This window comes from Balaenoptera musculus, chromosome 10 (genome assembly GCF_009873245.2).
Source record: "Balaenoptera musculus isolate JJ_BM4_2016_0621 chromosome 10, mBalMus1.pri.v3, whole genome shotgun sequence".
In the NCBI taxonomy this organism is placed as follows: Eukaryota; Metazoa; Chordata; class Mammalia; order Artiodactyla; family Balaenopteridae; genus Balaenoptera; species Balaenoptera musculus.
The window spans coordinates 86,630,263-86,774,441 of record NC_045794.1 but is presented as its reverse complement, the minus strand read 5'-3'; the positions used below and the strand labels follow the sequence as shown (position 1 = coordinate 86,774,441).

The 144,179-nt window shown below is 41.5% G+C and overlaps 2 protein-coding genes and 1 non-coding gene across 5 annotated transcripts; 1 reads left to right on the top strand and 2 right to left on the bottom strand.

Moving 5' to 3' along the window:
- Positions 1-37,655: 37,655 nt before the first annotated feature.
- TXNRD1 (thioredoxin reductase 1) lies at positions 37,656-99,839 on the bottom strand. Of its 3 annotated transcripts, XM_036866026.1 has the most exons (15): positions 99,577-99,725; positions 97,980-98,089; positions 77,887-78,009; positions 76,345-76,417; positions 74,663-74,782; positions 71,156-71,298; positions 70,627-70,742; positions 68,827-69,052; positions 66,461-66,553; positions 65,799-65,875; positions 64,339-64,495; positions 57,757-57,864; positions 52,172-52,267; positions 48,745-48,879; positions 37,656-39,496 (listed from the first exon to the last, which is right to left on the bottom strand). In XM_036866026.1, exons 3-15 carry the CDS (start codon positions 77,971-77,973, stop codon positions 39,434-39,436), a joined length of 1,494 nt encoding a protein of 497 aa, XP_036721921.1. In that variant the 5' UTR covers positions 77,974-78,009; positions 97,980-98,089; positions 99,577-99,725; the 3' UTR covers positions 37,656-39,433. The 3 variants fall into 3 exon arrangements, with proteins under 3 accessions (XP_036721921.1, XP_036721920.1, XP_036721918.1); XM_036866025.1 differs by lacking the exon at positions 97,980-98,089 and having other exon boundaries at positions 99,577-99,839; XM_036866023.1 differs by lacking the exons at positions 97,980-98,089; positions 99,577-99,725 and adding an exon at positions 99,419-99,533.
- On the bottom strand, positions 86,088-88,228 carry EID3 (EP300 interacting inhibitor of differentiation 3). Its single transcript, XM_036866027.1, has one exon. The coding sequence runs from the start codon at positions 87,503-87,505 to the stop codon at positions 86,390-86,392; it is 1,116 nt and encodes a 371-aa protein (XP_036721922.1). The 5' UTR covers positions 87,506-88,228; the 3' UTR covers positions 86,088-86,389.
- Positions 99,840-106,810: 6,971 nt separating the features above from the next.
- TRNAA-UGC lies at positions 106,811-106,882 on the top strand. The gene has a single exon. It is a non-coding gene; the product is annotated as a tRNA-Ala (tRNA).
- The last annotated feature ends 37,297 nt before the right edge of the window (positions 106,883-144,179 follow it).

The window sequence follows — 144,179 nt, the reverse complement described above, 5'->3', positions numbered from 1 at the left end:
GTTCAGCCCCCAAATTCTAGGGTGGTCTCTAATTTAACCTTGAAAACCACACTACATGGGCTCCTGGGCTAAAACTACAGGGGACATTCTACCGAGAGAGCCTCTAACTCCGAAGACCCTGCCCATCAACGGGCAGACCATGGTCATGGATGGACAGCAATGGAAAGTAGCCTAGGACCGAAGGAACTGGCTGTACTTTTCTGCCTAACGATCAATGGCCATGAGGCTCAAGGGGACTCTTTGTAAAAAGTGGAGCTTCTCAAACTTTTCCACATCAGTATCCCTCAGGGGAGCTGAAAATGAATGCTCAACCCTGGGGGCTTCGGGGGTGGGGTTGGGAGGGTGTCTAGTCTGAAGCTGACCAGCAAGCCGGAAATGGATCTGCTAATTTTAATTTTCCCTTTAAAATTCATTAGATTTCACATTTTCCTCAATAACACAGTCGCATTTAATTTTTTTTTTTTTTTGCATTTGATTCTTAATACAAAACTAATGCTTTAAATTACTTATAAGCTTCCTAAAAATTTCTGCCTTTTTTTTTTTTTTTTGGTCAATGCTAAATTACCAAGACTGTAAATTTCAGAAAATTCAGGCTGAACTGAAGGGAGTGCCTGCTGCATAGCAGATTCAGGACCCAGGCAATTTCTTTTCCTGGTTTTTGAGAATTCAGATGCGCATAAAGATGTGGGTTGTAGAAGTCAGATGGCAGATGGCGGCAGGGAAGTCACAGGAGACAGTGCTGCGGGCGGCGGGCGGCGGGGAGCAAAGAAGCCTCCTGCACCTCTTCGGGGCTCCTGTCCTGAGACAGTCTAGGAGCATCCTCTTGCTGAGAGGGCAGGAAGCCTGGGTCAGACAATGGGCTTTAAGGTCTCTGATCCCAGTCTCTTTTTTTGATGGTTGTTTTCACCTTGGAAAAAAAACAGGTTTCAAAAGAAATTTTCCATGAACAAAGACGACTGGTTCTTTTGTTCTTGTTTTATCACCGAGGTTGTAACTTTTGTCACCTGTAAATGAACTAATCATTCAAAGATTCAGTCTTCGTGATCAACTGCAGGTACCCATCTCTCAAATTTCATTGTCATCCTATCAATCTTGTCATGTGTGTAAAAGCAGTAAAATAATATAAAATTTGCCCTAATTCAGGGCAAAAAAAACTGCTAAGTAAAGTAAACTTAGGAGGTAGCCTTTACCATCAGGTCAAATACTGAATCCACATTTTTACTCTTTGTCCTCATGTCTACTTAATCCTTTGCAAAGAAGAATAATTCAACCCCGAATTTGATCCCTGAACACTGGGACCGTCTCTTTCTTTGACAAAGGCAGCAAATATCTGTGCAAAAGTCTTCATTAAAGTCACTCCCGGGGCTTCCCTGGTGGCGCAGTGGTTAAGAATCCGCCTGCCAATGCAGGGGACACGTGTTTGAGCCCTGGTCCGGGAAGATCCCACATGCTGCGGAGCAACTAAGCCCGTGCTCCACAACTACTGAGCCCGTGCTCTGGAGCCCGCGAGCCACAACTACTGAAGCCCGTGCGCCTAGAGCCCGTGCTCTGCAACAAAGAGAAGCCACTGCAATGAGAAGCCCGCGCACCACAACGAAGAGTAGCCCCCGCTCGCCGCAACTAGAGAAAGCCCGCACACAGCAACAAAGACCCAACACAGCCAAAAATAAATAAATAAAATAAATAAATTTATTTAAAAAAAAAAGTCACTCCCCATTTCCATGTCATGTGGAAGAAGATGAGCAGCCAAACAGCTTTTGTTTCTGCTCTTTTCAATGTTCATTGGATGCAAGGAGAAAACCGAGAGAAACTCTCTGATGTGAGGTGCTTGTGGTAAAATGAGGCAGTGCTTGCTGGGGAGTTCAGGGTGAGAAATAACCTTGATGTAGGCTACCTCTACTGCCCTTTTGCCTGTCACACACTTGACCTTGTCTTTGCAACATATTTGCACCTTTTTTCCCTAATTAATTCTATGCTCCCTCAAATGCTAAAAAACCAATCCAGTTGAAAACACTTCACCAGTTACTAACTGACACATTGTATATTTACACCCTTCTACGCGAGATCCTGCGGTGCAGCATCTGAGCCTGGACCCTGGAGCTGACTGCCTGGGTGGGAACCCCACCCAGCTTTACCAATCTCTAGTCGTGTGACCTTATCTCCCAAGTGCCTCAGTTTGCTTATCTGTAAAACAGACTAAAAACCAGGAGGATTTGAATGAGTTAGTGGGTATAAATTTTTTTTTTTTTAAAGATTGGAGCGTTTTATCTATCATCTATCTATCTATCTATCTATTTATTTTTGGCTGTGTTGGGTCTTGTTGCTGTGCGCGGGCTTTCTCTAGTTGCGGAGAGCGGGGGCTACTTTTCGTTGTGGGGCGCGTGCTTCTCATTGCGGTGGCTTCTCTTGTTGCAGAGCAGGGGCTCTAGGCGCGCGGGCTTCAGTAGTTGCGGCTCGCGGGCTCTAGAGCGCAGGCTCAGTAGTCGTGGCGCACGGGCTTAGTTGCTCCGTGGCATGTGGGATCTTCCCGGACCAGGGCTCGAACCCGTGTGCCCTGCATTGGTAGGCGGATTCTTAACCACTGCACCACCAGGGAAGTCCCGGGTATAAAATGTTAATGCCTGGCAAGCAGGGAGTGCTGTGTGTGAGGTGTTCCTTCATTTCATTGTATCTAAGATGCCATCAGTTGTAAGAAGCACCACTGTTTTATGTACAACTAAGAAAGAAAAAACAATGCTGCCAATTAAGCTATGATGCAATGCTTTAGCTCTTAACATTTTTATTCTAGGTTTATCAAAAGTACTTGTTTAGGTATATCACATGTCGCCCTTGGGCACACCTAAATAGGAAGGTATAAGTGAAAAAAAATTGGTTAAGTTATTCTCAAAAACTTCTTCTCAGAGACCAAATCTTCTTAGTGATTTTCAACCCAAGGCTGTCAGGGAGCATATTTTCAACCTGAAGTAGGCTTCCAGGCAATCAGTGGCATTGATGAGGGAGTGTTTCTTTTAAGGGTGCTACTCTCTGGATCTGTCAGGCAATGACAACCATGTTATGACTTGACACATTGATCATAAGACATCCCAATTACACAGCTGCTAAAAGTGTGTGTACAGGGGGGCAGGGGTTGTATCTTAGAATCAATGAAAATATGTTAACAGTATTGCATTCTCATTATAAATAGAACAAAGTGTATAAAAATGGTTGAATCATCAAAGTCCACACCTTCATCTAATTGTAAAGAACTGTTAACCTCCATCAGAATCTCAACCAGTTGCTTAAATGCATCTTTTGAGCACATGCAATTTGTCATTCCACGAGGGCACAATTTTCAGCTCGGCTGCTTAATTTTGACCCCAATCAGGTGCATGTACATCTTTACCAAAGTTTCTTCTGGATTTGCAGGTCACAAGTCATTTTTTAAATTGAGATATAATTGACATGTAACATTATATTAGCATCAGGTTACAATATAATGATTCAATATTTGTGAAATATATTGTATTTCATAATACAGTGTATATATTGTGAAATGATCACCACAATAAGTCTAGTTAACATAAAATTTTTTTTCTTACGATGAGAACTTTTAAGATTACTCTCATAGCAGCTTTCAAATATACGTACATTACATCCCCATGACTTACTTATTTTACAACTGGAAATTTGTATCTTTTGATCCATTTCACCCATTTCTCCCTCCCATCCCCACACCCACCTCCAGTCTCTGAGCTCTGTGTTTTGTTGTGTTTTTTAGATTCCACGTATAAGTGAGATCATACCGTGTTTGTCTTTCTCTGTCGGACTCATTCACTTGGCATGCTGCCCTCCAATCCATCCATGTTATTGCAAATGGGAAAGATTTCATTCTTTTTTATGGCTGAACAATATTTCATTGTGTATATATACAAGAATTTCTTAATCTGTTCATCCATCACTTAGGCTGCTTCCATGTCTTGGCTATTATAAATAATGCTGCAGTGAATGTGGGGATGCATATATCTTTTTGAATTAGTGTTTTCATTTCCTTCAGGTAAATACCCAAAAGTGGAATTGTTAGATCATATGGTAGTTGTATTGTTAATTTTTTGAGGAACCTCCATACTGTTTTCCGTAGGGGTTGAACCAATTTACATTCCCACCAACAGTGCACAAGGGTCCTCTACACCTTCTCTAACACATTATCTCTTGTCTTTTTGATAATAGCCACATTCACCTCTAGGTATGAGGTGATATCTCATTGTGTTTTTTTAAATAACCCATTAACTTTAATTAATTTATTTATTTATTTATTTATTTATTTTTGGCTGTGTTGGGTCTTCGTTTCTATGCGAGGGCTTTCTCTAGTTGCGGCAAGCGGGGGCCACTCTTCATCGCGGTGCACGGGCCTCTCACTATCGTGGCCTCTCCTGTTGCAGAGCACAGGCTCCAGATGCGCAGGCTCAGTAGTTGTGGCTCACGGGACTAGTTGCTCCGCGGCATGTGGGATCTTCCCAGAGCTCGAACCCGTGTCCCCTAAATTAGCAGGCAGATTCTCAACCACTGCGCCACCAGGGAAACCCTCATTGTGGTTTTTATTTGCATTTCCCTGATGATTAGTGATGTTGTATACCTTTTCATGTACCTGTTGCCCATTTGTATTCAGATCCTCTGCCCATTTTTTAATAGGATTGTTTGGGTTTTTTTGCTATTGAGTTGTTCGGGTTCTTTATATATTTTGGAGGTTAACCCTGCATCGGATATATAATTTGCAAATATCACTGTCATTTTTCATTTGGATGTTTGATCACGTATCTGAAGGAAAAGGAAGCAAGCACAGTGTTGCTTCTCTTCAGATGGTCTCTTCTCTTTATCCCCTCCAGGTCTGCCCACAATTCCAGGGCACATCCCTAAAATGTAGCCAAACACTGGTTCTGAAATCTAGTGCCTATACAGTCACCTGGAGAGCTTGGTAAAAATGTACCTACAAAGACCACACTCGGGAACTGGACTAAAGCAGACTCTGAAAGTGAGATCCAAGAATTTATATTTAAAAAACTGGCTCCTCCCCATGATTCTGACATGACCTAAGTTTGAGGGTCACAGCTCTAGAAAAAAAGACGGTAGGAAAAGATGGGCAAAAGATGGGACAAAGGACATAGGGGGGAGGGGAGCATAAGGAAAGTTGTTTCTACAGAACACAGTTTCCAAAAGTTGCTCTTTTTTTTTTTTAATTGGAGTGTAGTTGCTTTACAACGTTGTGTTAGTTTCTGCTGTACAGCAAAGTGAATCAGTTATACATACACATATATCCCCTCTTTTTTAGATTACCTTCCCATTTAGGTCACCACAGACCATTAAGTAGAGCTCCCTGTGCTATACAGCATGTTCCCCTCAGTTGTCTATTTTATACATAGTATCAACAGTGTATATATGTCAATCCCAGTCTCCCGATTCATCCCACCCCCTCTTCCCCCCTCCTCCCACCCATAAGTCTGTTCTCTACATCTGTGTCTCTATTTCTGCTTTGCAAATAAGTTCATCTGTACCATTTTTCTAGATTCCACATAGAGGCGGTACTATATGATACTTGTTTTTCTCTTTCTGACTTCACTCTGTATGACAGTCTCTAGGTCTATCCACATCTCTGCAAATGGCACTATTTCGTTCCTTTTTATAGCTGAGTAATATTCCATTGTATATATGTACCACATCTTCTGTATCCATTCCTCTGCTGATGGACATTTAGGTTGCCTCCATGTCCTGGCTATTGTAAATAGTGCTACAATGAACACTGAGATGTATCAAAAGTGGCTCTTTTTAACAGCTTTTTTTTTTTTTTATTGGGGTATAGTTACTTTACAATGTTGTGTTAGTTTCTGCTGTACAATGAAGTGAATCAGCTATATCCCCTCCCTCATGGACCTCCCTCCCACCCCACCCCCCCATCCCACCCATCTAGGTCACCACAGAGCATTGAGCTGAGCTCCCTGTGCTACACAGCAGGTTCCCACTAGCTATCTTTTTTAAACATGGCAGGGCACCTACATCAATCCCAATCTCCCAGTTCATCCCACCCTCCACTCCCCACCACACTGTGTCCACATGTCTGTTCTCTACGTCTGCGTCTCTATTCCTGCCCTACAAATAGGTTCATCTGTACCATTTTTCTAGATTCCACATATATGCGTTAATATACAATATTTAAAGTAGTATGTTGACTTTATAGTGTCGTTAAAATGAGATGAAAGCTGTGGAGAAGTCATGGAAAGGGTTGAGGTTAAGATGCTTTCTGTCTCCATCAAAAGCCCAATCCCAGCCGTGTTAAACAATTGGGAAATATGTTGGCCCCCCCAGGAGGAGGGCAGGAGTTCGGGCCAGCACCTCGCTGAACTCCTGAGGGATCTTGTCCCTTTCCGTCCCTCCACTCTGCCATACGTAGCGCCCCTCTGAAGGCTGGGACCCTCGAGAGCGGAGGGTGACTGCCAGGGAAATCGGGATAATGTGCTCACCAAGCATGCCCTGGAAAATGGCAACCAATTGGTTCGCCTGTTCAGAAATTACTGCAGGGGGGTCTTTAGAGAAAATAAAATATATAGAGGCCACTGTAGAATAGTTTAAAGTGTATTTTTAACTACTCAAAATCCCAGCAGCCCTACAAAGTAATTATTTCCATTTATTAATAATGGCCTTCTAATTTTAATTCTTATAAATCCACATAATGTTTACACAGTTATAATCACAGCATATATATATATATATATATATACACACACACACACAGAGTTTTGTGCATAATTTTTTTCTCTTAATATTATTCTCTAAACCTTTCTTCATGTTTTATAGTTACCATATAATTTTAAGTAAGAGCAGGGCATTTTTTTATCGATACACCAGCATGTACTTAACCAAATTCTACAGTTTCTTCGAGTTGTTCACTGTTACAGGTAATGCTGTGATGAAAATCTTCTGCATATGGCATTTTTACACACCTACTGCTTAAGTGATTTTCATTTTCATTCCTGTCCTGTGGAAGAGAGAACTTTCCCTGGAGTCTCTCACAAACTGCTCCTCTCCTCACTAGGTGACATCATTAAGGTACAGAGTTTGAGATGGGAAAATTATCCTGGATTATCTGAATGGGTCCAAGGTAAAAAGGATCCTTAAAAGAGGGAGGAAAGGGACTTCCCTGGCGGTCCCGTGGTTAAGACTCCACGCTTCCATTGCAGGAAGCAGTGGAGTCTGCAGGGCATGAGTTCAATCCCTGGTTGAGGAACTAAGATCCCACAAGCTGTGCAGCCAAAAAAAAAAAAAAAGAGGGAGGAAAGAGGATGGGAGTTAGAAGCAAGAAGTTGGAGGGATGTGAGAATGGGGTCATGAGTCAAGGAATATGGGTGGCCTCTGGAAGCCAGGGAAAAAATTCTCCACAGAAGTTTCCAGAGAGAATGCAGCCAACACCTTGATCATAGGCTTCTGGCCACTAGAACTGTAAGAGAATAAATCTGCACTGTTTGAAGCCACAAAGTTTGTCGTCATTTGTTACAGCAGCAGCAGAAAACAGATACATCCACTGCTCAGGCTGGGGTGGGAAAGGCACAAAAACCAGTAATAAGAGTGACAATAAAAATAACCGCTAACAGCCGCCGAGGGCTTACACTGTACTGCACGTCAACCCAGATTAAAGCGCCACAGCACTATGACATGGGTGCCAGCATCTCCACGCGGCAGACGTGAACCTGAGGCTCACAAAGGTTAAGGAGCTGTGCAAGGTGGCACAGCCTGTGAGTGGTAGTCAGGATTTGGACTTAGTCCAGAATCTAGAAAAGATGCTGCAGAAGACTTGCCCAAGGTGCACGGTTAGTGGCCGAGGCAGGAACAACCTCAGCGTCCCAACGGATTCCAGAGGACCAGAGGACTCTTTCCTCAAGGGCTGAAAAAAAAAAAAAAGCCACTTCCCTGTGGCCTAGTGGTTAAGACTCCGCGTTTCCAGTGCAGGGGGCATGGGTTTGATCCCTGGTCGAGGAATTAGGATGGGAGGGGGGACGCTGAGTAGCCAGGCCTGGAAGGGGACCGGGGTAGATTCTTCAGGATTCTGCTCCAGGACTGGCTGGGGGTGGGTCACTGCTTCCTAACCAGATAGAGGCTTCCGGTGGACGTTCTCCTCTCCGCGGCTGCTCTTTGGTGCTTCTGACACCTCAAAGCCAGCTCCACCCTCTCAAGCTTTAGCACCTTTGTCTGCAGGGAAATCTGAGGAAGTGCTGCAAACTCCACCAGCCCAGTGCTCCTGAGGTCTCTGCAGGCTCTGGACTCTAGAGCTCATCTCACTGAAAGAACAAAACACCCCACAGCCCTGTCTTGCTAAGCTGAGCATCTTGGGCGCCACCATTGGCCACTGCAAGCAAGTGTGCATTCTGAGCGCCACCTAGTGGTGCCCAGGGTCCCCAGCGTTTCTTCTGAAACCTGGTCAGAGGAAGGGGCTCCAACTATCTCCCTTCCTCTGAGGTCGCTCTAGGGAGTCTTGGAGGACTTAGAGGATCTCCAGCCCTCTCGGATCCCAGGACACTTTAGAGAAGCCCAAGGCCAGCTGCTTCCCTGAAACTCTGTGAGCTTACATTGGGACTGTCGCATCCTGGGCTCTGCCTGAGGGTCCAGGATGCTGGTTCTGGGTTGACACTCAGGATAATGCTTTTTGTCATTTATCAGCTCTGTGACCTGAATGAGGGTAGGGAAGGTGTGTGGGGGAATCAGCATCTCATTTCAATGTGAGAGGAACTAATAGAGGAAAGTGAATTTTAAAAAGCCATTGAGAATTCACATTATTTAACAACTTAGATAAAATGGGCCAATTCCTTGAAAAACACAAATGACTACAACTCATTCAATATGAACTAGATAATTTGAATATGCCTACAACTGTTAAGGAAATTGAATTTGTAATTTAAAAGCTCCCCCCAAAAGAAGTCTCTAGACCCAGATGCTTTCACTGGAAGGTTCTATCAAATGCTTAAAGAAAAAATAACACTATATATATTCTTTATCAAAAAAAATACAAGGACTTCCCTGGTGGCACAGTGGTTAAGAATCCGCCTGCCAGTGCAGGAGACATGGGTTCAATCCCCAGTCTGGGAAGATCCCATATGCCGCGGGGCAGCTAAGCCCATGTGCCACAACTACTGAGCCTGTGCTCTAGAACCCATGAGCCACAACTACTGAGCCCGTGTGCCACAACTACTGAAGCCCACGTGCCTAGAGCCTGTGCTCCACAACAAGAGAAGCCATCACAATGAGAAGCCCGCGCACTGCAATGAAGAGTAGCCCCCACTCGCCACAACTAGAAAAAGCCCGTGCGCAGCAACAAATACCCAATGCAGCCAAAAATAAATAAATTAATTAATTCTTAAAAATACAAGAGGAGGGAACACTTTCCAATTCACTTTATGAAGCTAGTATTATCCTAGTATTACCCTGATATCAAAACCAGACAAAGGGAGTACAAAATAAGAAAACTACAGATCAATACTCCTCATGAATTTAGATTCAAAAACCCTTAATGAAATATTAGCAAGAGGAACTCAGAAATACATACAAAGAACTGTACACTGTGACCAAGTGTGGTTTATCCCAAGGATGCAAGTCTGATTCAATATTTGAAAATCAATTAGTGGAATCTATTAACAGGCTAAAGGAGAAAAATCACATGATCATATAAGTTGATGCAGAAAAAGCATTTGACAAAATTCAATGCCCATTAATGATTAAAAAAAACTCAGAAAAATGAGAATAGAGGAATATTTTCTTAATAAAGAATATCTACCAAAAAACCCATAAAACTCTACTTAATGGTGAAAGACTGAATGCTTTCCACTTAAGATTGGGAACAAGACAAAGACATCTACTCTTACCACTCTTATAATAGTGCTGTAAGTTCTAGCCAGTGAAGTAAGGCAAGAAAAGGAAATAAAAGGCATGCAGACCAGAAAGGAAGATGTGTTTGCAGATGACATGATTATCCAGGTAGAAAATCGCCAAGGAATCTACAAAAATATCCTCAAACTAATAAGTGGGCTTAGAAAAGACACAGATTACAAGATAAATATATAAAAATCAGTTGTATTTCTATATACTAGTAAGGAACACATGGACATCAAAATTTTGAAAACAATACCATTTACAGTTGTTCACAAAAAGATGGAATACTTAGGTGTAAATCTAACAAAACATGTATAGGGCTCCTCTGCTGAAAACCACAAAATATTTAGGAAAGAAATCAAAGAAGATCTAAATACATGAAGAGACATACTATGTTCATGGATTGGCAAGCTCCATATAGTAAAGGTGTCAATTCTCCCCAATTTGATATACAGGTTTAACCCAATTCCTGTCAAACTCCTAGCAAGATTTTTGTAGATATAGACAAGATTATTCTAAACTTTATATGAGAAAGCAAAGGAACTAGAATACCTAAAACAATTTTGAAAGAGAAGAATAGAGTGTAGGAATCAGTCTACTCAGATTTAAGACTTAAAAAGCAAAAGTAATCAAGAGTGTGTAGTGTTGGTGGAGGAATAGACACATAGATCAATGGAATAGGATAGAGAGCCCCCAAATAGATCCATACAAAGATGCTCAACTGATTTTTGGCAGGTGCAAAAGTAATTCAAGAGAGGAAAGATAGCCTTTTCAATACATAGTGGTAGTGGAATTGGGCTTCCATAGACAAACAAACAAACCTAAAACACAACCAAAAGAAAAAATACCCCTCAACCTAAACTATACACTTAATACAAAAATAAGTCTAAATGGATCATGGATTTAAACGCAAAACATAAAACTGTAAAACCTTCAGGAAAAGACAGGAGAAAATCTTCGGGATTGGGTTTAGGCTAATTTAATTTAATTTTTAAAAATACAAAACATGGGACTTCCCTGGTGGCACAGTGGTTAAGAATCTGCCTGCCAATGCAGGGGACACAGGTTAGATCCCTGGTCCAGGAGCAATTTAGTTGCCGTGGAGATACTAAGCCCGTGCACCACAACTACTACGCTTACGCTCTAGAGCCTGCAAGCCACAACTACTGAAGCCCGCACACCTAGAGCCCGTGCTGCACAACAAGAGAAGCCACCGCAATGAGAAGCCCATGCACTGCAACGAAGAGTAGCCCCCGCTCGCCGCAACTAGAGAAAGCCCACGCGCAGCAATGAAGACCCAATGCAGCCAAAAATAAATAAATTTATTTAAAAAAATATAAAACACACCCACACAATAACCTATTTCAAATAAAGTAGAAAGCATTTTATTTTCTTCACCTTCCCATTTGCTGCTCATCCCTACAGTGATGATGAAATCACATGAGAAACTTTTTTAAACTACCAAAGCCCAAGTTCCATTCCCAGAGATTTGATTCACTCAATCCAGGGGAGGGCCTGAGCATCTGTATTTTGGAAAGCTCCCCAGGTGATGCTACGTGCAGCCAGGTTGAGAACCGCTTTGTGAAATGAAGAGCTCTCCCCTTGCTTCTCCAAGGACGGGCCAACCAACCAGCAGTATCAGCCTCATCTGGGAGCTTGTTAGAAATGCACATTCTCAGGCCCCACCCCATACCTGCTGGATCAGAGACAGCCATCTGTGTTTTAAGAAGCCCTCCCTCCATGCAGTTCTGATGTCCACTCAAGTTTGAGAGCCTCTGCCTCAGTAGACAAATTCTGGTAATAGGAGCCACTGATTCACAGACAAGTAGATACAACTGGTTAAAAAGCATCGAAAGCATCGTTCAACCTCCCTGATGATCAAAAGAAAGGCAACATAAAAACAGCAGTCAAGGGAGTTCTCTGGTGGCCTAGTGGTTAGGATTCTGGGCTTTCACTGCCGTGGCCTGGGTTCAATCCCTGGTCAGGGAGCTGAGATCTCGCAAGCCACGTGGCACAGCCAAAAAAAAAAAAAAGTCAAATGAGCAAATTTACAAGTAAATCAAACGGAAGTTAATAATTCATGCTTCCCCTTTCACACAGCTAGGGTAACCAATAACCAACCATCCCAGTTTGCCCAGGACTGAGGGGGTTCCCAGAATTGGGGACTTTGTGTGCTAAAGCCAGGACGATTTGATAACCCTACACAAGACTCATGGGATCAGTATAATTATTGCTTACTCTCTGCTTTCCGCATTAGACAGTGATCCACAGGGACAGGACCCTGTATGTCTTGTAGCCTGGTCCATATCTTTGTATACCATAAATGCTCAATCAATATTTGGAGATGGAAGACAGAAAGGTAGGAACAGAGGGAAAGAGGGAAGGAAGGGGAGAGAGGAAGGAAGATAAGACAATTGCTGGGCAGTCACCCCCTCAGCATTTCTCCACCACAAGACACATACCATGATCACAGTTCGGACTGCATCGCGTTATAGCTACTTATTTATAGGCCTGTCTCCCTTGATAAGCCCTGAGCTCCTCCTGTGTGTGGACTGTATCCTATCCACCGTCATATAATCAAAGGTGTCAGAGCCTAGGGGTTAGGAGAATGGGTGTTGAGTTCAGTCTGCCTGAGTTCATATCCTAACTCTATGGATTATCAGCTGGGACCTTGGACAAGCTATTTCACCTTTCTCTACCTCAGCATCCTCATCTGAAAAACGGATATAAAAAGAATAACACAGGACCTACCTTCATGGAGTTGTGAGAATTTTACATGCGTTACTGCATGTAAACCATTTAGAATGGTGCCTGGTATATCCAGAGCGCTCAATACCATTAGGCGTAATTATTATTAAAGGAAGGGAACCCACAAACCCCGGTTAAGGGATTGAAGTGACCTCACGGTGATCAGGGAGCTGCAGGTGGCTGTATTTTCTGGTTGGTGGACAGACATCAGTCTCTCTGACTGCCTCCAAAAGGTCAAGAGGGAACTTTCCAGGGTTGGGAAGATGATGCAGGAAGGCTCCAGGCTGACACGGGGCTTCCCTTGCCCAACGTCCCCCTTCACGTGTCCCCTACTCATTTCCCCATGAAGGACAGATACCCCAGTGCCTCTGGGTTCTCAGAGCTTCTGGCCTACAATTGCACTTTCATGTGCATTGTCGCTTGAAGGGGCAAGGGCCTCTCTCTGGAAAGTCAGATCTATGTGAGTGGATCCTTCAGTTCATCGCTGAATCCCCAGAACCTGGTTTCTAGCACAGAGCAGGCACTCTGGAACTACTTGTTAAGTGACTGATTTTAATGAGCATAAATACTTATTTTTTAAATTAAGCAGATAACATTTATCAAGTGCCTCCATGCAGTGGCAAAATGGCTATTGCACAAATATAAAACCTCAAGCCTCAGAGTATCATGCTTTACATTTTACCAAGCATTCTTACATCCATTTTTCATTTGACACCCCTCTCCCCCACAATTCTATGAAGTAGGCAATGCTGGTATTATCCTTGATTTACAGACTTTTAAAATTCCCAGTTGTCTATCGGTGCCCAGATCCACCCCACCTCTGGCCCTGCCCTTGACTGTGCATCTCCTAGCCAGGTCCTTCCTGTTGGGTCATGAACCAGGAAGCAGAATGGCCATGAACCAAGTTACTCCATCGGTATTTACCTAAAGGAGTTGAAAACTCACGTCCACATGAAAACGTGCATGCTGATGTTTATAGTGGCTTTGTTCATAACTGCCAGAACTTGGAAGCAACCAAGATGCCCTTCAGCAGGTGAAGGAATAAATAAATTGTGGTACAGCCAGACAATGGAATATTATTCAGCGCTAAGAAGAAACAAGCTATCAAACCATGAAAAGACATGGAGGAAACTTAAATGCATATTATTAAGTGAAGGAAGCCCGTGTGAAAAGGCTACGTCCTGTAGGATTCCAGTTGTATGACATTCTGGAGAAGGCAAAACTATGGAGACGTACAAAGATCAGTGGTTGTCCGTGGTTGGGGGGAGGGAGGGATAAGCAGATCACAAGGCATTTTTAGGGCAGGGAAACTATTCTGAAAAATAAAACAGCTCCACCTGTGAATTCCCCCAGGACTCCACCCCTCCCCATGGTCCCCATGACTTGAGAGATCAAAGGGGAAAAGAGCCCCCTGGGTTAAACAGGCAGGAGCCTGAATTGTCTTCTTTGTCATCATCCTTTATTATCGATGTAACATGAGGGCCTCTTTGTCCCAGCACCTCGAAGGCATTTACCCTCTTTGCTCCAAGGCACTGAATAAGCTTGTTCATTGCACTGGCGCTGGCGTTAACCATGCGGTTAGGCATAATGAGATCATCCATCCAGAGAGAGTGCTTGTGAAACCAATAAAGGCTGAATTAGCACCAGCCTTCCCCTCCCCCTGTCCCCTCAGAATAAATCTTCCCTCCTGTGTATGTCCCCCCCCCCCCCTGCCCGGGACATGCCACCAACCGCACTTTATCAAGCGTATTTCTTCATCTGCTTCCCTTCCCTAGACCACGACAGGGACCCTGTTCATCCGTCATTCGTCTGGCCAGCCCCACCTAGGAGATGGCAGGTCCCATGCTAAACATGGCACACAGAGATGAATAGACACAGCCACAGCCGCTGGGCAGCGTACAATTCAGGAGCCTCCTGTCTTATTCATTTCCACACCCTTGGCATTGAGCACAGTGCCCAGCAAAGAAAAGACATGTTTATTGAAGGAATGGGTGAAAAAATCCCTAAATGACCCCACATCAGTTTACAGAAAGTGCCCAATTAAAATCTGTTTTGACCCTTTGGCCACCTATGCCCAGGGCCCCTCACTCGGGAGAGCAGTGATGAAGACAGGAAGGGTCCTAGTGACATAAGGACAGATGGTGTCCTTTATCATCACAGATCAACAGCCAGTTCAGCCTGCTCAGCGCTCTGATGGCCCAGGGCTGCCCTTTGTCTAAGAGAAATGCAAAGCAGACAATGGTTCTTCCAGGAGTGGAAATGTGCTGACACTGTTCTTTCTTGTCATTTTATCTTTTTTTTTTTTTTCCCTTTTCACAAAACTGGGACCATATAGTACGTACCATTTTGTAAATATGGGTTTCCCGCACCCCAGGCCACTTAACAGCACATAATGAGTATTTTTCCATATTACTAAATTTACAAGTCAAGCAGCGATTTTAATGGTTGCATAGCATTCCACTGTATGAATGTATTAGCCCTTATTTAAACTGTTTCCCTAGTTTGGGATGTTTAGGCTGTTTCCAGATTTTTGCTGGGATGAATATCCTTATTCCTAAATCCTTAGAAGAAATTCCTAGAAGAGGAATTGTTGAGTCAAAGGGCATGTACATGTCAACTTTTGACATTTATGACCAAGTTGCCTACATCTGTCGAGATCCTGCAGGGAATGGGTGAGCAGGGGGGCCCTGTGAGGTGAGTGGGCAGCTTTATACAGGTCCACGGCTCTTATCTGAATCCCCTGGGACCAGATGTATTTCAGAATTCAGAATTTTCCAGGTTCTAGAGAAGTACCATAGTGTACATTCTATGCACCGTATTGTATCTCCAGCAGATTCTAGGACAGACCCACAATCCAAGTCATCATTAAGGTTTCCTCTGTGGCCTAAATGGGAACAGAATCTAAAAAGAAGAGTGGATATATGTATAACTGAGTCACTTTGTGGTGCACCTGAAACTAACACAACGTTGTAAATCAACTATACTCCAATAAAAATTTGAAAAAAAAAAAAAAGATTTCCTCAGTAAAACACATGAATGTTCACAATAAGTGAGATAAATCAAGATCACAAAGAGCCTTGTGGCAGCTCAGGGCAGGTTTTGCCAGTAGATAAGTTTTGGAGCTAGAAGTATGTTTAAGAAAGAAAAAGCAACTTTCAGAGGTCAGAATTTTTGCAGTGTAGATTTATGGAGAAGGGAACGTGGTCTATATATCATTCTGCCGCTTTGTGAGGGATACTGGCTTAGTGGGACAGGAGGACGGAGCACAGAGTGGGGATGAAGTCATCAGCTTGGGAGGAAAACCCATCTGTGTTTGGATCCTGCCTTCACCAGCTGCAAGCTGGGCGTCCCTGGGCCAGTAGCTTGCCCTTTCTGGGCCTCATCTCTGAAGAGTACACATACCCCAGAGCTGTGGAGAGGATTACAGAGGATGGAGCATACAAAACACCGAGCACATCCCTAACTGGCACTGCATAGATGACAGCAGTTATGAAAATTGCCCTAGTAAATGGCAGCACTGGGAAATACAAGAGAAATGAAAGCCTTTGCTTGTCCTGTGATGTCAGGTGGGACCAGATAAACACTAAGACGCTTCTAATCTGTCAGCCCCCAAAGCTGACCTTCAGGGTTCTGCTCTAACTCACCCAAGTGGAAGGCCCAGAAATTTGGGTAAGAGGAAGGGGCCACCAGGAGATGCGGTGGAATTTCGTCCAGTGGCCCCGCTTGGCTTGTGCCCACCGTGGTGGTGCTGGGGCCCTCTGTCTCGCTGGCACGCCGGCTGGGGGGGCAGAGCCCAGGCCAGCCCCACCTGGACCTCCTCAGAGACCTACTTCGCTGTCCCAGGGTGCAGTTGTTGCAAACGACGCCCTGGATAGTTCGAAGCTGCAGTTCCAGAGGCAAGTTACCCCAGTGCTTGGGCAGGACCCCAGCAGGTCCCACACAGAGTCAAGCTGTGGCATTAAGGACACGGGCGGTCCAGAGGGAAGAGGTGCGAGGGCGGGCGCAGGTTGGCTTTCCGTGAGTGCTGGGGTCCTCTGGGAGACCACAGGCGGGTGCCGGGGTGGGAGGGGTGGATGAGGGCAGCCGGAGGAGTGGCTGGGGGGACAGAGGTCTGGGCTGGGCTGCAGGGGTAGAGGTGGGGGGGTGGAGTCAGGACAAGGCATCCTTCCCTGTGTCCCAACCACATGGACCTGGAGGAACGCAGGACTACACCCCTGGGTTGTTTACCAAAATTGAAAAACAGAAAAGGAGAAGGAACAGACTTGTAAAGAAAAGCCTGAAAAGCCCTCTGTCAAATCCCCGCTCTGGACCAAGTTTTACCAGCACAGATTATAGCACCTTGGTTGCTGGAAGCTCTTTGCGCTGAGGACTCAGACAGATTACATTTGCCAAGAATAACTTTGCCAGGTCCGAACTGCTTTGCACCAGGAGGTGGGGAGATGGAAATTTTCAGAAGCCCCCTATCCACTGGGGCCTTTCACAGCTTACCAAATAGACCCTGGAAAACAGCAAACAACTGGCTCATCTGTTTAGAAAGTACTGCTGGGGTTTCTTTAAAAGATTTTTAGAAAATATTCTAGAATCCACTGTGAGACTTCATCAAAAGTGTTTCTTCATTGTTCATAAGCCCACTAATTTTACACAATAATTTACTTCTAAATGTGCCTTCCTATCTTAATCCGTATAAATTTCATATTGTTCATATTGTTTTAATCACAGTATTATTAAATTTCATTTATATCCTTTTCCTTTCTATTCCATAAACAGTTTTTCATGTTTTTTATAGTCCTCACGTTGATTCTAATAATAGCATCCATTTCATTGTATTCAATACCACAGATTTCCTCACCAGACTATAAAAAATCGTTTTTCGTTATTATAAATAATGCTGCAACAAACATCTTTGTACATAGGGTATATTCACAGACTCACTACTTAAATTGATTTTCAGTTATTTATTCAACAGATGTTTATTGGATTCCTATTATGTCAGGCCCAGGGGATAAGTGAACGAAACAGACGCAGTCTCTAACCCAAAGGCGAAACAGTCTATCCTTTAATAATTTTCAGATCTTCCTGAGTGAGTCTCAAATACAAAAAGGACCCTCTGAATGAAAAATTGTAGCATTTGCAGCCAAGACGTATCAACTGGGGACTGTAGAAGTGACACACAGAGTTGGGGGGAATCGGGATACCCCTCTCTTACCCACCCCTCACCAGAGCCTGCAGGAGTCACAGGATGGAGAGCAAAACAGCAGCTCATTCCATTCATTTGTCTTTTTGTTGAAGTATAGTTGACTTACGATGTTGTATTAGTGTACAGCAAAGTGATACCTATATATATGTACGTATGTATAGGCACCACTTTTTCACATTCTTTTTCATTATGGTTTTATTTTTTGGCCAGGCCACTTGGCTTGTGGGATCTTAGTTCCCCGACCAGGGATCGAACCCTGGTCCTCAGGAGTGAAAGCGCAGAGTCCTAACCAGTGGACCGCCAGGGAATTCCCTCATTATGGTTTATTACAGGATATTGAATATAATTCCCTGTACTATATAGTAAGACCTTGTTGTTTATCTATTTTATATGTAGTGGTTTGTATCTGCTGATCCAAAACTCCTAATCTATCCCTCCCTCCGTTCCCCTCTAGTAACCATCAGTTTGTTTTCCATTAACAGCAGCTCATTTCTACACGAGCCAGGCTGGAGGCCAGGAGACCAGGGACCATGCACAAGGTGCCTAAGAGGCCACTGCAGCATGAACTTGCACCCCATCATGGGGGCAGGTCTGGGCCTCTGCAGGCCTCTCCCCACCCCCTGGGCCTGCACCTATAAACTGTCAGGATGTGGGGTGCAGGGTTGGTGGAAAGTATTCTTCCTGAGGACAGGCTACTCTCAGAGGGGAAAGGATGTGCCGAGCATGCTTAGTGCCTTCTCCTGAGCGCCCGGATTGGATAACTCGCTTCTCTCCCGACGGAGGGAAGGATGCGATTGCATCCGGAGCCACTCTCCCCGCTCCCACGCTGCATGGAAACAGGAATGGGGACTCCAGAGGCGGTGGGGAGGTTGTCCAGTCTCTTCTGCTTACAGCCCCCTTCCCCATCCAACACCAGCTCCTGACACCCACCTCCCCTCAAAGCCCAGCCACTGGGACTGGCCCTCCAGGGTTCCGGGACCTTGTCAGCAGGCTGAGGGGTGACTGGAAATGAGCGGAGTGGGAAAATGGCAGCATTCCACCCAGAGCCAGGACCTAAGCAATACTTCCACCTGCACTTGGTCTGGGTCTGCTGTTTGGTGGGATGAAAGATTACGGGGCAGAAAATCGGGAGGCAAATCCCTCGGCCACAGGCTGCTTTTGGCTGAATTATCGTTACTAAACTAACCTACGGAACCCTCATTGTGTGCCAGGCATGGTGCCAACCTTTTTACATCATTGTCCTATTGAATCTTCTGAGCAGCACCCCCTGACCCAGGAGCATTTACCAGCTCTCCTTTACACATGAGGGTAGATAACTTCCCCAGGACCGCGCTAGTGAGTAGCAGCGACTGAGTTCAAACCAAAACGTGTCTGATGGCAAAGCTTGGATTCCTAGCCTTTGGGCTATGCCATTTATCAGCAGCTGGTTACCCCTGTCTCTTGTGCCTTCCTTCTTGAAAATGCATGATTGCTTGCAAAATCACTGCTCCGGTTACCAAAGAGGAAAGAAAGAAAAAACGTGCCTTTTGACTGATTACATGCGACATTCATGGGCGTGGCTGGGGAAAAGCCAGTGTCTCCTGACGGCCAGATCTGCCATCTGCCAATGGTTCACATATAATAACAATCACTAACACCAACGGAGCACTTTCTAGGGGCAAGCTCCGTTGTCAGTACCCTACTGACCAAAGTTAACTGATCTAGTCCTCATGACAACCGTGAGAGGGAGGTACTGATGTTTTCACCTCATTTTATAGCTGAGGAGATTGAGGCACAGAGAGGTTAAATGACAAGCCTAAAGTCACACAGTACGTGGTAAGCTAGGTTTGAGCCCAGCTTGTCCAATTTAAGAAGCTATTGGTTCAGCCACCCTCCCCTAAATCCTTTTCGACTGAAGAGGAACAAAGCAGCCAATCCATTTCAGAACACAGGACACTGTGGTGATTCGTAGAGGTGGTTCTCCCCGAGGTCCTTTTGGCATAAACACCTCTAGATTTTTCCACAAAATTGTTCCTGGGAAATGCCCGTTACTTCTTCAAATGGGGACGTGGGGCAGTGGGGAGGGGTAGGTCACAAAGTCTCATTTTATTCCTCAGCCAGTAGACTTGTCTGTGCCTTACTCTTATGCACAAGTACTTAACCTTGCGAGCCTCTGCGTTGACCCTCTCTGATTCTAAAATGTCTCTCTGCACAAAACATTCCATTTCCATAATGTGGCCTTTCTTATTTGTGGAGACTTCTCTTCTCTGCAAATATTGACAGAGTTTTTTTTTTCCCGCTGATGAATTAACACACCCCAGTCCAGTCGGCATTCTCTGCGCTATATATGCCTTGAAGCGTACACGGAAGTTTTCTCACTGATTTTATTTGCAGAGAGAACTGACCGGCCCCTGTTGCACGGAGAACAAAGAATGAACAGAACAAGGAGGGATCATAAGAGGGGAGGTTTTCAAGCAAATGCTGAAACTGTTTAATGATGATTTAACTCAAATCCAAACCTTCTAACAAGTAAACGGGGGAAAAGCAGACCGTTTTAGGATGGTTAGTTTTGCTTTCCCTCCTGGCAGCTCTGATATTCTGAGTGATGACTATAACTTTACGAAGCTCTTTCATGCACACAATCTGTTTTGAGTCCTACAACAACTGTGAGGGGGAGTGATGGAGGCTGTAGGAGGAGGATGACATGAAACAAAGATTAGTTTCTGCTCTGCCTCCCTCCACTACCCAAGGTTGTCTCTGCTTTACATGCTGTTCATTGGCCAATCCACTCACTAGACTAGAAAAGCTAAAAAAAAAAAAAAACAAAAGAAAACCTCACTTCCCCAGACTCCCTTGCAGCTAGGGGTGGCCATGGACACAGCTCTGGCCAAGGAGATAAAAGCAAAAGTCTGCTAGAGAATGTTGGGGCAGCTGAATTAAAAGTAAAGAGGCAGTTCCACCCTTTTTTTGCCCCTTCTTCTTACTGCCTTGACTATGGACTTGATGCCTGGAGCTGCAGCAGCCATCCTTTGACCATGAGGGAAAGGACAAGAGAATTGCAAAAAAGCATACTTGGAACCCTGACATCACTGAGCTGCTGCTCCAGTAGCCAAAACCACTTGCCTTGGGACTTCTCTTTATGTGAGAAAAATAAACATTCCTTTAAGCTCCTGTTACTGAGTGCTTGTTACTTGCAGCCAAAACTGCTCCTAAACAATACCCTTGGGTGTTATTATCTCCATTACTCAGATGAGGAAAGCAAGGCCAGAGACACAGAGTGTCTTGTTTACAGTCCCATTGCTAATCAACAGAACATGAACTAAAGTTTTCTCATGCCTTTTCCTAGCCTCTCCCCACTGTTTCACAGCTGCCTCCACAGTGGTGGCAGAAATTCCATGTAGCAGAAAAATCTATTGGCCATGAATGTCTTGTACTTCATTCAAGCAATTGATATGTCTTCCTGGGTCAGTGGTCCAGGTTTGTGTGCAGCAAGAGGGCATTCTCAATTAATGTCAGACATTAACCAGTAGGGACTTTAGTCACAGAAAGGAAAAGTAAACTGTCTTAGCTGTCAGAAGTCTGGTTTAAGTAATACTGAGCAAACTTTCCCTCCCATCTTAGAGGTATGGTTGAATGCAGTCCCTGGTACCCTTGGGTCCTGGCCACCACCTTCTTGGATGATGTCAGGAAAAATGGACACTTGCTATGTGCACAAAGGGACATAATGACCCTCAGCCTCCATCTGCCTGTGTAAACACTCATGTGGTCCCATCCAGTTCCCATGTCCCCACCCCTCCAGACTATAGTGGTTCACCCTGTTCAAATACTCAGGTTCTCTTCAAATACTCATTGTATGTTGTATCACTTATTGCAATGTAATTAAATAATTATTTATGCAATTATTTGTTTAAGGTCTGTTCCCCCCACTGGACTGGAATCTCCAAAAGGGCAGGTACCCTGTTGGTCTTACTTACAGATGTGCCCTCAAGTCTAGCACAGAGCCTGGGCATCGGAGGCCCCTGATGATGGTCTCTGAGTGAATAAATGAACAGATAACTAAACGGCTTCAGTGGCTCTTTCTCCTTCCTATAATTCAGAACCCTAGTCTTTCCACCTAGCTCGGGAAGTTTCTCTTGGCAGATGCAATTTTCCCTCCTCTTATAATCTGGCTTCTATCCTAGGCCTTGAAAGTATAGAGGTGACTCAACCCAATACCAAATGCCTGGGTCCCTTTAGAGTCCCGTGGGGTTTTTCGTGTGGAGTCTTGGAAACAGCTTGGAAAGATATTCTAAGTAGCCCTGAGCTGGGTTTCTCAACCTTGACAAGGTTGGTCATCTGGACTGGATAATTCTTTGTGGCAGGAACTGTCCTGTGCATGACAGGATGTTTCTCAGCATCCTGGCCTCCGCCCACTAGATGCCTGTAGCACTCCCTCCCTACCTCCTCCCCAAACTGGCTCCAGACTCGGCTGAATGTCCCCTCTTGGGGACATTCAGGAGTTGGGAACTACTGCTCTAGAACTATCGGGTTAGAAATTCCAAAACAGCCAACACATCCGTTAATCAAAGGAAGGATCCTTCAACCTCGCATAAGACCTGAGGCTGTGAACTAACACACGGCCAAAACATAGTCCTGCGGCTCCGCTTTCTAGGGGAGAGACAACCTCAAAAATTACGGAGGAATTAGGCTGGATGCACATTCCAGTCTTTGAATCATCTTAACAGTTGGGAAGGAACACAACCTGAATGGCAGAGGTGCCCTGGAGCACGCGGCATCAGCGCCTTATCTGTCATCAGCGCCTTCTCAGTTGGCGATGTCAGAAATTCCCATTTTCCCGTGGTCAGGGCGGAGCGCCCCACACTCGGGTTGCTTTGCTTTGCACGGGTGTGACATTCGACCACTGTGTAAATGCTGGAGCCATTAGCATCCTCAAAGCTACTTCTCTGGACCTCCATGCCTCCTTTGGAAATTGAGGCTGGCTGGGAAGCCCTCACCTGCTCCGAGGCAGAGTGCTGAACAAAATGGGTCCTTGCAGGTTAGAGATCTAGGACCACTCCCCACACCCATGACCTCACTAATGTGTCCAACAAGAGTTTGCTGACAGACGCCAACTGTGGTGGGTCTGATGGGCATGAGCTGCTCGTCCTTGGATAAGTCACTCCTTTCTGAGCTTCAGTTTCTGCTTCTGCAAAGTGAGCAGCTTTGAAGCCACAAACCTCTTTGAGAATCTGACGAAGACCAGGCACCATCTCCCTAGGAAATACACGTGAGCATAAAATGTTGCATAAAGTTTCAGGAGTTCACAGGGCCCCTTTGAGGATGCCTGGACCAGGGCAGGAATACTCGGTTAGAGGCCTCTAGGGCTGCTTTCAGTTCCTACTTCCTGGGGCCTGGAAGCAACGCTGGAGCAACGCGCTGACGACCCTAAGTCAGCGCCAGGATGCAGCGACCTGGGGACAGGATGACTGAGGGCGGAAAGGAAGGTGGAGTGAATAACAGCGTGGGAAAGATAGCCTCTTACTATGCTGGGTCCTTTCATCGCATCAAAGAGAAAGTCTCAGCTGGATGCGTACCACATCCTTACCACCTCCCTGAGCTGCTAAACCTCTTTATCAGGGAGAGGCCTCCAGCTTGTCATCTTTAGGAAGCAACGTATCTAGCCAGAATTTAATGCCAATGTTTTGCTTTCATTGCATTTTTTCAAACTGTTTGTTTTTATTTAATTCCCAAAGCAGAAAGTATCAATGGGAATATACAGGAAGAGTCACTAAACGTTGTCCCCACCTCCATCCCCAGCCACCAGCTCTTCTCTCCATAGGAGATCCATATGCCTTCCTTCCGGAAATATTTTATGTGTATGTAAGCATATGCAAATATGCTTTTGCATGTATTTAAAAAATTAATACCTATTTATGGCAAATGAGGCTGGTTCCCATTTATGATTTTGATATATATTTTCTTTTCAAATAACTGTGTTTACATTTAAAAGAAGGGGAGTCACTTTAAGGTATAGTGCTAAGTAAATACACAGAGGTGACAAAAAGTACGAATCGGGTATAGGATGACACACACAGGAAGTCCACGGGGATCTCTGCAGGGGAGGGGGCTGGGGGGCAGAGTCTTCACCCCCTCCTCCTCCTCCCCCCAGCGAGAGAGGCTGGAAGGTGCTTTGTTGAGGTTCAAGAGCAGCCCTTCCCCAGGACCCCTTCTCCTCTGAAGGAAGGGGAGCCCAGGCGGAGGGCACAGACCCTACTGAGAAGGCTCCCAGCCACAGAGGGCATCTCTTGGTAGGACCTGGGCCTCCTGTCTCTCACAGAACATCAGACCATTTGGGGTCTCTCTGTTTCTACGGTTACATCCAAGTAATGGAGGTTCCATTAGATCACGCCTGACATGTATTTGCTTCCAGAAAGGATGAGTCCCCTGGACACCGTCCTTCTTCCTGCTGCGCAAGGGGCCTCGGTGCAGACGTGTACACTCGTGCCTGCGTGAGTACCTCTGGGTCCCCGTGTGTCTGAACAAAGGAGCAGGGAAGCTGCAGAAATGCAGCAATAGCTCAAAACTCCTTGTACCCAGCACAGTGCTGGCCTGCCTCACAGCCCTTAATCGTTATGAATAAAATATTAATGCACTTTATTTATGCACTAATGAATTTCATTATAAATACAATTAACACTCTCATTCTTCTCAGATACAACACCTCGTGGATCTAATGCACAAAGTTTAGAGAGAGTCAAATACTGTCATTATCCATAACTGAATTCAGATTTCACAAGATATCCGCAGACTCTCAAAATCGGCCCTTATAACTCGAAGCGTGTGCTTCTTAGAAATAGTTTAAGGAGCTGTGTTGAATTCAAAAGAGGTGGGGCATGCTTACCATTGCACAGAACAATGTTAAGATTGATTTCAAAAGGATCAGATGAAAACATGCTCAGAAATGCCTACAACTGTCATAAACAGTCACTCCGTGACATGCCACGTGTCATGCCATTATGGTCCCTTACATAGTAACAGGCTTGATTTTCTTGTGATCACTGGATTCTTGCTCATTCACTGGTTGGAGGGATGCTGAGACCCTCAGGCCCAGCTGAACCTACCTGAGCATCTTACATAGAGAGTTATTCACTGGAACACAAAACCCCAAGTCCCAGGCACTGCCTTCAGTAAACATGTGGGCCTCTCAGTGAGCTGTGGGAAGGCTGAGGCCACACCCCAGAAAAACGTGTGGGTCTTCTATATTTGGTGTACACCTATGTAGCTGGGGTTTTTAAAAACTAGATTTTTTATAGCAGTTTTAGGTTCACAGTAAAATGGAGAAGGTATAGAGATTTCCCACATAACTCCCTGACCCTACACACACGCGCGCACACACACACACGCACACACATGCACGCACACGCACACACACACGCACACATGTACATGCACACACACGCGTGCACGCGCACTGCACACACACGCACACACTCACACACGCACACACACGCAGCCTCCCCCACCATCAACATACCCACCAGAACGCTACATGTGTTACAGTTCATGAACCTACATTGATTGACACATCGTGATCACGCAAAGTCCATAGTTTACATTAGGGATCACTCTTGGTGTTGTACATGCTATGGGTTTGGACAAATGTATAATGACATGTATCCACAATTATAGTATCATACAGAGTAGTTTCACTGCCCTAAGCATCTCCTTTAATATACTGACTTTTCCCCCGATCTACAATCTATAAGCTTTTTCTCGTATCATTAAATATTTTCTGGAAAAAAATTTTTAATGGCTGCATTAGTTGAAGTACAGGCTAAGCTGCTATATCAAAGAGTGGTCCAAATACGACACGTGTCTTTCTCTCTCATCCAGCAGATGGAGGGTCCTTGAATGAATCCTGGTTCCTTCCATCTTGTTGTTCCCCCTTTTGTACTTTATCTGCTGAAGAAACCATGTGTTACCTTTCTGCGCATGTGTTACCACCCAGAGGTTCTTCTGGAAAGTGAGATGATAATGCCCAGCTCTTGGGTCCATCTAGGAGCTGAATGAGATGATGCATGAAAGTGCCTCAGATGGTGTGCAGAGAGTGGGTGCTTTTCTTAGAGTATCCTTATTTCATAGATTCAGGGGAGAGTAGAGTTTATAACAGTGACAGCGAGCTAAGCCCTTGTGAAGCACAGCTCTTGAAATTCTGCATGTGGCAGTGGGGGAGTCCCACCCCAGTCTTCCAGAGCTGCCTGACACCACACCTACCAAGAAATGACCCCTGGCAGGCCCAGCCCTGATCAGCTGCTGATGGCCTTTGCTTCCCTTCCTTTGCTTAATGGCCCTGAATGTGGACTCCGGCAGAATGCCACAAGAATCATAAAAAGAAATTTAGAACAAGGCAGTCATTAAGCTGTGCGAGCCACACAGCAGGCAAGGTAATTGAATTCCTAATCATGTTCCTGTCCCCTCACTTCACCATGAGAAATTCATTTCACCAACTATTAGGCTCAAATTCACTACAGCAGGAAAGGGGCCGGGGAAGGGAGGTGCCTATGACAAAGGCAATCACCACCCCACACCCTAGAGTGGGGACTCGTCCCACAAAATCCCCTTTCCACGCTAGGGCTTTGGGGGAGGGCTGGGGGGTACTGGCTCCTGATAACACCCACCATCAAGTTACCTTACAGGGTTCCTAAACGGGAAGGCACAATGCAAGGCTGTGCTCTTGTTTAATTTTGTAACTACTCTCAGATGAGGCCTATGTGGGTTCCCGCTGGCTGATGGGGGCCAGAGCGTGGAGGGGCCTTTTCTTCCCTGGCCTCTGTGCTTGTCCCCAAGGCAGAGACAGGCCTTTCCTTCTGGTCTCCCTCCTGCTGGCCCCGCGCTCGCCCTGGGGTCACCCTCACATCGTTGAGCCATCAGCGGAGGCTCTGAGACACACCCCACGTCAGCTGGGCTCAGGGTCCCCAGGGGAGGTATTTAAAAACGTGTAGTGCTCTCTCAATTCCCAACAGACTCCCTGGCTTGGGGCCCAGGAATGACAGACATTTGGAGGCTTTAGTCGTAGGTGGGAGTGAGTGGGGCTGGAGTAGAGAGAGACACGGAATTGTCCTGAACTTGAATCTCAGTGCTGCCCCTTCACATTTTTGGACCTCATCTGCTGAGGGCTGAGTTACTCATAACTCAACTAATAAGAATAATAAATAATAATAACAATAGCATCCACTCACCCAGCACCGCCGGCTTTGTGCCCCCTATTCTAAGCTCTTGATCACGTGCGTAACTAACTTGATCCTCGAGGCAACTCTGGGAGGTGAGGGCTGTTATTATCCCCATTTAATGGGGAAGAAAAGAGAGACCCTGAGAGGCTCTCTTTTTCTTCAACTTCCCTGTAGTGCCATAGCTCCACAGTCGGCTGCTCTGATCTGCTCGATGTGTGCTGTCTGCGGGGGTCCTTGCAAGACTCGGGCCATGGCGGTATGTGCCTGCATCTTTAACGTACACAGGCAGTTGTAGGGCTCATTCTCTTTCTTGTTTTGCTTTTTTTCACCCACGTCATGGTACATCCCGCAATATTGTTGCATCCTCCTGCCTCTGCCTCCCCCTGGCCTACTCGTTCATCCCTTAGTAAGAGATATCAGGATTGGCTCCAACTTCCCAACATCACACACGATGCTACAACAGACATCTTTATGCGTGTTCCCTTATGGACACATGTGAGATGTCTGTCCAGTTCTCCAGGGCTGATGGCCAGGAGCAGGACTGCTGGGTCATGGCGTACATGGTGCGTGATCTGTCTAAACACCGAGAACCCAACGGTCTGTTCTCGCACCGGCAGAGCCTGGGAGTCCCCTCACTCGGCGTTAATCAGCTTTCTGTCTCAGGTCTGATGAGTATAAGGCGTTCTCTCGTTACTAACATTCACCTCTTAATCACTCATGAGTGTGCACATCTCTCATCTCTTGTTAGACTTTGGGGTTTCCTCTTCCAGGAATAACCAAGTCAGTGTCCTTTGCCTGCTTTCCTTTGGGGTTCCTGTCTTCTTATTGATGAGCCAGAATTCCTTGTTGTCATCTGGGTCTAAGTCTCTTGTCAGTTTTAGACACTGAAACTATCTTCTCCCAATGTTGTTGCCTCTCTAAGAACTCTTTTCCGTGGTGGTCTTTGTGGGTCAGATCTTTTGATGCAGTCGTTTTGCCTTATGGTTTGTGCTTTTGTTTTTGGCCGCACCTCTCAGCTTGTGGGATCTTAGTTCCCCAACCAGGGACTGAACCCGGCCGGGCCCACGGGAGTGAGAGCGCAGAGTCCTACCACTGGACCGCCAGGGAATTCCCTATGGTTTGTGCCTTGAGGGCACGGTGTATGAAGTCCTTCTCCACCTCTAGATCACAGAGATATTTTCTGTATTTGTCATATAAACTTTATGGTTGTACCATATACATTTAGGTCTTTACTGTTTGAAGCCTAGCTTTGTTATATGGTGCTTGATGAGGATGCAGTTTTATAGTTATACATACAGTGATCGAGTTTCTCCAGTATTATCTGCTAAGGTATTTGTCCTTTTCTTTTGATTTGCAAGCCCTGCAACTTTTTAGCTCTGCGGCTTTATTTATTCAAGAGGGTAGTTTGTGTTCCAAGCAAAATAACGGAGGGCTGCGAAGCAGAAGCGGCAGCCTGCTGTTCACAGAGGTGGACACTAGGGGGCATACCTTCTCTTTCTGTGCCACACAAGCCGTGTGAGCTTGGACAAGACTAGGTAACTCCCAACCTCATTTTGCTCACTTGGAAAATGGGTACCACAGTTCTAAGGGTTCTTACAGAGATGAAAACAGAACCACTCACTGCACAGAAAGTGGCCTGGAGGTGCAGTTCTTTCTCCTTGTCTGCAGCCCCCATTAGTAATGCATCTTCTCTTCATAGTTCCTCTTGGGGCCAATTTCAAGGCCTTTGTTCCCCCCATGCCCTTGTACTTGCAGAGCTACCCACACGTCATTCCAAACATAGTGAACTGCAGCCCTTCCTGTCTTAAATATAACGTTTATAAATATATGGGCATTGGATCCAACGGCAGTTGATTGGCTGAAATAATATTACGGAGGCATTTAAAGACTCATCCATTGCAATTTTTGCTGCACCAATTTTTTTTTCCTTCATATTTTGAAGCATTTTGTAAAAGGTCTCAAATGTCTTTATAAACACTAGGTCCTTTGCTCATAGTACTTAGTGGATAAAACAGCCCAGCCTTCTCTGCCTCAGCAGCACTAACTCACCCTGTGGCTGTCGATAGCCCTGCTGTATAGGTACTGGCTCAAACCCGGCACCTCCCCTGCCTCCTGAGCCTGAGACCCACCTACCCATCTTCCACTCAATCGACCCCACTAAGTCCACTCGAGGATGTGCGGTATTTGTTTCTAGTGCAGGAGCCAAGAACGCAGGCCCTGGGCCAGGCCAAGTGCAAATTCTCGTTCTGCCATTTTCTAGCTGTGATCTTGGGTAAGCTCATTAACCTCTCTATGCTCACTTCCTAATCTGTAAAATGGGACATTAATGACACTGACCTCAGAAAGGCAGTTGTGAGGATTATAGAAAAGGAGTCATGTGTGCAAAGTACCTGGACAGGTACTAAATTCCCTTTTGCTATTACTACCATTCTGTTCAGAGAAGTTGTCTTCTCCACAGGATGTACCCTAGTGTCTCCAAGATGGGCTTGCTCATAAAAATCACCTGGAGTACTTGATAAAAATACAGATCCCCAGGTTGGTTGATTCCCTTGAGGATCTGACTCTGTTGGTCTAGGGTGAGACCCTGGAATTTGTATTTTAACAAGTGCTCAAAACCTAGATTCAATCTCAATTTTGTAATCTAAGAATCATACACTGTTAGGCAAATTACAGAATCTCTCTAAGCCTCAGTTTCCTCCTATGAAAGATGGGAATAAGACCTATGTAGGTTATTGTGAGAATTAAAAAAATAAAGCCTGTATCATTCTGCATACTGCCTGGTGCATAGCTTCCTTTCCTTTTTCTCATCTTAGTCACTCTGCATAAAAACAATAGCTTCTTGAACTGTTTCTTTCTATATTTTCTTTATTTCATTTTTTTGAAAGTTGTTTTTATCAACTAATTTTTCTGGGTTTGTTGTTTTTTTTTTTTTTTTGAAATAAAAAAGCTCTAAATATTCCTCTGAGTACAACTTTAACTGTATCCCATAAGTATTCTTTCTGTTATTTTCAGTTATCATAGTTTTAATCACCTCTTTGATCCAGTTTTTGAAGAATGTTTCTCAATTTCCAGGTGGGTAAGTTTCCTGAATTTATATTTTTGCTTTTGATTTATGTAATCAGGTATTATACTTGTTATATCACATCTCTGTGAAATGGACTCAGGTTTCTTTTGTGGTTTCTACAAATGTTTCATGGACATAAAAGAAAAATGTGTGTTTTCTATTTGTAAGGGCAGAGTTATACAGACTCAATGATCATGTCAGTCAAATAGTCTGTGTTCTCACTTCTATTTTGGTCTTTTTCAGTGTTTTCTAAACTGGAGCCATTAAAAAACTCACCTTTGTGATTTTTCCTGTATCCATGTATCAGCTATACTGCTATTTAATACATTTATTTCAAAGGGAAGCCAATGTCATTTGTCCTTTTAGCTCAACATGAATATGGGTCTAGCACAGGGCACTGTAGGCTCTGAAATGTTTGAGAATGAACGTGTTACGGGCTGAACTGTGTCCCTCCCCACCTCCAAATCCCTATGTTGAAGCCCTAAGTTCCAAATGTGGCTGTATTTGGAGATGCAGTCTTTAGAGAAGTGATTAAAGTCAAAAGAGGGCATGTGGTGGGGTCCTCAGACAACATGGTTGGTGTCCTAAAAGAAGAGGAAATTTGGACACAGACACGGCGATGCATGCACAGAGAGGAAAGGCCATGTGAAGACACAAGGAGAAGGTGACCGTCTACACGCCAAGGAGAGAGGCCTCAAAAGAAACCACACCTGCCAACACCTTGCTCTTGGAGTTCTGGCTTCCAGACTCTGTTGTTTAATCTGCACAGTCTGCGGTATTCTGATACGGCAGCCTGGACAAACTAATACACAGTGAAGGAATGGGTAGTTCCCTTCTCAGGTGAGACCCGTCACGGAGACCAGAAGTACTACCTATGACCCAACCTCCACTTCAGCCTGCCCATCGTGGGTTTGGGGCCTCGCTTGAGACTCACAGAGCAAGTGGACTTGCCTTGGAGCTCATGGGGCTCAGACCTCGCTCTTTGCTGAGGGACCCATGCATGGGTCAGGCCCCCTTGGGCAGCAGCGGTTAAGTGTTGCCCCAGGCCCTGCTGGAGACTCAAACCTTCCTCCTGTTTCAAGACCCACAGCCCCTAAATCACCTGGGATTCCCTTTAGCCCGTTTTTAGGCTTGTTCTGCTGAACTGCCCAGCTGGAAGTTTGGGGATTGAGCTGAGGCCACTTGTCTCCTTCTGTCCCTCAGAGTCTTTTTTGGAAGACTAGACTTTCCCTTGTTTTCCAATCAACCAGCTCTCAGCACAACTCCAAGTTCACAGTAGTAACTTTACACATAATTGTGGAATGCAAGCACACCGCTGGGTCCCACTGATTTTACCATTCTTCATAACATCCATCACCTCACCTTTTCATGACAAGTTCCCTCTTTAGGCTCCCTTTATCTCTTACTCTGACCTGCAGTTGCCTAAAAATTTCTCTCTCTGACCCTCCTTCCACTCTTTATTCTGACCAAACAGTGTGACAATAACAGTCGACTTTACCATATGCTTCCTCTCAGTGCTTTACGTGTATCGACCCATTTAACCCTCGCAGCCACCCTAGGAAGGTACGATTAATATTCTCGTTTTGAAGATGAGGAAACGAGGCCGAGTGAGGTTAAGCATGGATAACTTGGCCAAGAGGTGGCAGAGCTGGGATTCTAGCCTACGTTGCATGGGTCTGGAGTAGGGTAGGGAGGGCACTGATCTGCCCCAAACCTGGCTACTCATCATCTATGCAGGGTCGGGATTAGGGTGAGGGAGGAGCCGAGGGTGCAGAATCTGATTCTCAGAGCTGTGCAGGCGCCGCTCCTGCTCTTACATGACCCTGAGTGTGCCTGCCTCACTTTCCTCACCCCAGTCCCGGCCCCGCAGTTGTGTACTTTCTTCGCTTCCCAGAGCCCCAGAATGATGCCCCAAAGCGTTGGCCTGCTGTTTGAGGCAACTTACAACTCATCTCTCCATCTTTCTCTCATTTTCTATTTCCATGTCTTGACTGCTTGTCTGTGTGGAACACCCTTTTTCTACCCCTTGAATCTTTTCCCACCCCTTGTGGATCTAAAACCTGCCACCTGGCGTTCACAGGAAGGGTCCCCAGGAGATCCCCTTGAAACAGGAGGGAAAGGGGGCAGGGCACGACATTTTAAAGGAATGACATAGCCACAGGACGTGACAAAAACTGGTTAGAACCAACTAGGTCCAAGATGGCAGAAGATTTGACTTCCAGTAGACCTTGAGCCTCATTATACGCTCACTGCAGTACATTAGCTAAATGACACACCCACAGGCGCCATGACAGTCCTGACCCTAAAAGGTCAAAGTGGGTGTGTCCCAATTCCTGGAAATCCCCACCCCTTCCCCAAAATAGTTGGAATGATCCTCCCACTCATTAGCCTATGAAATTACCCACCCCGTAAAAACTAACCACCCCATATTTTAGGGCCTCTCGCCTTCTGAGACGGCCCACACTCTGTCTGTGGAGCGTGTTTCCCTCTAAATAAATCCACTTCTTACCTATCACCTTGTCTCTCACTGAATTCTTTCTGCAAGGAGACATCAATAACCTGAGCTTCATTAAGTCCTGAAACCAGGTGTGTGATCTCAATTAAAAGGCCTTGGGTTCAAGTCCCAATCTGGGTTCCGGCTGGGTTTGAGTCCCAGCATGTGGGTTCCAGTGTCAATCTGAGTTGCACAGTCTCACCCTAGTCCTGCTCTGTTCTCCTGGCGTGGGGTCCCTTCCTTTGGGGCAGCTGCTGGTTTCTAGCAGAGCTTTTCTCCTTTTTACCTGCACTCATGCCCTTGGGGCCTCATCTTGCTCAGGACTTTAAATATCCTCTCTGGGCTGATGCTCTGACATTTAACTCTCTATCTTGAACTTCTTTCTGGAACTCCAGACTCATGTGTCCAGCTAACCGTCCAAAACCTCTACTCGGATGTCTACAAGGCATCTCAACCTCGGCACCTAAAACTCGAGCTTCTGACATTCCTCTCGAAACCTGCCCCTCCTCCGTAGTTTTCCCATCTCGGTGAAATGGCACCTCCAGCCTCAATCCTTCCAGTGTTGAAGCCCAAAATGTAGGAGTCATCCTTGAACCTCTCTCTCTCTCATCCCACATCCAATCCAACACTAAGTCCTATTGGTTCTCCTCTCAAATTATGTCAGACTGGGATTTACTCACCATACCTACTGCTACCACCTTGGACTAAGACATCATCTTCTCACCCCCGATCACTGCAGCAGCCTCCAACCGGCCCAAAGCCTCAGGCTGCCCTCAGACCAGCCACCCGAGTGCTCCTGATCACCTGGAAGCGGGGTCACACCCCTCCTCCGTTCAGAGCCCTCCAATGGCTCCCAATGCTGCAGCTTCTTACTACAACCAACAAGACCCTACCTATCTGTTCTCTCTCTGACCTTGACTTTTAATTCTTCCCCCCCTTGCTTGCTGGACTCCACCCACCATGCTGGATTTAGACTCATTGCCCCAACATCTCAGTCATTCTCTGCCTCAGGGCCTTTACACTTGCTGACCTCCCTGCCTGGAATGTTCCTTCCCCCAGGATCTCTTTCACCTCCTCCAAGTGTTCAGTCAAATGTCACCTTCTCTATGGGGTCTTCCCTGACTGTCTTAATTAAAATTCCACTCCCCACGCCCCACACACCTCTCCCCTTCCCTGCTTAGATTTTTCTCCATGGCACTTATCACCACTTATTCAATATAATGACTTATTTATGTTATTTTTGCCTATTTCCCTCAACTATAATGTAAACCCCTTGAGGACAAGGATTATGGATGTTTCTGTTCACTGCTGAACTCTCCTGCCTAGAACAGTACCTGGTACATAGTATTTGTTGAAAAAATGAGGGAGTAACTGTGTACATTCACCCACCCTACCTGACTGCACACACCTTCGGAGTGAGGTCTGTGTTTGTTTCGGTCAAAGTTCTCTAGAGAAAGTGGACCAGTAGGAGACAGATAAGATGACAGATAGATTCATTTATTATAAAGAATTGGCTCATGCCAATATGGAGGCTGGAAGTCCCACTATCTGCCATCTGCAAGATGGAGACCCAGGAAAGCGGTGGAGTAGTTCAGTCTGAGTCCAAAGGTCTGAGAACCAGGACCGCCGAGGGTCAGTGTTCCAGCTCAAGCAATCAGGTAGAAAGAGCCAAATTCTTCCTTCCTTTTATTAAGGCCCTCAATGGATTGGGTGATGTCCACCCACACTGGGGAGGGCAAACCATTTTACTGAGTCCACTGATGAATGCAATTTCATTCAGAAACATCCTCAAGACACACTCAGAAACAATGGTTAACCATCTGTCTGGGCATCCCTGTGATCCAGTCAAGCTGACACATAAATTAACCATCAGTGTTCATTCACTTTGTATCCACTGTGCCTTGATGTACAGCACACGCCACGAAGTTTGTTTCTTGTCTCTTCTCTCCTTTAGCAACTGCTCTTCCAAGGTGCTGCTTTTGCTATTATGAGGCAGGCTCTACCTCATTTTCCTGACGGACAAGAAGGCGTCCCCATCACACACGCAGGAAAGCCAACACAGAGGGCTCTGATGCCTCCCTTCAGGTCAGTCTGCATGCATCTCCTGCACACCTACTGTGTGCTGACCACAGGGCCAAGGACCTACCTATTGGCTTTTTCAGAGTCAACACACGCTCCCATGCCCTTCATCTTCACAGCAATCAGAGTGTGCTGACATGGCTGGGTGTTTTTAAGCACGTAGGAGAATTTACAAAGGAGATGGTGGCAGGAACTAAGTAGTATCATGTCGTAGAAAAGCACAGAGTTGGAAGCCAGATGGCTTCCGGTCTCAGATCTGTGTTTAGCTGTTTAACCTTGACCTTGATGTTGATCAGTCAGCTTCACCTGTCTAGCCCTCAGTTTCTGCATCTGTAGACGGACTTGGAGAAGCTGACCTCCCTTTCCAATCTCAAAGCCTATGAAATAGCGCCTGAGAAACGAACAGCTGTAGTAAGGTTGTTCAGTGGTGGGATCACGCTCAGAGATAGCCAAGGGATCCAGAAAACCCTGTTCTGCTCAGCTCCTCCGGAGATTCTTAAGAGTGCCCAGAGGGCAACGTACCATGATATAGGGCATCCGTAGGAAAGGGTCTGCAGGAAAAACCTTGGTTCCTTAGGAGTGAATTTCAGATTTAAAAAAAAAAAATTTTAAGCTCTTTTCTTTTTCTAAATAAAATCTTTTGAAATGTTAAAAGTTGAGTGCTCTGATTTAAAGTGGGTTTAAGGAAAGAGGACCTGGCCTGCTTGTTGTGCGACCTCTCCAACTCCCATGTATTCATTATCGATTGCTGTGTCACAATTACTCCCAAACCTAGCGCATGTTTAGCCCATTCCCAGACCTCATATCAAGGATGGACTCACAGATGGTCAGGAAAGGCCTTCTGCTGTATTCTCTGTCTTTAGAGTCTGGTCTCCTAGCTCCTGTGTGAGACCTTGATGGACACATTCCTGCTCCTGGCATTCTAATACTCCCAGCTGCCCCCTCCCCACCTTTTAAAGCTATTTGAATGAACTACTGAGTAGAAAGGAACATTTGTAACAAACACAAATAATGATGCAACAAATGCACAAGTCCTCCACTTGGGTTAGGAAAGAAGCCTTTAGGTCCTGGGTGCCCCTTCCTGACTCCAGCCTCTGCTCTGACCTTTAGCTTAAACTCCATATTCTTCATTTTGAATTGCTGTTTCCTGTGTGGTTCTACTCCAACTGTCCATCTAAACACACACACATATCGCTTAGTTTTGCCTGTTTATGTATATAATGGAATCACACTGTACATATGCCTTTGACCTTTTCACTCATTGATCCACTGTTTATAATATGTATCTTGCTGTTACTTGCCTTCTGTTTTATGGATACACCACAGTTGACTTCTCCATTCTTGTTCTGATGAATATTTGGGTTGCTTCCATGTTTCGTTTTTTGCTATTGCTAACAGTGTCGTGTCTTTTGGTGCATAGATACACCTGTGCTGGGTACATACCTAGAGTATGCACAGGATTTTGACTTTACTGGGTCATGTCAAATCATTTTCCAAAGTGATTGTACCAATTTACACTCCTCACAGCAATAAATGTGTTCCATTTGCACCACATCTTTGGCAACATTTGATACTGTCAGACTCTCTAAACTGCCACAGAATGGGTCAGAAATGGTATTTCACAGCAGTTTAATTGCATTTCCTCAACGAGTGAGGTTGGCCATTTTTATGTTTATGCCCTTTCTACTTTCATTAACATTTGGATCAAAGGTTCCTGACACGAGAGATTAGCAGTATCCTGAAGTGGTCATCTCTGATGGGTACTGATCCAAGTGGTTAAGGCTCTACCTGCCCACCCAATTACACAAAGTTTTATGTGCCTCTGTAGCGCGCTTGTAGGCTTCGTGCTGGAAGCTACGCAGCACACAGAGGTAAAGAACCCTAATTATCTAGAAGTGGCTTCGTGCAGGGTAACCTGAAGTGCTCCAGAGAAAGTACAGAGTCCTGTGGAGTACATGCAGAAAGAGTTCTGGCTGGAGGCAACCCAGCGCAGGGGGTTAGGAGCGGTGTCTTTGGGGCAGAGGTCAGAGGTGCAGGTGACTGGCCCAGGGTCTGACAGAGGGCCCAGAGCCTATTTACAGGGCTTTGGAAGACCCTGAGGACTCGGGGCAAGGGAAGTCTGAGGAATAAGATCCTGGCAGTAGTGTGGAAATACACCGGCAGTGTTAAGACCAGTTAGAAAAAGCACTACAACATCTCAGACAAGGTGTTTGTTAATTGTGCGGACAACACTGCTCAAGGGCATGTGAAAAAACGATGGGATGCCAGGCTTCGGCTCAGTCGCCCTTCATGAAAGCTCCCATCCGTCAGAGATGAATGAAGGCAGACTGCAAGGTGGTCGAGAGCTCTGGGCCTTTGAAGTCACAGACGTCTCTGGCTTCAAAAATGTGCTATATACCACTAACTAGCTGTGTGACCCTGAGCAAGGATTCCTACCTCTGAGCCTGCTCTTCCACCTGTAAGTGGGCACAGGAGCGTCCTGAGAGGGCTGTTATGTGCCTGGTACATGGCAGTAACAAGCACGAAGTGGTACTGTTAGCACTCTGCAATTACTCAGGACAGAGAGGAACTCTGGGAAGGTTTTTGGTAAGGATTACCACAAGATAGGAGTTTCTGCTCAACAACTGATGCGTAAGAAAATTAAGTGCATATGAGTGAATAATCTGAGCGTGACAATAAACATCAATGTAAACACTTACTGATCCAGTTCAGAGAGAAAGGAAGGCTCACGCACCCTCACAGTGCTGCTGTCAGGTGGGGCGGTTTTGCCACCTTAAAAACTAAGATTGACAGATCAAGTGGGGATAAGCTGAAAATGGATCTGGAATGCCAACACGGCTAAAATGTGAGCCTCAGCACACCAACCAGCCCCGCAGCACAGCACTGATGAAACTTACTCAGCTCCTAGTTCCCACCATCGCCAACAGGAGCCCTGAAGTCCACTGGGCTCTCAGCTGACCAATCCCAAGACCACCATTCAACAAGAAGCCACACAGGGTGGATATTAACAGCTTTTAAGGTTTCACATTGTTTCTTTTCAGAAGATTTATAACAGAAATACATGGAATTTAATGAGTTCTGATACACTGGGCAATTACACAGACAAGTCTATAAAGTGGAATCCTTCTCGTGGGGGCAGAACATTCCATTCCACAAAGAAGACAGAATCACAACATGATTAGGCATGATCACCCCGTACTGCCTACGTTCTAATTTCAGAGATTGGCAAACTTGGAGAAAAAAACAAATGAGAAAAAAAAAATTTTTAAATAAATAAAGAAAACTGAACACAGTTGGCTGTCTCAATTCCCCTCTCCTCTTTTCCTTTTCCCATTGTCTCCACACAACCAGATGGGACGGAGGGTGAGGCAGGGCTGTGAGGCAGACAGGGTCAGGGGATCTGCTGACTAAATGCTGGGCAGATGCTGAGTTCCCTGAGGTGATCGAGAAACGTACTTTCAATCAACCACTCAGTGCTGTAGCCGAGAAACACACACAGAGGTGAGGAAACGAAAAAGGAGCTATAAGAAGTGCTGGTGGGAGGTCTGACGTCCACAACATGTTTAAAATCCAACTTCTGTAGTGGGAAAACGGCCTAAATAAGATCCGTCGTCAGTACATTTAGCCAGAAATCTGTAACTGTAGGGTTAACACCTCTTTGTGATAATACGAGTTGGAACGCTAATGGAGCAGAAACACTTCTGCCCAAATTCCACCAAGTACAGTCAACAGAAAAAGCCAAAACCATGTGGTTTTTACATGAAAATCCTTCACATCCACCTGTGTTCAAACATAATAAATTATGATATTAACAGCTTTCTTTAAAAAAGTAATTACCACAAGAGTTAAATTGTTCAGTGTGGAAAGACTTATTTTTCCCATGAATGTAGTTCTTAGGAAGGGATAGATGCATAACACACATGAAAAATAAAGCTGTAGTATTTTGTGATTTTAGCTTAAAACAAAAGCTACCCCCCAAAAAGTCTTAAACAAACGCTAAATGTTTCCCATTGCAAAAGATCTCAGCTCACTCAGACCAGCACACAACGGACTAAATAAAGACATTTATTGTTTTTCCCCATTTCAGCTGTGCATCTGCCTCCATGATGAAGAACAGTGGAGATCACGCTGTATGACCAAGTTCCCTGCAGTGGAATATTCCTCCAACAGGCTGGCCAGGTAGCCATTTCATCATCGGTGGTATAGTGCCTGGGAGCACACCTGGCCAGTGGTGACCACTTGTTTTGGGGAGACGCTCTCTCCCCGGGACAAGCCTAGGAGCCACAGCGTGCCGTCCCAGCAACGAGCCGCCTTATTCGCACACGGTGGCCACAACTTGCTTTTGGATAAAAATTGTCTGCTATCATCTCTACTTTCACTAACACGGCGGAGAAAAAAAGAAAAAAATAACCAACATGAGAAAGCTTGACAGTGAGAATAAGAAAACCTACAAAGGAAAGGCCATGCAAAAACTGCTTCGACGGTTCCATCACCACCCACCGCGCGGGCTTGAGGCTGGTGACTTCATGGACGCCCCTCTGCGAAGCTCTGCCGAAAGTCAGTTTCGAGTGCGTCATGCTGACCCCAGTGCGATGCTGCCTGCCACCCACGTGTCACCTCCGGCCCATGAGATCCAAGGGGGCCTCGGGGCTATAAGCACAGGACACGTGGCTGCTGAAGCCCGAGAGCCTTCCACAAACTTCGCCTTGGACTTGGGCAAGAAATACGTCAGTGGTTTGGAGTCCTGGCAGCAGCACCCACACTGGGGCTTAACCTCAGCAACCGGTCTGGAGGATGTTTCCCCCCGAGCGCTTGGTCACCGACAGTGTCGTGAATACCTGCAGGGGAGGAGACAGCATGAGACTCGGACACCGGCGCAGAAGTTAACTGGGCGCAGCTCAGGTAACACCACGGGACTAAGAATGACTTGGGTGACTACTTACAACAGAGATGTAATATGACCAAGGTAAGCATTTCAAAACCAAGGTGAAAGAGAAAAAAATGTAGCTTATATCTAATAAAGCACTTATTTGCATGAGGGTGATTAAAATAATACCCTGGTTGTTTATCAGTTCTCTAAAAGAAATATACCATGAAATATTCTGGACACATAGAAAGAAGTGAAGTGTACTATCACAAACACCGTTGTGCCCACCCAACTCAGGGAGCTTCATAACACATGGTTCGAGCCCCATGTGTATCCCCTTCCTGATAACTTTCTCCCTCCCCGCCCCAACTGGTGCTTTTCTTTTGCAGGTTTTTAAAAACTTAATATGCAAATGGCAAGATGGTATATACATCCTCTTCTGCTACCTGCTTTCTTGGCTCAATACTTTATTTCTATTATTCATGCATATGGACACAGATAGCTCTAATTCTTCCATTTCTCACTGAAGAGTATTCAATTACTATAGTATACGACATCATATTAGAGTATAGTATATATACTATAGTAGTGGTCCCCAACCGTTTCGGCACCAGGGACCGGTTTCGTGGAAGACAATTTTTCCATGGATGGAGCGGGGCGGGCAGGAAGGGGGTGATGGTTCAGGGAGTAATGCAAGCGATGGGGAGTGGGAGATGAAGCGTCCCTCGCTCACCTCCTGCTGTGTGGCCTGGTTCCTAACAGGCCATGCCCAGGGGTTGGGGATCCCTGTACTATAATATTCAATTACTCAAATAGTGAGTATATTACAAATTACATACCCAGGCTCCTTTTGCTGGCCACTCAAGCTATAACCAATATGCTATCTGCAATGTGCTGTGACATTCTGGTACATCTCCCTGTGCCTGGAGCTAGAGGTACAATTGCTGGGTGGGAGGGCAGGTGCAACTCTGACTTGGCTAGACTTCCAAAGTGCCTGACCAACTGATGCTCTCATTTGCAGTGACTGACAAGTTCTCCTGGTTTCACATCCTTGAAACATTGGTCCTTGTGGACTTAGAGCCTAAGATCTTTAGGTGGCTTTGATTTGCTACTACTCAGGATTGCCCATACAAAAAAAACAAGGCCTCTCAAACCTTAAAGCCTGTTCACGCTGATTAAAATACACGGAAATTACAGATTCTAACTTGGCAGGTCTAGGGTGGGGCCCAGGAATCTCATTTTTAGCAAGAGTCCCAAGTGATTCTAATGCGGGTTGCCTAAAGACCACAGATTAGAACTTCTTCAGGAACACCAGTGTAGGCAACGCACTGAGAATTTAACGCAAAGTCCAAAGCCTAGAAGCCCACTGCATGGTAAACTAACCATTGGTTGCTTAACTTTGTAGTTCCCCCAAACAGGAAACCTGCAGCTCTCCTACAGTCTATCTGTAACAGTAACTCTCTAAATTGCCAAATCCAGAGGACACCTTTGCCACTTTCATTTCTCAGCCTCTCTGGAGCATTTCTTGTTGTCAATCTCACTGACCTTCTAACAATTCTTTCTTCTTTTTGTTTCCGTGAAAGCACTCTTTCCTGTTTCCTTCTTTTGTGGCTATTCCTCAGCCATGGCTTAGAAGTGTGCTGCTGAAACACTGGTTTTTTTTTTTTTTTAATAAATTTATTTATTTATTTATTTTTGGCTGCATTGGGTCTTGGTTGCTGCACGCAGGCTTTCTCTAGTTGTGGCGAGTGGGAGCTACTCTTCGTTGCACAGGCTTCTCATTGTGGTGGCTTCTCTTGTCGCGCAGCACGGGCTCCAGGCACGCGGGCTCAGTAGTTGTGGCTCGCGGGCTCTAGAGCACAGGCTCAGTAGTTACGGCGCACGGGCTTAGCTGCTCCACCGCATGTGGGATCTTCCCCCCGGACCAGGGCTTGAACCCATGTCCCCTGCAGGCGGATTCTTAACCACCGTGCCACCAGGGACGTCCCTGAAACACTGATTTCCCCCAGCCCTTAGGGTGGTCAGAGCCCCAGGGCGGGTGGGCTGCAGAACCAGGTGCCTGATCTGCTTATTCCAGTGTGCTGCCCAAACAATGCCACCGTCCACACGTGCACGTGCATGAACAAGGCCAGGCAGCATGGCCCTAGGGGTCCTTCCTCAGCTCTCTCCCCTTTAGATGCTTTCGTCATGGTCTCATCCAGGCAACTACTCCCTTTTAGGCAGATGGCTCCCGGTGAGTGGCAGCGCCACTACTTGATTGACCAGGCCACGCGCCACGCATCTAGAATTGACCCTTAATTCCTCTATGTCCATTACTGCTGATGTATCATCAGTTAATAAGTCTTAGATATTTTGCTTCTTTTCTGTCAAATCTGATCTCTCTTCATGTTAACCGTGACTGAACTGTGAGATTTTTGTTAGTTTCCAAAACATATGGTGCCTTCACCTCCCTGTGATGACACTGTGTGGACCGCACATTATACATTCCCGCCCTACTGGACACGGACATGGGGGGCCGGGGCTTGCTCTGGCCAAGGACACACGTGGAAGTGGGAAGCATCACTCCTGAACAGAAGCCTTGGGCGCCAAGGTGCTTTTCCTATGCCTCCTGTCCCTCTGCCATTCAGCCAGCTGTGCCCCCAGGAGAGGCTGCCCCATCAGCTGGGCCCTGGAGTGATGATGGAATTGGAGCTGAGCTGCAGCTGCTCCGTGATGACCTTAGCACCCAACAAGGAATAAACCTCTGTTTTTACAGGCCAAAAAACCCCAAACAAAATCGCCACCCAAACTGATCATCTCTACTGCCCAGGCATGAAGACATAAAAGGACTTGGTGTAAAATCAATTAAACTTAGAAACTTATTTGGCTACTGAATACAGTTAAGATTTCAATCCAAATCTTTTCGGTCACACCAAGTAAGCTGAAAGGTAACTCTAGTAAGATTCTGCAGAGTCCATCTGTCCTACTCTAACCCAGACCGACCTTTGAGAACCACTGAGTAAGTGTCATACTGAGACAGGAGGCCATGGCTGATGTGGGAGAGAGCCCAGTGGAAGCGAGACTCATCAAGTGCTTGTACCACTGTCAGCACACCTGGACACGCTTTCTGGTCAGCTGCATTCTCTGATTCCTGAGAAACAACTGGTCTCCTGACTTTTAATACAAAGAGGAAAGAGCACAAGAAATCGAGGCCACTTTGACTTATATAGGTCAAAGCAACAGGAATCAGCATCAAAAATACTTGCAAATAAAAGGGGAAAATACTTTTGTGTAAAGGAGGAACAAGACTGAGAAAAACCCGTGGTCTATTTTAGCCTTAAAAGCAGCAACAAAGCCTTTCGTCTTCCTATGTATCAGCAGCACCTCAAAAAAGTCAGACCCAAGTAATAATGGCTAGTAAAACATTTAAAGTATGAACCCAGAAGAAAAATGTGTGAACAACTCGCATCCAAAAAAACAGTAATTATAACAACAGAAGGTTCATCCTTATTAATAAAGATATGTGAAAATCCTTGAAATAGTTATCTTTCATACTTATTAAAGAAAAAGTTACACTGAATTTTGCAACCTTTTCATTAGCACTCAAATTCAACGCTGATGACAATGTAAACTAGTACAATTCTTTTTTGAAAAGCAATACAACTCCTTTGTTTAAAAAATGTGTGACTAAAAAAAAAAAATGTGTGACTGTGGATGAGGACAGAAAGATAATATGCGATAATGAAAATAGCTATGTTCGGATGATGGTATCACGGGCAATTTAAAATACCATCAAACATGCTCTCTTTCCAATTTTTATAAAGGAAGAAAAATAATGAGGCAGGGAATACATTAAAGCAAATTCCAGGCTTGTGAATTTGCAAGCTTATGTTTTATTTCTCAGGAATTCATTTAGAAATAGAACTTGTAGGACATGTGGTTAAAAAACTAAACCCATCAAAAATGGAAACAAATTAAGGGGGGAAAAAAGAGCTCTTACCAATAGCCAGGACATGGAAGCAACCTAAATGTTCATAGACAGATGAATGGATAAAGATGTGGCACATACATACTATGGAATATTACTCAGCCATAAAAAGGAACAAAATTGAGTTATTTGTAATGAGGTGGATGGACCTAGAGTCTGTCATACAGAGTGAAGTAAGTCAGAAAGAGAAAAACAAATAACCATATGCTAACGCACATATATGGAATCAAGTTACTGATGAACCTAGTGGCAGGGCAGGAATAAAGACAGACATAGAGAACGGACTCGAGGACACGAGGACACGGGGGCGAGGCGGGGGAAGGGGAATCTGGGACGAAGTGAGAGAGTGGCGTGGACATACATATGCTACCAAATGTAAAATGGATGGCTAGTGGGAAGCAGCTGCATAGCACAGGGAGATCAGCTCGGTGCTTTGTGACCACCTAGAGGGGTGGGATAGGGAGGGAGGCTCAAGAGGGAGGGGATATGGGGATATATGTATGCATATAGCTGATTCATTTTGTTGCACAGCAGAAACTAACAACATTGTAAAGCAATTATGCGCCAATAAAGATATTAAAAAAAAAAAAAAAGAGCTCTTATCTATTTTTCTTATACTGGAAAACATGCTGATGTTAAAGAGATGGGGGAAGCCGAACTGCTGTTGTTGGTTAGTCTAAACGGAAAAACTGATGGGGTCAATTCTTACACAGATTTTATACGTGCAGAGCTGCTTTAGAATTTTCATAAAAATACATTTTAAAAAAATGAGCAGAGGCAGCTTTTCGATCCCAGCACAAAGAACACTCACAAAAGGGCAAATGCGGTAGGCATGTACCTCACACATTTCTTATCTGGCCAACACCTCCCAGCCTCACAAGACCCCCTTCACTGAAGACTGTGATTATGCTGATTATTAATAAAACAAAACTTCTGATGTCTGGCACTAAAAGTCATTTTAAGACATTTCACAAGGTCCTCTCTCTGATGCTCCTTCTTCTTGAGCCATTTTTTTTTCTCTACAAATAAACTTAAGTTGAAATTATTACTCAAAATGATGTGTAATCAGTTTCCTATTCAACTATTACTGCTCAGATGTCCAGAATAAATTATCACCACACCGTCCTCACACTGAATAACGCTTGTGCCATCACTGACGCCCCAGGCCTGAAGACCCCCTCTCGTACTGACACCAAGGGGCCTTCAGTCAAAACAAGAGTAGTGCCTCCTCCTCCTCCAGCAATTCCAGAAGGAAACCCTTTGGAAACTATTTTGCTCCAAAAAGCAAAGCCTCCACTGAGGAATTCATCAACTTTTGTAAGCAATTACTTCTGAGAGCCAAAGGTTGTGCAACTGCCCAGGTTATTTTATCGAAATGGTACAGAAGAGTTCATTCAATGAATCATTCTGCAAACCACCCACAGCTGGCACGGGAGCCGGGCTAAGTTCTAAACACTTGAAAGCAATGCCCAGGATCAATTTTCAAATTATTACTGTTTCTAATCCATCCAATGGACTGACATTTGTGGAGTTTGATAAAAAATTATTAGGAAACAAACTTTTAAAAGGCATGTAAATTACAACCCCAATTTTCTATTATATTAGATACTGTCAAATTACCCTTTAAGTTTCTAAACCTTTTTCTTCATTTCCATCCTGACCTCATTATGGACTAGTAACAAACATTCTGTGGACTGCATTTTGAGTGGCACTCCTCTACAGCACATGGCTGTTTGCTAAAAAACAAACAGAAAAGACAACCAGTGGGTCCAATAGCAAATCCAATTACATACTATGCCAGCCAGAACTCAGCATTTAGCAAGAGTGTCCCTAAAAATCCCCTACTGATCAAATTTTACTTTCTCTCAATCAAGAAGCTTTAAGAAAGATTTCCACAGTCAGGATTTTGTCACAAGTGTTTGGTTTTTCAAAATCTAGTTTCTAAGCAAGTTGCTCAAAACCAGAGGTAAAAGAAATCACCAGAGGGGCTTTCTCGAAATATACCTCCTTCCTCCAACTCCCCTCTCCCCAAAATACAGTAATGATGACTTTTTAGTCAAGCCACATCTTCTGTAATGAAATACCCTGGGGAAAACCAGCTAACACACGCAGTTACTGAGTATCTGCCGAATGCCAGGGACTCCCCTAGACACTTTCTGCACAGCACGGCCCACTGGCCCTGTGAGTTACAGCATCTCCACGTCAAATGCTGTGGGAAGGTGTGCAGAGCATCGTCTGCACTGCGTGGTGCCTCGGAAGCCAGCCAGCCTGAGTTTGGATCTCGGTTCTGCCACTTCCAAGCTGCCAGGTCACTCAGCCGCTCTGTCCTCAATTCCCTTGGGTGTCAAATGGAGGCACTCCTGCCACCCGCCCCGTGGGGTTCCTGTAAGGACTAATAAGTGAGTCAGCACGCGGAGGGCAGGGTCCTGACAGTCAGTAAGCCCTCAGGAACCTCGGCGCTTCCGCAGTGGGATTCCCCGGGAAGCTGCTCTTTCTACGGCTGCTCCCGACTGCAAGCCGCGACCACTCCCTACTGCAAGCCGCAAATGTGAACCACCCCCAGTTCTTCCCATTTCCAAACAGTGGGCTAGTGCGATCAACTCCATCTCCTATTCCCTCTCGCCTGGACCGTGTCTTCTGACACACACTGCCACGACCCCGGTTCAGGCCCCTGCCCCCGCCCGCCTCCAGACGTGCCTCGGGGGACCTCTCCCCACAGCGCAGCCGGACGGATTTCTCTCAGTAAGGTGTCTGATCACGTTCCCCCCACACCCCGACCCCGACCCAGCTTTAAACCTCTCTCAGCTGAACTGCAATGGCCCCAGGATAAAGTCAAAATATCCTGCCTTGGTTTATGAGGCCATGACCTTCCTACCTACTTCTCCAGCCTAATTTTATTATTATTATTTTTTACCCCTCTCTGAGCTCTTCAAGCTACAGCAGTACTGAGGGCCTTTCAGGTCCCTGAATAAGCCATGATCTCTCCCACAGAGTTCTCTTATTTGGTGTTCCCTCTGACTAACACCAATGCATTCTCTTCCTCTTAGGCAAGGACCACCCCGCAACCTGTCCCAAACCCCACTTGACACGAGCCCCGACCCCAGGACTCGTCACACTGGACTGTCACTGGCACTTCCCTCACCCGCCTCCCTGCTCTGACTCACATCCTAAATCCTTGCTGCTCCCCAGTGCCCGGCACAGTGCCAGGCACATGGCTGCACAACAGATGTGCTCAGGGAGTGACAAAATAGCATCCAGAGTTTTTATCTCATTAATCAGCCGCCAGCTTGGAAAAAAGAAAAAGAAAAAAGCCCTATCAGAGGAGTAGGACATTCACCTCTGAGCTTCAACGTCATAAGAGAACCAACAGGTGGAGAGGCACAGTGGCAAACATCAAGACTTAAAAAGGGTTCCCATGGTGCCAGGTGTACTGCGGGAGCAGGCCTTTGGCTGATCTCCCTGCAGGCCCGGGCTTCAGGAGGACACCTGCCTCTTCACTGCACCTCTCTGCCCAGCTGGCAGTCATCCTGCCAAGATGCTGCCACGCTCTCACTGCTGCTGGGTCACAACACAACACGACACGACACGACACGATACAACACAACCAAGTGAGGCGGCAGGAGGCAAGCACACATCAGCCTTTTCAACCAGCCCACTGAAAACCGAATTCAGATTAAAAAATTAGACACTCGCATAACCAAGTTGGGACGTTACATCTTTATCCCTGTTGGAGATGACTGTTGTTATTGTTAAGTATCTTAGACTTTTAAATATACTCACTGTCGTGGGTTGAATTAAGTCTCCCAGAAAGATGTTCAAGTCCTAAGCCCTGGTACTGTGCACATGACCTTATTTGGAAACAGGGTCTTTGCAGATGTAACCAAGTTAAAATGAAATCATGCTGGATCCGCGTGGGCCCTAATCCAATGACTAATTATCCTTACAATAGGAGGGAAATTTGGCCTAGATACACAGGAGATAAGATCACTTGAAAAGCGGAGGCAGACACTGGAGTGATGCATCTACAAGCCAAGAAATGTCAAGGCTTGTCGGCAACCCCAGAAGCTGAAGCGGCAAAGAAGGCATCCTCTCTAGAGCGCCTTTGAAGGGAGCACAGCCCTGCTGACACCCTCATTTCAGACTCTAGCCTCCAAAACTCTGAGAGAATAGATTTCTGTTGTCTTCAAATGCCCAGTTTGTGGTGGTTTGTTACATCAGCCCCAGGAAACTAACACACTAAGTGTTCTTGAAAAAAAAAAAAAAATTAAGTTAATTGGCTCCTTCCCTAGACAGTCTCAGTCATTACACTGAATAAAAGACATACTGCCTGTTCTTTAAGAGCTTTTAAAATCTATTCTCTTTTCAATTTTTATTTATAATTTTTGAAATTTAGTTTTACTTCACAAGAACAACAGTTTTCAAAAAAAGAAAAGAAAAAACACACAGAACAGAAACACAGAACAAAACAACACATACACACAAAGTTTTCTATGAATAATGCCACTAAACAGGTGCATGTTAATACAGAGGAAGACACTATCCCTACTCAGGGAAAAGGCAAAGAAAAAGGAAATGAGAACATTTTTCCAGGCTGCAATTCTCAGCTCCATACCTAAGCCTCTTTATGAGATAACCTCTCCCCACCTCCAAGTTCTCCAGCTAGACGCTTTTTTGGTTTCCAGGCCCTACTTAGTGGTATCACAATATTCGACCCTTGGAATGAGCACTGACAGGCATGAAGAAACACTGACACCCAGAGGCCCACACTGGTCAATTTCCAGTTCTACTGCCATTTGCTTGATCTTTTACAAGCCTCACTTTCATTCTCATTCTTTGATGTCAAAAGCTCACAAGGTAGACATCACTTAGCCTCCAGGTAGCTCAGGGATAACTAGGATTGATGCTCTTTCTGGGTACGAACGGCATTATTAGCTGACTGCCATGAAAATAATTTAGGACACATGATAAATAAAAGATTTGAGGCACATCTCTATAAAGCACTCTCACCATTTTTACCATTTAGCATGACGGTACTATCCGGTTACCAGGAATGAGAAACACATGAAAGAGAAAAAATCATTTCTAGAGACAAGGCTTCCTTTTGAGATATTCTCCATCACTAATAAGCTCTAAGGAGGAAAAAGTAGCTCGAGTACATCAGAAAGAACACTAGCTGCAGAGTCCTAGATCTGCCCCCTGTAAGCCAGGTGACGGTCACTTTGAAACAGAGCCTTTAAAACGTAGCGACCCACCTCTGCGCAGACGGGGTGGATTCCGATGGTGCCGTCCAGCTGGTCTTTGGTCAGCCCGCACTTGAGAGCTGCTGCGAAGCCCTGGGTAACTTCTCCAGCATTTGGACCCAGTATGTGGAAGCCCACAACACGTTCCTAAGGTACAAAAAAGTAATACAATTATGCGGCTTTCCCCCCACTTAACAGACTGGAGTATTTCCCCAGTCTAATCTAAAACCCCCATTCAGAAATGGCCAAGGCTTATACTAATGCTTGCTGCTAAAAGCTGTCTAGGCTGAAGATACTCCAACATGGGCCAATACAGAGTGTGTGGTGACATCAAGCAAGAAGGAAAAGACAGGAATCGGCCATGGATGATGATGAGGAAAAACAAGAAAAGCAAAAATGTGTGCAACCCCATAAGCACCAATATGTTCTGGAAAATGTTTTCAAAGGGCTGCTCCATTGTGCCCTCATCTCCTCTATCTGATTGTCTCAAAGCTCCAGATAAACGACCTGTGGTAGCTAAAACATTTAAGAGCAATCATTCAAATTAAAAAATCATTTACACTAAAGTTTTGGGGGTAGATAGCACAGACTTAAGATCCTTCCAATGTGAAAACATTTTTAAAAAAAAATTTTTATTGGAGTATAGTGGTTTACAATGTTATATTAGTTTCAAGTGTACAGCAAAGTGAATCAGTTATGCATATACATATATGCACTTTTCTAGATTCTTTTCCCATATAGGCCATTACAGAGTATTGAGTAGAGTTCCCTGTGCTATACAGTAGGTCCTTATTAGTTATCTATTTTACATATAGTAGCGTGTATTATGTCAATCCCAATCTCCCAGTTTATCACCCCCCCCTTACCCCCTGGTAACCACAAGTTTGTTTTCTACATCTGTGACTCTATTTCTGTTCTGTAAATAAGTTCATTTGTACCCTTTTTTTTAGCTTCCACATATAAGCAATATCATATGATATTTGTCAATCTCTATGAATGAAAGCAAGGAAAAAAAATATTTGGCAACTCTGAAATGCTTGTGTGGGAATTATTTTGGATAAATTCTAAATCCCAAACTCAGGCTACCTCTGCCAAGAGCAGGGAAGCAAGCCTGTTGCGTTCTACTGCACAGACTTTCCGAGCCAGCTCGGGGCTACTGCATCCAGTCCAGCACCCTCACAACACACCAGGTAGCTCAGGCGGTGAGGTGCAGAGCCTTATCTAAGGTGCAGTGCTCCTGGAAACAAACAGGAAGGGCATTCTGTATGTGATACATTCCATGTTAGACTCTTAACATTATTCATCCCGACAGTCAGGGGTTGTGTATATGGATAAATAAAGCACAAAATATACTAGGCTCTTAAAATATGCTAGATTTACATGTAATAATATGGATAAATCTCAAACTGAGATTCAAAAAAAAAAAAAAAAAAAAGTGCAGGCTTCTAGTTAGCTGAGGATACCACTCTTCTTTAAACCACATTGTATAACATTTACGGGTAAGTAATAGGCAGCAAACATATAAAAATATGAACAGGTGAGAGAGTCCAACTTGAGGACTGTGCTGCCTCTGGAGTAGGGAAGGAGTGAGGGGTAGAGGATCAAGAAAGAATATGAAAGACAGCACCGGCACCAGCTAGTGGTTAACAGCATGGATTCTACGTTGCCTGGGACTGAATTCCAGCTCTGCCATTAACTAGTAAGTACCCTGGCACAACTACTTAACGTCCACGCTTCAGTTTCCTCGTCCATGAATGCGGATAACAATAGCACATACCTCATAGGGTTATGTAAGGATTAAATAAGTTCATACATGTGGACCATTAAGTAGTCCCTGGCACATTTCAAGTGTTCAATTACATATAGGCTATTATAAACTGCCTCTGTGATGGTTTATCTCTGATAAGAGAAAAGCTCTGAAGCAAACACACCAAAATGTTAATATCCATTTGAGTCTGGATGGTAGGTACATTCCCCATCCCTTTCTGTAAATTTTAAATATTTCGTGTAAAAAAAGAGTAGCACACAAAAAGCATAAAAGCCTGGTAAGCAAGTATTATCTAAAACCAAGCACATTTAGACGGTGTGAAGTGACCGACTCAAAATGAATAAAGCAAGCCCCAAGGATGGTCAAGTTCCAGAAGCAAGCTTTTGTACGAGACGGCTCATGACAAAAGAGCAATGACAAGTATTCGTCTCTTCTAATACTATCTTTCTTAATGAAAATAACTGACAACAATGTCATCCTATTTATCGCCTCAGTCATTTTAATTAAGGTGAGTTTACCGGTAATGAAAATTATTTTTCACATTATATAAAAAATTCCGTTATTAAAAAATATGCCATTATATAAAAAATGCCATTATTTTTCACATTATATAAAAAAATGCCATTATATAAAAATGACATGGCAGTTCAAAAAAAAAAAGGACAAAACAACTGGATACAGTTAAAATTAAAGACTTGCTTGGTGTGAAAGAAACTTTTGAGGTTTCATTGATTGCCTTGTGCAAATGAAGTATCTCTTGCTAGACATGAGGCTGCCAATGAGAACGTCTGACATTTTCTCCTTTTCTCCTTTCTCTTCTACAGTAGCATGGTATCCAATGTATACTCATACAAATGACTTTTTTAAAACTTATGTCTAAAAAGATAAAACTCTACATGAAATTGTTCTCTATGTCAATTCTGTATAGCTTGTTAGAGGTTATCCTAGTATGTCCATTTTTTAAATGCATCTATGATGATCTTTTTTGTAGAGGATCCAGGTTTTCCTAGAACCTTGGGTTCTACAAAAAGCAATCTGCAACTGTGCTACTGTGTACAGTGGCAGTTTCTAAACAGGATATATCAGTTAATTATACTCAAATCCCAAGATAAGAAAATGAGTTTATTAGCCTTTTAACATATGGATTCTTTAGCACTGTTTATAGTTTTACTGGGGACACTTTTTTTAAAAGTAAGATCTCAGCTAAGTTAAAAATACCAATTCTCATAAAGATTCAATCCACGTAGGTGAGGGATATCAGGAGGTACAAACTTCCAGTTACAAAATAGATCAGTCACCGGTATGAAATGTACCATGTGGGGAATACAGTCAGTAATTATGTAATATCTTTGAATGGTGATACACAGGACACAAACTTGGGTTATTACTGTTCTTTTTTGTTTTGTCATTATTTGTAGACAGTCAATGGCTTCACTGGTCCCCTCTAATAAACACGAGCAGTTCTCAAGTTGTCCCTCTGGTTCCTTCCCCCAGAAAGTTCTGACTGCCTGCCCACTACAGCCACTGCAGAGGGGAGTCAAGCAGTGTCATCATGGGCCTCGCCCTGGGATAATGTCCCAACAGGAGACCTGCAGGTTGAACACTAAAGGAATGCAATGTGTGTACCATGTGAAAAATTAGTAGAAAGGAGTAAATAAGATTAGCACTTACACCGTCTTTGATATTGCAGACTATTTTTGCATAACATTTGTTGTTATCTCTTGATGGAATCGTCCATTCCAATGGCCAAAAGTAACTATGGAAAACCTAAGAAGAGGGAAGCACAATTTAGACCCATCATCTTAAGAAGTATGTCTGTCAAACATGAGTTGTGGTGTGAAGACGGTGGAGGCTCTTTAATGTTTAATTATTAGACTTTCATTAAACAATAAAATTCATGGAATACATAGGAACCTGGTCAGAAGGTAAATAACTTTAAACTCATAGTTGACAAGCCCTTTTGCTATAAGCTCATCCCTTAATTACATTTAATTACATTTCAACCTCCAACGAATAAACCTCATGTAACAACAACAAGAGCAAACAAATGAGAGAAAGAAGCCATGTAATTACTTGCTGTCTTGCATTAGGAAAAAAACAAAACAAAAAAACACCATCTAGCTACCTCATAGGAATGACAACTTTGGGCAAGAAACAAGTAAGGTGCCAGGAAAAATTATAGCAATTATCTAGTTCTTACTTAATACCTCCAAAAACATTTTCTCCTCTGAAATTATTCACCAAAAGTACTGAAGGAGAGAAGGAAGGAGGGAGGGAAGATGGTAGATAGAAGGACAAACAGACATCCTTACTGATATTTCATAAACTTAAGTCTTGGATGACTAAAGGGATTTTTTCCTCCTCCAACTGCTAGCCTCAATTCAAAACATATATGGTTGGCAGGACCTTTTAAAAAGTACTGATTATGTAAACATTATATAACATTCTTTTATCTTGTAATATGATGTGATTTTTTTTTAATGTGGGTTACAATACTGAATGTGTAGTACCGCAACAATTACACCCAGAAAAAATTGATTAAAGCAATTACCCCCAAAGGCTAACAACTGCTGCGTTGTAAACATAAGCCTATGAGTAACTGTTTCCTATTTCCCTTGCATTTCACAAGATTTCAACTCAAATGCATTGTTTTTATAATAAAAAATGCAAATTCTAATAAAACGAATGCCAAAGATTATCTGTGAAGAAATACAGAATATATATATTAAGAACCTTAAAATTTAAATACCTTCTGATAACAATCTATCCTCAGCAAAAAATCAGAGAAAGAGACAATGAGTAGCAAAGAGATTCAAAATTCTATTTATAACAGTGAAAAACTGTAAATAATCTAATAAAAGAAAGGCTTACCAAATTACCGTACAGTACCCCTAAAAGGAAATATTGCACAAGTCATTTTTAAAAGCGGTGCTTTTAGAGGGAAATTGCTTGTGACTTAACATTAACTGTAAAGTATGACAGAAAACTGCACATAACTTAATCACGCTTAAACTAAAATATATATACCTACACAAAATTATACACACACACAATATATAACATATAAATACTTAGAGATTAGAATATGCAAAAATATTAATAGCAGTTACCTTTTCATGAATTAAAATTTCTGTTTTCATATTTTCCTAATTTTTCAAATTTCCTATGAGGATATACTATTTTTTACAATCAGAAAAGAAGTGTTTTTGTTTTTTTAATATATAGTTTTAAATTTCACTTGATAACAATACTTTCATTCACTGTACAATCACTAATAGACACAATATCTAGAAATATTACAGACAGGCAAACAAGTGAGAATTTGATATTTTAGGCTGAAAATCAGAAAGAGGTTTGGCTGTCACATGTAGAAACCTCCTATTTAATACAGTCAACTCATGTTTAGCATTCCTAATGGAAAAGATGAACATAACAAATTATATCATTTTATTATTTTTCAATCCAAAAACTAACTTTCCTAATTTTAGAATGCAACCTGTGATTTTATTAAAAAAAAAAAAAAAATGATAAGAAGGATTGCCTTCCAAAGCACGTTGGCTTTAGGAAAATATTTTATTTTATTTTTTTTTGAATTTTTCAATTTTTTTTGTTTTGTTTGTTTTTTTATACTTCAGGTTCTTATTAGTCATCAGTTTTATATACATCAGTGTATACATGTCAATCCCAATCACCCAATTCAGTACACCACCATCCCCACCCCACCGCAGTTTTCTCCCCTTGGTGTCCATATGTCTGTTCTCTACATCTGTGTCTCAACTTCTGCCCTGCAAACCGGCTCATCTGTACCATTTTTCTAGGTTCCACATACATGCGTTAATATACGATATTTGTTTTTCTCTTTCTGACTTACTTCACTCTGTATGACAGTCTCTAGAGCCATCCACGTCTCAACAAATGACTCAATTTCGTTCCTTTTTATGGCTGAGTAATATTCCATTGTATATATGTACCACCTCTTCTTTATCCGTTCGTCTGTCGATAGGCATTTAGGTTGCTTCCATGACCTGGCTATTGTAAATACTGCTGCAATGAACATTGGGGTGCATGTGTCTTTTTGAATTATGGTTTTCTCTGGGTATACGCCCAGTAGTGGGATTGCTGGATCATATGGTAATTCTATTTTTAGTTTTTTAAGGAACCTCCATACTGTTCTCCATAGTGGCTGTATCAATTTACATTCCCACCAACAGTGCAAGAGGGTTCCCTTTTCTCCACACCCTCTCCAGGATTTGTTGTTTGTAGATTTTCTGATGATGCCCATTCTAACTGGTGTGAGGTGATACCTCATTGTAGTTTTGATTTGCATTTCTCTAATAATTAGTGATGTTGAGCAGCTTTTCATATGCTTCTTGGCCATCTGTATGTCTTCTTTGGAGAAATGTCTATTTAGGTCTTCTGCCCATTTTTGCATTGGGTTGTTTGTTTCTTTAATATTGAGCTGAATCAGCTGTTTATATATTTTGGAGATTAATTCTTTGTCTGTTGATTCGTTTGCAAATATTTTTTCCCATTCTGAGGGTTGTCTTTTCGTCTTATGGTTTCCTTTGCTGTGCAAAACTTTGAAGTTTCATTAGGTCCCATCTGTTTATTTTTGTTTTTATTTCCATTACTCTAGGAGGTGGATCAAAAAAGATCTTGCTGTGATTATGTCAAAGAGTGTTCTTCCTATGTTTTCCTCTAAGAGTTTTATAGTGTCCGGTCTTACATTTAGGTCTCGAATCCATTTTGAGTTTATTTTTGTGCATGGTGTTAGGGAGTATTCTAATTTCATTCTTTTACATGTAGCTGTCCAGTTTTCCCAGCACCACTTACTGAAGAGACTGTCTTTTCTCCATTGTATATCTTTGCCTCCTTTGTCATAGAGTAGTTGACCATAGGTGTGTGGGTTTATCTCTGGGCTTTCTATCTTGTTCCATTGATCTATGTTCCTGTTTTTGTGCCAGTACCATATTGTCTTGATTCTTTGTAGTATAGTCTGAAGTCAGGGAGTCTGATTCCTCCAGCTCCGTTTTTTTTCCCTCAAGACTGCTTTGGCTATTTGGGGTCTTTCGTGTCTCCATACAAATTTTAAGATGATTTGTTCTAGCTCCGTAAAAAGTGCCATTGGTAATTTGATAGGGATTGCATTGAATCTGTAGATTGCTTTGGGTAGTATAGTCATTTTCACAATATTGATTCTTCCAATCCACAAACATGGTATATCTCTCCACCTGTTGGTATCATCTTTAATTTGTTTCATCAGTGTCTTATAGTTTTCTGCATACAGGTCTTTTGTCTCCCTAGGTAGATTTATTCCTAGGTATTTTATTCTTTTTGTTGAGTGGTAAATGGGAGTGTTTCCTTAATTTCTCTTTCAGATTTTTCATCATTATTGTATAGGAATGCAAGAGATTTCTGTGCATTAATTTTGTAGCCTGCAACTTTACCAAATTCATTGATTAGCTCTAGTAGTTTTCTGGTGGCATCTTTAGGATTCCCTATGTATAATATCATGTCATCTGCGAACAGTGAGTTTTACTTCTTCTTTTGCAATTTGTATTCCTTTTATTTCTTTTTCTTCTCTGATTGCCGTGGCTAGGAATTCCAAAACTATGTTGAATAATAGTGGTGAGAGTGGACATCCTTGTCTCGTTCCTGATCTTAGAGGAAATGCTTCCAGTTTTTCACCATTGAGAATGATGTTTGCTGTGGGTTTGTCATATATGGCCTTTATTATGTTGAGGTAGGTTCCCTCTATGCCCACTTTCTGGAGAGTTTTTATCATAAATGGGTGTTGAGTTTTGTCAAAAGCTTTTTCTGCATCTATTGAGATGATCATATGGTTTTTATTCTTCAATTTGTTAATATGGTGTATCACATTGATTGATTTGCGTATATTGAAGAATCCTTGCATCCCTGGGATAAATCTCACTTGATTGTGGTGTATGATCCTTTTAATGTGTTGTTGGATTCCGTTTGCTAGCGTTTTGTTGAGGATTTTTGCATCTATGTTCATTTTGCATCTATGTTTTTAATTTTTTTATACAGCAGGTTCTTCTTTTTTTTTTTTTAAATGAAAGCTTATTTATTTATTTATTTATTTTTGGCTGTGTTGGGTGTTCGTTTCTGTGCGAGGGCTTTCTCTAGTTGCGGCGGGCGGGGGCCACTCTTCATCGCAGTGCGTGGGCCTCTCACTGTCGCGGCCTCTCTTGTTGCGGAGCACAAGCTCCAGACGCACAGGCTCAGTAGTTGTGGCTCACGGGCCTAACTGCTCCGCGGCATTTGGGATCTTCCCAGACCAGGGCTCGAACCCGTGTCCCCTGCATTGGCAGGCAGATTCTCAACCACTGCGCCACCAGGGAAGCCCTATACAGCAGGTGCTTATTAGTTATCCATTTAATACATATTAGTGTAATATGTCAATCCCAATCTACCAATTCATCAAGAAAAGAAGTGTTAATAATGTGTTACTGATAGACTGATATTACCTGCTACTACTAAAGCATATAATAAAGAAAAGATTAAGAAATTTAAAATAGACTTTTATATTACAAAATTTACTGATTCACAAATCTGGTCTTTTAGAAGGTTTTACTGGAAACTTTTTTCCCAAGTGATTTGAAACAGCAGACCCTTTGTGCAGCATTATTTGTATATATAAAAGTAGTTATTTCGTGTGCATTTTCCTTGACTATATACAGGATAAAAGGTGACTGGCAAAGTTAGTATAAATTAGAGGGTAATGGTAGAAAAAAAAAGTAAGACAGTAGAAATGTAGGTACTTTTTAGTTTCCTTCCTTGTATTTTTAACCATATAAATAATAAAAAGAAACCAGTAAAAGTGGTTTTAAAAAGTAGAACTAAGTATTACTGGGTCAACTGATAAAACTGATAAATGGAAGGCAGGTCAGATAAAAGTATTGTATCAACATTACATTGTCTAAAAAACAGTAACCACTGTGTGGTTATACAGGAAAATGTCCTTGTTCATAGGAAATACACATTAAAGTATTCAGGGGTAAAGGGGCATTCAACTTACTCTCAAATGGTTCAGGAAAAAGAAATACACACAGATGCACAAAGACAGAGGAAGAGAACATGCAAAAAAGTATAAAACAAATGGGCAAAATGTTAATAATACATGAATCTGGATAATGGGTATACAGAAATTCTTTGGGCTATTTTTCAATTTCTCTGTATGCTGAAAGTTATTTTAAATTTTGGGGGGAAAAGTAGTAGTAAAGAGTAGAACTTACCTCAATATTTTCTTCCCCGAATTTCTCCACAGCTTTCTCTTCAGAAAGACCACAAGCACCATATTCCAAAGGAGTGAAAACGGTCGTTGGAACATTTTCATAGTCACACTGTTTCAAAATGGAGGTAAAGAGTTATGACAGAAGGAATTATAACTCAAAAGAGCATATACTTCAAAAAGGTTCAAATTTAGGAGAGGAAAGCAGACTAATAAAAACCTACTATGCTGACAACCATTAACTGATGTGATAAAATTTCAGCAGAGGTTTAAAGTCTGTTAATACTAGTCATGAATAAAGGATTTGCATGGCTTCTCCACCCATCTACCAACAGATATTACAAGGACATACTTTCTCTGCCTTAAATAAAGCAGCCAAAAACAACACCAGTGCACCCAATGCTGAAAGTCTCCTATTATTAGTGGCAGAAGTTAACAGATTTTATTGGAAAATCAATCAGGCAATACAAATCAAGAGCCATAAAAACATTTAATAATTTTTGGCCCAATAACACCACTTTTAGAAATCTATAATGATAATTTAATATATAGCAAAAGCCACATGCATTAATTGAGCAATGCCGCAGTTCTCATCAATAGTGGCAATATTGGAGTGGCTTTAAAATGCAAATAAGGAAGTGATTCTGTAGTACATATTTTCAATGCAATCTTATGCAGCCATTAAAATGGTAATGAAGACCACAGCAACAAAAAAGTTCATGATTATGACAGTATTTCCAAAGCACATTTTAATAGGCATAGATGACGGAAGGGTTCTGAAGTCAAACAAGTTTGTAAAATGCTTTATTAAGCAAATAAACAGGTTTCTCAACTATCAGATTCCTCAGAGCCTTTGATATGTTGATGTAAATTGTGAAAAATGTAATTATATAAGTGCCAAATATGTTTGCCAATGCTATTTGGTAAAAACCTACCCAGTCACATTTGGACATAGAGGTGAAGCCTAAATTTAAGGTAAGCACTTAAAATATGAAAAATACAATTCTCCCTCTCTAACACAGTAGGGTGAAATTTTTTAAATGTGCCTCCCTCTAGAAATAGCATATATAGTCTTTTTTCTCTAAACAGAGCACAAATCCTTGGAATTCCGATTCAAAAGTAAAGGCAGACATCCGCTTACAGCCATAATGGACCAGGTTTACTTCCTGTTTTAAACAACTAAAGAACGGGACAAATATGAAATACTTTTTAAGACACTGGCTGGTAGGGTGTGCAGCACTGTGGTCCCTGTGAGAAGGGAAACAAATGAGGTGAGACCAGCGATTGCTCTAGTCTCCTGCCCAGAGCAGTTTCCAGGGCTTGGTGCAAAGAGAGGGAACAGAGTGCAGGGTCTTTCTGAGTTATGGAGACAGAGATCCAAGTTCAGGGAAGCTAATGTGGCCCGAAGCTGCAAGGCAGAACACCAAAGTGGGTGGAGCTGCACAAAGAGAACTTAAGATCTGCAGAGAGGGCCTCCTGAGATTTGGTCTGAGTACTGATCTGTAAATGGATGCCAGAGGAAAGCACTCAAGGGTGAGGAAAGAACCACTGGAAATCAGTGAGCCCCCAAATGACCAGAGCTCTTACAGGACGGGAATCAGTTTCTGTTCCCACAGGCCAGAGTAGAGAAAGAGTTCGTAGTAAGAGGAACGGGGCAGGGTCCTTGGAAGGGTAACAACTGAGTAGTGGAACTAAATTGGGCCTAAATGAAAGGCTGCTGTTGACAAACCCTAAAAAAGCTGAAAAGCAAGCTACACAAGGATAAAATTAATCCCTTGTAACATAAAGGACCACCAGAACAAAGTCCAACACTATATAAAGGAATTCAACAAAACCCAGCCCCCAACAGTGTAAAATGCACAAAGTGCGCATCCATCCAAAGTAACACGACAGGCAAATGAGCAAGAACACACAAACTAATACCAAGAGGAAAATCAATCAAAAGAAACAGACATTGCAAAAGAGATAAGGGGATTAACAGAGGACATTAAAAGAGCTATTGTAGGGACTTCCCTGGTGGCGCGGTGGTTGGGAGTCTGCCTGCCAATTCAGGGGACACGGGTTTGATCCCTGGTCCGGGAGGATCCCACATGCCATGGAGCAGCTGAGCCTGTGTGCCACAGCTACTGAGGCTGTGCTCTAGAGTCCGTGAGCCACGGCTACGGAGCGCGCGTGCCGGAATTACTGAAGCCCGTGCACCTAGAGCCCGTGCTCCACAACAACAGAAGCCACCGCAATGAGAAGCCCTCGCACCGCAACGAAGAGTAGCCCCTGCTCACTGCACTACAGGGAGCCTGCGCACAGCGGCGGGGACCCAACACAGCCAAAGATAAATAAATAAATAAATAGTTTAAAAAAAAAAAAGGAGCTATTATAAATGTGTTCTGTAGACTCAAGAAACCAGAGAAAAATAGGAATCCGCTGAGGAGAGAAAAGGAAAATATATTTTAAATAAGTGAAACTCGTAGAGATGACAGAAACTGCTTGAAGTGCAAACTACACAGAATGGGATTTATATCCCAAGACAGTGCAAAACAAAAGATCAGTGGACTTGAAGACATTGCAATAGGCTCTCTAAAAAAATAAAGCACAGAAACAGGGAGAAAAAACATGAACAGAGCATTAGAGACCCATTGAGGGAACCAACATTCATTAATGTGAGGCTGAGGGGGAAAGCAGAAAAATTAATTGAATGGCTAAACAATTTCCAAATTTGATGAAAACTACGAACAGATAAACCCCAAATCTCTACACACCACCAGCAGAATGCCAAAACATGCAATGATCAAAATGCTAAAAAACAGTGATAAAAAGAAAATCTTAAGAGGAACAAAGATAAAAATGATGGCATATTCTTTTAGAATCTATGCAACCAGAAGACAATGGGCAAATATTTAAATAAACACTGTACATCTAGAATTCTATATTCAGCAAAAATATCTTCAAAAAACATAAAGGCAAAATAAACTTAAAAAAAAAAAAAGCCAAGGAATTCCCCTTGAGCAGACATGCACTAAACAATTGTTAAAGGAAGTTCTTCAGGCGGAAAACGGTGTATCAGACGGAAATCTGGATCCACATAAAAGACATTTTTTCTCCTTGGTCTAAAAATTCAGTTTCCAATTGGCTTAAATAGACTATTGTGGCCTAGCCTAAGAAATGTAATCCTTTTTTTTTTTTTAAAGATGGATGGTTTTCTTTCTTTTTTTTTTAATTAATTAATTTATTTATGGCTGTGTTGGGTCTTCGTTTCTGTGTGAGGGCTTTCTCTAGTTGCGGCAAGTGGGGGCCACTCTTCATCACGGTGTGCGGGCCTCTCACTATCGCGGCCTCTCTTGTTGTGGAGCACAGGCTCCAGACGCGCAGGCTCAGTAATTGTGGCTCACGGGCCCACTTGCTCCGCGGCATGTGGGATCCTCCCAGAACAGGGCTCGAACCCGTGTCCCCTGCACTGGCAGGCAGATTCTCAACCACTGTGCCACCAGGGAAGCCCTAATCCTTCTTTTTAATACTTTATTTGGATAAAACACTTTGCAGTTTTCACAATAAACAACTTAATAAGCTTCTAGAACACAACCCATTCTCAAGTTGCAGATATGTGTACCGTGGTTTCTGTATAGTTTCCACATAAAATAGTTTTACGTTTACTGTAAAATTGAACTAATTTACAAAACACCACTTTAAGTAATAATAAAGATGCTAACACTTGCTATTTGTGAAAATAAAAGTAATTCAAGTGTTTGAGAGCAATTCTAAAACGATCCAAGAGACAACTACTGGTCCTTGGAGATGACAGCTGGAGTGCCCATCACACTGGGTTCTGAAGCTGGTACATGTGCCTTATCATCTGGCTTTTTAAAGAGCTTAGTGGAATGTCCATCATCTACAGGCTGACTCAGCTTTATGATCTGTTCTGTTTTTGAAATGATAAAAACATTTTTTTTCTTCCTTCATTTATGTATGTTCCCAAAATAACAGAATATTTAGTGGCAAATATTTTTAGCAGCTTTGAAAATGACTTTAATCATTATTGTTAAAAAGACTCATTTAAATTTTTCCAATATATTTTCCACTTCATTTTTTTTTTAAATTTATTTTTTATTTATTTTTATGGCTGTGTTGGGTCTTCATTTCTGTGTGAGGGCTTTCTCTAGTTGTGGCAAGCGGGGGCCACTCTTCCATCACGGTGCGTGGACCTCTCACTATCGCGGTCCTCTCTTGTTGCGGAGCACAGGCTCCAGACGCGCAGGCTCAGTAATTGTGGCTCACGGGCCTAGTTGCTCCGCGGCATGTGGGATCTTCCCAGACCAGGGCTCGAACCCGTGTCCCCTGCATTGGCAGGCAGATTCTCAACCACTGCGCCACCAGGGAAGCCCTCCACTTCATTTTATTTAGTAGAAGCACCTCTGTACTTGGTGGTGGATTCTTTAAGTCTTGAGACATCTGCTCTATCCTCAGCACGCTTTATAATCCATACTTCCCAAATCTTCCTTATCTCTTAGACGATACATTTTCATGGTTAAGACAGCAGTACCTACAATCAGATGTAGACTGGATTTATGCCTTGGCTGCCTCCAAGCATTGTGACCTTGGACAATTACCTAATTTCCTGTAAGATGGCAGCATTTTCCACAGCTGCCCTAAGGTGGAACGAGGTATGTGTATACAGCAGTTATTAGCACAGTGCCAAGCACGTCAAACATAGCCGCTCTCTGTCGCCTTTCCTCCCAACACTCTTACGAAGCAATGAATATGTTATCAATTTTGAGGGAAGGCACAAACACCCATGATTCAATTTGGGTTCTCTTAAAATCCCAGAACAGATTTAATTTAGGCAGGTGTTTATGTTAAGCTGAATTTTTCAACAGAGAGCTGCTCCTTTAAAAGGAAAGAAGGAAGGAAGGAAGACAGATGTGGATCCTCTGACGTTCTCAGATATGTGCGAATGTTCTAATTAATGCATACTGGGCAAAATTAAAAGCATTAAAAAAAAAATTAAAAGGATTACGCAGTTCTTTAAAAACAAAACAAAAATGTGTAATTTCCCCAAATACAATTAACCTAGATATCTATTAGCATTTCAGCTTTGTTTACTATATTTGAAGGACAGACTGGTGAGATTTCAAACTCAGGGACTTAGCACCACCTGTTTACTTTCCTGTTCGGTAAAGCACTTGTCATATTAGTTAGACTAAAAATGGGGGGGAAAGAACGAACAACAAAAAAAGAGTCCTTTAATTTCAATTTCCATTAAATTCTGATGCTGATAAAAGCTTAAGGCACTTTAAGAAAGAATTTGCTCTACCTGGCCAATGCTAGAATACAGTACTATGCTCACACATAGAAGGATATGTCCCAAAGTAAGTGGATTCACTAGGTTTTTTTTTTTTTAAGGAATTTTGTGCTACAATAATTTTAAATTTATTTAGTACCAAATTTTTGTATATTTGCCCTCTGGTTATTACTGGTATAAAAAAATCTCTTTCCGTTTTAGGAAATCACAAAGACTCAAGGTCAAAAACAAATTAAATGCACCTCACATTTTATTTCTGAATACCCCTTTCTTGGTTCACCATTACTCAAAAACTCCAACAGTTAAAGAGGTAGTTAAGTTTATTTCAAATAGTGATATGAACCAACTACTATTCCCTGGATGATCAGACAACCTTGGATTAAAAACCCTTTTTTAACCTCAATCCTGTTATCCTCAAAACATATGTTACAATCCAAACCAACTCCAGGTACATTCAAAATGCTTGTCACAAATTCTATTAGCGGTATTCTTTGAAGTCTCAGTTGCTGTAACCAAACTAAATCAACCCATGATAATTTATGCACAAGGAAAATGGGTAGTGACTAAATTCTTTACAATCGATATTTCTAGAATACTTTTAAAAAAATATTTAGGGAAGGAACGTTGGTAATGGGCAGAGGATATAAGGGAAACCTGTATACCTTCCTCTAAATTTTGCTGTGAACCTAAAACTGTTCTTTAAAAAGTCTTAAAAAACTAATTAGAGCATATTTATTCTTTTCTTGCCATCTAGTCCCATGAGACACACAACCAAGAGTTTCCATTTCCTGCAGTGACTTTTAAAATCACTTACACATTCAACACTCCAAGAGCAGAAGATCTGTTTTTAGAAAGGACAGGGGAATAAAGCCTGAATGTTGGTTTAAATAGCTCTGCACATTGACATTACTACCTAGATCCCCAAATCCTTTTGCAGCCTAGACAGGGGCCATAAAAAGATTTAGAAAATTATAACTCAAATTGGTAATAATGAAATTGATGTAAAATGCAACTATTAGGAGTATATGGAACATAATAGTGCTGAAACTTGATTAACCAGGCTCATTTTATTCTTAGTGTGATTCTAAGAGTGACAATTTCCATAATAAATCACAAAGGTACAGTGGTCTTAACAATGTCTTGTCTGGAATAGAGTTAATAAAGCACATCTAGGATGCCATCATCAAAATAACTAAATTATTCAAGACCTGGAAAACTTCACAACCACCCTACACAGAGCACCGGGAGGTACCATTACAACAGCATGTTCGTGGTGACAGCCCCAACACTCACCTTGACAGCGGAGCCCCCATACAGCCTCTGCACCAGCAACCTTCCTGCCTGGATTGCCACTGGGGTGAGCTCCAGCTTCCCCTCTAACACATCACCAATGGCATAGATGTAAGGCACGCTGGTCTGCTCTTCATCTGTGACAGGTATTTTTCCAGTCCTGCAAATTCATTCAGTTAAAATCATCATCAATTACCACTATTAAGTAAGTAGATCAAAATCCCCTTTCTCCCAAAGAAGCCCAAAACTGTGGCTCTAACTGAGGGCAATGTTCTCATGTATTACCAAAACAACAACAAAACTCAGAGGAACCAAAAGCTTAGAGATTCTAGCTATTCTGAAAATCAAAGGAATAAGAAAACTGTAAGAAACCCTGGAATGGGAAAAGTAGAACACAGTGGTTAAGAATGAATGAGGATTCTAAAGTGTGATAACCAGGTCTGTTAGTTATTACCTCTGTGATCTTGGGAGGGCTATTTAACATCTCTAAGCCTCATTTTCCCACCTATCAATGGGAATAATGATAATGGGAATAATTGTGAGAAGAAAAAGAATACCATCATTTACCTTAAGGAGTTGTGAGGACTGAATGAGAATGTGTATAAAACATTAAGCACAATAGTCCATGGACCCCAGTAAGTACAGAATAAATGTTAGCTGTTAACATTATACAAAATCTAAACCTTGGCCCCAGTTGGAAACAGGCGAGTAGGTTATTAAAATGGTGGAACACTTGGTCTGCTAAATCTTATCAGACCTCCTCAACTCCCTTGTCTATCCAACCCAAAGGGGAAAGAAAATAATAAAGCAAAAATGCTCACACTAAGATTAAGAAATCTCTTCTGTATAAATGTTATTCCTGGAAGGAGGTAGAGGGGGCACCCTGTATTTTCAATTTCCAAGGAAGCTAGCCTCTCAGAGCACTTGTTTTTACTTGGATATAAGAAGGGTGATACTGGGAAATACCCCATGCTACTCCTGTAAGCAGACAACAGAGTCTCAATTACCCAGTGCAGTGGTATAGTCCAAAGGGATTTTAACTTATAAAACATCAAAGTTTTCAGACTGGTAGCTGTCACTAGAAACGTAGCGACCACTCTAGTGATCCTAAAACTTGGTAGCTTTGAACATGGTTCAGATCTGCATATTCAATGAAGCTTTCAAAGCACATACCAGCAATTCACTGGGAAGCTGGATCTTTTTCTGTACACATACACATTAAAGAAACAAAATGCAAGCCAGTGTATCTCACTTAGATTTTGAAAAGGAAAAAAAAAAAAAAAAAAAAAAGACAAACAGGAAATATCATGATTGGCACTGAAAGAAGAGTCTTCTAAGCTTAAAAAGGGAACGTTCCAACTATGGTTAAAAACTAACTTTAAAATCTAAAACTCCAGTATTAATCGATCTTATAAATAACTGAAATAGTACTTAATAAAACATAATAAAGATTTTTTTCTTACTGTTCATTTAACTTTACTCCCACGTTTTCTAAGCCAATTTCCCTTGTGCAAGCATCTCTTCCTATTGCCAGCAATACCTGAAAAATTATTAATATATAGTGACTGTTAATAGAAAGGCCTTGCATGAGTTATTTAATCATATTTTTTTGTTTATTAAGGCGATGTGATTCATTTTCTAGACCTGGAAAGACATATTCTATTAAGATAATAATGCAAGAGTTTAAACAAATCAAAATCATTTAAATTAAATCTTCTAAACATGATATAGTAAAAAGCCTTACCTATTTCTTGTTAAGAAAAAGGGAGTTAACAATTCCTTAATAAATCTAGCCAAGTATAGCGACAAAAGACAGCATAGCCTATGACTGAAGTAAGTTATTTTTTTAAAGTGGTGGGCTGGGAAAATGAAAGAACATGGAGCAGAGAAATTCTAGCTCATTTTTAAATGCTGATACCTTTTAATAGCCATCTGATAAACAATATTTAAGTTATAGAGGAGAAAATTTGAATCCATCCCTGTATCAAAACAAATTATAATATCATAAGTAATAAAGCTGTCTTAGAATAGGAACAGAACCAAGGGTTTTGGAACTAGCAACCCAGCAAACATCCAGTGAGCACACTTATTTTCTAATGAAGTAGGACCGAGGTCCATTCCTTACCGTATTATACTCTCCTTCGATGGTTACGTCACTATCAGTGGACTTAGCTACCACCCTGAGTCGGCCTGGTGTCCCTGCTTCAATTTGTTCAACCTACAAAAGTGATAAAGTTTTACTCCATGATAAAGACATGTATCAGTATCAAGATGGCTAATTATGTCCTCTCCTTCTATCTGGTTAACCCAAACTTAAAACATGAAATTTGGCTTGTAAGGTCTTTTATGTCCCATCTCCCTCGCATTAACATCTTTAGGATGACATGTGGTTCTTTTATGTATTTCCTTCTTTCTCACTGCTTAATGTTTGCTAGAGGGGCTTTCCTTCAAATAGTTCTCAAATGGAATAAAATTCAGAGAGAAAGCACAGGAAAGGAGAAAGCCAGAGAAAGTACACTACAATCTCTAAAATTAAACCAATGACTTACTGCTTCTGCCAGGCTCCTATCTTATGACTTACCCAGAACCATTAATCCCATGCTGCTCACATTCGTAGATTCTCTTTTGACTACATATGTTCAGCTTTGTCAACAAAGAATAGACATGGAAATAGATCAATCACGATACAGATAAGAGCTAGAAAGCCCTAAAAAGCCCTAAAAATCATAGTGGGTGAGGAGGTATGTGGGCTTGTCATAACTAGGGGTTGTCTTCAGGTGAGGATGTAGGAATGGTGAGCAAGCCCTGGTACCTGTGCTCTGGCAAATGAGTCTGAACATATTAACCTACTACACATAGATGTCAACAGCCAAATCATGGGTTTCTGTACAATCCTTACTGAAGAGACCCATAAAATCAACTGCAATTTCTACCCTACCTTTAAAATACAATACACTCTGTATGGGAAAACTGTGAAGCGTCATTTTATTTTCAACATCAACAAATAGTAAAGATTCCCTTCTAAAATGCCCTTCCTTTCTTACGTAGTTAAGCCCCTTTGAACATACTGGAAATGTCTTTCCGTTTAAATTAAAATATTCTAATTTTTGGAGAAGAGTTGAATTGGTCCATGGCTTAGATTTGCTTAAAAATATTAAAGGCTTCATCCCTCCCTCAAATTCCTTTCTGCCTCACTCACTTCTGTGTTCCAGTCAGGCCTTTCCTGTAACTAGCACATTTTCTGCCTTTAGAACAATTTCATTCCCCATGGCCTTTTTGCACATGCTATATTCTTGCCTAAAATGCATTCTCTCTCCCTCCTCTCCACAGAAGGCTTCGTCCACTGGGTCACTTTATAATACAGCCAGCATTCACCACCTGCCTACGGGGATCAGGGACACCCTGGTAACCCCAGCAAGATATTATGTACACAGACACAAGCTTATTTCACTAGGGATAGTCCACCACATTCTCAAAGGGCCTACAATGCCCAAAATGTTAAGATATTATAAAGGAAGATGCCACTTTTCTATCAGTATAGCATATACATACAGCTGTCGTTTTCTAATCATCGTCGTAATGCTAACGCAATCTTCATGAGAACTCTAAGATAGGTGCTATCAATTATCATCATTTTACAGAAGAAACTGAGGCCCAGAGAAGTTAAGTAATTCTCCCAGAGTCATAATAGCAAGAAACTGGGAGAACAGCATTTGAACCCAAGTCATTCTGATCCCCATGCTCATCAAGAGATAATCAGCATCAAGAGATTCATGGTCCCACAAAAAACCTAAGTTATTAACCCATGAAGCAATTTTTTAAATGACAGCTAAAATTCCTTAATTTTAACAAAACAGTCCCATCCTTACTTGCCCTAAAGGAAACTGTTACTTTGAGATATGCAAAGTGATCGATTTTGCCACTCTTATGTATCAAAACATTTGTGGTAATGTTAACAAGTCTCAAATATAACTTGGCATATTATTCAGCATTTTCAAAAGAAGATTAAATGAGCAAAAAAGACCAGCCCACATAACAAAATTAGATAATCATTTCCAGGGAGGCCAGAATAATATAGTGCATCTGTGGACTATACTGTATACAAAGTAGAAATGTCTTTTGAAAGAAAAAAAAAAAAATCAGTCATCTTAAACTCTTATTTAAATAACTGGTATGTAGAAAGAAACAAGTATAATAGACCAAAGACAAGAAAATAATGGAATGCATAAAGGAAAGCATTAAACAGAAGAGAACTAATAAAGGTGGTAAAGTTGAGAAGGGAAGGAAATTATTAATCTGCAAACAAGAACAAAGCTATTTAGGTGGTAGGAAGGTACCAGTTTATACACCTAAATCACACAAGTTGAGGAATTACAGCATTCCCAATGGTTTATAATGCTGAAAGGAGGCTTCTATCACTCACCCCAACTCTCTTCTCTTGCCTTTTAACATGAGTATAGAATCAACAAACATATAGGCAACCCCACTTACTTTTATTGGTACAAACTGTCTTATAAACTTGATACCATGTTCTTCCATATGTTCACCAATTTTGTTGGCCATGTCCTGGTCAAATCCTCTTAGGAGAATGGACCGTACCATAACAGTGACATCTAAACCAATGCCAGCAAGAAATCCAGCACATTCCAAAGCAACGTAGGATGCTCCAACCACCAGGGTCTTACCCGGGCAATAGGGTAAAGAGAACAGATCATCACTGAAAAAAAAAAATTTTTTTAAAAAAGGAAGAAAAGAAAGAAGAGAAAAATGTTCATATGTGAATAATGACCATATCAAAGTAGACCTTTTTACTTTCCTAAGAACAAGACACTTTTAAGATTAAAAACATTCAATTAGCTACACACATAATATTTGAGAAGTTTTTATAAGGTCTTAGACACTCTCCTGTCTTGCCACTCAGCTGCTCTGGGAGCAGCTCGAGCTACCGTGGCTGAGCACAGTAAACCATACAACTCTGACATTAGCCCAACTCCCAGTCAAACAGATTTATTCTGTACTATCCAGAATAATTCTCCACTTACATGTTTACAACCATACATTTGCAAACCCAAACTCCCACCCTCCTCCCACCACTCAGCTCTCCCTGAGGTGCAAACCCGGTGTTACTTCCCCTCACCTACAACACCAATTATCAAGGGGGGGAGAGAGGGACTTCCCTGCTGGTCCAGCGGTTAAGACTCCGCACTCCCAATGCAGGGGGCCCAGGTTCGATCCCTGGTCAGGGAACTAGCTCCCGCATGCCGCATCTAAAAGATCCCACGTGCAGCAACTAAGACCCAGCACAGCCAAATAAATAAAAAAGTATTAAAAAAAAGAGTGGGGAGAGGGGTGGGGAAAAACTTTCAACATATGGGTTTTATAATATAAAAACGTAAAACCTGACAGAATCTTCTAGCAGTGAGGAAGATACAAGACATAAGAGATCATAAAAGCATTGTTGGGAGATGAGTTTTTTAAAATATGAGAAGGGAGCCCATCCAAGACAGCAATGACAAGAGTTGTCAGGTGAGCTGCCCCCGATGAGGCTCAAAGGATACACTCCTATTACAAAAAAAAAGAAAAAGAAAAAAAAAAGCCTGAAAACAAATAATTTATAACACCATCAGAAAACCAGAAACTCCTGGGCAAAAAGCATCCAAGAAGACATACTTATCAACAATGTCTTAATGACTTCATAATTCAAAACTCCTGAACAATAATGTCACCAGTATTATCACTTGATGGACAAAAATAAACCACACAGCAAAACCTTCTTGCTTGACTCACTGATTTCAGAAGGTCCCTCTACACTGACAATGCAACCATACAAATGGCAAAGAGTAAGGAAAAACTAGGATTTGAGAAACCTAAATGGCCTGCTATCCTCTAATTTTTTTAGTATCTACATAAAGGTAATATGTGATTCTAGTTTTGAAAAAACAAAAACAAACGTATCAATTATTTTATAAAATGTGAATATCCATATGGTTTTATATAGTATACACGTATAACATATACTCAAATATAAATTTCAAATATAAATATTGTAAGCGTGTATCTATATGTTAGCAGCGATATTAACTCTTCGTGATAAGATGACCAATGTTTATAGTTCTGAATTTTTTAAATGTTCTCCGGTTTAAAATAGTTTTTCCTTTCTCTTTTTCCTAATTCCCTGTCCCTCTGGACAAAAATGTGGTGGAAAAACTAAGTTTCAGGAAAAGGATTAAATGGGTTTGAAGAAAAAAGAAAAAGCATAAATCCCCTTTTCTCCCTGCAATTTGTCCTTACCTGCTGATGCAGTATTCTTTGTCACCAGGGATACCCAAATAACGTGGCCTTTCACCAGTGGCAATGAGAAATCTCTCTGCAGAATAAATCTTCTCTTTGCCTTTGTTGTTTGTTGCCTACGAAGGAACCAATATATCAATTTTTAATAAATTATTATCCTTTAGAATTGTAAACGTTATAATTAAAAAGGCTGTTTTACCACATTGCCCAATTTGATCCTCATAAAAATTTGCTAATGCAGTAAGAAAGAGATACTAAGACTCTGAGTAGTTAAGGGATCGCTCAAAGTCCCAATGCTAGGAAGTGACAGAGGCAAGACTCAAATCCAGCTAATGTGTCCCCAGATCCAGATTACCCTTTACTACACCACAAGAGAAAGTCCCTAAGAAGTGACTGCAAAATCACCAAACTGGACGGTCTGGGTCACAGTGGCTATCACTTTTATTAGGATAATCACCTTCTCTTTTCCTCCCCCAACAAAAGCTTAAAAACACACCAAAAACAGCTACTTACGCTGTCACATGGTTACCTTAATCCTATGAGGCCCAACAAACTGCCCGTACGCGTTCTCGTAGGTGACCTTTTTCTCCCGCAGAGCCACACGGTAGCCCCAGTTCAGAGAGCCAATGTGATTCTGGATAGCTTCTGTCATTCTCTCCCAGTCATGTTTCACTGCACGGGAAGGTAAGACAAAATGTTTAGCTTTTCTGCTGCCACCTGGTAAATATCATTTCCCGGTAACTATTTAGTCTAAAAGGGCAAGTCCTTCATTTCAAGCACATAAACAACCTTTTCAACTTCAAATATTTTTCCCTTTTAGAAAACTACCATACAATTAAATAGTGCAGAATTCCTGGCAGTTCTTAAGACTAAAATAACCATACCCAAAGTTTTTTCTTCTTTATCTAGAAACGAATGGGAATTGTACCTTGGATTGCGAACACTGACAGCTGGGGTAACAAGGTACTTAGGTAAAGGCCTAAGATTCTCAATGTGTAACAATCTCTAAGAGATTCTGATGTGCCTCGGCACACGCCTATACTTATCTCTTAAAGATTCTAAGTACCCATTATATGTACTTTCCTACATTTCTAACCAAACTAAGTATTCTGTTCCACCTACTTCATTTTTCGTAAGAGTTGACAGTTTAAAGCTAACATCCACTACTTCTACATACCAATTTGAGTACTAGACCTTATATGAATGAATAACATTTTCATGACTCTGAGTTATAGCTCTCCAGAACTGTTACTGATTGAGATTTAAGGGCTAGTGGCATTCACTATATGGAAATTATTACCGCACAAGTCAAAATTTGCTTGGAACGACCTTACTTTTCCCAACAAATACTAGACTTTTTCAGATTAGTATTCTTGTTACATGTCCTTCTCTTTAAGAGGGAAATAAACTGTTCAAATATACAACTTCCTGTAAGATCCACAAATGTTTTCTACAACCCATTAAACAAAGAGCCAAGAAAAGTGCTTGGTGGAGTCTGCTCCAATTTACTGACGCTCCGAATATGGAAGAGTTACAAGAAGCAAGTCCAGGAGGAAGGGACAGAAACTAACATTCACTGAGTGGCAGGTTATTTTAATCACACTGTTGAATTTAATCTTCACCACACAGTAGTACATAGCAGAGTCAGCACTAGTGCCCAAGTCTGTCTACGCTAACAACCTACACTTTAATGGGGCAAAGGAAGGATCTTAACCCTAGGTGCCCTGGGGAAAGAAGTCTCACTGAGAATACTGGTAAAAAGAGTATGTGTGGAACGATGGGGCTGGGAGGGATCACAGATCTTTTGAGAGTGGTTAGAAAATAAAATGAGTGGTTCTTAGGTTTTCCTCCCAAAGACCCAGAGGAGTATGGCCTACAGACCACATATAGAACTTGCCCCTTTTGTGGGGACCATGGTGAGGAGAGGTAAACACAGAGCCATGTCAAAAGCTCTGAAAGTACCTGCCCCTACAACAGCTCCTAAAACTCTGGTCCTACAAAGGAGTTGCCACTGAAGCCACGAGGGCTTAAAGAACACCACTTGTGCACACTCCATCTGCTGTGAAGTCAGAAAGCTTCAGTCTAAACCTTAGTGCTGCCAATTTCTCAGCTGTGACATGGGCGTACTACTCCACCCCCTAGAGCTTCAGTCTCCTTGTCTGCCAAATGGAACAACGGGATCTCCCTCCAGGGACAGCAGGCTTACATATGTACTGGAATAAGATGGAATGGAGAATAAAGAGGAAAAAGAGATGATCTGACTTTAATCACGACTCCTGTCCTGCAGGACCTCGATGAATCCATAAGGCTGGCAGGAGGCTGAGGTGGGTAGTGGGGAAAGATGGTAGCTTCCTTTCTGCTACAGCTATGGTCTTTATCTCCTCTTCTCATTTTCTTCCCGCTACTACCCCAACAATCACAAAACATCTGTTCCAACTTGCCCTCAGCACAACTGTGCAGCTCCCTAAGCTGGTCCACGGTCCTCCTCCTACCCTTGTCCCAAACCACCCAGGGTGTTCAGCCCACAGCAAATGTCCTCGCTTATGTTCCCCACATGCTCCCTGCTCTAGAGATGCCAGGGTATTTACTATTCTTCAAATATGTACCTCGTTCCTTCACTGTCTAAATGAACTGACCTTCCCCTCCTCTGCTGGCTGTCAAGGACACAACATCTAAAAAATCATCTCCAGTCACCCCTTAAATCATTTACCGATCCCACCTCCGGGCTCCCAGGGTACTTAGTTGGTACATCAATGATAACAAAACCTGTGTACCTACAGATTTGTGTTATTTATCTCTGTATTTCCCCAGCACAGACTCAAGTACAAAGCGTGAGCACTCGATAGTAATATTATATAACTTCACTAGTAGGATTTCTAAAAAGTCTACTAAAAAATCTAATACATTAACGGAAGGGAGATTCTGTTGTTAACTGGGTAGTACATTGATAGTAGGCTCCCAGGAAGGGAAAGAGTGGATTAACGGCAGACTCAGTTGGGCATTCAGACATGGGAGTGAATAACTTGGGAGGTGGGGGGGGTAGAGGTGAAAAACAGAGGTGGACCATCAGCAGATGACGTGTTAAATTCATGTTCCATAGGTCAAGAGTCTGCTCAACTGCCTTATTTGTTGGGCAAGGGAAAAGGACATGGAGCATGGCACCTTAGAACCAAATAACAAAACTCTCAGTACCAGCCTCAGGCTTCCAAAGGTCACAGACAGAAAGCAGCCTTCTAAGGGTCGGAGGAAAGAGATATGACCCCAGCATAAGAAAACTTCAAGTAAAAGCATCAACAAAGGAAGCATGACTAGTTTTGAATAAGAGCAAAAATTTTCAAAGCATGTGTTTATACCTTTTACATATGGGTATCTAATAACTGTTAATTAAAACTCAGAAAAAGCCACAATACAATTTACCCTAGCTGCTGGTTAGAAGATTTTCCCTCGAATGTCCCTCAGAACTAAAATCAGATTAAGGGTTGGAGTCTCACTCTTCAAGGACATAGTGACCTACGTAATTAATTAGCCAGGAAGCTGTGCCAGACCTCTTTTTACTCTTCTACAGATAATGTCATCTATACCTTCTAAAGTCAACAGATTCCTCTTCAACTTTTCTAGGGTTTCTATGGTAGTTTAAATATTTTTAATCCAACAAAACCCCCTTCTCAACAAACAATCCCCCCAAATATCAGCTCATGGAACAGACTTTTTTGGTGAGAGAGAAATGTAATAGCTTCAAAGGAAAGCAAATGTAGTTTGCACTTCCTTAGGAAACTCTATATAATTATGAGAATTTATCTGAAAGAATTCTGGTTTTCTATTATAAAAAGGTACTCCAAGTGCAATATCTGTTCTTACCATACATAATAATAGCTACAGAGCTAACACGACACAGGATAACCACAGTGATTTTATCCATTAAAAAAACAAACAACAGAAACAACTTCCGGGTTACTTGCTAGATGGATGGCGCATTGCAAGATCCCAGCTTGAACCCCTCAGAAGCACAAACGGAAGAGCAGCTTCCCCCACATACCTATCTCCTCGACGTTCCACCCATAGTTTCGAGAGTCTCGGAGAGCTTGTCCTAACAAAGCTGCTTGGTGCATCAGTTTTTTAGGTATGCAACCCACATTCACACATGTTCCTCCGAGACCTGCAACAGCATTGAGAAATCAGTTTACAGCCTGTATTACAATCCTCAAAAGAAAAAGGGCAACGATTATTATTAACATCACAGAGGAGGAGATTTCCCTTCTATCCCTCTTGAGTTCTTGTGGTTGGACTAATAATAAATTTGACATAACAGATCCCCAGGAGAAAAAGAAAGAAATTTTAATTTGTGCACATGAAGGTTTCATAGAAATGGGACCTAAGAAGTAGCCAAAGCAGGCAGCTTTTATACTTTTTAGACAAAGAAACAATACATTTAAGAGAAATTGACAGGACAAAGAAACTTAGGTTTTGGGTGCCCAATTATTTAAGAATCTAAAGAGTTTAGGCTTGGGATTAATTAAAGAGGTGACAGGTTTGTGTACAATAGGCTCCTCAGCCCCAAATTCCCTATCTTTTGTGATAAGGCTGTCTCTCTACCTCCAGATGCAGGAAGTGCACCTTTCACGAGACTTATTTCCTGCTTTCAGAGACAAAAAGGAGAGCCAGAGTGTCCCTCTTGCACTGGCCATTTCTTAAGTAAGTTTAATTCAAAATAATCAATATGCCACTGTGCGTATTTTGGGGTGGCCTGCCCCAAGCACCAGTGCTATTCTACTAAACATCATAATTTACTTGCTTAATGTAGCCAATACTGTTTATATGAGTTTATTACTAAGTCTCGTGACATTTCTAAGTTCAGAGAGCCTTACAGACCAAAGACAGCAACATTACCCTAAAATGAAAATGAGCAGGTTTCCACAACTTCCACATACTTCAAAGATTCAAAATTAATTGACTGCTGATAAAAATGCCAGAAACTGAAGCCTTACTTTGTGCACAACCTTACACTTGCCACCAGCCCTAGGAGTAGAACTGATCAAGGGGTTGTTGAGCTGGGCGTGGCTGGACTGCAGTGGGCCTGGGACCACACAGAAAGTTTGGTGTATACGAGCATCTCTTTACGGAGGCGGTCTACAGCCTTTGCTGATTCTCACCAAAGGATTCATGACACCACCCCCCAACGCCCCCCCAAAAAAAGATTTAGTGTCCCTGAGTTTAAAGAACATGGTGATAACTTGTCTCCGTTAGACAGGTGGGGAGGCAGCCAAAATGGCATAAGACTGCAAGATGGCAGTGGACTCCACAGCGAGGAAATCGAAGCCCTCTCAGGAGAATGCTAGCCGAGTGTCACTACGGAGTGCGAGCTCCACAGGCCAGAGGGACTACACCCAGCACCAGAACAGTGCCCGACACAGAAGTGACACCTTCACAAATAGCTGATGAATGAATTAGAAATTGTGACACTGTTTTATCCAGACTTCCTGCTTCTTCTTGCCTCCTTCTAATTTGAAGCAGCTGAGTCATCTTGATAAAACTTACCTATTTCAACATTTAACTGGAGTCCATTTTAACTTAGCACAAGTGAAAGAAGTACATGTTTTGGGTTATTTTTTTTTCTTATTTAATTTTTAATTTTAAAATTGGACTTTAGGGGCCATTTAAACCATGCCAGGGAAAAACCTGCTCCTACAAGGTCACTTCTAAGGTATTTTAAAAGCCTACCCCATGTTGTTCCAAGAGGGGTTGGAGTGACAAAATCCAGGACCATCACCTTCTTGTTATATTTGGCTGCCTCCTGGAAAATAAAATTATTAAAATGAGTTGGAATGGCTAACATGATGGACTGGAAATGGGCTGTTGAAAACCCATGCTATTTTTACTAAGCTATAATGCCTAAAGCATAACCAATCATTAATACCTGAGAATTTCATATACCAAAACGATTAGTGCAACTCCAAGGTAAAAGTTAAGCAATACTTAGTCATAAGGTAGCTTCAAAGAATATGCAGATTACAATTGCAGAACTGTCAGTCAGCTGGAATCTCTAGAATCCTCTTATGTAATTCCAGCCAAACGATAATAAATTAAGCAATAATCTGAAAAATATGTGGCCATTTCTAAGCAAGTGGTAAACAGGCAGTAAAACAGATATACTGATAGTCTACAATCCTTGATTCAACCTGTGTCCAGTAAGACAATATTTTTATAAGTACTTTGAAGTTTTATCTACTTCAGTTTCTAAACAGAATACTGGAAAAGTTTTTCTTCTGAAATTGTCAGATTTCCTAAAATGTTCATGTGAAGAGCCATTGGAGAAGTTGATGATCTCTATAAGGTTTCCGAATCTATTTTAGGGGAGTGACGACAACCATCACAAGTTCATTTTGCAGAGTATCCTTTATCTTTCTCAGAGAATAAGCTTTGTGTATTTGCAACTAGACCTCCAAAGGTTATTTGAAAGGACTGAGTCTATGTGTCCTTCAAAGCCACCACCACTAGAATAAAAAAAATCTGAGATTACTCCTGAATCATTTACAGCAAAGAAATGCTTGCTGCCAGACATTGGCCTGCTCCCAATTTGGACAGCTTCATTTGAATCTACCTTCACTGATTCACAAGATACACCTTAGAGGAGGACAACTACCTCATCTTTTAAAACAAGGTGATGGGGAACAATGACAGGCACAAGGGCCCCTCACACATGGAAAATGTATCTCAATTCAGGGCCAGGAGCCGTACTCCTAATCTCCTGTATTTATACTTCCTGTACTCCATCACCTCCAGGCCACAGAGTGAGTGGATACACTCTTACCTCATTTCATACACAGGGGAGGCAAAAACTTTTAGTGATTAAGCTTAAGAAATCCAACTGCTCTCCATCTTTCTATTGGGGAGGAGGTTCTGTGATTAGGGAAATCATCAAAGTGAAAACAACAAATAATTATCGTATTTATAAAGAATAAAAATATATTTATTTCTTTTCAAGCCATTTGCATACAAACCCCTTATTATCTTAAAAAAAAAAAAAAAAAATCAACCAAACTTAAAATGAATGAAAATATGTCCCAAAATACTGGCCCCAGTATTTTTATACAAAGAATATACAGCTGAACCTGGAAAAATGTCCTTAACGTTCCCTGCCCAAGTTAACGTATGAAACGTCACAAGAGTAGCTCCAACAAATTCCACAGGGAACCTGGAGAATGCTGTCGGGGGCGTGACTGTTCTATCCACATCCCAGAACACACAAGAAGCCTTCCTTGCCTTAGCAGCCGCCAGTCCTCCTGAGCCCCCTCCCACGATGATGAGGTCATAGTCATAGGACTCGGGGAGATCCTCGGAGCCATTCATTTTCAGTAGATTTTGAAGTCCGCCCTCCTGATAAGCCTAAAGAAGAAAAACAATGGAAGTAAAAATAACTTAACTTAAAAGCAGCAATGTCTGAAAAGTTTTGTGAAAAACCTTTCTTCAAAGAAAAGCAAAGGAAAAATATTGATTTACATCATAGCATGCAACTGGAAATGTTCAACCTTCCTTCAAGTGGTCATCAGTTACCTGCTTTCTGTTAGGACTGTCCTAATGCATCTCCACATCACAGATAGCTACTCTGAAGTGTCCTCATAGTACACAAAACTAAGGCCCTGATGGTCCAACAAAATCAACTTAGACCTAAATTAAGTTTGATCAGCTCTTTTTTCCTAGAATTTTTAAACTAGGCTTTAAATTAGGTTTTAAGAACATCTGTACTATATGTTTTTAATAGACCCAATACAATTTGGCAATCATTTTCACTTTCTAGTCAAAGGTAGAATAATGAGTAGGCTAAGGTCATAGATTAAGATAGGGACCTGGTAAATAGCAACTGAAACAGGTTAGCCAAATATTTTAAAGTTTTTCTACATTGTTTAGGTAAAGCGTAAAATCTAGAAATTCAGAACAAAATCACTAATTGACACTGACCTGAACAAAAAGTTAAAAGTCCCTGCTTTCATAAGACATTTTAAATAAATGGGGAAAAAAGGTTAAATAAATAAACAAGTGACCCTTAAAGCTCATTTCTTTAATCTGCTTATGTATGAAGCCTCCTATATTTAGTAGTTTCCGTGTACTTGGCATTTATAATATAAACATTAGACTTTTAATTTTAAAATATCCTTTGATTCCACTAGTTTTAAAACACATTAGTTACATTTCGTATTAGCATGGAACACTGTTTTGGTGAATATTTAAAATTATTTCTTATTTTAAAAATCTGCTAACATGAGAGAATGATTGGAAAAGTTGTTAACAAGCACACAAAAATGTTTTTCTTTTTTTTTTTTAAGTCAAGTTTTAACCTTGGTAATCAAAAAAGCCCCCAAATTTACCAGCCCAGACTGCACATTTTTCTCCTGCCTACCATCAGATGTGGGGGACAAAAGGCAGAGCTTAGGATCAGTAGAATTGGATGCTCGGGATGTAGAAGGGGGTGCAGTATGGAAAGGCGGAGGAGGCGCGGCACCGCGGCTGCCCCCGGGCAGCACGGCAGGTACACACCGTGGCTCAGGGATTGAAGGGAGAGCACCTGGAAACCAGCAACAGCAGGGGCAAGACTGCATCACCCTGACCGTCTGTACAAAAGGTCTAACGTGAGAGGCTGGTAAACAGAGCCAGTATTCATCAACTGGCATTATGGCCGAGGCTTCTCCTCCAGTGCAAGGCACTGTGGGGAGAAAGACAATTTGGTAATGACAGCCCTTCAGAGCAAAGGAGCCATGTAAGCCTCAGGTCACAAGCGTTCCTCTCTCTAGCTGATCTCAGAGTGGAAGGGCTGACTTGCTGTTTGAAAAGAATTAACAAATAGATGCAGCTAGATGTTCTTCTGGAAAAATAACCATTTTTAATCTCAGCCTCATTTTATCTGCATGTACTTTAACACAGATGGTGCCAAAACACAATCACTGGCTGCCTAAATAAAAACCACCCGTTCTTATAACCACCTCCCCCAACACATCTACTGAAACAAAAGAAGGAAAATGCACTGTCATGCTGGAAAGCTACATACTCCCTCTACCAATGTTTATAAAAATCTGTTCTGTACTGAAATTTTGTATCAGACCTGGGTTCTTATGGTTCAAGTTTAAGTCAAATTATATCAACCGGGCACACAGATTTTACAAAGAGAGCTCTGAGTGAGCCTGAACATTTTTAGTTCTGTAAAGTAAAATCAGCAAGACAGGCAACTGAGGCATTCAGCTGACCCCAGAACTAAACATGATGTTTTAAAATTTTAATCCAACTTAAAACTGAAGTTGCTGTCATTCAACTGCAAGGAAGTGGTTGCCCACCTGAGATAGAAGATAGACAATACAAGACAGCTCTCTCCTCCACAGTGTAAGGAAGGTGCACACAGATGGAGTAAAGAGACACAAGAGAAAAACGCCCCCCATTCTCCAATTACGACTGCTAGAAATATTGGTTACTACTGACCAGAGAAGCTGATAAAGAACAGGAGTTCTCAAACTTTTAGTCTCAGGATCCCTTTAGAACCTTAAATTATTTAGAGCTTTGGTTAATGTGGGGCTTAGTATATTGGTAACTAAAACTAAGAAAAAAAATTTAATCTTAAATATTCAAATATTTTAAGTTATTAAAATATCTTTAAATTTTAAATATCAAACATCATTGTTAAACATAAACAATTGATTAAAAACATTTTTAATTAGTGAGAAGAGTGGCATTATTTTATATCTCTGTAATTCTCTGTGATGACTATCTTGATAAAAGACAGTTCATGTCTTTTCTGTGTTCAGTCTGTTGCACCACTCTGCCTGCCATGTAGCCTCTGGAAAACTCCATGGTAGACGTGCAAGAGAATGAGTGAAAAAGGCAAAGAGCATCTTAGTATCAACGTAATTCTGACCTCAAGGACTTCCTGAAGGGGGTGGGCAGAATGAAGACCACATTTTGAGAACCAAGGACAGCAGTGTAAACATACACACCCCCCCCAGCAGCTGTTTGTGAGGTTTACAGATTGTATATTCTTCCATCTGCCTCTCAATGCCTTTCCTCCACCCCACCCCCAGCAAAAACGGTGCTCCAGACTCCCCCAGAAAGGCACAATGCTGAAAGCAATTCAGATTTCTTTAAAATTTGAGTAAGTCATCTTTATTTTTCCCCCAAACATGACTCCTATCCTTTGGGCACAGGTTTTTGTTTTTTTAACTATTACACATGAGCTCTGGTGTGGAAGTGACCTAGGTGAAAATACTTGCTCTCACTCTCAAGGCTAGGTGACTTGGGCTAATCACCTAATCCTTGGGAGTCTGCTTTTTCCTTTTGTAAAATCAACATTCCCCCCAACCCCACCCCCGCCCCCAACTGCTGAGCGTGAGAGAAAGCATATTGGCACCATGGTTGGTAGGAAAAATTCCTTCAGTCACTAATTCTCCCTTTCCTACAAAAGGGAACCTGCCTTCCCAAGGGGCTAAGTCAAAAAGCTCTGGCATGTTTTACAGATGTTGTCCCCTGCACTTACCTGCATCGCCTCTCACCTGAAATGCCCTCTTCCCATCAAATTCTGATCCAGCATATCAACTGCACAATGTTTTATTATTTTTATTCGATGTACACAAACATGTCACCCTTTCTAAAGCATTCCTTTAGGCTCTTTTACCAACATCCTAAGACACAAACGTAAGGCCCGTTTGTTCCATTGTTTCCCTAAGGTTCCCAAACAACATTCTCCTGTTTCTTGCAACTGCATTAACACAGATTCTCAGAGCACTTAGTGAAGACTGTTCCGCCCCTTCCTGTCCTTCAAGATTTAGCTGGAAGCCTTTACTTGACTGTGCCCAGCAGGCTGGATCCTCCTCTGATGCCCCTGCTGGCATCTTCACACAATCCCATCAACTCTACAAGGACAAGCATCTTGTCTCATTTCTGCATCACCAGTGCCAACTCCACATGCATGTGATGTTCAAAAATATTCTTAGAATAAAACACCTGGGTGCTAGTTCCTACTCTGTTATGTACACTGAGAGGCTGGGCTTCAGTTCAGCTTTCTCATCCCTGAGAATAAAACTGTGGGAAAACACTGAAAAAGTACCAGGGGTGTAGCATAATAGGTTAGGAGCTTGGATTTAGTCCAAATCTGAACCTGACTTTGTCACTTATGTGATCCTGGGCAAACTGCTTAAATTCTCCTGCCTGGGTTCCTTGTCTGCAGTGATTATATAAACGATACGAGCTGCTGACTGCTTGTTTCCTTTGAAATCTGACTGCTGTTGCCAGCACGCTGCAGCATCCACTAGGCGATATACCTCAAGCCTCTGCTTTGGAGGATTATGGGCTACGAAAGAAATAAAACTAAATGATGGTTTAAATGCTACAGGCTTTCTGTAAGAGCCTGGGCCCCAGGTCTATAACAGGAACTGGCAAACTACAGCCTGAGGGGCAAACCCAGCAGGCCTGTAGTTTGTTTTTGTTTTTTTTTTTTCACAGCCCCTGAGCTAACAATGGTTCTTCTTAACATTTTTAAATGATAAAGGAAAAAAAAACATCAAGAGCAATACTTAATGATACATGAAAATTATATGAAACCCGAATTTCAGTATCCATAAATAAAATTTTATTGGAAAACAGCCACGCCCACTTGTTTCAATATTGTCTAGAGCTGCTGTTCTTGCAACAAGAGCACAGTTGACTAGTTTCAACAGAGGCCATATGGCTCACAAAGCTTAAAATATTTACTACCTGGCTTTTTGCAGAAAAAACATTGCCAACTCCTGGCCTAGGGAAAATTTCAATCCAATGCTGACAGGTGGTGCTGGGTGAAAACTATCAAACAGTAATACTGAGGTGAGTACAAATCAGAGAATTGTCTTTGTGCCCAGTCAGTGAAGTAGAGAGGCTTGCTACACTACCTTCCTCCTAGGAGAACCAGGGAAGTTGATTCTCCATGACCAATTAACCATCTAGACCTGCCAGCTATCATGTGCCTAAAATGTCTAGAGCCACAGTCATATTTAACATTCACTCTGTACCAAGTATTCTGGCAAATGGCTTAGAACAAACAGAATCCATTTCAATGCCTCCTCCCAGGGTCCACCCCGATCCAGCCTCTCAGCCACTCTCCAAGCAGTTTTTCTCCAGAGCAGTCATCACTGACAGAATTACCGTGGTCTCCCACTCTGTGACAGGCTCAGCAATGGTCCCCTAACACTGAAGTCCAAACCCCAGATCCTGTGAATACATTACCTGTAAAAGAGTTTCTGGAGATGTGATTTAAGAATCCGGGGATGGGGAGATTTTCCAGGATTATCCCACGGGCCCAACTTATTCACAAGTATCCTTATAAGAGGGAGGCAGAGGGAGACTTCATTGCAGTAATCAATGCGAAGACAGAGAGGCTGCACTGGCAGCTTTGAAAACGGAGGAATAGTGCATCAAGGAACACATGTGGCCTCTGAAAAGGCAAAACAGATTTCTCTCCTCAGAGCCTCCACAGGAACCGGCCGTGCTGACACCTTGAGAAACCGATTTCAGACTTCCAACCTCCAGAACCATAAGAAAATTAATTTGTGTTGTTTTTGAGCCACTAAATGGTAGTTCGTTACAACAGCAATAGGAAACTAATACAGCCATTAGAATATAAACTCCATGAGAGACAGGCAATTTTCAGTTCACCACTTGCCACCCCCCACCCGCCATGCCTAGAGCTGTGCCTGGCACAGTTGTTGAGTGAACTAACAAAGTGCCAATTCTAATCACTTGGTAATGGTTTCCCCACAACAAACGCAAGAATATGAGAAAGTCACGACATCTAGACTTAAAGCAAAGTGTACGAACCGTGACAGAGATGTCACCATGGAAAGAGGCAGCAGCATGGACTTTCTGACTTTGATCTACTACTGAGTGAGGGACTAACATGAGTGCTCACAGCAAGCCCAACCTTGGGCTAGATGTTTGGTATATATCATCCCATTTAATCACATGCCATTCCCATTTCAGAAATGACAATAAGAAAACCCTTAGAGGGCTTCCCTGCTGGCGCAATGGTTAAGAATCCGCCTGCCAATGCAGGGGACACGGGTTCGAGCCCTGGTCCAGGAAGATCCCACATGCCGTGGAGCAACTAAGCCCGTGCGCCACGAATACTGAGCCTGCGCTCTAGAGCCCATGAGCCACAACTACTGAAGCCCTTGTGCCTAGAGCCCATGCTCTGCAACAAGAGAAGCCACCGCAACAAAGCGTAGCCCCCGCTCACCGCAACTAGAGAAAGCCTGCGTGAAGCAACGAAGACCCAACGCAGCCAAAGATAAAGAAAGAAAATAAATTAAAAAAAAAAGAAACCCTTAGAGATTAAGAAACTTGCCCATGAGTCAATAATTATACCCAGATCTAAATGATTACAAATCTCTTGCTTTTCTCACTATACCACATCCATTAATTCAAAGTACTTGTCACATACATTTTCTCATTTTATCCTTACTGTAAATTTAAGAGAACAGGTAATTATTCCCACTTAGCAAATAAAAAACCTAAAGGTCTGCTGGTTTACTAATTTGCCCAAAGTCTCCAACTAGAACGTTACAGAGGATCTGATCCCAGGTCCTTTGTCAGAGAGTGGTTCTGTCAAACAACAAAATCCTAGTTTAAAAGATTTCCATAATATTCTCCTGAAGTTCAGCTGATTTTACTGAACCTGCGAAATATAAGGCACTCTAACTATATTAGTGGGAAACCAGCAGACTTGCAACTTGGTTCACATCTAATCTCTATAAATGAGTTATCTATTGGTCAATTTTCCTTTTTTCTTCAAGGTAAACAATCGCTTTAATTTCCAAGTGATGAGGCAATCTATGTGTCATGACAACCAATTAAAAGTAGAAACAAGTGGTCAACCTGATTTATATGTTAACAGCTATTACTTTAGAGAAGACCCAGAAGATTACTTTCCTCCCAAACCTCCACATTCTCTGTTAATGCTTTTAGTCATCACTAAGTTTCAAATACTCCTAGTAAAGGCACTTGGCGTTTAAAGAGAGAACTGGTGGTGAGTAGACCTGAGGCAAGATCTTTTTGCTATCACTAAGATTATCTTTTCCCCAAACAGCAAAGCTCTGGAAAACCTAAGGAACCCGGTTGGTAGAGGCATGCTAAAGGGAGGATCAGAGACCAAATGATGCTTCCACAATCGCTAGATCAAAGGGTGGTAGACACTGGGAAGGGTGAGCATCCCTTCATATAAAAAAGGGGAAAAATTGACTACTTTAGAAAATAATTGGCCCAGTTTCATGAGAAATTTGTTTTTGCTAAAAACCTCCACTATTACTGAAGAACCTCTCAATCTCAATCTTCTCTTGATCTCAAAGTCATTCATTTAGTCTTTGGATTTCCCTTCCCTGTACTACATTTAGACTTAGTGGGAAAGTTTATCATTACTGCCATGCAAAGCAGATACTTATCCACTTGCCAAATAAGATTTAATGGCAAGACCCCCTGCTACCAAAGATTTAGTTTCTATAGGGATCAAGGAAAGCACAGGCATGCTCACTGCACCTTCGAAACTTGTATTCTTAAAGACCCAAATTTTCAGCAGTAGCGTCCAAATAAGGTGGTAATTTATATTCTTAAAACAATTACAAGCAACAACACTAAAAAGCCTTTATGGCTTTATCCTAAGTGAAGAAAATGAAGACAACTTGGATTAATTAATCACATATTTCAGTTTAAACAGGAAGTTTCCAGGCATTTAAAGCCCTACTTAAGAAATCAAAATGGAGTTGGGAACAAATATTCAAAGCTGTTACCATAATGAAACATCACTGATTCTGAGGGACACTCTGTATCAGCAGAAATTACAAAGGGAAGCTAGGGGCCAGAGAAGAAATGAAGCCAGTACATAAAGACTATGTAACTGGATGTTAAAAGATTTTGTTTGAAATAATCTGGCAAAGGTTACCTTCTACTCCTGAGGACACTAACAGATGAGGTATGCCAATTTTTGCCCAGGATAACATTCAAATGGAGTAGTCTTCCAAAAAATCTTACAGGTCTCTCTGGAGCCATAACTTCTCACAATTCCACGTATTTGGCCTCCATATTTCTCTGCGAGACTACCTTCCTTACCTTTGACCAATTTACTCGCCTTCCAGCATTTAGTTGATGGCTCACCTACTACAGTAGAGATATTCTACTTTTGTTGAGTCCAATCACAGGAGAAATTATTTAGAATATGGATACCCACTCATTAATATAACTGAGTCTTCTTTGCAATGAAGCATGGCATCTGAATTTTTTTTTTTTTAACAGTATTAACGTCACTTAGGCTCTGCCCTACAGATAGTCTTCCTTGACCATTTTTTCCACCCACTCTTCCCCCCAACCTGGTCAAGAGCCCCATTTGGGATTCCTGTGGTTCCCTGGAGCAGAGGAAGCAAGGCAGTAAGTATCACAGAGCACCATAACTAATTTTTTTTGGAAAATTATCAAATACCTTTTAATTTATGGAATTCAGAACTTTTATTATTAAAGTCTTAAGGAGCATTCAAAAAAACTTTCCCATGAACATGCCAGTGAATTTCTTTTAGCAACAGAAAATCATGACAACTTTATAAACTACCAAGAAAAAATACACTGCACAGTAAAACAATTTCTGATGTTCTTGAAAATACTTTTTCACTTTACAAGAGATACAATATGTGCTTCTGTTTAGATTTTACTCTCCATTTTGAGATGCTTAAGAAAAACCACAAAATGTCTCCTACACTAAGAACAAAAATCTTTAGTACGAGTTTCTGATCATGGCCTCTGAAATTTCAAAAGTTGCCACAATATTTTTCCAGTCCTGTAAACTCAAAGATATAACTCCTTGTTTCCTGCCATGGGAACTGGAATCATTCCCCTCACCCACATGGTTAATATTAATGGGCTCCAATATTGGCAGCCTGTCTTGGTCAAGCCTTATTCTTGCAAAACCATCCCTTACAATGAAAGAAACATAAAATATATTCTCCACAGTACGAGAGAAAGAGTTTGGGTCAATCACAAACTCAAAATAGGACACGGGAGTATCAGGATACTTTCGAAAGTACGTTTGCAACAATCCCAAGATTCTTTCTACTTCTTTTTCTGTCGCTTCTTGATTACTACTCAGGTCCAGCTTCCTCAGCTTTGTAGGCATATCCCCGTTTTCTTCCATTCTGTGAACTTTTTTCCGGTGCTCAAGTCGGGGCTTCCGCGCGGAAGTCTCTGATTTGCATGAACCGAAAATAAAGTGGAATGTTTCAGCTTGCAGCATCCACGACGTTGCTTCCTTTTGTACTGTCTCCCAAAAAGAGCGAGCTATATTATCATCACAGTCACTCAGCGCATCACGTCCATCATCTTCCATCCAGTTTAGACCCACAAATATAAGCAGAAAATCACAAAATGCCACTTGATTAAAAAGGCTCATGTCAGAGTTTAGCTGCTTTGCTTTTTCTTTACCCAAATCAGAAGCCAAAACAAGAAACTGAGCGTCGAGGGCCGCTTCTCTCGTTCGACTCACTGCATCAAACAGGACATTGGCTTCTTCGAGAGCCTCGGTTAAGGACTCGCTCGCCGTGTTCACTATGTCATCACGGTTCTGCTGGACGTTACAGATGAGCTGCCGGTACTGCTTGCGGATACTCCGGCATTTCTCCTCATCCACCAGCTCCAGCAGGCTTGGGTCGATGTCGGCCTCCCCACAGCTAAGGTCGTCAGAGCAGGCATCAGCCCCCACCGCCGCTTCCACCTTCATCGGCTCCGCCGCCGCCGCCGCCGCCTGCTTCCCAGAGTACGCACCACCGGTAATGGTCACCACCGGCTCCTCGCCCATCTCTACGTCTCCACTCAGGCAATCTTTTTCCTCAGCCATGTCGGCGACCGGTAGCGCTCAGGTAACGACCTTCGCAGTGTTTCGGCCAACGGCGGAAACAAGGGGTCAGCCGGCGCGGAGGAGGACGCCTGCGCATGCGCACTAGCGCAGTCCCGGCGGTCCCGGGCCCGGCTCGCCCCGCCTCCCGGCGGCCCCGCCCCGCGGAGGCCAGACCCCTCAGTGTTCGTGAACAAGCCCCCGGCCGGCGCAGAAGGCGCGCGAGAATGGGTCCCACCCCCACCCTAGAGTAACACCGCTCGGTTCAAGCGATAGCTACTATTTTGGCGTTTACTGGCAGTGTCATCTAGCTTTCAAAGAAACGCTTGGACAATCTTATGACAAAATTATGGGGGACCAAACGTCCCGTGCTTTAAAACATTTGCTGTCACATGTTGCGGCACCGTTTTTTCGCTCTGTGATTAAAAGACTTTTTAGGGGGGGAAACTAAATCTGGCTAAATTATAAACTGCTCACAAAGCCAAGGATCGTGGCCTGCGGTATCTCCATTACAGACAAACTGAACTCTCAGGGTCCATTTGCAAGGTGGTTGCTTGGAACTCTGTAATTATACTAATGTAAATTGTGCTAATTACCTAGGCGGGCCCTCAAAACCTTCAAAAGCCAAATCCTCTCTAACCTACCCCAGTGGGGGGCGGGGTCATCGGGTAAGCCAGGTCCGGACTGGCGCATGCGGGAAGGTGCGCTACCCTACCCCACTCCCACCCCCGGCCCCCCCCCGGCCCCCAGCGTTACGCAAGCGATCTCTGGTGCTGCGCCAGCCAAGGGTACAAGAATAAAGTGGACAGGGTCTCCGCCAAAGAGCTGTTTGGAAGCTTGCCAAAAGTGAGGGTCACAGACTCCGAGTGGATAGTAAATCTGAACCCTAAAAGGTGAGAAATCTGTGAAGATTTTAAACACAATCTGTTATAAGGATATGAACTTGAATGCTGTAAGTCGGGTGACTAATCTATGTTGGAAAAATACACCCCCTAGTTCACTAGGAAATCATGTACAGTTGGAGAAAGGGCTCAGCTCATCAGTCACAAGAGGGGAAGGAGAGAGGGAAAGAGAGAGAGAGAGACCACCACATTGCATCTGAAGCTCCGGTTTCAAGGCACCAGGAAGTATATTGGCCCTATCTTCCTTCCTATGCATCTACACTGGTTCATTTTTCTTTGACATTAGCATAAAGTTTCTTGCAAATACATGAACAGCCAAGCCTCATGTTAAGTTACTTCAAAATAGTTATATTACTATTCGTTCACCATTATTCTTTTTAAGTAGGGGTAAAATTCAGAAAGAAACATGCATTTTTCAAAAACAGCATGCAGTACTGTTACTTGTGCATATACATTACCCTGCCCTATTAGACTGTTAGCTTCCCTAAAGCAAGAATTTGGTCATAAATCTTCCAAGCAAAGCTATTTTCACATGGAGGCATTTGAGTATGCACACTTGAACGTGTAAGCGTAGATGAAAACCTTTGTTCCAGCACCTACTGCCAACTTATTTGGAGCAAAATATTTCACAGATTAATGGAAGAAATATATCTTACACATTGACAATAAAAGTTGGGACTTCCCTGGTGGCGCAGTGGTTAAGAATCTGCCTGCCAATGCAGTGGACACGGGTTCGAGCCCTGGTCCAGGAAGATCTCACATGCCGCGGAGCAACTAAGCCCATGCGCCACAACTACTGAGCCTGTGCTCTAGAGCCCGTGGGCCACAACTACCGAGCCCACGTGCCTAGAGCCTGTGCTCCACAAGAGAAGCCACCGCAACAAGAAGCCCGTGCACCGCAACGAAGAGTAGCCTCCGCTCACCACAACTAGAGAAAGCCCGCGCGCAGCAATGAAGACCCAACGCAGGCAAAAATAAATAATTAAAAAAAAAAAAAAAAAAGGTAAAGTTGACTGCTTTTCAGAAAGTCAGCCTTATCTCTTCTCTGAAATGAAGAAAAAGAAAAGAGAAAAAGTTGGGGACCAGGATCATCAAAGGGCCATATTTTACCCCCAAGTCTGGCCAATTACAAACAAACACTTACCCATTTTAAATCTTTGATGAAAACACATAGTTCCAAGTTCAAAAAAGTTTGCTTTTATAGTTAACCATATTCTTGGGAGCTTCTGATATCCATTTCAAATTCAATAAAAGCGATTTATAAAAGAACTCCAAAAGATAAGCCAACCTTCCCACCCTAAGGTGCCTATTTTCTCCTGGCTCAGAGGATGGAAAACAGACCGACACCAATTTGCTCCATACAGAGCCTTTCACCAAACAATTTTTAAATGCCTTAGAAAAATAAATTAATTCTCCCAACCTACTTATAAAGTATTACTAATATATCATTTATAGGGATGTCACAGGAGATAACAGCCCACACAACTTGCTCGGAGCAACAGCACACATCAAGACCAGCATCATATTACTAAGTTGTGATTTTCAGTGCTGAATTTATTCTCTGCTAGATCCCTGCTCATAAGAACCTTGGTAACATGTAACTTAGGTCATCCTCAGAAAGTCATACTTGCATTATACTCTGCCTTTTAAAATCTGCCTTTAGAGCGCAAACTTTAGATGTGGCTACAAAATACAAATCTCAAATCTAATGATTTTCCCTGATCATTTGAAGAACGGGATTTCTACACTTGTGAATCCTTAAGTTACTAAATGGTGATTTTCTAACCCGAGGTCCAATTACTAGTAATAATTATATAAATGCAGCTTAAAAAGAATGCACAGTGGGCTTCCCTGGTGGCGCAGTGGTTGAGAATCTGCCTGCTAATGCAGGGGACACGGGTTCGAGCCCTGGTCTGGGAAGATCCCACATGCCACGGAGCAGCTGGGCCCGTGAGCCACAACTGCTGAGCCTGCGCGTCTGGAGCCTGTGCCCCGCAACGGGAGGGGCCGCGATGGTGAAAGGCCCGCGCACCGCGATGAAGAGCGGTCCCCGCACCGCGATGAAGAGTGGCCCCCACTTGCCTCAACTAGAGAAAGCCCTCGCATGAACCGAAGACCCAACACAAACCAAAAATAAAATAAAATAAATAATAAAGTAGCTATAAAAAAGAAAAGTGCTTTAAAAAAAAAAAAAAAAAAAAAAGAATGCACAGCAATACCTAATTTGTTATACCAGTAAACTTCTCTGTGACTCTTAACAGAAGGCAAAAAGTGCGAGTACTTTAAAGAAATCACTGAAGTCTACCTTCTTCTTGCGGTAAGACTAGTTCAGGTCCCTTAACACACAACTTGGCCTCCAAAATAATTTAGCTTCCCTCTTACCCCTTTTTCTCTTTCAGGAGTTGCTGCTAAAGGCTCCATAGGGCCTCCATTTCCTTTCTTCTTTTCTTCACTTTTTTCCTCCAGTATTATTATTCAGTCCCTTTGCTAGAAGTTCAGATTCATTCATTCCAAGCATTCTTAAGCTCCTTCCCACAACCCCTAGTGTTCAACACAAACATGGTGGTACGGATGAATGTGATAGGTTATAGGTCTCTCTATGGTCAAATTTTAAAAGTCACATAGGACCCACTATCTTTTCCAGTGGGGTTTTATTGCCTGATTAATCTACAACCAACAGATATTTAAGAGACCTCTGAGCCAAAGCCAAGAACCAGTCAGGTTTGAGTCCCGCACTCTAAAAGATATGCTTATCCTGCTGTTAGCTACCTCCTGACACTTTTCTGTTCCTCCTCTCACAGCAGTTTTTCTCCCCTCATCCTGCCAGGGTATTGATTTAATACTGAGCTCTGAAGAGATGTGGTGAAGGCCTAGCTTGATTTGCTGGAGTAGCTGGATGTTAGGTATATGTTCTCTTTCATCTGAATTTCCTTTAAGGTTATGTTTGTGTGTGTATATTTTTGCTTTGTTTAGCTTTTCAGTATTAAAGGTAAACTTTCCAATGATCAAGGCAGATCTGTGTTTTTAAATGAGTTTCTGAAAAGACCATGGACAGTGGAAGGAGGCAAACCTGGGTTCCATTCATGACCTATTAGCTATTAGCACTACCTTAGGTTGCTTATTAACCTGTCAGCCTCCAGTCTCCTCATTTGTAAGATGAGAATACTACTACTTACATCATAAAGTTACTGTAAGTATTGAATGAATGAGAATTACGTGATAGATCTGACAATATTTTCAACTATTGAGCAGGTACTTAAATCTTCAGTTATCCCAAAGATAGCAAGTGTTTAATAAACATTAGACACTAAATAGGAAAAAAAAAAAGTGTATACAAACCAGTAGCTTCACTCCTGGGATGTTGTTTTAGGAACAGAAAAATATTTTAAAGGCTAAATATCCATAAGGAAGACAGGGAAATATATCTCACTATAATAATACCAGTGAAAAGAAATTTGTCATATAATAAAACTTAAAAACCTACTAAGGCTTCAACTAATGGAACTGTGTATATAGCACTTTGAAGGGTAAACCACTCTACTAGAAATTCTGAATCAGGGCCATGAAGAATCTGAGATTATATGCAAAATTCTTTTTTCTTTTTTTTTTTTTTTGGAAAATTTATTAAATTTAATCAGTGTGGGTTTATTTAAATTCTAATGTCAGTTAAATGGCATATAATTTTTTTTTTTTTTTTATAAAGTAGGCTATTTAATTTTATTTATTTATTTTTGGCTGTGCTGGGTCTTCGGTTCGTGCGAGGGCTTTCTCTAGTTGCGGCAAGTGGGGGCCACTCTTCGTCGCGGTGCGGGGACCGCTCTTCATCGCGGTGCGCGGGCCTTTCACTATCGCGGCCCCTCCCGTTGCGGGGCACAGGCTCCAGACGCGCAGGCTCAGTAATTGTGGCTCACGGGCCTAGTTACTCCGCGGCATGTGGGATCTTCCCAGACCAGGGCTCGAACCTGTGTCCCCTGCATTAGCAGGCAGATTCTCAACCACTGCGCCACCAGGGAAGCCCCAATTTTTTTTTTTTTTTTTTTGGGCTGTGCCACGTGGCATGTGGGATCTTAATTCCTCGACCAGGGATCGAACCTGTGCCCGCTGCAGTGCAAGCCCAGAGTCCTAACTACTGGACTGCCGGGGAATTCCCGCACAATTCTTTATGTATATTTTTCTCATAAATGGTTCCTTGGACTTCAGCAGGTTCTTTGAAAAAACCTGGTATCTAAAAGAGGCTTTGAATAACTGTTCTATTCAAATAAGAAGGCTTTACTGTTAGTTGAAGTAGAAGATAAAATGACAATCAAGCCCCACAAAATAATTTGGACCTGCCCACTGAAATACTTTAGAATATATAAAACTTCCACCCTTGCTCTGTGGTTGAAAGTCATATATTTAACTGACACTTCAGAAAACCAAGTGCTGGCTGACTTGCCAAGCCTGAAGAACTAACATAAACAAGGGTGTGAGATGAGAATAGAACCTTTCCTGTTGTAAGAGCCACTATCAACTCTCTTGGGACACCTCAGAAGTCAGCAATGACCAGGAGCATCATTCTGATAGACTAAGGGTAGGAAAGCACTGGGTATTCGGCTTCTAAAGGAGGCAGCCTTGAAAAAACTCAGCTCTGGAGCCCTGGGTTAAAATCAAAACTAGTGCTTTCTTTGCAGTTTGAGTTTCCTCTTTTGTAAATGTCTTCTGTCCGATGTCTTCTCTGTCATACAGAGCGGCCACGACTCTTTGTAAAAAATCATATACAAACATCTGTTGACAAAAGTATTTTAAAATATATACATTGCCCTACAGACAACAAAGACAGAGCCTAGCTCAACATCGAGAACACAGGGGCTCAATAAACAGTAGCTAAATAGACATAATGTGACTTTCTTCTCAACTGACCTGGACACAGCTACATAAACTGAAGATGGACAATGCCGCTATCATACAGCTCTTTTAAAAGTCTGAACTGCTTTATATGCTGCCTAGAACCTCTCCTGAACTATTATACTTGGGGCTTAATCGCTAACAGTCCACTTTCACCAAATCAGACACCTTGTAGCTAAATCCCTCACTGAAGTCAGTCCTCCGGCCCTACCATCAACCATTCATTCCACAGGTATTTACTGAGTGCATACTAGGTGTTAAAATAACACATGGAAGATACAAAGATAAATCATTTTCATCCTAAAGGAGGGTATAATTTAGCAGGCACAGAGGAATGCAGTTCCACTCAGCAAGCATGCTATGCACAAACGCCAATTTGCCAGAGCTATGCTAGGAATACCAAGATTTGCATGGGCTCAGCCGTGAATCATGAGCACACAATCACACCAGGGAGATCAGGCACGCATCCCAATAGCAGTAACACAGAGCCAAGTGCCAGAAGTGTGAGAACACCAGAGTGAACTTTACAGACAGGCCTGCGCTCCATCCTGGCTCTGCTGCTTTACTAGCTATGTCATCTGGGCGTACTCCTTAAGATCTGAGGGCCTCCATTTGCTCATCTGTAAAACTGGATCACACCACCTCCTTCACAGGACTACTACTGGGAGGATTTCAATCAACTAGGTTCCACAGCATTTAGAGGCTAGCACACAGCAGACGTTCAATAAATGGTAGCTGCTATCATTGACAGACATTCATTTAAATATCTGATGAGCTCTAAGGCAGATCCAGAATCACAGGCACAAGGAATAAGTCTAACTCTTCACTTCTGATATTGGCAGGACTCCTCCCTTCCCAGAGACAGGGATTTGTGGGAGTGCTGCGGGAGCAGAGGAGGGAGAGAACAGGCAAATCTGGCCTTGTACTCTGACACAGGTAGGCAGTTGGAAAAGTGGGTCTGAGCAGGAAGAAAAGTCAGGAAAGAAAATGAAGAACAGAACAAAGGAGGGAAATTTTAGGGACCACAGCTCCAACAGTATTCCCACGAGCTTCCAGTAGAGGTAAAAGGGGGCAGAGCACGAGATCACCAGAAAAGCAGGTTGGGGCCAGACCCTGGAGGACACAGAAAACCAAGTTAAGAAATACATACTCATCCTGGATGCAGATCTGGGGGCAGCAAAGAAGCAATCAGGAAGATGGTTCTACAGCAGATGGACTGCAAGGGCAGGGAGATCAGAAGCGGGCAGCCAGTTAGCGACCGTTCAGGTAGGAGGCAACAGTACCTCAAGTAGCCTGGGCAAAAAGTTAATAGAAGAAGTGGGCACCTGTGTGGGAAACAGGCCCTGGTAAATGAACAGACAGGAAAGGTGAGAGGAAATCTGAAGCCTGGACCAGAACAGTGACACCACTGTACGAGGACTGACAGACAGCAAAGAAGAGGTTTGTGTTGTCACCTGGTTAAACTGGGAGGAGAAGGCACTGGGTCTCACCATGCATTCACAGCTAGCAAAAATTTTACTATATAATCAGCACCAAATAAATTTATTTGCAGCACTAGCAATCTATGCCTCTTGTAAACACTGTTAGTCCTTACTCTTACCTTCTTAAATAAACCAGAGTCAAAGCAGTCCTTCAATTCTCCTTAGGCCTCAACCTTAACTAGGCCAAAAAGCACATACACTACTAATCTCCCCGGAAGGGATTATCTGAGGAGAGAATCAAGTTTTCTGCCCGTTTTGGTAGAGTATTAAGAAAGAAAGGGACTGGTCAGAGAGTTATTAAATTACCACTCATTTCCCGATGTCTATTCAGTTAGGAGTCTGGTTTCTGGTAACTTTTAGAAGTTAGGCTTGAGAAGAGACCTGCCTGTTTCAGTGCCTACCCCGGGCCCAGAATGTGGGGGGCCCCCAGCCTGACCACAACACCATCACCTCTGAGCTCCTCCCACACTGGCTCCATAATTCCCTTGGATGTTAATCATGCACCGCTTTGTGTCCATGTTCTCTCCTATTATTGCCTGGAAGAAATTAAGTCCCATGTTGCAAGTTTTAGTCTTAATCTCCCAAGATTATTATCTCAAACTACTGAAGTCTTAACTATGTCTGGCACTTTGTATTCCAGTAAGCACTTTTTCACTCACTTTGCTTTACCTCTCAATACCACCGACAGGCATTCATTTTATATGAGTGGTTTCAAAACTCTGGAATCCTGGAGACACTGATTTACATATAAGAAAGAGTCCCTGTAGGAAAATTTGCAAGCTTGCTCTTAAGAACTAAAATGTTTATGAAAGCCGTATGTCTTTGTGCAACAGGAACTATATTCATAGTTCTTACAATTTAGTAGCTAGCTAGTGCTAATTTCACACATGCACATACAGGCCCTGACCACAGATAGCATAGTTCCCCATTTTTCTATTCAGGTAGAAAGTGTTACTTGCCTGTTAAGTTACTCTTTGCCATCTTCAAACACCTTTTAGATATTAAACAGTAATCTTTTGTTTGGTTTTCCTCGATTCTAATTATTTAGCAACTAATCGTGACCAAACTACCTTATACATTAAAGTAAGTCTCAAACGTGATAGTTATACGAATTACCTGAGGAGGCTTGTTTAAAATAAATTAAAAGGCAGAACCTAGTCCCTTACAGAGGGTTTAATGAACAAGATCTCAGGTAAAGCCCAAGCATGTGTGTTTAATTAACAAGCACTCCAGGGGACTCTGTGCAGGTGGTCCATAGTCTACAGTTTTTTGAAAGGCACTTCTTTAAAGCCTTCATCCTGTAGGTAGTCATCTAAATTTATCAGTTCCTAGTAATAGGGCTGTACTCCCTGGTCTTCCATAGTACGCTGTGAAAACAAGGCAGGTTTTGCTGCTGCTGCTATTTATTGAGGAGAAAGGAAGACGAAGGAAAAAACAATAATAAGAGGAGAAAAGAAAAGCACATGTTTTAACGAGCTCCCTCCCTCTCCATTATTTAGGTTGCAACTAAAGCAGGAAATCTTAACCTTTTTTATGGTGTGGACTTCAGGATTATAACACTAATCCTATAAGCACTCAATTCTCCACTAAATAAATGCCTTTCTCCACTCAAACCCAACGTTCCCTAAAGAATTTCAAGACCTACCATTTAGTCCCAAATGTGGGCAACAATTATCTAGAAATTCACAAACATTTCAAAGCAGTAGCCTTACCTTGTTGTGTCTTCTTCCACATCTTAGTACTCATTAAAAACCAAAAATATATCAAATGATACAAAGGAGAGTGGTAAGTTTACTTAAAGGAGATGTACTAAATCATTCTTTAAAATTTAATTATAACTTGGTGGTAGGCTTTTCATTCATGGCATTGCACCTCACTAAATGTCTGAAATTAACTATGATCATAAAGAATTGAGAACATCAGATCTTACCAATAAAGTGGGTGCAAAGCTTATAAAAAAGTGATTTTACTTTTTACTCCCACTGGTGTTAAAACTAGGACATCTGTAGAATTATATAAAGATCAAATGCCTATACAGCTTTTTAAGTGCAAAGTTTATGACACAGGCGGAAAAAAGATCAGACAGGAAAGAATATTAACAGGACTCTGTCTCATTGTACTGCAAACTGTAAAGGGCTGAGTAACACAGTGTATTTGATATCAAGCTAAAAAGCCCTTAATCTCCGTTAATTAGTTTCCATTAATTTAGTAGTTGTCTTGAAGTCTATCTCCATTTCTTATACCCATTCTTCAAAAAGGTAATAAATAAGATTCTTTTAAAAGAAAAGGTAGGAAATAAAAATACAAATTGTTATAACCTTCCTAAACACACACACACATCAAAATACATTGTTACACTTAACTGAGGCCTCACGCTTACTTCTAAGAGGCAATGTTAAGTATGAGATCCATTTCTTTGAACATTACATTGATACAAACAGACAAGGAGGACAAAAAAATCAGCAAAAGTTAAAGCAGATGTATCAAGGTGATGGGATTCTGAGGCTTTCTAACCTGGTCATCCACGTTGCATATCCCCCCGCTAAATGTGCACCCAGCCTCCCAGCATCTTGCCCGTATGGCGGGCCATGACCCATCCGCCCCTCAGTGGATGATCCTAAGGGAGGGCTGCCACCACGCTCACCACCACCCAAAGGAAAGATTTCTTTCTCTTCTTCCCCTCTACCCAGTTGTTAACTCTGGGCTAGAAAAGAGATACCTGAAGGGAAATGAACTCACTCTAGGAGCTTGCTGGTTGCTCTCCCCTGAGCCTGGGGTTCCGGGGTTTCTGGGTTTCCCTCCCCGAGAATTAAAGAGGAAGACGACAGGGACGGACAAAGATAAAGCATTTCCTGACCCACTTTTCTCAGTACGTCTATAAACGACTCACTTTCAGCAGTTTACACTGCTGCTAAAAAATTTTAAGTTATTTGGATTTACTGGGAAGGAAAGAAAAAGGACACTTTAAAAAACCTATTTTAAAAGATGAAAATAGGTCCGTCTGCCCTTCCAAGCTTCCCACTTCTGAAATGTGTGTCTCATCCACGTCGATTAACACGTGAGCTGGCCCCCACGTTTCTTTGTCGTTTTCTAAGGATGTGCTCCGTTTGGAGGTTCGCTCACGATCACCCTGGCTTTGAGACCACGACCGGATCGATGAGCTCGTTCGCAGTTCAGGCGGCAAAAGAGACGTTAAGGTCCCCCACCTACCTTCAGGGTTGGACCATGGCCGCCTAGCTTTCTCCGTTTCACAAACACAACGGGTACGTCGGTTTCCCAGGTCAGTTCGCAGAGCGCTCCCTCGAGGCCCCGCCCATTCTCTGTGGCGCAAAAGCAGAGCGGATCCGGTCAGTCTTTCCGCCCGCGGCCGCGGCGGGAAGTGCGCGGCGGGGGCGGGGCTTCCGCGTCCCAAACTGCACTCGCCCGGGCGACTGCCCAGGCCCCAGCCCCGGCCCTGACCTTGACTAAGGCCCGCCGCCGGCTCGGGTCCGGACCTACACGCGGGCTGGAAACATGGCCTCGAGGCCAACTACAAACCCCACGATTCCGGCCGGAATGGAAGAAGAGCAAGTCTCACTAAAATACACGTCCCACTTTCCCAGTATGTCTGGAATTCAGAAAAGCCTCAAAAGCAAGCTTAAGGCACAATTAATTATCTCAGCTTTCATAAAACACCTCCCAACTTAATCTTCCTTTGAACTCTGCATCGTATACACAGAATGCCAAAAAACCAACTTCCAAAGTTTCTCTGAAATTTGAAACCTCGAGGCAAAATTAAGAACACTGCCCACTTGGGGTGCTTTTATTTGAGAACCTTGAAATAATACAGCGACCCCCTAAATGACATGCTGGGTGCAACTGGTCCAATTTTACAAACGGGCGAACTCAGGTAGAGAATGAGTCAGTGAGAATTAAAAATAGACTCTAGTTATACTGACATCAGGTCCATTCATGAGACAAAAACCACACCAGCCCCCAAAAGTATAGTTGTTTGACAATAACAATAGTAATAGCAGCTAACGATTCTGTAGTGCTTTGCATATGTTAATACTTAATCTTCATAACTACCCTGTTGAAGTAGGTCCAATCAGGTCCATTTCACAAATAGGGAAACTGAGGCACAGAAAAGCTTCCCTACCCAAATTCAAGCAGCTAGTCAGTCAACAGCAGAGCCAGGATTCAAACAAGGCAGTGCAGTGTAGTCTTTAACCCCTACCCTGTACTGCCTGATACAGTGAGATAAGCACCGGTTCCTCTTAGTTGTCTCCTTTAACAGCCTAGGGAAAGTCACAGGAGTCTAAGCCTTGGTCTCCGCACTTGAACACACGGAGACACACGTGATTTGCCAATCTCACAATTTCTGAGGATTCAGTGGTGTGAAAATTCCTCGAAAGGCATCCTTTAATCGTTATACTCGCTTATTGCTGACAAGGTTCTGTCAATCCATTCATCATATTATCACCTACATTTCAAGACTCGTGCATTAAGAAATGATACAAAAACCATTTTCTCCGATATTCTGCAAACCGTCTCTATAAAGAAGAGCTAGAGACAGGAAACCACCAGCCGACAGGGGGCCGGTCTCACCTACCAACACGCCAAGCTTTCACCGACCCGGGCGAAACAATGAACCCCGCCAAGAAGCTCACCCGACTTAGAGAAACCTCGGCCCTACTCAGACACGCATTCAAACGTCTCCCCTTCCCCTGCATCCACAAGGCACCCGGCAGGAGGATGCTCTCGGCCCAGAGTGCTCACAGCCCAGGGGCCTGGGGCTTCCTCCGTTTTCAGTAAACCCGAAGCTTACACGAACGCGAGTCCTTGGGCACCAGGCGCTCCTTCAGACGTCCCAGCACCTGCCGCTCCGGTGCAATGCGGGACTGAAGCAAACTGAAGAGAAAGGGCTGCGGGTTCCCAGTAGCTCCGAGAAGCCACGCCCTCCTCTGAATGGGCGGGCAAACCGCCAGAGTCAGAATGACAAAGCAAAAATCCACTCCTCGTGCAGCACTGGCAACTAGGCTGATGGGCTTAGCAAAGTGGGATCTCCTAATTGGGTGACAGCACATCCTCTTCCTGCTCACAGCGCCCCCAAACCAAGAAAGGAGCAAAAACAATTTAAGGAATGTTGGGAACCGGAACCAAAAGGGTGTGCCTTAATTGAACAAAACTGGACTATGCCCTCGGGCAGTGACTCCAGAACTTTGCTACTGATGGTAATCATGCGAGGATCTTCAAAAATACTGACGCCTGGCTCCCACCCCCAGACATTCTGATGTAATTGGTATTGCGTGCGACCTGGCCGTCTGAGGTTTTTAAAACTCCCTGGATGATTCTAGTGAACAGCAGTTTGGGACCCATTGCCCTAAAGTAATGGATTTGTCAGTCTGGCGATTCCCTAAAGGAAGCGATTAGGCTTTAAAAAAAAAAACTTCTAGTCCATCCTGACTAATTCTGAAAAGAAGTGACAAATTTTCACCAACACATAACTTCGCTTTATAGTACTTCCTCCTTATCCCACTCAGATTTTGGTTCGTCATGTTGTTTAAGGAAAACTGAGTATATTTAACTCCAGCCATGCCAGGCACCTGCAGCCAGCTGCCCAAGTGAGCCACACTCTCTCATACTTCCCTGCTCTTACTCATATTCTTACTCAGCACCTTGCGCTAGTAGGTGGCTATGAATATTTGATGAATAAATAAATAAATGAATGTCTTTCCCACTTCTTCGTCTGGATACTGCCAAACTGAAACACGCTCAAGTTGCTGGTTTCTAAAGGCTCCGTGAAGCCACAATTTGCTCCTTTTGAGTCCCCTCCCAGGTGCAAGGCAGAGGCTTGTTGCAGCCTCTCAGTTTCAGAACGCGTGTACACACACACACACTCTACACATTGTGGGGGAGGGAAAAAAACCTTTAGCCTCCTAGGTTCTTCTAGCTGGTCTAAGAATTAAATTGGCATGAGACACATTAACAGGAGAAAATCAAATTTAATTACATACGTAGCGGAGCAAGAGCAGAATATGAGGTCCAAGGACAAGTCAGGCAACTGAAGCTTGTATACCTTCCCAGCGAAGGAGAAGAGGGTAAGCGTTTTGGACTTCAAAGGGAAGGCAACTTACAGGAAGATGAAAATGAGCAAATGTTTGATAAACAAATGTTTGCTGAGTCATGCAGACACAATGGGACCCAGAGAGGACTTTGATCAAACAGGCCTTGCTGAGTGCCCCTAGTCTACCACACCTAGTTCATGGTATACTTTAGTTTTCTATGGTGATAATTGTTCTTCCTGAATAGGCCCTTTAGGCGGTTAAGGGGAGAAGGTAGAAAGTTCTTCCTGAGGTTTTGTTTCTTAAAAATAATCAGCCCCAAATCATCCTCAAACCAAAGAGACACATTTGGGGCTGGAAAGTTTTGTTACCCTACAAGATGCTAAACTGACACTCTCCCTGTTTGGTGGTTATTTATGTGAGTGCCTAACCTGATTCTGGGGTCCTTAGAAGAGAAGATGGGTCTAGCACATAGGTGTTCAGGAAACAAGATGACTTAGGAAGCAAAGAAAGAAAAATGTGAAGGAAAGACAGCTGGGATTAAGGGAGAGAACTTACCATTTACTCCCAGCTGCTGTGCCAAGCTTTGTACTAACCAGTTTACGTGCCTTCTTTCATTTAATCTACACAAAACAACCAATGAGCTGGCATCGTAACTCTACATTCTTAAACATCCATAGAAGCTGACCAGTTTATGCAAAAGCACGTCTTTAGGATAACAGAGGGACTTTAAAATCATTTAACTTAATGTGCTAAAAGCAAGTGATAAGGGTGACTTCTAAGAGCCTTCAGGGACAGACAGGTCCGAGTTACCATAGTTAACATTTTCTAATGGCATTCCAGAAAAGGCTAGATAAGGCATTTTAACTTCAAACTGTTCTTAAGTGAGCAGATTATAGCACAAATCCCGAGAGTAGCTCCATGTAGTTATTTTTTAAGTTAAAAAAAAAAAATCACCGTTAAAAAAAGCTTCACTTTCCTTTCAAACCATTCTTGCTACAGTTCAGGGCCCAGATGCCTTACCCTTGTCAGGAAAGAGAACGCCTTAGTTCTATTTAGTTGCTGGTTAATGGAAGAAGAGCCGCTCGCTGGTACACACACACCCCTCCCCCATTTCTCATCATGCAGCATTTGTTCTAGTGGTACATCTTGCATCTCTTGCCTGGGTTCATGTTATTCCTCCTGCCTAAAATTATCTTCCCTCCCTAAGGGCCTACTCCCTCAAAGCTCATCTGAAATGTCATCTCCTGTGGGAGGGCTTGCCTGATTTCTACCCTGTGTTTATCACTCCTTCTCTCTTCTGTGTCCCCAAACACCTAAAAATAATTACAAATCACCTAAATCCAAGAGAGTTTTGAGAAGGCAAAACCTTGCTTGATTTATCATGCCCTCCCAGAACCTGTTATATATAGTAAGTATGCAGAAAATGCTGGAAAAGACCCTCTGTTCCTGAGCTGTCATCTAAGGACACTATTAACAGGTCTATGCAGGTGTTCAATGAAGGGTCCTATTGCACTAAACTACCATTCCTCAATAAGCCTTTCTCACACATACACACTGAGCTAGAACCACCTTTCTGACACCCAGATCTTCTCAGCGCAAACCTCCAGTAGTTCTCTAGGAACCTCTAAATAAAGTCCAAACTCCTCAATTGTACTGACTTGGCAAGGGCCACCCTTGTTAAACCTAGATGTCCACATATACTGTACCCTACTTAACCAGAAAACATTGCTGGAGAAAACACAGAAATTAAAAGTAGTTTCACTTTAGGGCTTCCCTGGTGGTGCAGTGGTGAAGAATCCTCCTGCCAATGCAGGGGACACGGGTTCGAGCCCTGGTCCAGGAAGATCCCACATGCTGCGGAGCGATTTAAGCCCGTGCGCCACAACTGCTGAGCCTGTGCTCTAGAGCCCGCAAGCCACAACTACTGAGCCTGAGCCCTAGAGCCCAAGCTCCTCAGCAAGAGAAGCCACCGCAATGAGAAGCCTGTGCACCGCAAAGAAGAAACAGTCCCCGCTCGCCGAAACTAGAGAAAGCCCACACACAGCAACGAAGACCCAACATAGCCAAAATAAAAATAAATTAAATAAATAAATTAGAAAAGAAAAAAGAAACAGCCAACGCAAGAGGGACACTCTGACTCTCCTTTCTGTCTCACTGAAAAAGGAAATAAGTCACTCACGTGAAATGTTGCACTCCTTGCATCTAGAGGTAGAAGGACACCCTTAATGCAAAAGATAGGGAATTTGGGGCCAGGAAGACTATATAAACAAACTCATTACTTCTTTAATATACTACGCCAAGCCCAAACTCTGCTGATATTTGTCACTAGTTGGGCACCCAAAACCTAAGTTTCTTTGTCCTGTCAATTCCTCACAAATGTATTGTTTCTTTGTCTAAAAAAGTATAAAAGCTGCCTGCTTTGGCCACTTCTTGGGTACCATTTCTATGGGATCTCCATGCGCATGAATTAAAATTTGTTTCTCTTTCTCCTGTTAATCGGTCTTGTGTCAATTTTATTATTGGTCCAGCTGTAAGAACTCAAGAGGGGTAGACTGGGAAATTTCCCCCTCGCCAACACTCACCACCCAGTTCTACAAGGGTTAAGTCGGAACCCAATTCAGTTGCTCACCAACCTGAGAGGAATTTAGGATGGAAACAGGATGAAGCACTCCATGCTTTAGATAAACAGGCCCTTAAATAGCTAGATGTGTATCTCAGGAAGAATTTCAATGACCCCAGATTCTTGCATCTTCTCGTACTTAGATAAGCACTTAACTTGAGATATCTGTTCTTTGTGATTAGCAGTAATCTTTTACCAAGATGTATGCTTGACAGTGTGTATTTCCTAGCCAAAAAAAAAAAAAAAATCATATATAAACGGGTCTCTCCCCTACTTCTTTGGAGCAACTTCTCAGAGCTAACTGAGCGCTGTCTCTGGGCTATAGTCCTCAATAAGACCCTGAACAAAACTTAAACTCACAACTCCTATGTTGTGTGTTTTTCTTTAAGTCGACAACACCTACACCTTGCCATTGGCTCATAACCTGCTTTCTACTTTAAGAAAAGAGAATCAACCAGACAGAACTCCCACCTATTTCCCTTTTCTTTTTTTTTTTTTTTTTGGCTGTGCCATATGGCATGCAGGATCTTAGTTCCCCCACCAGGGATCAAACCCGTGCCCCCTGTATTGGGATCAAGGAGTCTTAATCACTGGACTGTCCAGGAAGTCCCAAACTCCCACCAACTTCCATCTCAACCACCAAGCTGCCATATTCCCTGCCTTCGCTCTTGATTTAATGAAGGCCAGCCTCTCCACTTGTGTGCAGATTTTCATCTTTTCTTGACTTCTCAATCTTCAATAAATTCACTCCTCCCATTAGCCTCCCTCTCTGGCATCATCAGTTTCTTGTTCTCTACCTGATCATTCCCATCATCGTACAAACACACTGTAATGTTCCCACTTTTAAAAGTCTCCCAAGATCCCATATGCCCAATCCCTGCAGTTACCACCCAACATCATTTCTCCCCTCACAGGGGGAAAAAAAATTTTTTTTGGAAAGAATTCTTTGTACCCTGAGAATAAAGTAGGGTAGGGAGGTCAGGAAAGATCTAAGTATGTGGCACTCGAGCAGAGACCAGAGTGAAATGAAGGAGCAAGACTTAAGAGGGGGAAATCTTTCTAAGCAGAGGTAACAGGAAACAGCTCCCTAAGCTGGGAGCCTGCCCGATTTGTCCACGGATCTGCAAGGGAACCAATGTGTCTACAGCTCAGTGAGTGAGGAAGAAAGTGGTAGGTAGTGAGGTCAGAGGAGTAGCCAGGGGTCAGATCCCAAAGGCCATAGTCAAAACTTTGGATTTCATTCTTAATGTGATAAGAAGCCAAAGTGTCACAAGAGAGGAGAGGGAAATGATCTAGTTTGTATCCTTAAAGGATTGCTCTGCTGTGTGGAGAAGAGACTAAGGTAGGGACTCAGAGTGGAGGAACACAGGCCAGTCAAGAAGTTACCGTGGTGGTCCAAGCTGAGATGATGAAGGTTTGGATTAATGAGGTGAGAACATATATCTGAAGATAAACCTAATTAGTTTTACAGATGGATGGAACGAGGGGTGTAAAAGAAAGAAAAGAATCAACGATGACTCCAGGGTTTTGGCCTTGGCAACTGGGTAGATGGGGGCACTCCCTAAGGAAAAGGGGGGATACTCAGGGAGGAGGAGAAAAGATGGGAATGGGAGAGATGGAAAGCAATAGTTTGGGTCAAATGCATAGTATGGTTTGAGAAACCTACTGTTTTCCAAATGGAGATTTTGAGTAGGTAGCTGGTATGCAAATCTGGAATTCAGGGGAGAAGTCAGGGATAGAAATAAAAATTGTTAGTCAAATATAAAAGGTATTTAATGCGCATTGTAGATAATGTTGGGGTTCTCCAGAGAAACAGAGAGAGAGAGAGAGAGATTTTTTCTTTCTTTCTTTTTTTTTTTTTTTCTGGCTGCGCAGCATGCGGAACTTCCCCAACCAGGGATCGAACCCATGCCGTCCCTGCGTTGGAAGCGTGGAGTCTTAACCGCTGGACCACCAGGGAAGTTTGAAAGATTTATTTTGAGAGAATGACTCACAGCATTTGGCGGCTGGCAAGTCTGAAACCTACAGAACAGGTCAGCAGGCTGGAAATTCCAGCGGTCTTAATGTTGCAGTCTTGAGTCTGAAGGCAGTCTGGAGGCACAATTCTTTCCTCTGCAGGAGACCTCAATCTTTTCTCTTAAGGCCTTCAACTGATTGCAGGAAGCTCACTCACATTATGGAGAGTAATCTGCTTTACTCAAAGTCTATTGATTTCAGTGTTAATCACATTAAAAAATACCTTCACAGCAACATGTAGGCTGGTGTCTGACCAAACAACTGGGTACCATAAACTCAGCCATCACATCATGCGACTGGATGAAATTACCTAGTAAGTTAATGCATTTAGAGAAATGAAGACAGTCCAGGACTGAGCCCTGGCAAAGTGCAAAGGAGACGGGTCCAGCAAAGGAGGCTGAGAAGGGAGGTAGGAGGAAAACCAAGAGAATGTGCTAAATCAAAAGCCAAGGAAGACGTGCTTCGAAAAGGAGGAAGATCAATTATATCAGGTGCTGCTGAGAAATCCTGCAAGATAAGGACTGAATCATGGAAGTTACTGCTGACTTTACTGAAAATGATGGGGGGAAAGAAAGTCTAAGTAGAGGCGGTTCAACAAGAAACAGAAAAAAAGGACAAGGAGGTAGTAAGTATAGCCAACTCTTTCAAGGAGTTTTGCTATAAGAGCAGAAAACAATGGGAAAGTAGCTGAAGATGGATGTAGGAAGGGTTTTTTGTTTTGTCTAAGAAGGAAGTTATTATAGCATGTTTTAATGCTTAAGAAATAATCTAGTAGAGGAAATTTGGTGATTTCCAAAGAGGAAAGGAGCAAGATGAGATCTGTAAATTACACAGGCAAAGTACTTTGAATATACATCTATTATGCAGCATAGACTTAAGTCAAATCTAGGTTCCATCACTGATTAGACAGTCAAATTACTAAGCCTCTCAGCTTTCTCATCCTCTTTCTACAAGGTCCTCTGTGGTCCTTCTACCTCTTTATCTCACCCAAACATTCCCACCGTCTCTATGCCCCAGCCATTAGCCTTTTTTCAATCCCTTTAATTAATCTAACCACAGGCTTTGCTAACTCCCAATCACTCAACACATCTTAGTTCAAACATGTCTTAGTCACATAAGCCAAATTCCCCTATGAAATGCTCTTGTGTTACCATGTATTCTTTCTGATTAGTACTTACCACAATTGCAGTTATATTTTTAAGTATGCTTATTTGATCAATGTCAGCCTCCCCCTCTAGAACAGCTTAGTTCAATAGAACTTTCCAGGATGATGCAAATATTCTATATTAGCATTGTCCAACCCAATAGCCTCTAACCACATGTAGTTATTGAGCAAATAAAACATAACTAGAGTGTATGGGGATGTAGCTCAGTGGTAGAGCGCATGCTTTGCATGTATGAGGTCCTGGGTTCAATCCCCAGCATCTCCATCTGATTTCTCCTTGTTTAATCCTTGGAAAATATGGCTAGTGCAAGTGCTGATCTGAGTTTTAAACTTTATTTATATTTAATTAATTTAAATGTAAATAGCCACATGTGGGCAGGGACCAGGATTATTTATGTTCACCACAGTGTTCCTAGCACTTAATACAGTGCCCACACTTAGTAATTGCTCAAAAAATGTTTGTCAAAAGACTCGATCTGTACAGTGGGGAGTTAACCTGTAGATTTCAACTTTTTCTAAGAGGAAAGGAAAAAGAGTCTTTACATGGTAACTGTCAAAGATTCTCAGTCCTCTTATAAAGGTGAATCTGACCTTCAAGAATTTGATCAATCCCAGAGGGTGGCTGAGAACATATTGGGTGATCTGAATAAAGTAACATCTGTAATATGCCTAGGAGTGTGCCTAGAACATGTGGTGGTCCATCAACTTCACAGAGGTCAAGCAAATAATGGTGTAGGGAAATTGGGGAAGCAGGTGATATTTGAACCACATCTGGAGGAATAATAAAGGTAGTAGTAATGGGAGTGGGAGTAATACCTAAGAATTTTCAGTGCTTACCATATGCCAGGCATAAACTTGGGTCTTTACATGGCTAATTTAATCCTCACAATAATCCAATGAGTGAGATACCATTATTTCCCCCATTTTACAGATATCTGAAAAAAACTGAGATATAAAGAGGAAAATTATCTTCCCGTGGTCACCTAGCTAATAACTGGCAGAGCTGAGACTGATGCCCAGCCTTTGGCTCTTACACGATGCTGTTCAACTCTTGAACAGAATTTTTCTAGGCAGAGGGAGCAATAGGTACAAAGACACAGTAGTAGGAAAGAAATGGTGTGTTTTTGCATGACATGCAGAAACATAAGGGGAGATGAAACTATAAATATATGCTGGATTCAGTTTGGGGTTCCCAAGGCAGCTAAGTGTATGGCTCTTTCCCCTACATTCTCAGTTAATTTTTAAAATCATCCAAGTATTACACCCATATTATAAAATTAGAAACAGAAATTCCAGGAAGTTAAGAATTTTGCCAAAGGTCACAAAGCAGGTATGTTGGAGTTTGGATATAATCTAGGTGTGTGTATCTCCAAATCTATTGTTTGTCTTACTACTCAATAATGTATAGTGAGGTACGGGCTAAAAAAAAAGGCAAAAGGAACATGCTCTAGGGACAAAAAAAAAAAAAGATTAATTTTCTGACAAGAACCAGGTCAGAATTAATCCATGAAGCAACTACCTGAAATCCTGCTTGGGGGACCATGATCTCTGTGAAGCCTTCTCTGATCAAACAGAATTAGTCACTCCTTTATTTCTTATGTCAAGCTACAGTAAAGCTGTCTGTTTACATGTCTGCCGCTCTCAGAACTGTCACTTAGTGAGCACCTCTGTGCCAGGAGCTTTACATGTTCTCATTAATCCTCTTACTAACCCTTTGGGAGGATACATATTATCATCTCCATTTGCAGATGAGTAAACCAAGGATAAGTGAGTGGCCAAAGGTCTGAGAGCTAGTCCAGGACTTATGTCCTCATGCTCTTTTCTCTCCACCACAGTCATTTTCACTCTGGGGGTTGGTTTTTGCAACCCCCGTACTTGGCACAGTGCCTTCCCCATAGTAGGCAGGCACTCACTCAAGGTTTGAATTCAACTGACAGGATAGCATGCTTTCGAATGTTCATGAAGTAAAGAGAAGAGAGTCTAAGGTGTCCTGGTAAACCAGCTTTGGGTGGCAGTTGCAGGGAGAAGCCCTCACTTGTAGCATCTGCCAGTTTCTGTGGTATAAATACCCCCACTTTGGCTGATTTCAAGCTACAAACCTGCCTGCAATATTCCTGAACGTTTAGACATGGCTCTCTTGAGCTGGTAAGAGCCAGCTCCAGCACACCATCTAAAAGCTCAAGGTCATCAGGTACAAACTACTTTCCCTCCTACATGTCCTCTGCACGGCAGCTCTCTACACTTAGACTTCACTGCAACCTCAAAAGGATAAGGATTCTTCTACCTCTGCTAAAGCTCACCTTTATCAGAGCCCCATGACCTATTCTAATTCCAAGCAGTCTTAGGGACTCCACATCCCTTAAACATCCTCTTCTTATCTTGTATCCATGACCATTCAATATTTAAGCCTTCTGTCTTCAAATGTGCCCAGGTCTCCTCTTTTGTGAATATTTCAGCTGATCTCACAGCCTCATCTAGCTTTCTGCTGACAAGCAGTATGGCCCAATAGTTATGGGAGCAGAGCCTCCTCTGACATCACATAACCCAGCGTTTCTGCTGACAAGCGGCATGCCCTTAGGCAAGTTCCATTACCTTTCTGTGCCTCAGTTTGCTTATCTGTAAATGGCCATAAGAAATAGCACCTGCACTTTATGTGGCAGTTGTGGAAATTAAATGAGTAAGTAGATGTAAAGGGCTCAGAATGTGGTAGGTATTCAATATTTGAGTTGTTATTATCATCATTATGTCCTTAGGCATGGTACAAATCTAGGAAGACCTCAGTGTGGTTAAGAGTTTGGATTTTCCCCTTTGACAAGTTAGTCATTCACAGTAACTGTTAAAAATGTGTTACACTAGACTCTGTTTAAAACTTAATTCAAGGGGGTAACCTATTCATCTTTGTTTTAATTAGCAGCCTATTGTTAAGCATGCCATTTTTCACAGTCATCCACTCTCATTGCTCACAGCTTGTTCTTTCTCTCGTAGAAGAAAAACGTAATTTTCTCAAACAACTTGCTAAAAGAAATGGAAAGACATGAGGAACTTAAAAAGAAGTTCCTCATGTCTTTCATCCATTTTGTATTACATGTACATACATGCATTTTGTACTACATATACATACATGCATAATGTACAAACACTAGTGCAGAAACATTCCCCTCCTGCATTCCATTTGTTTTAGGTCTCTCAGCGTCCCATTTCAATTCTAGAGGAAAGAAAACCTTTTTAATGTAGAAAATGAACTGGCCAGCAGAACCTCAGGAGGTACAGGCTTTATTGCAGTCAAGCCTCAGACGTCTCATCTTATAAAACTGGAGATCAGCCACCCTCACCATGAGCCAAGGGGTTGTGTGAGTATTAATTAATAGTCATAAACAGCTTTTAGATCTTACAGATGAAAGAAGTGCCATATAGTTTATTATCATTATTAACCTCCAAATTCTTAAACCCTATTAGGTAGCTGACATTGAGAGGAACACCCCCTCTGATTCTCCAAGAGCCCAAATTCCAGAATCCCAAGACAGTTTATGACTACAAATCGTTGGTGGAGGGCTATGGTCACCCATAAAGTAGCCTTGAATCTTCCTGATTGGCAACTAATACTCCAGAGCTGATTTGAACTAAGAGTGACCTATGTCTCATTTATAACTTCAGATGTATTAAGACCAACTTTCCCACTCTAAAGACAGATGAGAACATTGTGGTTCTCCACCAGAATATTTCTGAATTCATTTATCTACAGATTTACAACGCTCACTTAATCTTTCAATAATCTCAGGAACTCTTTTGAGGGCTTGTTGCAATAAAGGAGGCTGGACTACCTCCTACTCATCTTGATAGGGTTCAATGTTACCCATTAAGTGAGTTTACTAGGCCTCTAGTTCAATGTTCAGTCACTGGCCTTTCTTTTTTTTTTTTTTAAACATCTTTATTGGAGTATAATTGCTTTACAATGGTGTGTTAGTTTCTGCTTTATAACAAAGTGAATCAGCTTTGTTATAAATATATATATATATATGTATATATATATACATATATCCCCATATCTCCTCCCTCTTGCATCTCTCTCCCACCCTCCCTATCCCACCCCTCTAGGTGGTCACAAAGCACCGAGCTGATCTCCCTGTGCTATGCGGCTGCTTCCCACTAGCTATCTATTTTACATTTGGTAGTGTATATATGTCCATGCCACTCTCTCACTTCGTCCCAGCTTACCCTTCCCCCTCCCCGTGTCCTCAAGTCCATTCTCTACGTCTGTGTCTTTATTTCTGTCCTGCTCCTAGGTTCTTCAGAACCATTTTTTTTTCAGATTCCATATATATGTGTTAGCATATGGTATTTGTTTTTGTCTTTCTGACTTACCTCAATCTGTAAAGTCATTGGCCTTTCTAAGAAAACAAAGTATTTTCCAGCTTACTACCATCATGTGATGACCTTAGTATGGTGCCTCTATTCTTATGATTGAAATAGAAGACAAATGTATGGAGATTATCGTACTAATCCCTTCAGACAAACCAACCTCAGCGGTTCCACAGGCAAAACCAAGATGTTACTAGTATCACGAACTGGATTCTTGACTTTTAGCTTCCTAAAATAAATTTCATTTCCCCATATTCTTATACGGCTAAGTGACTAAATTCTGGCCAATAGGATGTAAGCAAAGTGTCATGTGCAACATTCAGAAAATGATCTTAAATGGAAAGAACATGCTGTCCTTCAACTCTTCTTCCAACTGATGGCTGGACTTTGGGCACTCATCTTGGGACATAAGATGGAAGACAAATGCTGAGGACTGTGGAACATGAAAATAGGAGGACTCAACATTGGTTCCAACACTGTAGAGTACCATAAATGCCCTGAACACACTACCCCTATCTAAACTTCTTTTAGGTGAGAGAGAAATAAGCTTACATTTAGTTTAAGCCACTGTTATTTTAGGTTTGCTGCCACATGTGGCAAAACCTAATCCTGACTGAAACATTTACATTACTCTATAGGAAACACTTACATTTACACTATAGGAATTTTTTAAATAAATAAATAAAGCAAAGGAAGAAAAAGTTATTCAAAATTTCACCATCTGGATGCAGTCAAGATCTAACTCTTGGCTCACTCTGCAGACTTTCCCTGAGTGCTTCTACTTTTTCCCACAGCTTCAAACCTCACCTATAGATTAAACCTTTCCAAATCTGTATCTCCCACTCATCCAGACCTATATACCTACTAGCCTATATATCCACATTGGACAATCACAACATGTCCAAAACCAAATTCATCGCCTTCCCTGGTCCAAACGCTGCCTCCTTTCTCAGTGACTGATACTACCATCCTCCCGCTTCATGGCAGGAACTGAAGCAGCTTGCCTGACTTCTCCCTCTGCTTCAGCCGACACTGGACTGTGATCACCTGTCTATCAAAACCTCCCCCTAAGGCAGAACCAGATCTTATGCACCTGTGTTTCCTCAGTACCTACTGCATGGCAAGATAGATGCACAATATTTGAGTGATTATTTATATTTTGTGCCTTTCTTTCCAGTCTTTTCCTACACTTTTTAGAGCAAGATGTGACTATTCTATAAAAACTATTTTAAACTCTTTGTTTTTTCATTAAACATTATAGTACTGAAAGTTTCCCCATGCTATTAAATATTCTATGTGAATCATTTTTAATGGCTGCATAATATTACACGAATTAGCAGCTACTACTAGCACTGACTATGTGTCAGGAACAGTACTAGGCATTTTACATACAATCTCACTTAATAGATAAGAAAACAAAGGCTCAGAGGAGCAAAGAGTCCTCTACGTGTGGTGACTATGACTAATGACCCACAATAGACAATGAGCCCATGAAAGGCAGAACTCATATCCTTTACGTATAAGAGCAGGCCCTCCAATATTTGTCAAAAGAATTAAAATAATCAATAATTTACTAGAATGTGTATCTGGCAATTAAAAAGATTTATCTTGCCTTATAAAAAGCTTAATCTATCCTTTTCATATCTGAGTACAATGGGAAGAGGACATTAATTAAACGCCATGTTAGATGCATTACAAACACCCTATTTAATCCTAACGACTCAGAGAAGTAACACTATCCCACCTGCATGGATTCAAACCCAGGTCTGCATAATACAAAGATATATTTTCTACTTCCTATTTAAGAGAAATCCTTTTATAAAATGTGTAAGTTGTTTTCTTAAATGGATAATCAGCTTCCCTACTTGCCTTGCATTCATTCCAAGACAGAAATTTACTTAAATAGAAGTATATATGTATGGATTCTGATGTGACTTCTATATAACCATTGGTCTCCATCCTCTTGATCCATTTATACAAAAGCAAAGCACACATGAGGGGTCCAATCAATGCAGTGGTTATTTCCGTAAATAACACTAATACAGGTGTAAAAACTGGCCTGGTGTGTGAGGCGTGTGTGTGTGTGTGCATGTGTGTAGAAATTAGTGGGGAGTACCATGACCAATAAGATCATAAGCACAGCTTAGATCAGAGAACAGTTCAGCCTTGATTAAGAGCCTGGCCTTTGGGCCAGATTCCCTAGTTTCAAGTTCTAGCTCTGTCACTTACTGGTTGTACGACCTTGAGCAAGTTCTTTAACCTCTTTGTGCCTTTATTTCCTTTTCTGTGAAATGGAGAAAACAGTAATATCTCGCAGAACTATATGATTAAATTAGTTAACACTTGAAGTGCTTATAGCAGTGGCTCATAGAAATTGCCATATAAGGGTTTCCTGAGAAACATGAACAGACAACAGAGATAACAATAATATAACATATGGAAAACTTTTGCTGCATTAGTAATCAAAGAAATACAAACTGAAATAAAGCTATATTTTTTACCTCTCAAATTGGCAAACAATAATTTTTTAAAACCTACTATTATTTCTAAGACTCACTAAGAACAGGGAAAACTCATTGAACTTGTGGAGTTATCAATTAGTACACATCATTTAAAAGACTCTAGAACTTTAGAAATGTTCATACTCTGACCCAGAAATTCATTCCAGTAATTATCCTGAGAAATAATTCTAAATACAACAAAAACTTTATGCCCAAAGAAAAATATTTCTAACTTGTTATTCCATAATAGCAAAAAATTGGCAACAGATTATTTGTCCAACCATAGTGGAATGGCTAAATAAAAATATTATATGGAATATTTCATAACTGAGAAAATTATTGAGAACTTGTAATAACATGCAAACTATTTTAATAATAAAACAGAATACAAGATACATAAAAGATACACAAAAATATTAATAGTGGTTATCTCTGGATATAACTATATGTGATTTTTGTATTTTATTACAATGCAGTCTCTACATTTTCTAAAATGAACATTTCTGCAGACAAAACCAAAATGCTTAAGGAATATCTTAAGCCTCATTCATAAAACAAACAGAACAACCTCCATGGATCCCCACTTCCTATAGGATAAAGTCTCTTTACTTTTCCACTTTTATCTCTCATCGTTCTCTCGGTCAGGCCCTCCTTACTACATTCGCTCTAAATGAACAAGCCGTGATGTTTTCTAACTTGTTTTTGTTTACGGCCATGAATTCCACCCTTACTACTTTTTTCCACTGGGAGAACACCTATCAACACCCTATCACAGCTACTCTGTGATCCCACAGCCTTTAGAAGAGAGATAGATACAAATAAGCAGAATGACCTTAAAGAACGAGACTGCCTTATTCATCTTTTTCTCTCCAGCCAGTGCTTGGCACAAAAATAGGTGCCCAAAACACATCTGCTGAACGAATAAGCATCAGTACCAAAGTGGCGAGACCTGAGCTAGCCTGGGCTCCTCTGCCTGTAGGGGCTTTTATTTGTTTAAGGCAAGCAATCTCTGAAGAGGCGACTGGGGAACCAGACAGGCCTGGGCTTGACACAGCAACACTGAGCAAGCTACTAAAATGCGGAGTATCTGCTTCCTCACTTGTGAAACAGAATTAAATCCAGCAACCCCACAAGGTCATTGTGAGGACTGAGTGAGAGAGATGTGAAACACTAGCATAAAAAAGGAATGTTAGTTCCTTTATTAGTTAGTTAGTTCATCAATATGTTAGTTAGTTAGTTCATCAATATGTCTCAAATGTTAGTTCCTCTCCCTCTTGCTGAAGGTGTTAAAGCCGTGCCTTCTATAAGCAGCCAGGGGACAAGGATGACACACCTCAGAACCCCTGGGCTAGTAACATACGGCATCCAGAGGCATACTTTCAGCACACTGTCACACATGTCCTCTCAAACCTTATATCCGCTTTCCACATCTATAGCTGAAGAATGGTAGCAGTGCCAGACCAAATTAAGATGACTACCTTGACGCTGTCTGTTACTCAGACCAAAGTCACTGGGCAGACACTCGAAACCAAGATACAAGCTTTCGTGTATCAGCCAGCCCTGTGAGTGGCAGCCAAGGTACAGCTGTCACGGTGGCAGGTGGCACAACCTCTGGTTACAACAGCCATCCTCACATCTAGGAACACCTACCATAGTATCAGTGCCATGAAAACCATACACAAAGGCAGGTAGCTTGAGTCACAAAACGTTCTGAGGACGGAGGCAGTGGAAGTAGAGGGGAGGGACCAGGAATTACCAGTGGGTTCACTGGCAAGCCAACTATCCTATTCATACTTTTCCATGCTTTGTTTCCTCATCATATGAAGGTGATATTACCTACCTCACTGATGGTATTTTGAAGATTAAATAGGGGAGCGTGCATAAGCCTCTGGCACAGGGAGGATAGGATTTGTGACCATTACCACGGCCCACACACAGATACTAATGCCATGCCTTCTGGTGCTGAGTGCCCCTCTCCAATACCAATCGCGATAGATCTGAGTTCACCTTGACAGTTCTTCTCAAATAATAACCTTAATTCATGTACACAGGCTCAAAATATGGCCCAAAAGAAGGAAGAAGAAAACCCAGTCTCACAAAGACAAGTAGTTGGAAAAAAGAGAAATACTTAATAGATTTTTCAGATAATTGTGGATATTCTTTTTTGACACTACACCAAAACTCAACAAGTGGTGGTTGATTAAAGGTTAGGTGCAGTGTGGAAACTGAAACCATGTGGATAAGGTTTTCATACTCTATCACATTAAAATGCATTGGTCTATCTTACACTTTGAATGACTCTTTTACCCATGAATGACTTTGTAAGATCATACATTGATCATTAAGAAAATATTCATTCACTAAGCTATGCAGCTCTTCCAAATGTTGACATATTTCAACACAGAATATTTTTTAAAAATTATATTCATAAATAGTACCACCAACCTCATCAGAAAAGTCTTTAAGTATTAAAAAGCTATTGAGCTCACATGGCAGATACAACTTCCCAAATTCTAATTTTCATGTGAAAGGTCAAATGTTATCATTAGCAACAAACACTGTCAGTGGTTTTCTTTGAAGTGACAGCCTCGTTTTGTTCATTTTGGGGGAAATGTCTGCCAAGTACTCAAGTTTGAATAACCATAGTTTGACTGTCAGTTATTTTTTCAAGTATATATGGTGTTCCATGAAAAAAGCAGCTAGTTCAGTTTGCAACACAAACTATTAATTGCACAAGTGCTTCTTCTTGAGAAAATCATCACACTCCTTGCGGCAAAACACTTTATGCATTCTTTTCTCATCACACAGAATATTAAAAAGATGTATACTCAAAGGGTTGAGATTTAATAAAGTTAATAATGTTTATGACTTCATCGAGAATAGCCTTAAGTAAAATAGACATTTTCTTTTACTGTGTGTGTGTGGTGGTGAAGAATATAATATAAACTAGTATAGTTTGGTACCCCTAGTTTGATTCATGCTAAGCCATCAGCAGTTTTACCCACCACTGCATTGCACCGTCAATGAAAATGTCAAAACAGTAATGGTAAATAACATCTCAACATTATTATGAAAGAAGTTTTGACCTTGAGCATCCCCAAAGGTCACAGGCACCCCCAGAGGTCTGCAGACCACATTTTGAGAACTGCTGGCTTACTTTATAAATCCTGATCTGTCCCTGCAAGCTGCCCAGACTGTGAGCATGAAAAGGAAGAAAGCTTCTTTTTTTTTTTTTTTTTTTTTTAAAAGGAATTCCTTTATTTTTATTATTTATTTATTTATTTTTAGCTGTGTTGGGTCTTCGTTTCTGTGCGAGGGCTTTCTCTAGTTGCGGTGAGCGGGGGCCACTCTTCATCGCGGTGCGCGGGCCTCTCACTATCGCGGCCTCTCTTGTGCGGAGCACAGGCTCCAGACGCGCAGAGCTCAGTAGTTGTGGCTCACGGGACCAGTTGCTCCGCGGCATGTGGGATCTTCCCAGACCAGGGCTCGAACCCGTGTCCCCTGCATTGGCAGGCAGATTCTCAACCACTGCGCCACCAGGGAAGCCCGGAAGAAAGCTTCTTATGTGTGATGAAGCAACAAGTGAGGACACAGAGGACCATCCACTCCCTCATCTAGTAAGAGGCTCCCACTCTTCAACCACAGACAGCTTCAACCTATCCCAATTCACATACTTTTTAAGCAGGACTTCAGCAAGGGGGGAGTGGGAGCTCCCAGCAGCGATCTATATATCTATGGCCCATAGGGCGAGAGCTTCCTGTCTGATTAGTGTTGCCAGAATCAAAATTTCAGAGAAGTTGATGCTTGCCTTAACTGACCTCCCATCCACCTTTTGGCACCCTTGCCAACCTCCCTGCCTTCTGACTCATGCCCCTCAAGCACTTGGCACATCCATCCTGTCCATCCTCTTCCAATGTTACCTCCCTTACTTTTCCCATCCTTAACGAACATGTTCATTTGCTTTATCTTGTTAGTTTAATTACCTTTTTTTTTTTTTTCTAATTCACACCAAGTTGCAAGTGACTTAACTTTCCCAGGAAAACTTTTATTTTTAAAAGGCTACTTTTTGGCCCAAATGAAATTTTAATTATTGGGATTTCCTTTCAAATACTATGGAGTGTTTAGGAGCAAGGGTCTTCCTTGATGGAGTAACAGAAAGGTCATGCTAGGAGAGACACACAACATGGTACTATGGAAAGAACATAGACTTTGGAATTAGGCCTGGGTCCAAATTACAGATATATTAGTTATATGACTTTAGGGAAGTTTTTTGACCTCTCTGGGACTCAATTTCCTCATCTGTAAAATATAGATAATCTCTTCTTGTAAGGATTAGTGACTTTGTATATAAACCCAGCAGAGTCCCTGTGAAACAGTAGGCATTCAATAAGAGGCAGCTATAATCTGCTCTGTGTTAGGGCATCTGTCTTTAGAAGCATCAAGTAATAGTTTTCTGCCCCACCACTACCTCCTTTCTTCTGAGCCTAGAAATGAGCTTTCTATCCTAGCTACCATGTCTCTCTCTAGCTGAGTCTCTTCTCTATTGTTTTATTCCTTTGGAGACTGGGCTGAGACTATAAATGCTTAGGACTCTGCTTCCCCAAGCTACTAGGCCTGAAGATTACCTATACTTCCTGATCTGGAAGGACCCACTTTCTCGAAGAGAAATGATGATGCTGGGCACTTGATCAGATTCTTAATAATGTTCGACTGCTGAGTCTTTGGGATTTCCTGACCCACGAACAAAAAGCATGATTGCCCTTGTCCTAGGAAGACGCTATCCACTTTCCTCTACCTACCTTTCTTTCCCCAGGATTTCTAACCATATGCAACTATTTTGCAATGGCTCCTTTCATGGATCTTTATCTTTACTGGTCTTTATATGTTCTTGCCAGTTTCTGAATACATCTCAATTTATATTTAATTAAAATATTATTTGATATGACTTTCCAGAGAGGAGGCAAATTTGCAAAAATAATAAAGTTACCATAAAACTAGCGAATACTGTACCTGTAACTAGACTCAAGGTTAATAGAAATAATGATTTCAACAATAGGAAACTCAGAGTAATACCAAGGCTATACACTAAAGACTAAAGGTAAATATGATTAGTGCTAGGGGAAAGCCCTGCCTAAACAGTCAAAAAGAGGAATCAACTGGTAAGAGCTTATTAAACAATAAAAACCTCAACGAAGGAAAATAAAAACCAGACAGAACAGATTAAATAAAATATACAGTCAGCAGATATAATTTACATATTAAACAGAATCTTACTTGCTTGATCAAGTTCGAGCAAAAAATAAGGAACAGATATAGATTTAAATAACTTCTTTACCTGGAAGAAGTTGAAAAACAAGGGGGAGAATGTAAAAAAAAAAAAGGTTATAACCAACAGTAGAGTCTCTTGCCCACCTTTGTTACTTTCCTCCTCAATCAGCCTTCTCCTCTGAATACTTTCTAGTTCATTTTTATGTAACCCACAAGATACACCCTGTTGACAGAAAGATATTTAAGAGGGTATTTGAAATCTGTTGACTCTAATCTGTTTTCAGTGATTCACCTGTATGGCTTCATAAAATATATTTTACATGTTTAGTGACTCAGTCTACCCCACTATAAAATGGGTTTAATACTAACCATGTTTAAAAAGGCACTGGAATACTTAATGTTTCCAAAACATCATGTAGTAACCCTGAGAAAAAACACATCCTACTATAGTCAAAGTATTATTTCTTTTTGGGCAAGTAACTTTTAACCAACAAATCAGTTACAAAAGTCATATGAGCAAGATTACATAAATTTCAATGGCAAAAACCAAAATTTTAAAGATAAGAATCCTTTCTAAGAATGATGGGGTATATGAAAAGGAACTTGAAGGAAAGGGCAAGGAAAGCTATAGCTGGAGGACTGCATGGACAAAAGTCAATTCATATTCCAATGCTCATTTTCTAAGACTAAAAATAAAAAGTTCATAACATGAAAGCATGGACTCTTAAGACTTCCTTATCTGCTTAGTTTTAGAAATAAAGCATTTGCAGTTTGTTACCAAAAAAAAAAGTTTTCCAGATTTAGAGAGTAAATCCTACAAGTAAATTATCAAAATTTCAAAATTATCAAAATATGATAATATGTGAAATTTTAGAAAATATACTCCCTAAATTCCAGAGGACACATGACCTCACTTCGACAAACTATTTTGTAGGTTATTTTAACTCTGATTAAACTTAAGCATTGTTCATCAGTATAAGATTAAAGATCTGTACTGAATATCAGAAGTGCCAGTTTCTAGTGCATTTTTATTCATAAAAGTAGAGAATGGTAAATTTTGTCTGTAAAGTAGACACACTATGGAGAAATGGCAGTGGATCTGGATATCAAGCAGTTGATAAGCTGTAATGAGACATCATTTGCTAATTCCAAATGCATACTTCTTACTTCCCACTGAAACAAAAATCACATTTTCTGAAAAGGTTGGGGGCGGGTGTATATTTGCCCTTTTTTTTTTTAAATTTAAAGTTATTTATTTTTTTATACAGCAGGTTCTTATTAGTCATCCATTTTACACACATCAGTGTATACATGTCAATCCCAATTGCCCAATTCATCACACCCCCCCATTCCCCCCACTGCTTTCACCCCTTGGTGTCCATACGTTTGCTCTCTACATGTGTCTCAATTTCTGCCCTGCAAACCGCTTCATCTGTACCATTTTTCTAGGTTCCACATATATGCATTAATATATATTTGTTTTTCTCTTTCTGACTTACTTCACTCTGTATGACAGTCTCTAGATACATCCACGTCTAAACAAATGACCCAATTTCGTTCCTTTTTATGGCTGAGTAATATTCCATTGTATATATGTACCACCTCTTCTTTATCCATTCGTCCGTTGATGGGCATTTAGGTTGCTTCCATGACCTGGCTATTGTAAATAGCACAGCAATGAACATTGCAGGCATGTGTCTTTTTGAATTATGGTTTTCTCTGGGTATACGCCCAGTAGTGGGATTGCTGGGTCATATGGTAATTCTATTTTTAGTTGTTTAAGGAACCTCCATACTGTTCTCCATAGTGGCTGTATCAATTTACATTCACACCAACAGTGCAAGAGGGTTCCCTTTTCTCCACACCCTCTCCAGGATTTGTTGTTTGTAGATCTTCTGATGATGCCCATTCTAACTGGTGTGAGGTGATACCTCATTGTAGTTTTGATCTGCATTTCTCTAATAATTAGTGATGTTGAGCAGCTTTTCATGTGCTTCGTGGCCATCTGTATGTCTTCTTTGGAGAAATGTCTATTTAGGTCTTCTGCCCATTTTTTTTTTTTTAATGTCTGAAACATTTATATTAACATATTTCCATACATATTTCCATACAAATATAAGATTTTTAGAAATTTCATGTAATGTCTGAAACATTTATATTAACATATTTCCATACAAATAACCCAATGAAAGTTTAATATTAGTTGTTTTGTTTGTTTTTTTATACTGCAGGTTCTTATTAGGCATCAATTTTATACACATCAGTGTATACATGTCAATCCCAATCGCCCAATTCAGCACACCACCATCCCCACCCCACTGCAGTTTTCCCCCCTTGGTGTCCATATGTCCATTCTCTACATCTGTGTCTCAACTTCTGCCCTGCAAACCGGCTCATCTGTACCATTTTTCTAGGTTCCACATACATGCGTTAATATACGATATTTGTTTTTCTCTTTCTGACTTACTTCACTCTGTATGACAGTCTCTAGATCCATCCACTTCTCCACAAATGACTCAATTTCGTTCCTTTTTATGGCTGAGTAATATTCCATTGTATATATGTACCACCTCTTCTTTATCCATTCATCTGTTGATGGGCATTTAGGTTGCTTCCATGACCTGGCTATTGTAAATAGTGCTGCAATGAACATTCGGGTGCATGTGTCTTTTTGAATTACGGTTTTCTCTGGGTATACGCCCAGTAGTGGGATTGCTGGGTCATATGGTAATTCTATTTTTAGTTTTTTAAGGAACCTCCATATTGTTCTCCATAGTGGCTGTATCAATTTACATTCCCACCAACAGTGCAAGAGGGTTCCCTTTTCTCCACACCCTCTCCAGCATTTGTTGTTTGTAGATTTTCTGATGATGCCCATTCTAACAGGAGTGAGGTGATACCTCATTGTAGTTTTGATTTGCATTTCTCTAATAATTAGTGATGTTGAGCAGCTTTTCATGTGCTTCGTGGCCATCTGTATGTCTTCTTTGGAGAAATGTCTATTTAGGTCTTCTGCCCATTTTTGGATTGGGGTGTTTGTTTCTTTAATATTGAGCTGAATCAGCTGTTTATATATTTTGGAGATTAATCCTTTGTCCGTTGATTCGTTTGCAAATATTTTCTCCCATTCTGAGGGTTGTCTTTTCGTCTTGTTTATGGTTTCCTTTGCTGTGCAAAAGCTTTGAAGTTTCATTAGGTCCCATTTGTTTATTTTTGTTTTTATTTCCATTACTCTAGGAGGTGGATCAAAAAAGATCTTGCTGTGATTTATGTCAAAGAGTGTTCTTCCAATGTTTTCCTCTAAGAGTTTTATAGTGTCCAGTCTTATATTTAGGTCTCTAATCCATTTTGAGTTTATTTTTGTGTATGGTGTTAGGGAGTATTCTAATTTCATTCTTTTACATGTAGCTGTCCAGTTTTCCCAGCACCACTTATTGAAGAGACTGTCTTTTCTCCATTGTATATCTTTGCCTCCTTTGTCATAGATTAGTTGACCATAGGTGCGTGGGTTAATCTCTGGGCTTTCTATCTTGTTCCATTGATCTATGTTTCTGTTTTTGTGCCAGTACCATATTGTCTTGATTACTGTAGCTTTGTAGTATAGTCTGAAGTCAAGGAGTCTGATTCCTACAGCTCCATTTTTTTGCCTCAAGACTGCTTTGGCTATTCAGGGTCTTTTGGGTCTCCATACAAATTTTAAGATGATTTGTTCTAGCTCCGTAAAAAATGCCATTGGTAATTTGATAGGGATTGCATTGAATCTGTAGATTGCTTTGGGTAGTATATTCATTTTCACAATGTTGATTCTTCCAATCCAAGAACATGGTATATCTCTCCATCTGTTTGTATCATCTTTAATTTCTTTCATCAGTGTCTTATAGTTTTCTGCATACAGATCTTTTGTCTCCCTAGGTAGGTTTATTCCTAGGTATTTTATTCTTTTTGTTGCAATGGTAAATGGGAGTGTTTCCATAATTTCTCTTTCAGATTTTTCATCATTAGTGTATAGGAATGCAAGAGATTTCTGTGCATTAATTTTGTATCCTGCAACTTTACCATATTCATTAATTAGCTCTAGCAGTTTTCTGGTGGCAGTTTTAGGATTCTCTATGTATAGTATCATGTCATCCGCAAACAGTGACAGTTTTACTTCTTCTTTTCCAATTTGTATTCCTTTTATTTCTTTTTCTTCTCTTATTGCCGTGGCTAGGACTTCCAGAACTATGTTGAATAATAGTGGTGAGAGTGGACATCCTTGTCTCGTTTCTGATGTTAGAGGAAATGCTTTCAGTTTTTCACCATTGAGAATGATGTTTGCTGTGGGTTTGTCATATATGGCCTTTATTATGTTGAGGTAGGTTCCCTCTACGCCCACTTTCTGGAGAGTTTTTATCATAAATGGGTGTTGAATTTTGTCAAAAGCTTTTTCTGCATCTATTGAGATGATCATATGGTTTTTATTCTTCAATTTGTTAATATGGTGTATCACATTGATTGATTTGCATATACTGAAGAATCCTTGCATCCCTGGGATAAATCCCACTTGATCGTGGTGTATGATCCTTTTAATGTGTTGTTGGATTCTGTTTGCTAGTATTTTGTTGAGGATTTTTGCATCTATATTCATCAGTGATATTGGTCTGTAATTTTCATTTTTTGTAGTGTCTTTGTCTGGTTTTGGTATCAGGGTGATGGTGGCCTCATAGAATGAGTTTGGGAGTGTTCCTTCCTCTGCAATTTTTCGGAAGAGTTTGAGAAGGATAGGTGTTAGCTCTTCTCTAAACGTTTGATAGAATTCACCTGTGAAGCCATCTGGTCCTGGACTTTTGTTTGTTGGAAGATTTTTAATCACAGTTTCAATTTCATTACTTGTGATTGGTCTGTTCATATTTTCTGTTTCTTCCTGGTTCAGTCTTGGAAGGTTATACCTTTCTAAAAATTTGTCCATTTCTTCCAGGTTGTCCATTTTATTGGCATAAAGTTGCTTGTAGTAGTCTCTTAGGATGCTTTGTATTTCTGCGGTGTCTGTTGTAACTTCTCCTTTATCATTTCTGATTTTATTGATTTGAGTCCTCTCCCTCTTTTTCTTGATGAGTCTGGCTAATGGCTTATCAATTTTGTTTATCTTCTCAAAGAACCAACTTTTAGTTTTATTGATCTTTGCTATTGTTTTCTTTGTTTCTATTTCATTTATTTCTGCTCTGATCTTTATGATTTCTTTCTTCTGCTAACTTTGGGTTTTGTTTGTTCTTCTTTCTCTAGTTTCTTTAGGTGTAAGGTTAGATTGTTTACTTGAGATTTTTCTTGTTTCTTGAGGTAGGCTTGTACAGCTATAAACTTCCCTCTTAGAACTGCTTTCGCTGCATCCCATAGGTTTTGGGTCGTCGTGTTTTCATTGTCATTTGTCTCTAGGTATTTTTTTATTTCCTCTTTGATTTCTGCAGTGATCTCTTGGTTATTTAGTAACGTATTGTTAAGCCTCCATGTGTTTGTCTTTTTTACGTTTTTTTCCCTGCAATTCATTTCTAATCTCATAGCATTGTGGTCAGAAAAGATGCTTGATATGATTTCAATTTTCTTAAATTTACTGAGGCTTGATTTGTGACCCAAGATGTGATCTATCCTGGAGAATGTTCCGTGTGCACTTGAGAAGAACGTGTAATCTGCTGTTTTTGGATGGAATGTCCTATATATATCAATTAAATCTATCTGGTCTATTGTGTCATTTAAAGCTTCTGTTTCCTTATTTATTTTCATTTTGGATGATCTGTCCATTGGTGTAAGTGAGGTGTTAAAGTCCCCCACTATGATTGTGTTACTGTCAATTTCCTCCTTTATAGCTGTTAGCAGTTGCCTTATGTATTGAGGTGCTCCTATGTTGGGTGCATATATATTTATAATTGTTCTATCTTCTTCCTGGATTGATCCCTTGATCATTATGTAGTGTCCTTCCTTGTCTCTTGTAACATTCTTTATTTTAAAGTCTATTTTATCTGATATGAGTATAGCTACTCCAGCTTTCTTTTGATTGCCATTTGCATGGAATATCTTTTTCCATCCCCTCACTTTCAGTCTGTATGTGTCCCTAGGTCTAAAGTGGGTCTCTTGTAGACAGCATATATATGGGTCTTGTTTTTGTATCCATTCAGCCAGTCTATGTCTTTTGGTTGGGGCATTTAATCCATTCACGTTTAAGGTAATTATCGATATGTATGTTCCTATGACCAGTTTCTTAATTGTTTTGGGTTTGTTTTTGTAGGTCCTTTTCTTCTCTTGTGTTTCCCACTTAGAGAAGTTCCTTTAGCATTTGTTGTAGAGCTGGTTTGGTGGTGCTGAATTCTCTTAGCTTTTGCTTGTCTGTAAAGCTTTTGGTTTCTCCATCAAATCTAAATGAGATCCTTGCCGGGTAGAGTAATCTTGGTTGTAGGTTCTTCCCTTTCATCACTTTAAGTATATCATGCCACTCCCTTCTGGCTTGCAGAGTTTCTGCTGAGAAATCAGCTGTTAACCTTATGGGAGTTCCCTTGTATGTTATTTGTCGTTTTTCCCTTGCTGCTTTCAATAATTTTTCTTTGTCTTTAATTTTTGCCACTTTGATTACTATGTGTCTCGGCGTGTTTCTCCTTGGGTTTATCCTGTATGGGACTCTCTGCGCTTCCTGGACTTGGGTGGCTATTTCCTTTCCCATGTTAGGGAAATTTTCAACTATAATCTCTTCAAATATTTTCTCTGGTCCTTTCTCTCTCTCTTCACCTTCTGGGACCCCTATAATGCGAATGTTGTTGCGTTTAATGTTGTCCCAGAGGTCTCTTAGGCTGTCTTCATTTCTTTTCATTCTTTTTTCTTTATTCTGTTCCGCAGCAGTGAATTCCACCATTCTCTCTTCCAGGTCACTTATCCGTTCTTCTGCCTCGGTTATTCTGCTATTGACTCCTTCTAGTGTGGTTTTCATTTCAGTTATTGTATTGGTCATCTCTGTTTGTTTGTTCTTTAATTCTTCTAGGTCTTTGTTAATCATTTCTTGCATCTTCTCAATCTTTGCCTCCATTCTTATTCCGAGGTCCTGGATCATCTTCACTATCATTATTCTGAATTCTTTTTCTGGAAGGTTGCCTATCTCCACTTCATTTAGTTGTTTTTCTCAGGTTTTTTCTTGTTCCTTCATCTGGTACATAGCCCTCTGCCTTTTCATCTTGTCTATCTTTCTGTAACTGTGGTTTTTGGTCCACAGGCTGCAGGATTGTAGTTTTTCTTGCTTCTGCTGTCTGTCCTCTGCTGTTTGAGGCTATCTAAGAGGCTTGATGGGAGGCTCCCTCTGCCCATTTTTTGATTGGGTTGTTTGTTTTTTTAATATTGAGCTGCATGAGCTGCTTATATATTTTGGAGATTAATCCTTTCTCCGTTGATTCGTTTGCAAATACTTTCCCCCATTCTGAGGGTTGTCTTTTCGTCTTGCTTGTAGTTTCCTTTGCTTTGCAAAAGCTTTTAAGTTTCAGTAGGTCCCATTTGTTTATTTTTGTTATTATTTCCATTACTCTAGGAGGTGGATCAAAAAAGATCTTGCTGTGATTTATGTCATAGGAAGAGTGTTTAAACATAGGAAGAGTGTTCTTCCTATGTTTTCCTCTAAGAGTTTTATAGTGTCCAAGCTTACATTTAGGTCTCTAGTCCATTTTATTTTTGTGTATGGTGTTAAGGAGTGTTCTAATTTCCTTCTTTTACATGTAGCTGTCCAGTATTCCCAGCACCACTTATTGAAGAGACTGTCTTTTCTCCACTGTATATCCTTGCCTCCTTTGTCATAGATTAGTTGACCATAGGTGCCTGAGTTTATCTCTGGGCTTTCTATCCTGTTCCACTGATCTATATTTCTGTTTTTGTGCCAGTACCATATTGTCTTGATTACTGTAGCTTTCTTTGTAGTATAGTCTGAAGTCAGGGAGTCTGATTCCTCCAGCTCCGTTTTTTCCCCTCAAGACTGCTTTGGCTATTCGGGGTCTTTTGTGTCTCCATACAAACTTTAAGATTTTTTGTTCTAGTTCGGTAAAAATTCCATTATTAATTTGATAGGGATTGCATTGAATCTGTAGATTGCTTTGGGTAGTATAGTCATTTTCATGATATTGATTCTTCCAATCCAAGAACATGGTATATCTCTCCATCTGTTTGTATCATCTTTAATTTCTTTCAACAGTGTCTTATAGTTTTCTGCATACAGGTCTTTTGTCTCCCTAGGTAGGTTTATTCCTAGGTATTTTATTCTTTTTGTTGCAATGGTAAATGGGAGTGTTTCCATAATTTCTCTTTCAGATTTTTCATCATTAGTGTATAGGAATGCAAGAGATTTCTGTGCATTACTTTTGTATCCTGCAACTTTACCAAATTCACTGATTAGCTCTAGTAGTTTTCTGGTGGCATCTTTAGGATTCTCTATGTATAGTATCATGTCATCTGCAAACAGCTATAGTTTCACTTCTTCTTTTCCAATTTGTATTGCTTTTATTTCTTATTCTTCTCTGATTGCTGTGGCTAGGACTTCCAAAACTATGTTGAATAACACTGGTAAGAGTGGACATCCTTGACTCAGTCCTGATTTTAGAGGAAATGCTTTCAGTTTTTCACCATTGAGAATGAGTTTCAATTTCATTACTTGTGATTGGTCTGTTCATATTTTCTATTTCTTCCTGGTTCAGTCTTGGAAGTTTATACCTTTCTAAGAATTTGTCCATTTCTTCCAGGTTGTCCATTTTATTGGCATAGAGTTGCTTGCAGTAGTTGCTTAGGATGCTTTGTATTTCTGTCGTGTCTGTTGTAACTTCTCCTTTTTCATTTCTAATTTTATTGATTTGAGTCCTCTCCCTCTTTTTCTTGATGAGTCTGGCTAATGGTTTATGAATTTTGTTTATCTTCTCAAAGAACCATCTTTTAGTTGTATTGATCTTTGCTTTTGTTTTATTCATTTCTATTTCATTTATTTCTGCTCTGATCTTTATGATTTCTTTCCTTCTACTAACTTTGGGTTTTGTTTGTTCTTCTTTCTGTAGTTCCTTTAGGTGTAAGGTTAGATTGTTTATTTGAGATTTTTCTTGTTTCTTGAGGTAGGCTTGTATAGCTATAAACTTCCCTCTTAGAACTGCTTTTGCTGCATCCCATAGGTTTTGAATCATCGTATTTTCATTGTCATTTGTCTCTAGGTATTTTTTGATTTCCTCTTTGATTTCTTCAGTGCTCTCTTGGTTATTTAGTAACGTATTGTTTAACCTCCATGTGTTTGTGTTTTTTACGTTTTTTTTCCCTGTAATTCATTTCTAATCTCATACCGTTGTGGTCAGAAGAGATGCTTGATATGATTTCAGTTTTCTTAAATTTACTGAGGCTTGATTTGTGACCCAAGATGTGATCTATCCTGGAGAATGTTCCGTGCACACTTGAGAAGAAAGTGTAATCTGCTGTTTTTGGATGGAATGTCCTGTAAATATCAATTAAATCTATCTGGTCTATTGTGTCATTTAAAGCTTGTGTTTTCTTGTTAATTTTCTGTTTGGATGATCTGTGCATTGGTGTAAGTGAGGTGTTAAGGTCTCCCACTATTATTATGTTACTGTTTATTTACTCTTTTATAGCTGTTAGCAGTTGCCTTATGTATTGAGGTGCTCCTATGTTGGGTGCATATATATTTATAATTGTTATATCTTCTTCTTGGGTTGATCCCTTGATCATCATGTAGTGTCCTTCCTTGTCTCTTGTAACATTCTTTATTTTAAAGTCTATTTTATCTGATATGAGTATTGCTACTCCAGCTTTCTTTTGATTGCCATTTGCATGGAATATCTTTTTCCATCCCCTCACTTTCAGTCTGAATGTGTCCCTAGGTCGGAAGTGGGTCTGTTGTAGACAGCATATATATGGGTCTTGTTTTTGTATCCATTCAGCAAGCCTGTGTCTTTTGGTTGGAGCATTTAATCCATTCACGTTTAAGGTAATTATCGATATGTATGTTCCTATGACCAGTTTCTTAATTGTTTTGGGTTTGTTTTTGTAGGTCCTTTTCTTCTCTTGTGTTTCCCACTTAAAGAAGTTCCTTTAGCATTTGTTGTAGAGCTAGTTTGGTGTTGCTGAATTCTCTTAGCTTTTGCTTGTCTGTAAAGCTTTTGATTTCTCCATCGAATCTGAATGAGATCCTTGCTGGGTAGAGTAATTTTGGTTGTAGCTTCTTCCCTTTCATCACTTTAAGTATATCATGCCACTCCCTTCTGGCTTGTAGAGTTTCTGCTGAGAAATCACCTGTAACCTTATGGGAGTTCCCTTGTATGTTATTTGTTGTTTTTCCCTTGCTGCTTTCAATAATTTTTGTCTTTAATCTTTGCCAATTTGATTACTATGTGTCTCAGCGTGTTTCTCCGTGGGTTTATCCTGCCTGGGACTCTCTGTGCTTCGTGCACTTGGGTGGCTATTTCCTTTCCCATGTTAGGGAAGTTTTCGACTATAATCTCTTCAAATATTTTCTCGGTTCCTTTCTCTCTCTCTTCTCCTTCTGGGATCCGTATAATGCAAATGTTGTTGCGTTTAATGTTGTCCCCGAGGTCTCTTAGGCTGTCTTCATTTCTTTTCATTCTTTTTTCTTTATTCTGTTCCGCAGCAGTGAATTCCACCATTCTGTCTTCCAGGTCACTTATCCGTTCTTCTGCCTCAGTTATTCTGCTATTGACTCCTTCTAGTGTAGTTTTCATTTCAGTTATTGTGTTGTTCATGTCTGTTTGTTTGTTCTTTAATTCTTCTAGGTCTTTGTTAAACATTTCTTGCGTATTCTCGATCTTTGCCTCCATTCTTTTTCCGAAGTCCTGGATCATCTTCACTATCATTATTCTGAATTCTTTTTCTGGAAGGTTGCCTATCTCCACTTCATTTAGTTGTTTTTCTCGGGTTTTGTCTTGTTCCTTCATGGGGTACAAAGCCCTCTGCCTTTTCATCTTGTCTATCTTTCTGTGAATGTGGTTTTTGATCCACAGCCTGCAGGATTGTAGTTCTTCTTGCTTCTGCTGTCTGCCCTTTGGTGGATGAGGCTATCTCAGAGGCTTGCGCAAGTTTCCTGATGGGAGGGACTGGTGGTGGGTAGAGCTGGGTGTTGCTCTGGTGGGCAGAGCTCAGTAAAACTTTAATCCACTCGTCTGCTGATGGGTGGGGCTGGGTTCCCTCCCTGTTGGTTGTTTGGCCTGAGGCACCCCAACACTGGACGCTACCTGGGCTCTTTGGTGGGGCTAATGGTGGACTCTGGGAGGGCTCACGCCAAGGAGTACTTCCCAGAACTTCTGCTGCCAGTCTCCTTGTCCTCATGGTGAGACACAGCCACCCCCCGCCTCTGCAGGAGACCCTGCAACACTAGCAGGTAGGTCTGGTTCAGTCTCCTGTGGGGTCACTACTCCTTCCCTGGGTCGGTCCCGATGCACACACTACTTTGTGTGTGCCCTCCAACAGTGGAGTCTCTGTTTCCCCCAGTCCTGTCAAAGTCCTGCTAGCCTGCAAAGTCTGATTCTCTAGGAAGTCCTCCTCCTGTTACCGGACCCCCAGTTTGGGAAGCCTGACGTGGGGCTCAGAACCTTCACTCCAGTGGGTGGACTTCTGTGGTATAAGTGTTCTCCAGTTTGTGAGTCACCCACCCAGCAGTTATGGGATTTGATTTTATTGCGATTGCGCCCCTCCTACCATCTCACTGTGGCTTCTTCTTTGTCTTTGGACGTGGGGTATCTTTTTTGGTGAGTTCCAGTGTGTTCCTTTCGATGACTGTTCAGCAGTTAGTTGTGATTCCAGTGCTCTCGCAAGAGGGAGTGAGAGCACATCCTTCTCCTCCGCCATCTTGAACCAATCTCCTATCTTTGTCCTTTAAAACCCAGACTTCGGGGCTTCCCTGGTGGCGCGGTGGTTGAGAATCTGCCTGCCAATGCAGGGGACACGGGTTCGAGCCCTGGGCTGGGAAGATCCCACATGCCGCGGAGCAATTGGGCCCGTGAGCCACAACTACTGAGCCTGCGCGTCTGGAGCCTATGCTCCGCAACAAGAGAGGCCGCGATAGTGAGAGGCCCGCGCACCGCAATGAAGAGTGGCCCCTGCTTGCCACAACTAGAGAAAGCCCTCGCACAGAAACGAAGACCCAACACAGCCATAAATAAAAATAAATAAATAAATAAATTTTAAAAAGACTTAAAAAAAAAAAAACCAAAAAACCCAGACTTCACAGTAGTATCACAGTAGGACGTGTTATGCAACAAGCAGGAAACTAACTTCATGTAGAAGTTAATTTCCTTGTGGGCAATTCCCAATTTGAATTAATGCGTTACTCATCCTAGAGAGAAATATGAATTAATCAGGCCAAGTACAAATATAAAAACAAAGTTTTGCCACTCTGACTCACTCACATCACAAGTGCTAAATGAGATGATAAAAATCAAAACTGAAGGAAATAACCTGGGGGAAATTCTATTCCAAGGTAATTTTTTTTTAATGAATGTGAACAGCCAAGTATATAAGTTGTACCCCCCTCAGAAGAAAATCACTGTTTTTACCAGGAGAGGCACCTAACCATCCTTCATGGCCAAGACATTGAAAATTCATTTCCATATTAATTGGCACAAATCTGAAAACAGCTTATATATTTTATATTCTGAAAAGCTAAGGAACTGTTATGTGCCAAGGTAAAACCAGAGGATATTTGTCCAGAAGGCCTGGCATATCCAGAAATTATTCAGATAGTGACATTAAATTATTCAGATAATGACATTAAAGTTGCCAGAATAATTATACATTTTAATAAGTGTGCAAATACCTACCACACTGTGTAGGAAAAGTTCATCATTCCCAGAGTACAGTTAATTAAGTAAAACTGCTAAATAAATGGCAAGGCTTTACCTTTTCAGACACAGGGCAGAGAGCTGAGAAATGAGGAAGTCAGGAGAATTCAGGGATAAGATAGTAGGAATGAGAGTAATTACAGGTCAAGGAGATCTGCGATTGTCGGGAACACACAATCTGACTGCCTATCACTAGCAGCAACCCTGACCACACTAGCCCAACACTTCATTGCAGAACTAGAGCAGAGTCAAAATTGGAACTTTCTAATTCTTTACTAGTGTTTTAAAATATAAAACTAGAGTGACAAAATAGTGCCTGGCACATGGTAGGCACTCAATGGTGGTTGTTATTAATAAAAGCGTACACTGTAGGCTTCCAAGTGCTTTCACATAGACTTGAAACCATCTGGGCCTCATAATAAAGCTGTGTATTTTACAGATATAGTAGATAAGGTGGTATTGTCATCCTCATTCTGTTGTTGAGGAAACTGAGATTTACGGAAAGAGAACTGAGGTCTTTTCAGTCCAGGTGTTCCTTCTGCTGTACCACCGTGAGCATGGAGCTATGAAAGGAGGGGCTAGACTAGAATAAGAAACCTCTTTTTAACAGGATCAGTTGTGCTTGGAATAGAGACAGATATTTGTTGACTGCCATTTAACCAAGGCTCAGAATTGATGGAAGGAAGATCACCATCCCAGGTCTTAAGTCTTGATAGGAAAACAGGAAGAGCAAGTAGTTCTCTTATTTAATCAACACTTTAATAGCATTTACTATGTACCAGGCATGTTCTATGGCTTTTTACAAATATTTACTAATTTTATCCTCACAACAAAGTTCTGAGATAGGTACTATTATTATCCATATTTTACAGATGAGGAAACTGAGGCACAATAGGCATATAACTTAACCAAGGTTACATGGCTAATAGGACACAGAACCAAGATCCAAACTCTGACTTCAGAGTTCAGGTTCTTAACCTTATTTGGTAACAGAGAAGATTAGACAACCACATAATTTCAGAACTAAAAGGAATCTCAATCATCAACTAGTCTCAGCCCTTCATTTTAAGGATTAAACAAGTGAGAGGAATCTCAAAAGATCACCAGAGCTAGATAATTGAGCCCCCAGAGGGTCAGAATCATACAACAGGTTTCTAATACCCAGCCCTCTTTTAAATTCTCTACCATTTACTGCTTATACTAATCATTTAGAAGTTAGCATGGGTTATCTTAGATCATTTTTCTTTCTAAACATATGTTCTGCCTTCTCAGTTTGAATAAACCCCCTAGGGATGGGACCTATACCTCCTACCTCTTGGCAACCCTACTCCCAATATGATGTCCCACACAAAAGGCATCATGATGACATTAATAGGGATGAAGCCTCAGGTGACAATGAAGCAGACTATGTTCAGGTGAAAAACAAAGATGAAAGGTTCTGCCTACTTGAAGTGTTTCCACTGCTTGCCCGCCTTCCCTTTGTTCTTATTTGGAAAAAGAGAAACACACACACAGACACACACACACACACACACGCAGAGTCAAAAAAACCTGTCTCTACATAAGGTTTCCAGAATAAAAAGGCTTCTGAATTCAACCTCTCTGAGAACTGTAAAGTAAGTCAAGAGATAGACAAGCTGAGGGAAAACTGAACTTAATAAATTACCTGGACAGATAGCCAGTTATGTTTACTTAAGAGTCCATCGTGTCTAGTCCTAGAGCTACCCAGAGTATAATTTAAAGCTAAACTTCAGTGATATTTAAATGCCCTCAACCTTCCTGTTAAGCACCTGATCAAGTTTGTCTTTAAATCCTCAACTTCAATCTGTGGTTAAATCGAGGTGGATTAAACCAGTCCTCCCCATGGCTGTGATCACTGACCTTTTCTCTCAATAATCTAAGATCATGAACCAAGTAGGAAACACAGTTCATTCTCTGCCCATAATAAACCAGAGCATAAAGAGATATTTATCCAAATTCGGAGTACCTTAAGTAACAGCTCCTTAGGATATAGTCTCTATAGACGTGCCTAAAAGGGAAGCAAATCACCTGGTTTGGTAACTCCCCTACCTAATCTTCCCTGACCTTGACTACCTGACGACATCTAGCATTTTGCAAAAGCTCAGAAAAAGATTACTCAAGCAATATTTTGTTCTCATATCAACACTCTCCAAGTACTCTGAAGCAAGTTACACCTACACACACCCCCTTCCTAGGGTGAAATCCAATTGTTTACACCTGAGCTCGAAAAGTCTGTCAAATTTCTATCATTCAACAATTTGTCACCACCTGCCGAGGTTAAAGCCTTACCTCAGTACAGCGCTTGCACGTGGACTTGCTGAGGGTGACCGCAGGGTGGCTGTCGATCCAGGCCTGCAGCTGGGCGCTCGGCCCTGTGAGGGCTGTGCTGGTGGACCCTGAGTGACCACTCACCCTGGTGGTTGAGCTTTCTGGAGAAGCTGGACTAAAGAGATGATCCTTAGCTACAATAGAAGCAAAGACGGTAATTATCAGAAGGAAAAACACGATGATGCATTTTCTAATATCAGGTTCGCTCAAAAAGCCTTACAACTTCAGCCCCAGCAGCCAAACTAAGGGATCTGAGGAAGGACTCCAGCGCGGACTACACATTTAGCTCTGTCGTCTGACTGGAGACTTCTGGCAACTCATTCGATATTCCCAACTCTCTTTTTTTAAATTTTTTAAAATTTACTTATTTTAAAATTTATTTTTGGCTGCATTGGGTCCTCGTTGCTGCACGCGGTCTTTCTCTAGTTGTGGCGAGCGGGGGCTACTCTTCGTTGCGGTGTGTGGGCTTCTCATTGCGGTGGCTTCTCTTGTTATGGACCATGGGCTCTAGGCGCGTGGGCTTCAGTAGTTGCGGCGCATGGGCTCAGTAGTTGTGGCTCACGGGCTCTAGAGCACATGCTCAGTAGTTGTGGAGCATGGGCTTAGCTGCTCCACGGCATGTAGGATCTTCTCAGACCAGGGATTGAACCCATGTCCCTTGCACTGGCAGGCGGATTCTTAACCACTGCACCACCAGGGAATTCCCAGAAGCTTTAAATTTTGATAAAGTCCAACTTATCTATTTTTTCTTGTACTTTTGATGTAATATCTAAGAAATCATTGTCTAATCCGAAGTCACAAAGGTTTTACTCCTATAATTTTCCCCTAAGAGTTTTATAGTTTTAGCTCTTACATTTGGTACTATGATCCATTTTGAGTTAATCTTTGTGTATGGTGTGAGGAAGGGATCCAACTTCATTCTTTTGCATGTAGATATCCAGTTTCCCAGTACCATTTGTTGAAAAGATTATTCTTTCCCTATTGAAATGCCTTGGCACCTCTGTCGAAAATCCACTGACTATAAATGTAAGGGTAGAGCCCATGATTTTAACTAGTATGCTATACTGTTACCGCACCTAGACTGATATTTAAACAAAGTGTTAACAAAATCAGCTAATCCCAAGAAAAGTTAACAATAGTTCTCTCTGCTAAGCTGGACTTGCACTTTTCATCATATACTCTTTTACACTATGTGTTTTAAAACATGAATATGTATTATTTTCATAAAAAGTTTTTTATAAGCTCGTCAATTATAAATTTTAAAAGCTAACTCCTCTTATATACTGTCAAAACAGGGTCAACAACTAAGAGACTTTTTTAATGTACTAGACGTTCAAATATTACTAACACCTGAAATATAGATAGAAAGGTGAAAAGGGATCTAGAAATCCTCTTATCTCTGAAATATGAAGAATGGATGCTTCTTAAAGAAAAACTAAAATCCAGCCAATTAGTTATAGGATCCCAAAAGAGCAACTGGGTTTTGTATTCGTGGCAGAATATTCCAGATCAGACTATATACCCTTAGTATCTGTCCTCCATAAGCTTGTAGTCTAAGATAGGCTTCTCAACCCTTATTTGCGTCAGAATCACCTGGGTTCTCTAGGTCTCACTCTTGACCTACTGAATCAGAATCGCAAGCCATGGGGCCCAAGCGTGTATATTTATGTATGTGTATGTATATATGTATGTATGTGCACACAAATAAATATACATATATTTTAAATGTTCACTGGTTATGTACACTCCTAATTAAGAACTACCGAACTAAGGCAACGTGACACATGACTACAGACTAACAAATGATACTTGGAAAATTTTTAATTAAGCTCTGGTTTTCATTTTGCTTATTTTAGAAGGCAAAGTGGAAATAAGGATTCTTAGTAGTAACATCTCATAGAAAGAGAATCACAGGATATGAGCATGGGAAAGACATTTGGGGTCAGTAGGCTAACCGATTCGTTCTACTGATGAGGAAACTGAAGTCCAGACAGGTAATTAATTGGCGTTAGAGTCAGGGCTACCACACAAGCCTCGTGATTCCATTATGCCTTACTGAATCCTTTGATTTCACAGATGACTGACTCTAAAAGAAGATGACAATTCCTTACAAAACATCTATGCTAAGGGCCCCACCCTCCTATTAAGCTCAGATATTTGCCAATACACAGAACACAGTACTAAGCACCATTACAAGGAAAGGAATATCTTCCGTAATCAAAAAGAGCTGCAATCTTGCTGGGGAGAGACTACTTACCAAAAATAAAAATAAACCAACAGATGGATAAATAAATAATAAGAGATTGCACAACTAATCAAAATCATCAGAATTTTTCCCTAAATACCACCTCTAACAAAAAAGGCAAATAAAATTTAGTTAACAATTTTATCATTTGTTTCCAAATTCCCCCCCTCAATTTTGAAATAAAATTTGAAACAGCACTGAAAGAAATATATTAAATGTTGCAAGAACTACACAGGACCAGTTGGTCAGAAAAACTCAGGTAAAATTGTAATTATAAGTTTCTTTTATTTTGCCCCAACTCTTCTGCCTAATATCAATTCCTAATGTTTAGATCCATCAAGTACCTACTATCCACTTATAAAAAGTCTAAAGGGTAATAATATAAAATATGCTCCATACTTAAACATTTACAAGAATTATGTACATCAGCAAAAGAGACTGGATAGCACAGAAATAGACAAATATAGAATAATTTATGATAAAAGATATCACAAAACAATAAAGAGAGAATGTATTTTTTTAAATAGTATAGTAATGATGGCTTGATAATTTGGAAAAAAGTTTTTTCCCTTATCTCTTGCTACATAACAAAGCATGTTAAATGGAACTTTTACCAGATCTCTGAGGCAATAACTTCCTAAGCTTAGAAGTAAATACAAAGGAAAAGAGCAACAGATTACACTGCAAAATAATAATAATAATAAGGTTTTTAAGGCAAAAGAGTAGCTTATGGAAAATATTTACATTTAAAAAAAAGAACAAAACAACAACAACAAAAAAAACCTCAAGCAAATTGGTGAGGAAACAGCAGTACCACAAATGATAAAATGAATAAGAACAGGAATTCTTTAATTCATTAGAAATTTAATTCATTAGAAAGAAAAGAGCAAACCTAGAATAAAAAGGTGTATTCATTTTATTTTTATTTCATAATCAGAAATGCAGATTAAAGCAATGAAGTATAATTTCTTACATATTAAAAATGGAATTCCCATTGGTGGTAAATGTACATTGAGAAGAGTCCATGGATATAAGGGGGTATGTAAATAAGCTATTACTATTCTTTTGGAAAACAATTTGACAATGTGGATCAAAAACCACTAAAATGGCCATATCTTTTAACCCAGCATTCTCACTTGTGGGAATTTATCTTAAAAAAAAATCTAAAATAATGAAAACATTATATTCACAAAAATGATCCCCACCTCCTAGTCTTCTCACAAAAGCTTTCAGTACTTTTTATTAATATACCTAGTATCACCTAGTTAATGGAAAACTTCCAAATTCCTTTTCGATACAAGTTCTACAACTTTAGGAGTAATCATGTTAACTTCCTGTAAAATCCAATGGAACAAAATAGGCCACTGACCTAACACTCTCCACTCCCTATCTCCTGAACGTGTGTATCACCTTTCTAGAGACAGGGACAAAGTTATATCTTGTTTTAGCTGCCTTTCTCCCTCCAAAGGCTATATCACAAACACATTCTATCCCTACTCTCTAGCCTACTTCACCTCTTTCTAGTCCCAGTCCTCAATCCCCTCTTTTTCTCTAATTAGTCCCAACAGTTTAATCACAGTATAAACTGTATATTGTACAGTTTAGTAAAAAATTAGAAATAACAGATGTCCCACACTAGGAGAATGGCTAAATTATAGCAGCTGTCTTTTTCAATAATTTTAATGGCTGCATACTATTCAAGATTCAAAACAATATAGAAATGGTTTGACATAATGATAATTAAAAGGGAACAGAATACCAAATCCTATGTACTGTAGTTTTGCAATTATGTGAAACTCTGCATGTAGGAATCCTGAAAAGGAATCTGCAAAATGGTTATACGAGTTGTACTGGCATGACAGGATTGCAAATGGCTTTTCCTTTCTTGTATTTCTCAAACTTGAGAACAATTTTTTTTGCGAAACCTACTAACTGGCCACAAATTGCTACATATGATCCTTAAATAGCTCTTGGAGCCAAAAAAATTGGGAGACAAGGGAGTAAATTTTAATATAGACTTGTGTTGGATGATATTAAGTATCAACATTAAGTCCAGTGGGTTTATGTGGAAGAGTAATTGTTCTTAGGAGGCACATCCTGAAATACTTAAGGTGAAAGTCATGATGCCTGCAACTTATTCCAAATGTTTCAGGCAAAAAGTGTGTGTGTGTGTAGAGGGAGAGAGAGATTGGGAGGGAGAGAGAAAAGAGGGTGTAAAGAAGGAAAATAAAACAAATGACGGGAAATGTGAATCTTGTGAAGGGAATGTGGGTATTCATTATATTATTCTTTCATCTTTTCTGTTGACCTGGGTGAACTGCTAGACTGCTGGGTTAGCAGCTTTTAAAACTTTTCTACAGAGCCCATAGTAGAATATTCCTGCTTGGATTTGTGGGGAAAGTCTGGTTCATTCACCTTCATCACCTTCAGTCATGTTCCTGCACTGAGGCTGGTTTGTGTTTGAAAAACTCAGGAAGTTGTATGTCAGCTAACCCTAGAGACACTAAGAAGCTCAGAACCAATCCCTGGGACTCATTTCTTGATTTCCATTGTTCAGGCAAATCCCAACGATTTCTCTGATGCAGCATAAACATCTCTAAAAACAGTGGCTCTCAAAATGTGGTAGGCACACCTTTAGAGGTCCCTTTACCTCTTTAGAGGTAAAACTATTTTCATAATAAGATACATTTGTCTTTTTCACTGCTGGGGTTCTTAATAATGTTTAAGAGTAAAGGACAAATTTTTGAAAACCACCAACCTTGACATTTTGAAAAGTTTGAAAGAAAGAATATGTGAAAAGTGGGGTTTCATGAGGACCCCAAATTTTTACCTAGGTTTGCAAAAAAAACAAGTTCTTCCCTTAAACCTAAGTGAAGTGAACACAAGTTGGCTTCTCTTTCAAAGCCCCTGAAACTCATTGGAACAGGGCAGTCCTCTAGGCCTCGTTTTAAAAAACTGTTGTTGTTCTTTTGTTATGAGTTCTAATTCCAGGACACTTAAAATGAAGGAGAAGGAGAAGAATAAGCAGGAGGAGGAGGACAAGGAGAAAGGAGGAGGAGAAGCAGAAGCAGCAGCAGAAACAGCCTGACTGTAAGGAAGAGACCCATCAACACTCCCTCCTTTCTGGATCCTCACGCATTGCATGAAGCTGCAAAGGCCTGTGTTTCTATTTCGCGGTCATGGCAACTAACAAAAAACCAGCAGATCATCATGAGGATTGACTGATTAGACTTCTGAAAGGACCAGGTCAAGGTCAAGAGGTTTACACCAATCAAAGGATGAGAGAAAGAACCTAAGAACTTCAAAGCCGGGAAACAGGGGGGAAGGCAAAGAGGAGCCCAGCAAAGAAAGCAAAATGGCAAGGTTAAACACAGACTGGAGCTGCCACTTGTTAGAACTTGAATTTTTGCCATTAATTAGCAACATGATCACTTCAAATGTGATGATAAAAATTTTATAGCACTCCATTCAAGGATTTCTGCAGATCCCACAGTTCTTAACAAAACTTTTTATTCAGTTCAAATGCAAAGAGTTTTGTAAACACATCACCACTCTCGGATTTTTAAAAAATAAATTAATAATTTTTAATAGTATTTTATTCAAACCACAAGAAACACGTAATATTATTATTACAGTTGAGTGTAACAAGGTGCCATCAAATAAGAAGTTATTCCATAAAAAAAACCTAAGAGTAGGGAAGCTTAAGTGGGGAAGCATATATGATCTATAAAGTGAAGAAGACAAGATAAATATACGTGCTTTGTAAAGTCTGCAGGGTATGAGACATGCTAGAAAAATAAAACACAAATATTTGTGGAAACACAAGGAAGACTAGAAACTTAATGGGATAGGCTGATGACCCTCTGACGCTGAATATAGTAAATACATCTTAGTTTTTAGTACTATTTATTTACCAAATTGAAATAAAACACTGGGATGGTTTTTAGTTTTGAAAGGGGTTTTTAGTTCTTACAAAGAATATGCCATATAAAGTACTAGTTGTGTTAGAAGCAAGCTGCTACAAAAGGGCCTACAGCATCCTGGTTATAGCTCTTCTTCTATCTCCTTCAAAGGAGTCTTATTAGAAGATTAAAATTAAACCTGGGTTGTGGTGGGGGTCCTAGCCTAGAAGGAACTTCCCACTTGCCTCACTCCACAACTGTATTCTTTTTTTTTAATAAATTTATTTATTTTATTTATTTTTTGGCTGTGTTGGGTCCTCATTGCTGCACGCAGGCTTTCTCTAGTTGTGGTGAGCAGGGGCTACTCTTCGTTGTGGTGCGCAGGCTTCTTATTGCTGTGGCTTCTCTTGTTGCAGAGCACAGGCTCTAGGCACACGGGCTTCAGTAGTTGTGGCATGCAAGCTCAGTAGCTGTGGCGCACGGGCTTAGTTGCTCCACAGCATGTGGGATGTTCCCGGGCCAGGGCTCAAACCCGTGTCCCCTGCATTGGCAGGCGGATTCTTAACCACTGCGCCAACAGGGAAGTCCCACAACTGTATTCTAATACGATTATATGCCATGTCCAGGATTCAATGGCTATACGAACCTGAGAACACACATTGTGAAAGGAAATATCTCTTCCCCGAAGGACTGGTTTATGATGGGAAGAACTATGCCAGAAGATCAAGTGTGTTATTACTGCAGCAGACTCTTTGGAGGTGGGAGTAAGGTTGGTCTTAGTTTACTGGATCACTCGGCCCAAAGATCATTCTGTCAGGGTGAGGATTTACCACAGGGAATTTGGAAGGGTTATTTAAGGATCAAATGGTGGGACTTCCCTGGTGGCACAGTGGTTAAGACTCCGTGCATCCAATGCAGGGGGCCTGGGTTTGGTCCCTGGTCGGGGAACTAGATCCCACATGCATGACGCAACTAAGAGTTCTCATGCCACAACTAAGGAGCCCATGTGCCCGCCTGCTACAACTAAGACCCGGCACAACCAAATAAATAAATTAATTAATTAATTAATTAAAACTATTAAAAAAAAAAAAAGAACCAAATGGTAGAAGAAAAATATATCCAACTTTCTCCTACTGTTAAATTTCATATTGATGCTGTTAATAAGATAATAACATCATTTTAGGGACTTCCCTGGTGGCGCAGTGGTTAAGAATCTGTCTGCCAATGCAGGGAACATGGGTTCAAGCCCTGGTCTGGGAAGATTCCACATGCCGCAGAGCAACTAAGCCCATATGCCACAACTACTGAGCCTGTGCTCTAGAGCCGCGAGCCACAACTACTGAGCCCACGTGCCACAACTACTGAAGCCCGCGTGCCTAGAGCCCATGCTCCGCAACAAAAGAAGCCACTGCAATGAGAAACCCACGCACCACAACAAAGAGTAGCCCCTGCCTGCCGCAACTAGAGAAAGCCCGTGCGCAACAACGAACCAATGCAACCAAAAATAAATAAATAAATAAATAAATAAATAAATAAATAAGAAAATAAAAAATTAAAAAAAAAGAAAATCATTTTAAAGGCAATACTATAGAACTTTTTAAAAATCAGAAATATAAACACTTAAAAAATATTACATGAAAGAATAAAATGTTAAAGTTTTCCTTAGTATATTATATTTTTAAAATGATTTAAGAAATCAGATTTTTCTCATCTATGATGGATATATTCTTGACTTGATAATGCCCTCTAGATTTCGATTTCTTCATCTATGAGATAAGAGTTGGTCTAGATATGTACAAAATTTCTGCAAAGATGTCTTTTCTGTACATAAAGCATACACATGGAAGAAAGTGTAGGTGCTATCTTTGATTGTACAACATACCCACTATCGAATCTGAATTACAGTCATTAAAATACAAAAGGAATCTGTGGAAATGACTAAGCTGATCCCTCACACTCACACACTCACACTCACACTCACACACTCACACACCCCTACCAAATACCACTTAAAAGCTAACTAAAAGAAGTTCTCTCACCTACGCTAGACCATTAATTCTCATGATTTCACTAAACATGCTTCAAATATATATACATGCAGAAAATATTTTGTATTTCTCTTATTCTTTATGTTACCTGAGTGTTAAAAATAGCCAAAAAATGGAAAAGTCATAGTACACTAAAATGTTCAGCCAATATGACCAACATTAGACTTTTAAAGAAACTGTCTCAATCTTTCCAGTTTTCTCATAAAAGGTTTAGAAATAAGAGATGAGGTTGCATTGTGTTTGAACAGATTTTCTTTTAAGGACTTAAAAGAAAACTATAGAGTGCTCTTGCCTTCTGAGATGGCCCACACTCTGTCTGTGGAGTGTGTTTCTCTCTAGATAAATCCACATCTTACCTATCACTTTGTCTTTCACTGAATTCTTTCCGTGATGAGACATCAAGAACCTGAGCTTCTTTAAGTCATGAGACCAGGTGTGTGATCTCAGTAAAAGGACTGTGGGTTCAAGTCCCAATCTGGATTTTGGCTGGGTTCAAGTTCCGGCTCGTGGGTTCAAGTCCCAATCTGACATGCATGGTTTCAGCTGGTGACCATGAAGGGACAGTGACAAGACTACAACAAATAGGGAGGAAATTTTTGCAAAAAAGTGAGACAGACCTTAAGATCTTGGCACCAAATATTGTTGACTCTATCATTGTATAGAAAATTTCATCTCTAAAAGGAAGAAGAAGTACAATCCTGCAGCCTGTGGAACAAAAACCACATTCACAGAAAGATAGACAAGATGAAAAGGCAGAGGGCTATGTACCAGATGAAGCAACAAGATAAAACCCTAGAAAAACAACTAAATGAAGTGGAGATAGGCAATCTTCCAGAAAAAGAATTCAGAATAATGATAGTGAAGATGATCCAGGACCTCGGAAAAAGAATGGAGGCAAAGATCGAGAATACGCAAGAAATGTTTAACAAAGATCAAGAAGAATTAAAGAACAAACAAACAGACATGAACAACACAATAACTGAAATGAAAAATACACTAGAAGGAGTCAATAGCAGAATAACTGAGGCAGAAGAACAGATTAGTGACCTGGAAGACAGAATGGTGGAATTCACTGCTGCGGAACAGAATAAAGAAAAAAGAATGAAAAGAAATGAAGACAGCCTAAGAGACCTCGGGGACAACATTAAATGCAACAACATTCACATTATACGGGTCCCAGAAGGAGAAGAGAGAGAGAAAGGACCCAAGAAAATATTTGAAGAGATTATAGTCGAAAACTTCCCTAACATGGGAAAAGAAATAGCCACCCAAGTGCAGGAAGCACAGAGAGTCCCATACAGCATAAACCCAAGGAGAAACACGCCGAGACACATAGTAATCAAACTGGCAAAAATTAAAGACAAAGAAAAATTATTGTCAGCAGCAAGGGGAAAACAACAAATAACATGCAAGGGAACTCCCATAAGGTTACAGGTGATTTCTCAGCAGAAACTCTACAGGCCAGAAGGGAGTGGCATGATATACTTAAAGTGATGAAAGGGAAGAAGCTACAACCAAAATTACTCTACCCAGCAAGGATCTCATTCAGATTCGATGGAGAAATCAAAAGCTTTACAGACAAGCAAAAGCTAAGAGAATTCAGCAACGCCAAACCAGCTCTACAACAAATGCTAAAGGAACTTCTTTAAGTGGGAAACACAAGAGAAGAAAAGGACCTACAAAAACAAACCCAAAACAATTAAGAAACTGGTCATAGGAACATACATATCGATAATTACCTTAAACGTGAATGGATTAAATGCTCCAACCAAAAGACACAGGCTTGCTGAATGGATACAAAAACAAGACCCATATATATGCTGTCTACAACAGACCCACTTCCGACCTAGGGACACATTCAGACTGAAAGTGAGGGGATGGAAAAAGATATTCCATGCAAATGGCAATCAAAAGAAAGCTGGAGTAGCAATACTCATATCAGATAAAATAGACTTTAAAATAAAGAATGTTACAAGAGACAAGGAAGGACACTACATGATGATCAAGGGATCAACCCAAGAAGAAGATATAACAATTATAAATAT

Excerpts from the sequence above, each read along its gene's own strand:
- EID3 (XM_036866027.1), bottom strand. The coding sequence starts at position 87,505 with ATGGCTGAGGAAAAAGATTGCCTGAGTGGAGACGTAGAGATGGGCGAG.
- TXNRD1 (XM_036866023.1), bottom strand. The coding sequence starts at position 99,481 with ATGCAGGGGAAGGGGAGACGTTTGAATGCGTGTCTGAGTAGGGCCGAG. Across the intron at positions 76,418-77,886 it reads GAGGACTGGCGGCTGCTAAG|GAGGCAGCCAAATATAACAA; the intron begins GCAAGGAAGGCT and ends TTTATTTTCCAG. Across the intron at positions 52,268-57,756 it reads TCGGGGAAGAAAATATTGAG|GTTTTCCATAGTTACTTTTG; the intron begins GTAAGTTCTACT and ends CCCTCTTCTTAG.